Raw genomic sequence first — 121,054 nt, 5'->3', positions numbered from 1 at the left:
GGCAGTCACTTTGGGCTAAAAAAGGTAGCCAAAAGCCAAGCTTTCAGGCTAAAATTAAGTGTGGACAGAGAATTCAGTTTTCTGTTTAAACCACCACATTATCAGTACATGTTTCTACCTATCTCTGAATACAATTCCATCAGTCATATTCAATCTACCAGCCTAATCAACATCTGTGTGCCAGACAGGTACCACAGCATAACATGCTTAGGCAGGCAGTCACAGAATACCTTATCATTTACAAGAAATCCTTGATGTTAAGATCCGCTAATGGGTCCTTTGTTGGAGGTTTCTTGGGACTCTGAGTAGCAGGAGTTGGGCTTGGAGAAAGCTAACAGACAGCAGCCAGGAAGGCAGAAAAAAAACAAAGCAGACAAGGATACACAAGCATTAGGTAGGTATCGCTGGTTCCCACACAAGCACACTGCAAGCATACAACATTCTCATTTTTCTGAAAATTCGGTGTGCTGCCATTCTGCTCAAGCATTGTGTAGACTCCATCCTTACTACAGGATTAACAATGTTTGGCTGGTTTAATGGCTAAGGCTATAGACACTGCATATTCTAATTAGCACTGCTTCAAATCATTCTCTCCCTGTAAGACAGAATGGTGTTAGGATCATCAACCCAGACAGAAGCTAAGTAATTGTTAGACATTAAACATCAAGGTGTAGAATAAGCAGAGTACGTCTGAAAATCCCAGCGACTGGCATTTAAGTACAAATTGTTCTACATTGGCAGTGTAAACAACAGTCTGAAGCGTGCTAGAGACGTGACTATATTATACTTTGTTCCTCCACTGGTAACTATAAAAATCATCAATTATTCCTCAGAAAGTGTCAGTTTTTCAAGTTCCATACAACCCTTTTCATTATGGAGTACACTTACCTGTACACCAGGGCCAGCGGCAGCTCCAAACGGTGGCCTCATCATAGGCTGCCCGTACATAACTGGCTGCTGGGGCATCATTGGTACACCTGTGCCTGCTGGGGGCTGTAAATTAATGCAGTGTGAGTAGGATTATGGCTGAAGAAAGGAGAGCAGCATAACAGAAGAGACTCACCATCCCAAATGCTGCTCCTGGCTGTGGGACAGGTGGAGTACCTCCTGTGGCAGGAACAGCACTTGCTGGAGGCACAGCTCCCGTCTAAAAAATTTTTAAAACATTAAAAAAATGCAAGAATGTCTGTAACACCAGCTATCTGGAAATCAAACAGAGTCTCACGCATTCTCAAAGTTGTTCTAGAAAGCAGGACTGTTATGTAGCAGATAATATCTAACCTCAAAACCACGTTGCTTCAAAGAATGAGAAAGTTGAATGAATCTTATGCTGATGCTCAGCCTGCTTTTTCATAAGAACGCAAGGGTGACAGACTCCATTCTCTTCATGAATGGAGTCCATTTACTTAATACAACTCAAAATAGTCCCAAGAAAGTATGTACTTTCCTCCTCCTACATAGTATAAGGAAGCATCCCAATTTCAGAACTGATAGCCAACACGCTATAGCACTTGTAGCACTGTATTTTAGTAAAAGCTTAAGCAGATTGTAAAGCTAAGGGAAATAACTGCTATGATTAGTTTCCAATTAAAAAAACAATAAATAGTATTTTTATGCAGTGAGATTCATTTAAGTTAAAGTTCACACTCTTAAGCCACAATCACGAGTACATACTTTCCTAAGAACAGTTTAATTTATCTTGTAATACTTTTCCTTTGTATGCTTAACTTGTATGATTTTCATTCAAAAACACAAGAAAAAAGGTCGCCTTTCACCAGGATTCAGGAAGAGAGAACTATTAGTTTAGTAGTCTGACTGGATATAGAGCACAACAGCATCTTTGAAGAAGGCCACCCCACTTATCTAGCACAACTTACACATCATCCCTTTCGGTTCTCTTGTCTGTAACTTCCCATGCACAGAGTCTCCTTATGGCCTTGAAAGCATCCAAGTCTCTTCTTTTCACAGAAGCATATAAAATCCAAATTATTAACAACTCTGAAGAGAGGCAGGAAGCATTCAAGGAAGGGATTTTAAAATGGTAGTAGGATTTTTACGAATCTCATTACTGCTATTGTATATCGCCACAATTTCACAAGCTATTACAGAAGCTGTAGGGTCATGCCTGAGCCTCCACATCCTTATCACCTTCCTTGAGTCAGTTATATCCTACTGCACCTGGAGAGCAGCTAGCACACTTTCAGTTCAAAGGGCAGTGTGTCTCTGGAGATATGTTGGAATTATTGACTGCACAGTCCACTTCTGTGAACACTGCATTTAGTGCCCTTGGTTGATCCTTGCTTCCAGATTAAAACATACCAGTTTTTTAGGAAACTAGAAACAAGTCAAGATAACCTGTTCCAGATCAGTAAACACCCTACAGCTTCTGGCTAATAATTATGAATCTCTTTTCCAGTCTGAAACTTTCAGCATTTCAATTAAAAGCTGTACTGTGCTAGCAGCACAGCTGTTCTCCAACTAAAACCAACATCTGGACACTCAGGTATGGAAAGCAAGGAATAGAAAGACACTGATCAATGACACCAGATGCAGTGATCTGACTGCAGCCACAGGAACACATTGCAGCTCAAAATTCAGCGAGGCAGATGCCAAGAAAACGGTCACACAAACTGAATCTGCTTTTGCCTCAAAGCGCTAGAGTCACTCGAGGGAATGGGCTTTTATGAAATTCTGCTGATTCTAATCCAGAAGGTGAAAGGTCACAAGGAAGGGAAGAAGTGACCAAAACTTAAGTGGTTCAACCATGAAGTAAAAGAAATCTTCATTTTGGTCTCCACGTTTATAATTCCTGCAGATCTGGTTTTCTTTGGTTTCAAAAAATACCTAAGTGCATGATTTTGAGGAAATATATATAGCACCCACAATTCATGAAATGCTATCAAAACCACCTAGCTTTCCAAAAAGACTAGTTACTTATCAGATGGTAAAACCACTAGAAGATCAGGCTGATGTTACACAGGTTAGAAATTTCAGGTAGAACAAGTCATCAGGTAGTTCACATCCAAGTAAAGCAAAGACAATTTAAAGCCATTATTTTCAAGCTTACAGCACAGAAATGGTTAATCACTACTACCATACTCAACAGATTACCTGAGAATTATCTGCTTGAGAGACAGCCTAAGAAAAGCCATATTAGGTAGCTTCTAGATAGTTTTAAGGCAGAGCTAATAACTGTAGTGCAGGTGAAGTGCTGTTAGTATCTTTGTATTTAGTAAGTAAGTACAATAAGAGAACAAAAAAATTCACTTACACTGTACAGTATTGCCCAGCCTTTCTATTAAGAAAAAAAGTTGATGTTACAAGAATTCCCTAAACTTAGTACTTCACTGAATGTATTAGTTGCATCTTCCATAATGTTAAAAAACAAGCTGGAATACGCTTGGAGTCACATTAACATCTGGAGGCTGTTTTATGCCCTGTGCAACTTTGATGAGATGAGGTATGACCCCTCTTCAGATTATTCTTGTAGTTTACTCATCATCAAGTTGCTCTTATGCCAAAATTTAAATTCTTAGCTCAATGCAATCCTCTTCTCTCGACGTTAGTGCCTTCTGATACATTTTACAGGGCAATCTTAACTTTTCCAATAGACTGCTTTACTCTGCTAAACAAGCCACTCACTTCTAATCTAGCATCAATCACCTGATCGATCCACTTCATTCAGGAAAGCTTGAGAAAAACCTATTTATTTTCTCTCCTCCCAGTACTTCAACTTTAGATCAATACCATTGTCTTTCAGGTAATCGACCTGGGCCAGGAGCTGGCAAGACCTGTAAGGCTAACCTCACACTCGGAAATGTCCACAAGTATTAGGTGTATCTGTAGAGTAACATCTTGATACATAAGCAAGTGTATTTTCATGGACCTGAACTCAATGATTTATTTATGCCAGCTGTAAATCTGGTCTTAAAAATGTGACTTGAAACATTCATATTATTTATATAGAAACAAACTCTTTAGCTGAAGTAGACAGGAGCAGTGCCTACATGTATGCTTGTATAGTCTCATAAAATATTGAGGCTTCAATACCAGTGGTATTGATGGATTAACCACCTACCAATGGACCACTTGGGACACCACCAGTTGACCATGTTGCAGGTGCTACTTTTGGCTGCCAGTTGGCTCCTCCTGTTAACTTTTTCTCTCCAGCATTCCACTGAAGGTCTCCCCTAATAGAGAGGGGGAGAGACAGAGCTATTATTTACATACAGTGAAAATTAAAACAAATTGCAGTATACATTAACATTAGGCTTGCAGCTACATTAGTTTATGGTTTATGCAGTTTAAGTTATTAACAGAAAGATACAATACACTTTTAGTGCTACACAGTTTCAAGGGTTGTTAGCAGTAGACACCAGTACACTCTATACTGAGGTCAGTTACATGGTTATGGCCTTTGTGGTGAGAATTAAAGAGAAGTTTTACTTAGTATTGACTGAAGGTAACATATTATTGCATATACCCTTGCAAAGTAGGAAGAGGGACTGCTACTGCCTATTCTACTGGGGCCAGGCAGTAGAGCTGCCTGCTAGAAGTCTTTGAAAGGTCATTTCATTGCTGGATATCTTGCTCAGACAGCTCAAGGAGGAAAGCATTCAGTTCTGAAAAAAGTTGATAGATACAAGAGAAACAAATCATTCATTGAATAAAAAGGCTGTTGCAAAACCAGGTTTTGTTAGAGGTCACTCTATCTGGAGTAAGATGCACCATTTGAATGAAACAGATTGAAGGAAGTGAAGTTTTGGGGATAAACCGCATGTGTTTATACATATCCCTCCTCTCATCTCCACTGAGGCACAACGCATTTTGAAGTACACACATCATAAACTGGTCTTGCATACAGAGGAACAGTCAGCACAGAAGTAAGCAATTGGTTAGATTAAGAAAATCCATTTAAAAATAAATGCAGTGCTGTAAATATGTCTTCTTGCAAAAAGAAGCTTTTCACTGTATGGAATGAACTTCTTTTCTATTTTACAATATTCCAATGCCTACACGATAAGCACACCCAGCGTCTGTAAAAAGATAACAAAACTATTACATATTAGCCTCGATAGAAGAGAGCTATACAATTTATTATTTGGACTATTCCTTCATTTTAAGTTGTTTGGAAATCAGCTATCCAATATAAGGACAGTAATTCACAGAAAAAGATTTCAAAGACTCCGATTAAAGCCAGCAAGTTTAAAAGCTATCATCAGGAACATTTACCCTTAATTATTCAGTGAACCTGCACAGAACAGAATACTTTTTCCAGGATTTTTCTGAACTGATTTTTGGGCAGGAGGAGGAGGCACATCACCAATTCATTGATTCTTAATAAACACTGAAATAGATAAGACTATACAGCAGAGTTGTTTAAAAAAAAAAGTTTTCAAAGTTGAACTTACTTTTTTGAAGTGGTACCAGAAATTCCAAGATCTGAAAATTGTAAGAAAAAAGGAAAAAAGTCATGTGTTCAGTAAATTAAAGCATATCAAAGTAAGAGCTCGCACTTCATTGCACATGGCCTTATAAAGAGTAATAGAGTTTTGGCCGTCTTGATTTAGACAGCATCAGAATACTGGCCACATCTACCCCTTCTTCCTTCAGGACAAACGTCTGAGGCACCCTGCAGATGTCTGATGCATGAGGAAGCCATTTTTGCTGCATAAGCAAGCCAAAGTAACAATATATTTATGCCTACAAAACGCTAAGTTATTTAAGAGCATCAAAACTGTTTCCCATTAATGACACCACTAGTTTCTGTTCCTCACTATACGTACTGAAATAAAAAGCTGTTTTTCACATAGACATAAACCTGAATGTTATCTGGAAGTTTTGCGCTGTTTTATCTGCTCTATACATGGGAATATATGTATATACATACATGGGAACTCCAAGTAGTTTCCTTAATTACTCTTTGGAAGAAGTTTTAAGCCAAGTTTTAAAAAGTACTCGATTCACATGACCAGTACAAGTCACATAAGTCACAAATTGCTAAGTTTGGTTATTTTCTCCCCCAAACTCAGATATACAAAATGACTTGCAGAAGAGGTTTCAAGTGATTAAGAGCTCTGCTGACTCCTAAGCATGGTAGTTTCCCCCCACACCTAACAGAAGAATATTCATCATAAGATCAGTTATATTTTTGCTGTGATGTGTTTACATATAATAACAGAATGCTCTATTTATACAACCCTCCGAAGTACAACTTCAGCACTATTACACTCAAGTCTGGGTGGGCTTCTGTTAGTTTTTTGGGGGGGGATTGGGCTACTGATCTCTAGTTATAAAGGCTCAAGCCCTTTTACTATAGGAAAGGGAACGCTTTTTTGTTTAGCATTTCAAGAACATGTTTTCAAAAGTTCACTGACTAAGAGAAGGTCTTTTCTTGGCTGTTGTGTACACTTCATCCCACTGCTATTCATATTCTTGTTAAGCAAAAGGTCAGTTATTTGTGTCCACCAGATTTTCTGCTTAAGTTACACAGCGTTAATAGATGCTTTGGACCATTTTCACCATTGAGGCGCCCCTGCCCATAACACGGAGGTTGGATTAGATGATCTCTAAGGTCCCTTCCAGCCTATGCCATTCTATGATTCTATGATTTTCACCTTTCCATCTGTTATTACACAGGGGCACATTCATTAACAGTCTGATGTGCCCCTGAATGTACCTGGGACGTTCACATGGTACAAATCATACCTACGAAACAGATCCCATTATTTGACTCAGATCCTGGGCACAAAAAGGGACTAATTATAATCCCAGGTTATCAGCTATGTGAATCAGGCCTCATTCCTGCCTATAGCTTCCCTCATCTCCCCAGGGAAACAGGAGGACGCTGAAAGAAGCAAGCTAAAATAGACAAGTATTTGGCTGCACATAAGAGTAACATAGTTGTATGTTACACTACTTAAAACTGAAATTTGTCACTTACTGCCTACTAAGTTTGCAAGAGACGAATCAAGATCACTTCCGAGGCCTTTGCTTGCTGCTGAAGCAGGGACTGTCGCCGTGGCTGAAGGTGCTATAGATTGACCAGAAGGAACCATGGTTGGCATAAGAAGATCACCTAGGCCATCAAACACTGGAAGTGAAGGGAAAGTGGGTTAGAAACAGCAGCTCTGGTAAGAAATACACCACCTGCCACTTTGCTGTTGCTCCAACAGTTATAGCACAGTCAACCACGTCACAAGTCCTACCAAAACACAGTTTGACATTAAAAGTAATGCCAACAAGGGCATGCATTTCATTTTACTAGACATTGAATATACAGTAATCCTGAAACAGTTATATCAATGAGAACTGATATGACAGGACATGTCTAAAAGGACTTTAATTGGAGAGTTGAATCTACACACATACAGCATCACTTCCACAGGATACTTTTTCTTACATCCATCTTTAGAGAGATGTCAGATGCACATACATTTGTCAGGAGATATTAATTTAAAGGCTTTTAAAATGAACATCTTGCAGCAAATACCCGTCAGAATTACTGTGGCACAGGCAGTCTTACACCTTGACATCTTACAGCAGTGGGATTGAAAGTCTCAAGATGTTACTATTCACTATCCACTTGCAAGCAGCAGGGTGTCAGGAAAACCTAACACCTTATGAGATCAGAAGGAATTAGAACCATCCATACTGACAGAGCAAGCCTCCTTAGTCCAGTCATCTAACTCAGAAGTTCATTCTTTTAGATCCCTTGAAGTCAAACCATCTGGTAAACCTCATGCCAGCATTCTATCTTCTGATCTGTATTTGAGGTACATGCTAATGTTAAGTCAACAGAAAGGGGTAGCATGTGCACTGGCAAGCAACCAAATAACCAAGCAGCAGTACTACTTCAACCTTTTTTTCTTGTACAGTTGCAGAACTCACCAATTTTAAGTTTGTAGCAAGGACCCAGCATGGAAAATATAGAATGGAAGAGATACAAACAAAATGATAGCAGTGATGAAAGTTTAAGCTTATAGTCAAGCAAAGAACATGACCTCAGTCTCCGTTTTGTGTACCTTCAGGTGCCATGCAAGCTCAAGAACAGCTTCAGCAGCAGCAAGACAACTTGTCTATATACTTCATTTACAGAACAGTGTTCTCCTTAAGTATTTCCTCATTCATGCTATCAAGCACATGCAAAGGTGATGTTCACACTAGTTTGTTTTTTACTAACATGGTAGAATAAAAAATGGGTACAGAGAGCTCTTAGGCACACACCAGCCTAAACACCACCCTGAATTCTTCCAGCAGAGAAGGAACAAGGATATCACTGACATTGCTTTGACTTGGAGCCTAAATATGGTATCATTAACTCACCTAACATGTAAAACACATTAGAAAACTCACAGGAAGAAACTCTGTGGCTCACCTGATGCATCAAACGAACTGCCAGTTGTTGGAGCTGTTGTCCCAAAAGCTGCATCAAAGTTAGGCTGTAGTAAGCTGGTTTGAGCTGGAGTGACTGGAGATGGTGATGGAGAGGGAGCAATAAAAGAACCTCCAAAGCCTTGAAAAAGCCACGAGAGGTGTGGACATTAGTCAGTCTTGTTGGGCTGCATTTAACAAAAGCTCATTTTACAGAAGGCAGAATGATAGAGACAATTCTTACTAGACCATTATAAATAACACTGTATTACACAAGCATCCTTGGTATGCCAGATATGACCCAGGGAATTTAAGCTTTTGTGAGAGTCACCAATAATAACTTTGATGTTTCTTATTTAATTTCTGCAGAGGTAGACCCAAGGAGTAGAGAACACAATTCCTCTAGTCCTACACACTATAGTTCTAGGTAAGTAATCTCACAGGCAGAATGCAACAAACAACAATTAGTTCAAAAAAAGAGAAACAGAGGACTAACTTGAAAAAAGTATATGATCACTCATCAATTACTTTAGAATCTCAGTTCAGAAGGCAGTGTTTTACTAAACCAGTTTAGCCTCTCTCGCCATCTTAAAACATTCTGATCTCCCTTATCAAGATGTCTTCAAGCTGCTGCCCACCCTGCCCCACTCCCAGGAGAAAGCAGGATCAACAGCATCCACAAGAGAACTTCTTGAAAGCTGAAGAATCTCCATGATTAAGGTAAATATATACATTATAAATCCTGTATTTATATAAATAAGCCCTACCCATGGAGATTCTCTAGCCTACAAGTAATGTACTCCCATGCTTGACTATTCTTAAAATCCGTCCCTTGCCCACTATATAACTTGAGCTCCCTTGCAATTTAAGCTTATTTGTATTATCTACAGACTCTGGAAACTGATTAAATATGCAAAGACTCTGTCAAAACTAGAACAGACATATGACACCTTCTCAATCCTCTTTAGTTTACAAGCCATTCCTCTTATTCAATCTCTTCTTGACAGTGATGTCTGAGACCTCTATTCTCCATCTTCAATCTTTCAGCCTTTTCTCCCCAGCTGCCCTTTCATAGAAAGGATCAGATCTGAGCTTAGTGCTCCAGGCACAACTATGCAAATACAGCAGGAAGTGTACTCTGCACAACCTGCAGGCTGTACTTTTTCCTCCTATCTAGGAGTAGGAAGCACGTTATTTTGCCACAGCTGAGCACAAGACAATAACGAGCCAGTGCTCTACCACTGCCTTTAATTTCTTTTCAGGGAACATCCTCTCTCAGTCTACTGTCCTTATTTGTCCAGCTAATCATTGCTGTCTGTGGACAGAAACTTGAACATTCACCGATTTGAAATTTCTCCTTTAGCTTATTTTCTCCACTTTGTAGAGACCATTTTAAGTCCATCCACAGTAAAAACAGATCTTTTCATGCTGGTGAAATCCAAAACATTAAACATGCTACTCCAACAGTCACACTGTTGAAATTAAGTACCAAATATAACTTATCAATTTAGAAGAGATCACCTATTTACATTAAACCCTTATCACTACTTTCTGTCTTTTTACTGAGACAGTTTGTACTGCTCTTGTTTAAGCCGTCAACTAATTAATCTCTTCCTCTCTTTCTTCAGCTTTCTTTAGTTACCAGTTCAGCAGGGAAGTCAGCTTTTAAAAATGGGGAAATAAAGAAAAAACTGAAGATTTTCTAACCACATTTTTATACAAACTGTTTGTGGTCTCAGGGTATATCCATTACAGCACATTATGCAGACATCTTACAAACAGTGACAACGGCACATTTCCCAGCTATGAAATCAAGCATCTGCCAGACATTTAACTACAAGACAGGCTAGAGCTCAACATAAAGAACTTGTGCTCAAATTGTGAGCATCAATCATATCAAATGTTACAGGGAGATTTCAGATGCTTTTCCCAAAAACTTTGCTTTTTCAGAGGACAAAGTAAGACTAAACACCAAACACTTGAATGTTGAAAGAACAGGAAAAATGTATACATGCACACTCAATGCAAGCATCAGACTTATTTACAGGTCAAGCAGATGCATGTTTTAGAAGAGAAGTGAGTTAGCAGTAGCTAACTGTATTCAAACCAAAACACTCAACAGGGAAATGAGAGTGGTGTGCCACCACCAAGCCCTGGGCACCAGGTCAGAAACTTGCTGTACCACCAGCAGACAGGCTTTAGTTGTGGAATGCTTGGCCTATAGGAACAAATACATTGGCCCCAGACACAGCTGGGAGAGGACAGCAAACCTGACCATGCACTACAGGTCCAGGAGAACATAACCTGATTAGAAACATCTCAGAAATTACATCCTTCAGCTGAAGCTTGCCAGATTACAGGCAGTGACCAAAAACGCTTAGATTGCAACTCAAACAAGTCCCTTCAGATGCTACCGACCACGGGCACTGACTGGAACCAGGAGCAGGAAGCAGTGCTGCCTGCTTTCAGCAAGCCAAAGGAAAGAGCATTTCAAAACCCTGCGTGAGCTTCCCTGTGTTTCTTAGGCCAACTTCAGGGTTCTGGCACCAACAAGCCCTTATCACCCAAATCCTACTCTACAGTGAGTCACATGCTCACAGATGCTAGCTCTCAATCTGGACAAATGCCTTGGGATCAAAGATCTGCCCTCAGCTCTCCAAGGTCTGTTCTTGAAGCAGGTTTGTCACGGGTAGTATAAGTTGGAGGCTGGAGGTCAGCCAGCCCAACACCCTGCTCAAAGTCAGTCTAATCAAATCAGGTTGCCCAGAGATTTGCCTTAACACCTGCAAAAGGAGAGATTTCACTGCCTTTCTGGGCAGTCTGTTGTCATATCTGACCACCCTCATTGTAAAAATTAAAAAAAAAATCCAGTATTTAACTGGAATTTCCCACCCACATTGCCTTTTTTCTATCACTGTGCACCTCCAGGAACCACCTGGCTAGTCTTCTCTATATCCTCCAGTGAGGTAGCTTAGACACCTACAAGGCCTCCCCTTTTCCCTTCTCTTCTTAAGGCTGAATGGACACAGTTCTCAGTCTCTCCTCATATATCATGTGTACCAGTCACCATCTTGGTGGCTCTCCACTGAACTTGCTCTGGTACATCGTAATCACCCCAATCAAGAGATTCTCTAATACCTTCCAGAAGTCCCCTGGATGACCAGCACCAGGCACATTGCCCTTCTAGCACATACTGTGATGGTTAAAGTTGCCCATGAGTGCCAAAGCCTGTGATAGTGAGGCTTCCTCCAGCTGCCTAAAAAAGGCTTCCTTTACTGCCTCTTCTTGATCAGGCGGTCTGTAGAAGACACCTACTATAACATCACCAGCGCTGGCCTGTCCTCTGATCCTTACCTATGAACTGTCTCCCGGTTCATCACATGTCCCAAGGCAAAGCTCCATGCATTCAACTATCTGCAAACAAGTACTAATTTCCAAAGAATCAGAGCATAATCAGGTTGACAAGACACAGCGATGACAAAGACAGCTGACTAATTCCTATAGCACTGGAACCACCTAAAGACCCTGTGCTCAGCTACATCCTTTCCATTTCCTCAGTGAAAACAAGGAGCTTGGTAGCAGGGCATGGCATGATATCCATTTATAAGATTCTGTTCAGAAAGCTATGCAAGTTTTTGCAAAGCCTCACAAAGTGTCTGTTTCTCCAACTACAGAAGAGAGTTCTCCCCAGCTTCAGGTGAAGTTTGCATGACCATTGGTCTTCATTCCATAGCTTTTCGCCTCTTGTGCAATTTGACAGTGACATTAGGCAGAGGGGACATAAAAACGCTTTAACAGATTAAGTTCCTAGTTGTCTAGGGCTTGCACAAGTCCCAGAGGGAGCCCACAGAAACAGCAGCAACCAAGTTAGAGATGCGCTGCCTGGACATCCCCAACCGCCCGATTTTAAGGTTGCTTTTACTTACACATTTGAGTAAGATTTCCCATAAGAACATGCTAGTAAAGTATGCACTGGAATACACATGCACACAGTTTAATTGGATAGAAAGATCTAGAAGTGAAAATTGCTACACTGTGGTATTTATCAGCATAGTTCTAGTCTTGTCTGCTGACAGGCTTAGAATAGCATGAAAAAAATTCTACTATATTTTCTAAGTGAGCCAAGAATAGACCAGAAACTTATTTGACAGCAGAACACGTAAGACAATGACGCATAGTAAGTATACTCATAACATTTTGCATATAAACACTTTGTACAACCAAACGCTTATAAACCATGAAGGACAAGCCTTCAACCACCATATGAATTCTGGATAATCTTAAATTTAAAACTGGATTACACTGCAGGCTATGCATCTGCTATTATCTACAGTGAACAAATGCTTAGCAATATGCTGCGATGTTTACAGACTCTCTATATCTGTCAGAAAAAAAAAAAGATTCAAATCTACTCAGAGCCCTTTTGACTGTATATTCAATGCAAAAATAAAATAAAATTTAAAAAAATCATCTATTCACCCCAACTGCTTCAGGTCTGCTTGAGTATTTAGACTCATAACATTCCTTTTAGAATTTAGGTTTTGATTTTATGTGACTCATCAGATTCAGAGAGCACACTGCTGAAGTTTAAGCCATCTGGAGCATTATTCCTATTGGAATTTAAGCTTAGTTACAGATAAGGACATAAAATATTTTGTATTGTAATATTTGCATAAGCAGAATTATCTTCTGCCCAACATCATCTTTGCTCCCAGTTCCCTGATAATGCACACAACTGCAAATGACCAGTATGTTTCCAAGTCTACTAGCTAAAGCCTAATCTCCAGCCTTAGGCTATTCATAGGCTAACTATACAAAGATCTACTGAAGGAGTATTAAAATAAAAGGTGGTCTTCTACCTTAAAATTCTGAAGTTGCCTGTACTAAAGCTTTAGCATGCATTTAAGGCCAGGTTGGACGGAGCCTTGAGTAGCCTGGTCTAGTTGAGAGGCGTCCCTGCCCATGACAGGGAGGTTGGATTAAATGATCTCTGAGGCCCCTTCCAGCCTATGCCATTCTATGATTCTATGATTTATGTTCCTCACAGCACAGAGGACTTCTCACAAGCATATAAAGGAAAAACACAGAGCTGGACTTCTGATGTAGTGTAAATTGGCATGAGAGACCTGCAGACACACAGACAGCAACTGATGTCAGGACTCACCAAACCTAGAGTAGTCAGCAGTTACATAAAGGGCAGACTATCACTCCAGCTCAGAATTAAAACCACAAAGGTACAACATGAAGCTAACAATCATTGAAGTTCATGAAGGATAACCTACCACCTGATTCTACTGACAAATTCACCTTTCAAAAACATGGGGGAAACTAAGACAAGTCTTCCTCAAATCAGAAGTGCATTAATTTCCTTTAAACCTGAGGCAGACACACTGGGATCTCATTCCATACAAACTTCAAACTGGGATGGGGAGGAGTCACAACTGCTCAGCACAATCACTATAGCCACTAAAATACATGGTACAGCATGAATTTTGGAGAATGGTACAAACAGAATTTGGCAGAAGCTGCTTAACTGTAGGATGCAGACTATACCGATACAGTTACTCAACCTTTGAAATAGTTGACAGTGATGCCACATTCAGCACTAGCAGAGACCTCATCTCACTCAGTTTAAGGAGAGGGTGTCTATCACTTCTATGCCCTTGTGCTCAGAAAAGTGCTCTCTCATCACCCCACTCTCCTTGGCTAAATGCAAGACTGCTACCAAGTCATTCATTCACGTTCCTAACACTTAATGTGTAACCTGCCTCAATTAACCAAGAAATGAAGATGAATTAACAGTAAGGAACAAGAAGCACAGTCTGCAATACTGCTTAAGTACTGCTACAGTCAGCCAAAGAAACTTTACATATACACTCCCGCTCAGTGAACAGTACAGAAAAATAAGGCTTGAGTAGGAGGTATGAAAACACAGAGCATGGGAAGATGACCATCTAGAAAGTTAACTTGTACTTTGGTATAGTGCATCCATTATAAATCACTGTAGTTTTAATTTAATATGTCTAAAGTACTCAAAAAATCTTGTGCACACGAATTATATTCCACTGCAAAAGTCCACTTACACCTAAGGAACATAAAAGATTTCAAAGACCATTTCTTAGTTTTGCCTTAAAATAACAAGTTTTTAGAAGTTCTTTATTACCAGCAAGTAGGTCTGCAGAAGCTGAGGAACTAGAAGCAGCCTGGGTTGCGGGCTGGGGTTCAGGAGCACTACTTCCAAAAGCATCTAAAGGGAATTCCAGAAAGCATCAAGAAAAGGTTCAAGAGTTCAATATTAAATGCATCAATTCATCACTTATTGCAAACAAAAGAAGACAAAAAGGACAACCACTTCATTCGTCAGAAGAAAATGAAAGTGCTTTGCCATCTTTATTGCAGAGCAGTATCATGGACACAAGCTCAGGTGGAAAAAAGGAGATGCAACAAACCAGACCTTGAAAGAAATCTCTTTTCTTTTAGTTGGGCCTCTTCTCAGAGAACCCGTACAAAGCACAGCATTCTAGACAAAAGGGTTAAGCCCTTTGGAGATGAAGGCATTGGATGAGAGACTGGAGTACTTCCAGCCAGAACCTACTGACTCACTTTAAATCTTTTTAGAGAAGTATTTCACTAACGTTTGAAAATTCACCACTACTAAGCAACATTTCTGTTCTACAACACTCCTAGAGTTGGTTGTGCTCATCCCAATTTCCACCTTGTCAAATCCAAAGATCCTGTGATTCAGATACCCAGTTTGAGACAAGTCACCCTCAAAACTTCAGCTGCTTTGAGAAACAGAACAGAGAGAAAACAACATGACCATACAGAGTTGCAAAGACGAAAAAAAGCACAAAACAGACTTCTACTAGATCTGTGAGGAAGAGCCATACATGCGTTGACTGAAGACAGAATGGCAAGTGTCATGACAACAGAATGGCCACACCAACAACTTATTTGCAGTTCGTTACTGTGCAACACAAAGAACTGGACATGCTGGTGTTAGTCATGATGCTACATAGAAAAGCTGTGAGAAGGGGAAACTGCAGATTTAGCCAAGTGCAAAGGTAATTAAAATGAAGTGATTCAACTCTGAAGTGGTGAGGAAAGAAAAATACCCACCACCAAATAGGTCAATCACACCTGAAGAATCCACCTTTGCTGGAGAGGCAGTGGGTAGAGGAGAGGGGGCTGCAAATGCATCCACTGCAGTAAGCATAGGATAAATAATATTTAGTATCAGCAAGGCAACAATGATAGCTAAATATTTCAAAGCCACATGGGGTCCACCAGTTAGAACCACAGGGTCGGTAAATTCAGGTAACAGTCTTCAGAACTGCAAACAGAAAGTGTTACATTTCTCACACAGCAACTGAAAACCACAGTACTTCAAAGAAAGCACTTTTTATTAAGAATGTTCTTATGCTTAGAGGAGGATTTACTCTCTCAATGACTCCATTACTTACTCAACTTCAGTGTCACCCACTTCATAGTTTGCATCTTCAGCAGCTGCTAATCTTGTGACCAAAGTGTCAACAAATTCACAACTTGGTATTTAAGCTTAAAGACGTAAATTGGCATTAAGTCTGGTTGGTTGTTGGTTTTTTTTTAACTCTTAAGAAAAAACAAAATCCATTAAGTCTGTAGGATGGCCTGTGAAGACAAGAACTCACCGGATAAGAGATCAGCAGTGAGAGAACTTTCAGGCACAGGAGAAGCTCCATGTGGTGGAGATGAAAAAGCATCTTCCAGAAATGAAAAAAAGAAAAACCAAGAAGTAAGCATCATTCAAGTCAGTTTACACTATTACACAGCATCAAAGTAGCAGAGTATTGGAAGAATTCTCTCTTTACCTGTACCAAAGAGATCTATGCTAGGAGTAGCATCTGGTTTAGGTGCTGCAGGTACATCAGGAACAGACTCAAATAAATCTAAGGCCAAGAACATAACATGTCTTTAACTCATTTTTGAAAGGCAGGACTGAAAGCAGAACTTTCAAGTTTTGCACATCATATTTGGAATTAACAGGCTCTCTGGTTTGAAAGCCTAGCACACAGCATGCATGCAACAACGATCTGTTTGTTCTGTCCTTCTGACAGATCAATCCACCAGAATCAAAGAGTTAAAAACAAAATTACCGCCAAAGATATCTAGAGCAGGAGGAGCGGAGGTGGTGGCGGTAGCAGAAGTGGTGGCGGTAGTGGTAGTGGCGGTAGCCGTAGTAGCAGTAGCAGCAGCAGCAACAGCAGCAGCTGGAGAAGGAGTTGTTGCAGGAACTGGAGTGGCTGCACTAGTTGTAGGGGTAACTACAGGAACAGCAGTCTCTGTTGGCTTCATAGCAAAGAGGTCCAGCTCAGGAGCAGCCTCTGCACTACCTTCGGATGGGGCAAAGGGGTCTTGTAAAAAGGAGAGGGGAAATATATGTGTACGCATACTTAGGATCGGTGAGGGAGGCAGTCAAGAACAAAGCAACTACAGGCAATGCACATACTGCAAATACACGCACGCGCGCAGAGGAGGTCCCTCTAACATCTGGTCTACTTATCCAGACATGTTACTTATGTTTTTCCAAAATAAAGACCATCTGAAAGGCTGAGCAGTCTAGTTACTAAAGGGCAAAACTTTCAAAGGCTGTTTGACAAGGCCAAAACCAAGACAGAAATATGACAAAAAGCATATCCAGTTTAGCAGGTTACTGCTTATGAAACTCAGCACTGCCAGAATTGTTTATTAGTGCTACCAAATAAGCACAAAGTTACTGGGACTCGAAAACAGGCAGTTTTCTTTAGCATGCTCTTCAGTCTAAGGTTTGTTTTGACCAATTGCAAACACTATGAAAATTTCAGAAAAACACACTGCCATGTAGTTTAAACAAAAACAAAACCCCAGCAAAACAAGAAACTATCTGATGACATAACACCCACCATTTCCTGAACATGCATCAAGAGCTGCTGCTACAGGGGTTGGGGTAGCTGGTGCTGCTGCCCCTTCAGCTGCTGCAGGGGCTTCCCCAGGAGAAGCTGCAAAGGCATCTTGGGTGCAGTTTAAGAACAGAAATTAAAAGGAAAAAGGATAAAGAGAAGAAAAAAATACAGTAAAAGAACCAAGTTAAATTGCACAGGTAGATCCCCTTATACAACATGAATGTTGTTACACTGACAGCAAGACAAGTCATGCAGCGCAAAACGCTTTGTCTCCCCCAACCCAACACGAGCAGGCTCTAGACAGGGTTTGAAAATGGAACTTTGAGTTGCCTGCAGGAAGTACAGTGAGTGCAAATAAAGGTGTTAATTCTCATTGTATAAGGGTTCAGAGCAGCATGCTCATGTACTACCCAAAACTAATTAATGAAAGAAAGAGCAGAGGTATGGCAGTAAGTTGGTGTTAATAAAGATATTAAAAACTTGCATGCTCAAAGCCCATAATGTATGTGATTAATCTGAAACGGAATTTACTTGCATAGTGCTTTGCAAACTTAAGCACTGTTATGAATAACAATCCAATCACATTGGCAGAGATCTGCATCTACCGTTTCTAGCTTTTAAGCCAAGTCAGTCATGCAACATCTGAGAAACTGAACTTACATGTTTCATAACAGTATTCCAATCGGATCTTTCTGAACCCATAACCTGATGCATAGGTTATATTTACTCAGTTTGCTTCTGACAGATCAAGAACGTTCAGCTTAACTAGTGGCCAGCTGTACTTTGTCTCTCCTTTTAGGATCACTCTAGGCCAATTAGTCAAGCCAGGGAAAACTACTGGTTTGGGGTTTTGGAATGACTTGCTCATGAGTTTTCTCTATTTTTTTTTTGTGTTTGCCACTTGCTAAGTGGTATGTTTAAATTTCAGCCACTGAACTTTTACAGCATTATTCCTAGGCTTAAACCACCATCTGTAGCTCTTAATTCCATGAAGTAGTCCTAATGGACAGTGCCATTTGGACTATCCTCATAGGCAAGCATTTTCTTCACAAAAAGATTGCACAATTAAGATTAAATACTTCAAGATGCTCATAAAGGCCATTTTTCTTTTCTACAAAGTTAGCAGGTTAAAAAAAATAATCTGTTGGGAAACACTGCAATTGCACTGTCAAACTAGTACCAGAAAAAGCCTCACATGCTTTAACTTCAGTGTCAATTTTAAAATGAAAACAACCATTTTAAAAACAAGTTTGTGCCAGTTAATCTAAAGAGCTCAAAAGAACATGCATTGAAACTTCAACAGAAGAGATGAAAGCAATTAGACTGGTACAATAGAATTAAAATGAGTTAGTAGCAAAAAAAGGCCTGCTAATAAGCCATTTTGAATATAATTCTATTTTTCACGTAAAAAAGTTCAACAACAAAACTGGATGGCAGTTGTCCAAGTAAAAAAGTCATAATTAGTCAAACACCACAGTATTTTATGTATACCAGACACTGGCATACACCACATAGAAGAAATTCAACACAGAACTGGACTGAAGAGTTTTAAAACTTACTACTTAAGAATACGCTACGCGTATGGTTATATGCATTGGGTTTTGCTCTACAGGGCCAGCTTTCAGATGAAGGGGCACCCCAGGCTCCTTCAAAAGAGCACATTTCTATCCACACAAGCTTGTAGGCCAACAGCACAGATCTTGGTCAACACTACTTACAATTGCTTCCCAGCATGAAAGGGCAGACTCCAGATTTCATATAAAGCAAGACTTCAGAATGCATAGAGTTAGTCATCAGTCCTATATTGGGATTAGTTCAGCCTCAGAGTAACACCTATTCCTGCCAGATGTAGATTACTAAAGTTCCACTTGCAACAGCCGTAGAAATTTGGGCGGGCACAAATTCCTTACAGCCCATAGAGGAAAGGGAATAGTTAGCTTGGCACCAGCTTTATGATTTATTGCCACTTCTGAATAAGGTTGTTGCCAAACATTGTTATTTTCTTTAGCATCATACTTGGGTTAAATAGCAGGTGGCATAAACACCAAAGTTCATATGGAATCTAAAAAAACCCCACCATATTAAGAACTTTAAATATTAGTTACTCTGGGATGTTCAAGAAACCTATCTGAGCATACAGACAAGCCAAACTGAACAGGTGACCCTATAATTCACAGTCCAAATCAAGGGTTTGTCTGGGTTTTTTTAAGTTAATGCTTACCAAGTTCTTTGAAGCCTTTCAAAAGGCTCTGCTGTACCTGCCCAGATGCCCTCTGCTGAAATCTAGCATGACATGTAGAAACAGATACAAGTATTGTATTTATATCCAATTTAGTTAAACAAAATTGGACTGTTTATTTTCTTTCCTGTTTCCCCTCATTGGCATAGTAACCCTACATTTGCATATCCAGCACTGTAAAAGATCTTCTCCCTCTAAAGCAGTTACTCTATTTACTCAATTTATGCCACTTGCTTACATTTGTGCATCTTCTGCTTCAAAAGTGAATCTAGCTTTTGACTTCAAGAATCAAGTATCACATGATCCTCACTTGGGTTTACAGACAGCCCGGAAACTTGAAGAGATGTTGCTGAAACCTTTGCAATTTCGCTCTGCATGGAGCATCTATTAGGAGCAATAGGTATTACGTAGTGCATAACACTTAAATTGTTAAAAAAAATATAGTTCTTATTGAAACGATGTGCAAACAAGGGCATTTTTAAATTCTGAAACACTGAAGTAGTACTTCAATACATCTTGTCTGCAGTAAAATAAGTGTTCCTGAAGAGTGGTCTGTTAAATTCCATAAATTCAGGCTTTATTTGATGCCATGGCATCAATACATGATAAAAGTTACTCATGCATGATGATATAGCTGACTTATAACCATTTAATGAATTACACAACATGTGAAACAACCCTATGGAATGTCACAAGTATAGGAAAGATCATACAACTAAAGCATACTGATGAAAAGATTTATTTTTTTGTTGTTGTCACCCATCATCACTTTCTGACATGGAGAAGCTGATCTGAGTTAACAAGAAATATTCTAGTAGGCTCAGTGCTAGGAAAGAATCATAAGAATTATGGGCTTTTTGTTGTTCGTTTTTTGAAGTAAGCACTAGTTTGTTATACTAGCATGTTCCAGCATAAGGGACACACACTAGCCCTCAAGTGCCAAAAGGCCTCGATCACTTTGCTTTTAGTTTCTTCAAATGGAAAATGATAGTTCTCCTACCTGCTTACGATTCACATCATTTGAATGCCTGATAACTGACAAATGCAGTGTCTGCCATGACTTGCTACCTGCACCGCTTACACTGTAATCACACAACAGACTATAACTCAAGATACAAGATATTTCACCTTTCTTCCACCTTTGCATTTCTCCCTCTTGGGAATGATTCTGGCTGCATTTTGAAAACAGCCTCCTCCTGTTTATCGTAGAGACAAGATAAGGAATTCTTTAAGTTGGCCCAGGTAACTGAAAGCTTGCTCATTAATCAGACAGAATTCTTAAAAAAAAGCTATGCTGGATCAATCCTGCATTTCTCATCTGCTTTCCAAGACCATGTTAGAGATGAAAACATAATGTAGAGCTGGTTTTCCTCTTAAAGACAAAGCCCAGTTATAGGCAGCACGGAGGCTCCTACCAGCCCATGTACCAGTGATACAGTGCAAGGGGGTAACAGTCACAGTCATTCCAGCAAAGTCTCCTCTTCTGCTTCTTCCTTCAACTTGGCTGCCTTGTTCCTGCAGCTTTCAGCTTCCTTTCCCTACCCAGTCACTCCCTGCAGACTCTTTACATTCTTTTTCCTGAGATCACCACTCCTGTACCTTTCCCTAACACAGCTCACCATAAGCAACCAAGTAAAGCAACTAAGAATAGGCAAGCTGCAAAAAGTTAAGGTGACCTTGACAACTATCACTAGCAGACCCCAAAGGTCAAATATCTACTTACTAGGTGTAAGCTAGAGATCAACAGTGTCTGCCCAAAAAATTACTGCTTCTTGCACTGTATATAGTCTTAAAGTAACAAAGAACGTTAGTATGGGACAGCACTTACAGCAGAGGCTTTAGGAAAAAACAAACAAAAAAACCCCTCTGTAGTAGAGAGATGGAAGTTCAATATGGACTCTAGGATCTTAAAAGGGTCTGGCCTGTGGATGTCTTAAAGGCACTGCAAAACCACCTTCACTGCTGACTGTGTTTAGAGATTTTTATTGAGAACTAGAGGATTTCTGCTATTGTAAATAATAAAACCTTGCTTCATCCTGAAGTGTTCCAGAAAAAGTCAGTATTCATCTAATATACAATCCACTGGAGACGTATAGTATTGGAGCAACAAAATACATTCTCTTTAAAAGAAAAGATCGAGTCATGGAAGTCTGGATACTGCAAAAGTAAAATTATTTTCACATTGGAGGATGAAGGCAACTCCACTTCTTAACATCACATGTTAAGTGATTTTACCATCAGTTAAATCTCTAGAAACTAAAAGCATCAAGCTCTTTGCCATTTTATAAACATGGAAGTAGACACATGATTTGGTAGCAGCCATTCTTCCAGGCACAGAACAGTGGAAAAGCAAGAAAAAACAAAGGGTACATCTTGCTGTTGTAGTACTGGAAGAATAGGCAAGGATAAATGTTTTTCTAATCCTGTTCCAAGCTTACAGTGATTTCTAGTCATTTAACTATGGTTTACTTTTTTAAAAATCATATATCTACGCTAAATTAATAATGCAATTTGAAAGTGCTATATCCAAGAGTGGCTCAACCTCAACGTGTACACACCAGAAGTTTCACACACTATGCATCTGCAGGGGTATTAACAAGCACAGGCTTTGGCTTCTGCAACAGGCTTCCCAGAGTAACCAACAGCACTCTCCTGCTCCTGCTGGTGTCCAGAACTGCTGCCCATGACTGTTTTAAAACTGCTTCTGAAGTGCCTGATCCTGTGGAACCTGGACTGTTATTCATCTTTGTAAAAGGAGGGGTTAAGCAGCAGGTAGCAGTTGTACTCCTTTCTTACAGCTTCTCAGCAGTTTTATTTAGGATATCTTGGAGGTGTCTGCTGAAGTCGGTCCTAAATACAACTTCTAACTGGGAACTTTCAGTCTTTAGTAAATACCTTTGTCGTCAAACTGTTTATCTATGAGACCTATCCAGCACTCCTGTAACTAGAAACGATAGATAAACACACCCCCACAGAGAATATACTGGAATTCAGTTTGGATAGCAAGTAAGTTATTACTAATGCCTGACATCCACTGTCATGCTGGAAGTATGCCTCACAGGAAAAGACAACTAGAAAAATACAGCAGTCAGGCGATCTCAAACATGTTAGTAGTTTGTAAATTAGAATATTTCTCCATTAACCTGGGCTGGTACAGTGTTGAAAAGAAATTATAATTTCTGACACACTGTTGAGAAACCTCTTGCTCTGTAAGAGTGACGAGAAAGCCGACAACATACAGGGGGAACTTTATCCCTACTCAAGAGGTAAGCAGCTAACAGTAGAGACTGAAAGAGCATAATTAAACTACAATATGTCTCCTATACTTTAGCTGTATAATTGGCATTCAGTACAAGTTCATTGTCACTTTATTTTACTGTTAATGCTATGCAAAATAAAACCCAGACTCAAGAATGCTGAAATACAGTAATTTCAGCTGGCTCAATACTATATTTACAGGAAAGATCCAGAAGAAACACAACACAGCTCAACCGTGACACAGAATGAAGGGGCAGGAATCTACCACGTCCATCCTCTCCAGTGCGATAACTGTGAAAGCACAACTTTTTCCAGAAATTGTAGTATAGTGCATAGTTATTGAATAACGTGGAAAGAATACCTACTTACCCCAGTGCAGACCTGAAAACTAATGCTCTTAGCTGTTCAACCATAAGGTAAGTCAGTCTTAAGTGCATACCGTTTTCCATTTTCATATATATGCAGAAGAGTCTATTAGCTAAAAGCACAGCAAACAAAGAGGTAGTTGGACAGTTTACATTTCCTGTTCCATCTAGCATCCAACATAGACACTTCTGGTATAGTTAGTTAAATTAGAGGCCTTGTTACAATAGATGAACTCAATACTGCTTCATCTACCTTATTACCTGGTGTAGAGCACTAGAGCAACCAAACTAACCTCCAAAGAGATCCACTTCAGCAGTGGCAGCAGTAATAGTTGTAGTTGTAGTGGCAGCAGCTGAAGTAGTTGTAGTATCTGTAGTTGCAGCAGTAGTTGCACTAGGCTCTGGGGCAAACGGATCTGAAATCTGTGGCTCAGAGGTAACACCGGAAAGTGCAGCCAGATTATCTATATGCAACCATATAACAAAGATCAAACAGGAAAAGTAAGGAGAAAGAGGGAGAGAGACCACAAACACTCAACTCCAGAGCTTTTAATAAGAAGTCTTAACATTCAAGTCTTACAAATCAAAAATATTACTCACCCTCTCCCAAGAGGTCTAGTGATTGTCCATTAAAATGACAGCAGAATAAAGAAACAGACCAATTAGTAGAACTGCTAGATTGAAGACGTTCATTAGCCGTAAATTCATTCTCCAAGTTATATTCGGGTTAAACATAATTTCTGCACTTGATTTTCCAACATTCAAGAAGTTATTGTTACATGATAAAGCTCATTCTGTTTAACAGTTCAATTCAAATCAGAACCCGTGCATAAGTTTCACATATTTGATAAATTCCTTAATATCTAATCAGCAAGATGTTTAAACACTGGTAGTATTTACTACTTCTGTTTTACACAGCTGGTTTTCTTTTCTTTTCTTAAACTGCAACAGAGAGGACCAAGTAGCGCACTGTAAGGTTGACAGGAAGGTCTGCTATCTTTCACTACCTCAGGGTCAAGCCAAGAACCGCTTCTAAAGAAGTTCAATTCACCACTATACTAATTCTCTCTTGCATTTGACTTAGTACTGTGAGAACAACACCAGAAGTAGGCAGATTTCTTTGAAGTTTATGAACAGCTAACTCCCCTCAAGAATACTGAAAATTTTAAATGCAGTTCCCAGGCCTAACAGCACACAGATTCAAGACTTTCACCAAGCAAAAACATACATGGGAAGAATGAGCCCCAAGGAACTTCAGTGCTCACATGTAAGTACAGTCAACAGGCATAGTTGAAGCTTATTTAAATCAGTGAGTTATTAGAAGAACATACTCAGATACCAAAGAGAATCTCAAAATAATTCTGCTTAGTTGCAAGTATTTTCTAGACCAAAGTAGGCAGAAAGCAGTCAAAAAAAAATCAACATTACAGTCATTAAAAGAGACAGAATTCAGCTTACTGTTCTGCCAAAGTGAGCTGTTGTGATCCACCCATTAGCCTTAGAACACTTCACAAAACTGGCACTAAAGCCAGGGTACTCCAGCAGAAAGCAGCTTGCAAATAGCGTTAAGCTACTTTAGGATACAATATATGGCATCCCTACTGCCCCAAGTATATTCTGAGAGGCAGACAGGCTGTGGTTCCTGTACTTAAGGCAACTGTTTAGCACATATACAAAGAAAAGAAAAAAAAACAGCAGCTCCTCTTTGAAAGCTTTTCCTGTGTTTGTGATAGAGCAAGCACACTATGCAGAAACAACCACCTCTTAACTCTTGCTATGAGGAGTATGAATGACTGACAGCATAAGCAGGTTGGCTCTGTTCCAACTTCGGTTCCTTAGTCAACTGCTTTTGGAAGTCAGTGAAGCATCTTTAATGACAGACTTTCCTACAACTTGATGTTCTCAGAGATCAGTCAGACTGAGCTCAAAGACAGAGGAAGCTTTGCCTACACAAAAAAAACAACTATAAGCTACAAAAACCTAAGAAAACTAACCAGTCTGGCCTATTACATTTTTATACTGCAGTTAGAACGGTCTGAGCTCAACAGTTTTCTATTTACTAACCAGTAGCTCCATGTTGCTCCTAGACTCACTGTACACGTAACAGGGTCATGGGTTCATCTGATCCACACTGAACAGCAAGCACAGAGTCCAGATGCTTTACTGCAGGTCAGTATGCATGAAGCAAAACACTTTGAGCAAGCACACCTTAATCTTCACAAGTTTGTCTTTATTTTACAACACTTGTTGAAAAGGCACCAAGGAAACACATGTAGCTATTTTCATAATTGGTTCCTTGGGAGAGCTCTACTTGAGACTGACTGCACAAGCTGAGGTAAGTCAAAATACCATTCTGAAAGAGCGTAACAGTATATTAAAAATGCAGCACTCTGGTATCTCATTACCACACACCAGGTGGATGTCTCACAGCTAGGCTTGAAATAAACAACTGTTGAGAAACTTTTACCTTCTATTAGCTTATTCTTCAATGTATTTTTGTTATCTAGTTATGTTATAGATCACAATACAGTGAAATTACAATTATCCAGCATGGCAATGTACACTTACTCTTAATATGGGAAGGATTAAAACCAATGCTTTATTGCATAGTAATATTAAGTAACAATATCAACAGCAAATCCATGTTCTAAGGCATGCTGGAAGGTAGCTCAGAGCAGAAATTCAAGTGAATTTGCTTTTATATCTGAGAGTCAGACCTTGTGAGGGTGCAGAATTTGACCTGTATTTTTTGTAATACTACAGTCTAGTGTGCCTGCCAAATGCCTATCGATTCACCTTGCGGTATGCTGCAGGCAACTTATTACTTTACCTTGATCATCTCTGTTAGCACAGAAGTGTAGATTTTCACAAGTTATAGTTCATTTGCCAGATAACTTATGTTGTATTCAGAAATATACCAGGTATACAACAAAATATACAGTCTACTGTATATACTACTAAATATAGTGTACTACATCGAATATACAGCATACGCCAGAATATATAAAATCTACACTCCCAGTGAGATTGAGAAAGCAGGATCATTTGTTGGTGATGTATTCCTGAGGTTTATGTGACATTTACAGTGCCAGTTTGATGCTGCATCTTGAAGCATTTGATATTCATGTTTTCCTAACTATTCTGAACCACAGCAATTCTTCCAGTGTCCTCCCTCTACTACTACTTTCTCATGAGTTCCCACGTTAACTTGCTGTGGGCCAGAAGAGTTTTGCAGATGAGGAAGACACTCAAGTAGCATGGAGGTACTGTTACACATCCTTCCAAAAGTCCTGGATGGAAAGAAGGTCATCTTGTCCAGCCTCCTGCTCAGAACAACACTACACCCAACACCAGATCAGGGCAGTCATGGCTTTGTCTTGTCAGGTCTTGAAAAATCTCCAGGAATGGAGAGTCCACTAGCTCAAATCAGGGATCTGTTCCAGTAATGCCTTACCCTCCAAGTGAAATAATTTTCTCCTCATGTCCGATCTACCTCTGAAGCTGCAATCTGTTGTTATTACCCTTCATTATAGCCAACTATCATTTCTAAGAAAATTTTGGCTCTGCTCTAACTCCCTTCAGGTGGTTGCAGCCCATTATTAAGAGTCCATTTTAGCCTCCTCTTTGCCAGATTACAGAGGCCCAGCTCCCTCAATCTCTCTCCACAGAGATGTGCTCTAGATATCTGGGGTCCTGGCAGCCCTCTGCCAACTCCCTCTCCTTTAAACAGTAGAACCCAGAACTGCATGTGGTATTCCTGATGTGGCCTCACCTGCACTAATTAGAAGGCTCTGTAGTACCTACAAGACCATACAATTTATAATGACTACCAGCTTCATCCCACAGATTTAGTTTAAATAAGTAAACTAAAAAAAAAACCACAAAACAATCCTTAACATACATTCAAAGGCTTCCTCATCGCCAGATGAAACATTAATGGAAATTTCAGTATTTTCACAACAAAGCCATTCCATGTCTCAATTTATACATGTCTGACATGGTGTTTGGCAATTACTGAAGAGTTTAAAAAAGTAAAAAAAAAAAAAAAAAAAAAAAAAATCCAGTATGGTAACAAGTCATCATATCCAGATTCCTGTCAGCAATAAAGCAGAAAAACTTGAAGCTTACTAAGTTACCAAAATGCTATTCTGAAAGCTAAGACCGAAGTATACGCGATTAGGTTGTCAATAATCCTGGTCAAAGGAAAAAAAGTTAGTTGTCCGTTTCCATTGTGGACTAAGAGGACTAGGTGCATTACTAGTCAGTTTTAAAATTTTCAGTAATTCAGAAGAACAAAAACACCTAAGTTCCAAACTACAGGTGAATTGTCCAAAAGAGCAAAGCAAAAAACCAAATAAATCAGTTTTCAATTCCAATGCTAATCAACATTTTACAGTATTGACAGCTATTTACTCTGCATGAACAAGTAACTGCTTAAAAAAGTTCCTTGAGAGGCCTGAGCTCTGAACATCTCAAAATCTTGTGTTCCAGTACTTGACAATGACAGTGCAAGACAAATAGAATGCAATAAAAATTGCAGAATGAGTCCCAGGCATCCTAGAATAGATGACTGTTTGGTCTTGCTTTCTAGATAAGATTACATTTCAGTTAATAAAACTGACACTTCTGGAAAAAAAAGTATTCCATTCAACAGAATAAATATCAATATGCAAAACATGGTCTACATGACAGCCACAGCTATTGTCTCATAACGAAGTGGCTGAGATGCAACGTCACCTTTAATGAACTAAAGCTAAGAACAGAAATAGGGAATGCAGAAGCCACTAGTACCCAGCATTAGCAATCATGGCAGTCAGCATGACTTAGTGTAGCATTCCTGCCGTGAGAGGGCTGGATGGGTTCATCAAGCTGCCACACAAGTAGAGCTCTCAAGATCATACCACAGTGGGTTTACAACTATATAAGTTATATCACATTGACTGGCCTAATTCCTTGTCTTCACAGGACAGGAGTGAACATCGCCTGCATTTATTGCGGTCCTCTTCAGATCACCAGCTGCTAGTGCTGCTTGGAGCAACAGGCTCAGCCCACCACAGAGCTCAGGTTTCAGAGAGGTGCTTAGGTGCGACTATTTGAAAGCAGTTAGCCCACTACTTCCATTTCCATACTATTATTCTAAGCAGATACAGAAGATTCTAATAAAATATGTCAAGGCTTGTCAGAGGTATGTCACACTTGCAGTAGAACTAGTTTGCCACCATCAGCTTTAGATGCATTTTTGGTTTAAAGATGTTTTTGATCCTTCCCCTACTGATCTGTAGGCTTTGCTCTATGAACAGAAGAGATGATTTCTGCCCTCACCTTGCCAATAAGCACATGACAAGTTCTAGCTCTTCTCTTTTGAAGTGCCTATGCTACCTGTTCACCTTCAGCCATCTTCTTCTTGCTCACTTTTAGTCACATAATCCTGGCTCTCCCCAGCTTTGCAGTCAGGCCCTGATAAGCAGCTTATACTATTATGCATATCCCTGGAAAAAGGAGTAGCCTTGTGCAGCGAAGGAATGCCTGATTGCCAGGTCAGCAGAAGCCTGGGAGTGAGCTGGGAACATCTTGTGCTAGCAGAGAGCGCCAGGTTTCACTTTAGCCAGACAAGAAGATGGAGACTGCAAGAAGAGATGCTGATAATGAGGTTTCTCTACCTCCCCATGAAGTTGCTCCAGCAGCAGCTGCTGGAGCTGCCTGCCCAGTAGCGGCAAAATCTGGCTGAAGATCCAGAAGATCACTGGATGGTTTGGAAGAGCTGCCAAGGAAAGAGAGAGAGATATTTAATATTGGAGTAATTTCTCTATTTCATTCAAGTTCAAAAATCATGACTGAACTGTAGGAATTATCCTTAGTTTGGATGATTAATGGAACCATTGAGAGACACAAATTTTTCAGGCCTTAAGATCAGAGCAGTGGCCATAACTGTACTACAGTTAAGTGTCAAGAATATATCTCAGGATGGGACCTTAACTTACTTCCATTACTTGATAATGACAATAACAGATCTATGAGTCATTACTAAATTTTGATAACTGTAAAAAAAACACCAATCAAAAAACGCCAACAAAAAAAATCCCAGGTGGTTCCTAAAAACAGTAAATAACTGCTGTGATTGAAAACAGCTCCATTCTACTTCAACGCTTCATTGTGCCATGTCAGAAAGCAAGAAACCTGCATTTCCAGGCAATAAATAGGCATTAGATAGAAAAGAGCTAGTAAAACTTTTATGGCTTCAGACATTTGCTTAGGAAACAAGGTCTTGTTCATTTAGAACATTGAAATAAACAATTAAAAGCTCTTTCTTCAATGAAGCACTTCATCTGATGTTTAATGAAGTTAGTCACATCTTCAGACTTTTGGTTCAAGCATAGAGCTTTCACATGCCTGAAGTTCTTTCTGCTCATTACAGACTTGAAAGCAAGGTTTAGAAGTTCTCACTAGTCAAACTTCAATGTTTATTTTTTACTTTAACTTTAGGAAGTTCATTGCTTTCGTACTTCACTAATTTGAACAGCAAGGAAAAAGTAATCTTAATTCAGCAGTTTTAGAAACAGAATACTGAAGGTCAAAGACTACTTTCGATTTGCACATTACTTCAGTCTCTTCAATTAGAAGTTTATGCTGGGAATGGTACAACATCACTACTATAATCAAAGCAAATCAGAGTAGTCACAATTATTATTTATTATTTTTTTGTTAGATCTTATTTGTCATCTATACGGTAGAATAACGTAGCCCATTCAATACTGATGTATACTACCTATAAAGTAAGCAAAATCTTGTAGGCAAGCTTCCTCTTATAAGCATGACTTTGGCAACTACATCAAGCTCAGTAACTTAAATATGTTTTTTAACTTACCTGACTGGAGCAGCTGTAGATGAAGTTGCAAAAAGATCAACTGGCGGAGATGTATCAATAGTTTTTGCTGGAGTAGAACTAGGAGATGTAACAGTCGTGGCTGGAGAAGACTGGAGAAATATTTTAGATGTAAATTCAATATACCAGCATTTCTCCACAAACAACTCGTGCACAGATTCACATACTTTACAAATCCACTTTTGTCATCAGGTCTTCTTACTGTGAGCTGTTCCCCTCTTTGAGAGAGTTTCAAGACCAGGTTGTTTTCAGAGGGTGGCTGAGTTGAGAAACTCTAGGGTGACTCCACCTAGTGATGCCTGGCTCAAGAGGAAATGCCTATTGCAGGTGCTCTGAATGCACACAGACACCAGTGACAACCCTGATAAGAGCTTTAGTCCCTTGGGTTCAAGACTCGCTCAAGGTCTAGGCAACTAACTCAGAGATTCGTGATCTGAGGTTGCCTTACCTGCCTTTTAAAATCCCAATTAGGGTGACTAACAGTCAAAGGATTTTCAGCGAGTTCCAAGAAAATAGTTTGCTCCCCAAACTTCCTCTCAGTTTTAAAGACCATCCTAAAGATGGAAGGAATCAAGTATTTTTGTGGCTTTGTTTCTACATCTGTCAGACAATTTTATCCACAGCATGAAATATCTGTTCATCCACAACAGAACCTTAGTACTCTAACCATAGGAATGATAGGAGAAGAGAAATGGCTAGAAACTAAGTTAAAGGTATGTATGTAAACCTTCAGACTAAAGAGAGTTTAAAAAGCCATCAACAGTGCTAATGGTTAAGTCCTTAGGAAAATATAAAAGACAGCTCAGCCTATGATTTTGCTTCACTAGCTCCCCCAATTCTGGATAAAGATGGCAAGGACAGACACTCAGGGGAGTATACTCAACTCTTCCGTGCACTTGAAGACTCAAGTTACCTTGAGGAGTGTCAATTTAATTCTAAAACATACTACGAGCTTTGTTACAGCAGCTCACATGCTAGAGAGATCCTTTTCCTAACGAATAAAACCAAGTCCTATGTTTAGTACTGTTTGCCATTCTGACCACTTCCAAGAAAGAAAAAGAATGGCAAATTTGAAACAATTTTCTTCTGAGTTCAGCTACTGCAGTCCCATCGTCACAACTCTAGCAGGAGATGGATATAAGCTTGCCAAATTCTTCTCAAGCTTACTAAAGTTTGAGACTACAGCAGTCCAAACTCTCCATGTAAATTGAGAAAGAAGGGGTTACTTAAAGTTGTAAGAACACTTTCTGAGCCATCATGTAGTTCTCACCAACTGCTACAGTATCAGACAAGAGAGTTTTTTCTTACTGGGTTTTTTTGTTTGGTTGGTTTGTGGTTTTTTTTCTTTTTTAAAGGGCTTTCACTAGCATCAACCATTAAACTGTCTCCCTCAGATTCAGAGGTCTTCATTGAGTTTTTTTCTGTACCATTCTTCTTACCAGACACAGAACTATGTACCTGGCAATGCTTCAGGGATACCAGGAACTACTATTACTAACACCATGAAGCTCACTAGTTTATCTGACACTCGAACCAAGACGTTTTCACTGGCAACTCTTGCTTTAAATTAAGGTGAGTAGTCTCAGTAATAAAGGTCAATTCTGAAATTAGGTACATCAGATGAAAGTTTTCTTCTTGGCTTTTCACAAAAATATGGTTTTGAAAGAGTCATCACTTCCTCCTAAAAAGCTGCAAATGGAGTGAAGAATTTGGAGGAGAAACAGTACACAGTAAGTTTCTCACTGTCATGAGGATTAAGAAAAAATAGTTGAGACAAAGCTATGGGTATCTTATGTTTTCACAAAGCGTGACCATCAAATCCTGCACTGGCCCTTCAGGGAAGCAAAGTGTTTTTATGGGGCCATTATTTACAAGGTTGTTAAAAGATGCAACTTTGCCACTTAGGTAGGGCCTAGGTGGTGAAGTCTAAAAAGCAGATTAGGAGACGAAAATTTAACTCCTTATGCCCTTAACATGTTCTAAAGCATATCACCTGAACAAGAATTCACTAGTACAGCAACTGACAGTATTTACCTTGCTCAGAGGAGAAGGAGCCCCAGATCTACAGGAAGAAAAAAAAAAAAGGAGATGTGGGGAGGTTCAGTTAAGTATACTTCTGGAAACTGTTTCTGGTCACCAAAACTCATGCAAAAAGATGAAAAGCTAAGCATGACAGCTTTCTGAAGATCTCTACTATTGCATGCGCTCCCTATTTCTCAAACTTTCACGTGTCTCTTTAGACAAGGAATGCAAATTGTTACTTCAAAGTTTAAATCAATCTTTTAAGCTAATTGGCATCACAGGATTATTCTGCCTTTTAAATACGCTCTACTAAATGGAGGAAAGGCAGAGACACATGCAAGTGTCTTGCATTAAGGCCTACAGGAGCCAGTAGAAAAGTTATTGGGGCAAGATATATATATTACAAAATCATGCAACAGCAGCACAATAAGACCAACATGGAAGACGCTATTTAACGTAAGTCTTCCAAAGATGTCAGCAAATTTTCAAAGTCTACTGTTCTTTTACAGAAAGTCAGAGTTACTTTAAAATAGTGATATCAGAAGTATGGAAACAGTTAGTTGGAAAGTCCAAGCTGAAAGTTCTCCCACATGCAAGATAATCCCACTAATACTAACTGACAGAGCCTTAATCATAAGTTAAAATATACATCAGTGCATTTGTTTACTTTCATTATTATGAGGTACGAGAATACAACTATATATTTTCAAAGCTGCTTTGATCTGAGAGGTGAAAGGAGGAGTTTAAGTTGAAACTGCACTAGTACTGAATTAGCATCCATCCCATAGATGAATTGGATAAGCCCTAGGAGCTGTAAAATTGATTAGAAGATCTGGAGCTAAGACAGAAATGACTAAAAATAACGTAATGACTATATACAAAAGCAAGCAATAGTTTAGGCGCAATTTAAAGATGATATCTAATTGTTCAAGCCATCTTAAAAATAAACATAACTATGTCTACATGCAAGTGATATGTAAAGATATGTACTTACCCTTCGCTAAATCGCAAGGAAAGAAACAGTAAAAGAGAAAACACAGGTTTAGCTTAATCCTTCCTAGACTTAGCAATGACAAGTAGCTAGCAAGAAGATGCAAAGCCATTAGAAAACAATTCAATTTTGATCATAAAAGCTTTAGTAGCAAGGAAAAACTGTTCCTTCTAGGAATTTTCCACAGTTAATTCTACTTCATTTTCCAAAGTGTCTAGTTGTTCGGTGTGTCATTTCCCCTCACCCCTCAATTAAAAAAAGAAAAGTTGCCATTAAGATGACTTTAAGGGAAAGGAAAAGCCTAGTTTTATCACAGTTTATTTTTGAGCTAAATGGCAAATTTAGCAAAAGGAGATGGGGGTAGTCAAACCTAAATATTGGCTAGCCTCACATTGTTACTGTTTTTGCCTAGATACATGGTACAACATATACACCTACTTGTTGCCAGGTTTTTTTCCTTCCAGTGAGTTTAGATGTTGCTCAAGGGTCTCCATGAGACTGCTAGGAGCCTTCAAAGCAAAGAGAAAGATACACTTATAAATACATTGCATTAACCTAATGACACTTGACATCCAGCACCGGCTTCCCTGAACTCCACCATGCGCACACTCATGCTGTTATTTTATTTACACCACTGGGAAAGAAGTGGATTTCCATGCTAGAAGTATTCAAAGACAGGTTTTGAAAGATAATACTGTTTCCAAATTTGCAGAGAGAAAACATTTACCTCTACTAAACAGCACCTGAAGCCTAAATGCAGGACGTGCTGCTGATCATGCTTTGAGTCAGCATTAAACATTGACAACAGCACAGGCATCCACAGGGTTAATTTTATGAGTAATAGGTTGAAGGTCATCCTTTCAGTTTTGGTTTTAGTCAGATGTCCAACACCTCTCTCATGATCAGAGTGTTAGGTAATATTTGCAGTCTAAACAAAACAAACTAAAAGTCCTTAGCAGTTACCCAAAAGTAGTTACCTTTGGTTCCAGACTCCCAACATCACAAAGCCTTATAGCTGTGTCTTCTCAAAACGGTGGCCAGGCACAGGTTACCGAGCCCAGCAGCCAACCCAAAATTAGGAAGGACTACTATTTTAGACATCTACCAAAGCTAAGCTTCTTCAAGTCTCCTTGATCCTGGGTTTTACTTTAACCTTTTTGTGGTCATGCAATAGCCCCAGGCATGCACTTGCTGTTACAATGGTAGATAGGAAAAGTAGTGGTAAAAGCAAGTGACAGTGTGGTTAGATACTCCAGTATAAAAATAGCGTTCAAATAAGTAGACTCCTACAAGATCAACAAGCAAGGAGGAAACCGTTGAGAGATACAGTAGCATATAAGAGTCAAGTATTTCACCAAGATTACCGGTTCATCAACGGTATAGTCTTTAAACGGGGAATTCTCTTTATCAGTCTCTTTCAGATCAACCACAATTCCTGACAGCAAAACCTATGGTGTTTTTCATAAATAATGTCTTTAATTTCAGGGTATACATATGTATCAAAAAGTCAGTTTGTGATGCTTGGAAACAGACTATCCACTACTCCTATGCATGGTATGCTGAAAACCAGCTGGCTGGTTAAATTAGATGTTTCAGGATGCTTAGTACCCACTAGCACCAATGCACAGCTAAGCGTACTTATAATGTCTGCATATTAATTTTGGCACTAAAACTCAGCAATAAGGTAACTTAACATACACAGAAATTCAAAATGGCAAAAAAATCCTTAAATGATGGCTCAACTTTAAATATGTCCCACCTACTTAAGCAATGCAGAAACATCTTAACCATTACTGCTATTTTATAGGCATATTTATTATTTTTTCAACTATTTGAGCACAGGAAAGAATTTGGTTAAACACAACTGACTTAGTTACAAGAATTCTCCAGTAGCAAGAAAATCACGAGCAAAGGCTCTCATTCACCAAAAAAAAACCAGATTCAGACTTCTATGTATTCAAAAAGTCTATATACAAGTTGTGCTTACTTAAATATGTAAGCAAAAAGCTATTTTAAAAAAAATCTCCGTTAGTATTTCCTCTTTGCAATTACAGCTCTAGATACTTTAACTAGCTTTCCAATATATTATTCATAAGTTTCTTAAAAGCCAACAAGCTAATATAAGACCCATCTAGTAAACAGAATTCACAGCAGAAGCTTCAGAGAATTTTCTATACCCAGATGCAACACTTTGAAAATTAAATATTGTCTGATATCCAATTTGCAACTCTGAATATTGCTTAATTTCTTCTAGATACTGTTTCAAAGTTAGATTAATCTATTGGTCCGCATCATAGTGAAACCTTAGAACCACTAGATACTTGTGGAAAAACTACCATACTTTAAAAATTACTAATGAATAAAAATGAGACAAGCTCTTTAGCTGCCAAGACGCCTCCTCAGCTTCCAAAACCTTGCAGCCAAACTAGAAAGTCCAAAGATGACAGCTATCACCTTCTATTTCAGTACTGTGAACACTTTTTTCAATTTACAGAGTATGTACACACACCAAGCATCAACATAACCAACTTCTTGTGGAATACTACTGACTATTGCCATGGCTTGCTTTAGGAATGTAGGTATACCATTGATATTATATACAATTAAATATTACTTATTAGCTGAAAATCAGTTTTATTATTCACCTTTTATTTATTTCTCACTGAAATACACTGCCTAGGTCTTACATACTATCTACAGCATGTTGCAGATGAGCCTTAGGGAGTAAGTCCCAAGTAACCTTTGGGAAAATACAGCTACGAGGGACTATTTGAGATCACTGAAGTGGTCAGGCAGTTGGACTAGATGATTGTCGTTAAGTCCCTTCCAATTGAACTATTCCATTCTATTTTAAAGCATCGACTTATGAGATGAAAGGGACCCTCTGGTAGTGGTAACTAAGGTGTCACTGAGCAAGTGCAGCACTGACTGATGACGCAGAACAGGGCTTGCACAGTCCCAGCACACAGCCTTTCCAGCAGGCTGACGCAACACAAGCGGTTAAAAAGTGCTAAAGGAACGTATAAAGCATATTTCATTAACTGAGCTTACAATGAGTTCTTCTGGTTCAAGGAACTCAGTTCGTGACTGACTGGACCTTGTTAAAGAAGAGCCCCTGAGGTACAGAGTTAGGTGAATACTACTGCAGCTATATCAGAATTGGGTTTGGTATTCCACACGCTGCTAGAAGTCTAAGCTTTCCTCTGCTGACAGAGTGGCCAGACTTTATTGCCCTGTCCGTAGCATCTGAAACCCATAAAGATTAGAACTCTCCACCTTCACATCATGCCTCACTTTCAGAATTTTTAACTGGCTTTTTTTAACTAAGAGAACCACTATTCTGATGACAATTTAAACTAGACTTTCAAGAGACTTTCAAAAATGACACATTCATAGGTTATGAATACTTAGGATTTACAACTGTTAAGTGGTTTGGGCTGCTCTTCTGTTCCAATTTTACTGGCATCGAAACTGCCACAAGTGAACTTTCCAGCATGGATCCAATATCCTTTTCACATTAAACACAAAGTCAGGCACCCAATCCAGTTTGCAACTGATATTGAAAATGGACAAGCACAACAGAATTTAAGCAGCTACAGCATAAGTGAATTTTGATGTTAAAAGTTTCGGTGCATACTGACAGAGAAGTTCAGCAATCAAATCGTGACTTCTGCATTTAAACTTCAAGCTCATTGTACCTAGATCAAGACGGTGCTACTCCAGTACAAAGTGCTGCTGTGAATTTCATCTCTGGACTAAGACTGTGCCAGGGAGATATTATGAAGCAAGTCACAACAAAATCTCTATGCAATCTGTTGTCAAACATGAACTTGTTCTGGAAGCTGCAAAAAATCTGTCCTTTAGCAAGGAAAGACAAAATAGTCTATCCTTCAACTACAGGTTGGAAGTCATTGTGAAAGACAATATTTTAGTTATATCAGTCTGCAAAAATAGCTTTGGGTAGTTCTTGTTTTCAAGTTAAGAGGGCTTTAAAATGTTGGTAGGAAGTCATACTACCTAGCATTTACATTCCTGGTGTGCTTCCTAATTACAGAACTTACAGTATTACACAGATCTAAAAAGACTACAAGAGAAGCTTACCTGTGTAAGATCAGGGATATCACCTTTGTCAATTCCAACTTGCTGCAGATATAAAAGAGGTAAAATGTAAGTGCTTTATTCCACTGTAGCAGGCACTAATTTTGACTAGGACTGTAGTACACTCTTCAACCTGTAATGTACTTTATCTTTTTCTAAAGACTACGGAGTACAGATAGACACCCATCTTTCCAGTAGCTACCTTCAACCACCTGCAGCAGTCTTTTTTTTTTTAATAAATGAAATGTCCATTAAAAAAAGGGAGGGGGGAGTTTGATTCCACTCAGGTAAAGTTCAACACTCCATACTGCAAGTCAAGCAAGTCTTTCCAGTCATACACTATTGTTTCAGAGGACAGCATTGGTGAACTGCTGAACATATACTATCCAGATATCTGACTATGCTAAAAAAGTTCTCTGAAATTCAGCCAGTGAGCAAATCCTAGAAGACATCACTTTAAAAAAAGCTAAAGCTTAAGTCATTGTTTCACCCTTCTCTCCGCACATTTCAAACACAGCAAGATGAGGTCTAAGTCTTTAATCTACTAGTTGTCCTGTTGCTTCGCTATGGCTCTTCATTGTACCTGCTGGTTTAGCTTTTGTAGGAGAACAAGCTCCACTGCACTCAGGAGTCCTAAAGTACAGTTACCATAATCCCTGTCCCGCAAAGCTCACCTATAGGTGTCTAAAGTACTTCACTCCCAAGTCCAACATCATATCAGATGTTACATGCCATTCATGAGTCTAGCAGGCTCCTTCACAAATAGTTCAGAAAATTAGAAGAGAAACAAACTTTTTATTCAGGTCATTACTGCTGTCCATTATAATGAAGCATGGAACATGGAAAACGTGCATCTTATGCCAAGGAGCAAACTACCACAAATGACAGCCCAGTAAGAGAGTTAATTAACCATGTAATACCTGTATTACCCACATAAGATGATAAAAAGGATCAAACCCAGGAAAATCACACATTCCAGTTAACCTGTAGTTGGCTGCAAAGACTTAAAAAGCAGACTTATAAAGTTATTATGCTTTTAGTCCTAATTGCTGATCTTCCTCTAATGTTCAAGCCTGTCCTAGAAGCATGCAATTATTACAGCATTGTCATTAATATTGATATAGTTGAAGTCATGTCACCTGTTATGTTATCAGGAAAGTTGAGGCTGGCTACACAGTAGAGACACGTGGAAGTCCTAAGCAGGGCTTAACTAGTTCAAGAAGAGCTGAACAAGCAGATCCAGGAACTTCTATATTGCCTCACTTTATACACAGTGAGTCAGATGCTTAGCAAGTGCAATTGATACTTTATATCTGTGCTAAAAAAATTCACAAAATACTTAAGTACCAGACTTCAGAAGACTGGAAGTCACTTACCTCTGCAACTTTAAGAAACTCTGATACTCTGGTCATTCGAGTAAGAAATCGTTTGTAGATTTCAAGAGCATCTTTACATTGTCCCTTTTTCATCTCAAAAAATTTCTCTAGAGAAATAATTTGGCAAATTTCAGTTAAGATATCTTACATTAGGTCTGCATTCATCAGCAACTCTAGTTTTCTGGAAAATTACGTTTCAATAATATTACACTCTATTAACATTTTTCTACTTGGACACTAATCTAGTAGTGTTCCTAGTCCTTAGTAGAATTTAGAAATTGGGCTTGCTGAGCCACTACAGAATTAGACTGGAGCATCACACTCCAAGCAGCCATAGCACTGTGTGTGACGTAAACCAGGTTTTTAAAGATATATAGGAAGCAGAAGAAGTAGCTACCAAACTTAAAAGTTCACAGTAATTAAGGATACTTAAATATTTATCAATATATGTCCTTTCCCAAGCTGTCTTTACTTCAAAGAAGAGCACTTTTTCCACTTGAGTAGCTCTCTGAAGTTGGTTTGTGTCCATTACCAAGCACAATTGTCACATATTTCGACCTGAACTTTTGCTTTAATTAGCAGTGGACAGTTAAATCTCAATCAAATGGTTATACCCAACACATTTGTATCTGCTCCATAAGCCTCCCATGTCTATGGTTTCAGTCAAAGCACCTGGGACTCACTTTTATGAAACATCACCAGGAAGTGTTGCAACATGGATACAAAAAAATCATCTGAGCTTTACATTTTTTGATTTTGTGTTTTTGCTGGTTTTTTTGTTGTTGCTGTTTGGTTTTGTGGGTGTTTTTTCTGTTTGTTTGGTTGTTGTTTTCTTTTTACTTTTTGCTTCTTCACTCTCTGCAACTTCTCAGTTTCTTCCTGTTCCAGACACAACCAGAGTTTTAGGTCAGCCATGCTGGCCAAGTACTCTTGAGTTTCTGCCTGTCTTTATAGACCAGCTGAAGTCCTCACAAGCTTTAATAGTTGAAGCTCATTTTCTACAGGGTCAGTTATGTTTCCTGTAGTTTACAGTAACTCCTGGGTTTAGACTTCATAACAAAGCCTTCTGCAGGGACGGCATAAGGTGTCTTACACTGGTGATCACACCCAGCTGTCTGAGATTCAGAATGTGCCCACAGCCTCCTATAGACTTTGTAGGCTGACAGTAGGCAAGGTTTCAGGGGGGATCCAGCTTTGGCAGTCATGCTTTCAGACAGATCAGTAATGTTACCCAGAAGAATATTACTTCATATAAAGCTACCACACAGCATATGTAACAGAAGAAACTGGGCATCTTAAAAACACAATCAAATAGCAAAAGTTGCTTTGCTAATCTTGCAGGACATGTTAGGCCAGCTCACACAGCACTGTACATTACTTTAAGCACTGAAATGCTCAGTGCCTTTTAGTAGACTTCTGCACAATTTTAATTTTTGCAATATGACAATCCAGCCTCAGATGAACACTAATGTAAGAGATTAAGGCTTAAACTTTTCTCTCACTTCAGAAAAGAATAGTCAAGAAAAATGTATTAAGTTTTAATGAAAGTTAAGTAAAAAAAACTGAAGCAGATCTGAAACTTGCTTTGCACTTGCTCATAGTATGTGAGATATAGACACCAGGTTACTTACCTAGTAAGTTAATAACCCCATCATTGTAGCAAGCAAAAAGTTTGATAAGATCTTTAAATAGAAGCATGAATGCAGCATTTATGACACCATTTGTCAGTTCATTTGGATGAACCTACAAATAAAATATCAGTTATTTACAGCACATTTACTGAATGCAATCAGAAGTTTTAGCTTGCACCAGATATCTGATGTTGTTATAGACAGAATCAAGCACTGAATACAAGCTTTCATACAAAGAAATCAAACAATGGTTTCAGTTAGCAGACCAAGGACTGCTTTCTTCACCATTCCAAAAATAATCCACTATAGCAGAGGAGTATCCCCATCAACAGTAAACATATTAGTCTTGACTCTTTCACCTATCACAAAGAGATGGAAGGCAGAGAAGCTATTAAGCTTCAATGAAACTAGACAAAAGATGTCAGCTCACAGCAGAGTTTAACAAAACCTCAACAGTCTACTAGATAATACAGTTGGGTTAATGATGTCAAGACCCCTCCAGTTGTCAGGTTAACTCTGGCAGTAAATAGTGTTCCTTTATTAAAAGATTTTTTTGTTTTGTTTTTACTAAGAATACCTCCTCTTCTGAGACTAGTATCACATTTCCAATGCCATTTAAGTAATGAAAAACACATTAGCGAGACATATGCTTCTACGGGTTTCCTCTGAAAGCTGTAGTGGGCCTTGCTTTCCACCTGGGAGTGTGTCTTTCTACCCACCAAGAACAGAAGGACTTGAAGACTAATTCCTTCAAAGATCTCTTTGCGACCTTACATTGTACTTCCTACAACAACAATTGACTCCTGTCTTTATCCTTAAGGCAGGTAAGAAATCCCACCAACATTCACAACATTATAAATAAATTGTAGACACTTATTTCTATGAACAGTCTAGATTAAAGTTTAGCCAGTTTAGTTTACAGCTGAAAAACCAGATGAGGGTTTTGAGGAAGCCAAACAATGTACATGTAGTAATTTAATGGCTTTTTCCCTCCCCCCAAAAAGAAGTTGGTTGCCAAGAGACAGAAAAGAGATTATTCAGTGTCCTTGTTTTGTCCATTTCTTCCCCTCACTGATGCAGAAGATGAAACTCTCAGCTCCAATTCAGCATTCCTCAATGTCCCTCATTCCCCATGCTGTTCCTCTACCCTTTCTACCAAAAAAGAAAGTGCATCTGCACATTTCATAGATATAGGAAAGGGTCATCTTTCACTACACTACCTCAGCAGAACACTGAAGAGGGGATTTTTTTGGTCCACGTGATAGGATGATCAGTAAAGGATTACCTACATGGTACATTCATTGCAATGCAGCATTTATAAGTTACTGCCCAGTGTTAATGCTGGGTCAGCTTCAATACATACATCGAATTCAAGCAGTGCATCGATTTGTTCCTGTAGTATTGGCATACTCTTCAGCAGCTTTTCAGGAGCCATTGTTCTCATTACACCATCAGCTCTGCGAGAGTGAATACAGATTAGAAGACATAGTGTTTCCCCTCTCCCTTCCCCCAAACTGATTTGCTGTCTAAATTTAAGCTTGAATCAGATATAATCCACTTCAAACATTTGGAGCACTGTCTGATTCTCCTGCTTCTCACATCATCACGAGAGCTGGCATGAAAAATACTTCACCCAGCCACCCTCCTTGATAGCAGGTGAAGAAAGGTTTGTGTTAGAGTGATGAATGCAAAAGATTGATCTCTTTATGGAAAGACAACACAGAGTTTAAATAACTTGACAGAAATACTGTCACAGAAAGTACTTCAAGAACTGATAGCCTTTGTGCATTGTTTGTTACAAATAACAAATGACAACTCACTAAGAGTACTTTTTAACGACATGTTTGTGATCACTGAAGACAAAAAACTCTGTAGGTCATTTCCTCCCCCTCGCACCCAGTGCCACAATACACACATGTCAATTCAGTGACAATTTAAACCAGGGCAATCTTTGCTTAATGCTTCTTTCCTCAATATTTCTGAGTACTAATTAATTCCATTACTCCTTCATAGCATTTCCACAGACTTCGAGCTGCCTTATCATAGAAAGGTTAGGGTTAGAAGGGTCATAGAATCATAGAATGGTTAGGGTTGGAAAGGACCTCAAAGATCATCTAGTTCCAACCTCCCTGCTGTGGGCAGGGACACACTCCACTACACCAGGGTGCTCAAAGCCTCAATCATTACTCCAACAGGATCACGCAGCAGTCATGGATGTGTAGCATTCCTTAATTGCCACCCATAGTCTTACAGCAGACTTCATGCATGCCCATTTTTATCTCTGAATATCGCAAACCTGCACAACCACCATTACGTATTGCCCCATTCTGGCCACTGACAGGTATAGCATCTTCTTTGAGAGAATGTGTACCATCATTTTTACTTTTTTTATGCTATAGTCTGAGGCAGCACCCTGTTTTGAGCACCATAAACGACATGAATAGAAAGTCTTTCCAGGAACACAGAGCAAGGCAGGAACAGAAGGATTCCCAGCAACTCAAACTTACGTTTATTTAACATGAAGTGTTTGAAGGTATTAAATGACAAAAGGAACTTCAAGAGGCTCACACTACAGCAGACTGCTAGATCAAGGCCTGCCTGAAACATCAATCCAACTAGCTACTAGTCTGTATGTCAAAAGCTTCTTAATGATTCATATCCAGATGGGTTCAAGAGATAACTACTTTGGTCTCCCTGTGGGAATGGCATCCAGCTACACAACAGTCTGAGAAGCAGAAGAGGAAAGCCTGGCAGCAATGTCTGCATTCATAGCTCAGAATCCCAAGCTGCAGAATACACCAGAACTGCCAGAACAATCCTGTACAAAACTCATGATTAGCAGGAGTATCTTTAATGTGCAGCCAATTAAGCTGCACCTTCAGTGAGTTTTATGGCACTTGCTGTGGCATCTGTGCTTCCAGAGAGAATCTAGAGCCATTAAAGTCCCAGTTAGAGGAGTCAGATCAAAAACAATGTTCTGATAAATACCAACATACTACTCTGGGCTGGGTTAACTTTTCTTTGGTTTTGTTGTTTTCTGGGTGTTTTTTTTTTGTTTGTTTTTTGGGTGTTTTTTTTTGTAAGCAGTGTCTTTGTGGGAAATAAAACCAGTAGTTTACAACCTTATTCTGTTCAGTTTGTTTGCTGTGTTGCCTGCTAAAAACTTCACTTCAGTTTATCTTTGTAATCAATTATCTTTCTTATGCAAAGAGTCTGGAGAGTAATGAAACATCTTAAAAATAGTTTCAGAGCATTCCCTACCCCAAATCCTAAACACAGTCTTGCTGCAGCACTAATAAGAGTCAGATTTAACACCTAGCACTACAAGCTCCCAGTTCTGCGAGGCACCTGAAGTCTTCAGTATTTGCCTTACTACCACACTCTTTCCTCTCCTCTCTATGCAATTTTTAACTATTACAAATACTTAAGAAATCTAATCATTTTTGTGGTTTATTGTGGCTAAACAAAGAACGTAAGAACTAAGCCATTGAGACACTAAAATTAAGGGTAATGCTACAAAAAAAGATTTTCATGGGTAAGGCAACCCATCCAAAATCTGCTTACCCCTTCTTCACTCTTGCAAAGTCAAATGCCATTTGTCTGTAGGAAAATGCTTTTTCATTCAAATATCTACTATAACGCCTTATAAAGGTGGACATGTCATAACCTGCAAAAAACAGTTACACGTTTTACATTTAATTTTCATGCTTGTTTGGAGGTTCTTTAGTAAACAATAACATACAGTCAACAGGCCCTAAGGTTATGTGATTTCTGCTGCACTAGACAACCACACATACAGAACAGGCATCACAAGACATCTTCCAGCTTCTGAAGAAAAAGCAGTAGTGCTGCACCAAAACAATCTACCACTGTCCTCTGCTTCCAACAGATTCATCCAATGCATCAGAGGCATGGTTCCTGGGCAAACCTGCTAGTGGTTCCTATACAGTTATGTGGTGGCATTGTTTGACGGCGAAATTAGTTACCCCTCTATTAATGGGGAAAAATGCCAATTTAACAAGGTTTGTACTTAACTGGTACCCGACTTTCAGGATAAAGACTGATTTGAACTTAAACATTCCCACTATTTTATGTACCTTAGACTCTCCAACTCTTACATTAACCTTCAAAATTCCCCTAACTAGGTTTACCAGAACAAAGGAACCATGATGGCATTCACAGAGATTAGTGCCTTCTTTGAACTGTTACACCAGAGATCTTCAAGGCACATGATACTGTACAAGCAGCCTTAAACTTCAGTGACCTTCAAGTCTGTAAGACTTCTGAATAGTTAGTATTACAGTCTGTTCTTCGGGTATTTCTTTCAAAGTTTCTTCCTCTAAGCTACAGAAATGTGTGCAGAAAGCAACTCATCTTCCTCTTCAGTACAGTCCCCTTTTGATACCTTTGTTAAAATCCACACCCGTTGACTTAGTCATTCACTGCATTTTCCTTTATCTCTCAACATTAAGTATCTCTGCCAACTCCAGCTTAACACTACCAACTCTGATGCTTCACTATCTATGACACACTGTTGTAGTATCTATGAAATGGCAATTTAAGTTTAAACAAAGTGGCAAAGAACACAAAAGCATGCCTTTAACAGAATTCATTGTTGCCAAATACCAGTGTCTTTGAACACGTATAGCATGTTTTGCTTAGACAAACACAGTTTTAATATTTGCTTGGCTTTGTTCCCGCCCTGTGTTACCATTTCTAAAAGATGCTCAAGTCTTTTTGGTGTCATGTCTCCATTGAGAGAGGAAGTAACATGGCATTGCTTCGCTCTTACCCATTATCATAGCATTCCTGCTTTCTGCATACAGTCTACAAATATTCTGACAGCTGTCAAATTACAAGGTTCCTCTCCTCTATACTAGAGCTACCATGAAACAAGCTTTTTCTCTGTTAAGTGAAGCAACAGGGAAATTCACTAATAATTTCAGAGTCAAAGTAGAAAAGCAGACATTGTAAGCTTTAGAGAGGAAAGACTCCTTAATTTTTGTCTAGACCTTCTAAATTCACTACTCAAATCAAAACCAGCTAGTTCTTTTGGTGCCTTTCCCCTGCCTCCCCAAATTAAATATCCGTAAAGACAATTCCTAAAGAGTGCAGTGTCCCCATACAACCAAATTACCATTTAAGACTGAGTCAAAACCAAAACACTAAATGGAAAGTTATCCATTTCATCCTTAACTCCTGTAACAGTTAAGGAGATAGCTGACTCAGCCCTGATTTCAACCAGCATTTTCTAAGGGAGTTGTACAGTTTCAATTCTTGAGTAAAAATTTTGCAGGAACTGAGAAACACTTCTCTGAAGTTGTTCAGCAGTTGACTTGAGCTCCTGTATTCATTAATGACTTATAAAAATGTGCTACTTAAGCTTTTTTTTATATTATTTGCATCTTATGAACGAAGGAGCAAATTAACAATAGCATCTTATTTGGAATCTTGTTAAGATTATAGACATGAGCAAGCTTACCATGAGATCCACTTTTGTCCAGAAAATTGCTGAGATTGAACAATGTGTTTCTAGATGCCAGGTACTGAATAAATCTCTGCAACACAAAGTTATTTTCTTATCATAGGTTGTATCTGAAGGCTTTGTACCTCCTAGCAGGAAGATTACCAGTCTGGCTCAAGCATACACACGTGAAAACCCAGATTTTTCTCTTAGGCTGCAATACCTTTCTCAAAGCCTTTTTCATCCACTCAGATTAATGATGTTCAGCCTGTATCTCTACTAAATATCCTACTGTACACATAAAAATAGATTCTGTGCAAATAAAAAACAGATTGTGGAAGGAGCAGTAAAAATTGTTAATTCTCAAAGAGATTTGAGGAAGCACAAGATTTATCTGCTTGCAAAGCAGGACATCCAGAGTAGTCCCAGACTTCTCAATCCAGCAGCCCTCAGTTTCAGCCAAGCTGAGGGCCTGTTTTAATAACAAGCAGGCCCCACATCACGTACAGGGACTAACAGGCTGAAACAGTTAGAGAAAGCAAATCAGAATATTGGCCAAAACTTGGAACAGAAAAATAGGACAGGAATAAAAATTTATACTGTGACATTGGAGAAGTTCATTGCATGAAAATACTTTATATACAGCCAGGGAGGAATTGTTTCACAGTCATTCCAAAGCTCTTTAAGTATGCTTTTTGTTTTTACACAGACATACCAGTCTACACAGGTCAATAAAAAGTAAGGGCAAGGGAAACACAATCCAAAAGGCTATCAAGTTGAATTTACAGCTCCAGGAAGATTTTAACGCTCATGCAGAGAGGGCAGCTATTTAGATGGCAGTACACATGGGCCAGAACATCAACTTTGACTCTAGTAAAAAAGTCCCAGGTAGACTTTAATACTGCATATCTCTATTTTCAGATAGCATATAGTTTGTCAACATCCTGGAACAGGCTGCTGCTTGCTCTTATGCTATGGTTTTGTAAATGAAGAGACAGATAATTGGCATGTCTCCAACTATGTTAAGGGTAAGGTTGCTCCTTGTCCAGAATCATTCTTATCCTTTTTTCTCAGGTCCTTACTGGTTCAGAAGAGATGCCTTTGCACTAATGTTTTTGGCTTGGAGTCTGCTCAGAGCCAATATGGTCTCAAGAGAAAGCTGATTACATTTACCTCGTTGCCATGAACCATTAGATGATGTGTGGTAACTAAGGCTTTGAATACGACCACCCAGCTACTATTTGTTGCTCGCTCAAAAAGCGTATCGGCCATCTGAGGAATATTCACGTTTGTTTCATTAGTTGCTTGGATCAAGTCTGTAAGAAGAGAAAATGAAGATGTTAGGTACTACAAACAAGACAAAAAAGTTTGCAGCATGGCCAAGCTCTCAGCCCACTAGGCTGCAGGCCATGGTTGTGACAAACAGCAAGTTCAGTGCTTACAGTCTACATTAAAAAAAACACAAAACAAAAAAAAAACAACCTGAGATTATGTTAGTACACGTTGACAGCAACACTGGTCTGACCCTTTCGTCCAACAGTACGAGCTTTCCGACAATTCTGTTCTGAGTTATGTCCCAACCTTTCTTCCTCTTCATCCCAGATGAAGTTAGGGTGCACAACATCACATGACTTTACTGCTTGTGGGTTTTCAAGCTAATTGTGGCAGTTCACTACTGCTGGGTTAGATGAATAAGTATTACTGAATTCTTCACTTACAGGTCATACGTCAAGCACACTGAACCCAGTCACATTAGCAAAAAGAGCTATCACCAGAAACAGATGCTCTCGTATCCAAAACCTGGAGCCCCTACAGACCTGGACAGCAGAAGAGCGTGCTCAGGCATGCATTAAGATGTCTTTAACAGTAGGAAAGAAGGCAAGGATAGACATACAGAAGAGTAAGTCTTCTGCAAGATTGCACCTTACATAGAAGAAATAAGACAATAGACTGTCTTAGGGAACAAAAACAAAATACAGCTTTGTGTCCTGTACATTAGGAAGGGATAAACTTGCACAGGAGAGTACATGAAATTAAGATAAGTACTTAAATCATAAACAGTAGGGCAGCAAGCTTTCCCCTAGCATCTATATCCCACATTTACTGACAGGATCTTTGATTTACTACATCACTTATTACCTACAGACTCTTGCCAGGCAGCCAGCAATGACCTTCTACAAGTTATTACCTATTTCTGAGACACAGTTGGAAACTGCATACTGCAACTGCATGACCAAAACCCATGTGATGCCAGACACAGCTCTAGCAAGACTTCAGGAGATGACTTCATGCAACACAAAGAACACAGACCGAATTGTAGGTCTGAGGTTTAAAGTTTGAAGATCTAAGCAGAAAAAGTTAAAAACTAAAAACGTTCTACTACTAGACTAAGCATTATTTGTGTTACTAATGAAAATACTCATCTTTTACTTTTTTTGAGAGGAAAGTAATAATTGTTAATGAGTTTCCATGTATTTCTTCCCCCCCACTTCCCCAGACTAGAAATGTTTATCCAACTATTAAAGTCCTTCAGTGATGATGGATATTCTACCCTAGAAGCAGCAGGCTGTTCTGTGACTGATTCTTCCACATCCAAACTATGCAAGTCTGCTGTAAACACGCTTTAGCAATTCAGTTCACCTGAGCAGCAGTGTCACCACTTCACAGATTTGCTTTCCCTCCCCAACACAACCCTATATAACACAGGGCACTAACACTGCTAAGAGCAGAAAGTCAAGGTTCAGACTGCTGTGAAACTACTGATTCTGTCTCTGTGAGGCAGAAGAAGTCTTGAGGACAGGTCTGTCTAAACAGACTGGTGAGTTGCATCAGCTATTAAGAACCACCTGGTGTGTTCAGAAACCCACACTGCTGTACCAGAAGCATTCAGAATTTTAGTTATTTTTTTAATTTTTATTTAATTCATGGCAAGTGATTTTTATTCATTTTTTACTATAACAGACTCATTTAAAATTCAACCAATCTATAGCTCAGAGTCAGAAGCCTGCGAAAACCGCAGGGCTTGTGTTTAAAATTGTCTTTTGTATGAGCATAAGAGTTGCAAGTTGTCTTCAGTTTCAGGTCAGTGGAACGATTTTCTGTAATGAGACAGGAGACAAATTTTATGATATGTTTGCCAATTTTGATTTTCAAAAGTTTGTTGTCATGGTGTTTTTTGTTTCAGTTGTGGGTGTTGGTTGGTTTTTTGGCAGAACACCTTCTGAAATGTAAAGTTAACTTCTATAACCTCAGTAATACCACTCTTGAAGGAGGCAGTTCTGCAGACAAAAGTATTACAGAAGTCATGCTATTGAATGACAGCAGTTCAAGCTCACAGAGCTCCAAAAATTCTCCTTGATCTTGTTGTACAAACAGGCCTGTACTGCTGATTAATGCATTATAGAAGACAGTGGTTTGTAAAAGCCTAGAAGCAAGTCACAAGTGGCTTGCCCACCATTTACCCAGTTCAGATGTTTTGCTGCAGATGACAGCATTTGTGCTTAGTATAAGGCAACATGCATCAAATTTGCAAGCTTTCAGTCCTAAGTTCCAGTACATAGCTCACTATGGAAGAGGAGTGCTACAAATTTGTATTCCATCAGTGGATGTCAGATAATAAAACCTCAGAGGAGTCCACTCAAAGCAGTGCTGGCAACGAAGGCTACAAGGCACTACTATACGCTACTGCAGCACTCCTGAAGTCACTCAGCCATTTCTGCCTCCTCTCCAAACTGCTGGAGGGTACAGCACCTCGGTCTGCAGCTCAATGTTTTAGGACATGAGTAATTACAGTGTGCTGAGTAGAGAGGTATGATCAAATTTAAGTCTACTACTTTCAACGCACAGAAAAGAATTAAACCACGCATGAAGATTTTACTCATCATCAGGGGGGAGGTGTGTGGAAATGGGGTTAATTTTTGCAGAGCTATTTCCCATTAAGTCACACCACAAAGCTAAGAACTCAAGCTTCCTGGGTTTCTTTCCCCAATCTCAGTTTATCCAGCAGTCATCAGCATATGGAGCAACTCAGAAGCATAGCTAACTTTAATGAACTCTGAGCAGCAGAGTTTGGTGGCTAAGCTGAATATTAAAATAAGACTTGGCAAAATTAATTTGTCTTCAGTGTGGTAGAGAAGAACAGGTACAAGGAAAAAGAAAACATAGACAAGAAAAAAGGAAATCTAGAAATGACATTTTTCAAGATTTAGGTATTTACTGGTGGGACAGAAATTTAGTTTTCAGAGACAATGAGGTTCAGTCTTTCAAGCAAGTCATAGGTGGATTTGTTAATAGGAAACAGATCATATTAAGAAGTACCAGCCGAAGCACAGCCCTCAGAAGCCGTATGAAGCAATCTTACAAAGATGATTCTGTTTGGGGTACACAGAAGTAGCCCAAACAAGGATTAAAGGTACTTTCCTGATGAAGTTTCTGCTACTGCAGGCATCCCCATCAAGTACACTGACAGCTAATCCCCAAATCCAAAAACTGAGCTCAAATACAAATTCCAAGCAAAGTAGCAAGCCAGGAATTGTACAGCAATAGCAGCCAGTGCTTTCATCACAAGTGGAGAAAGTTGGAGAATGAAAGCCTACACCCGTCATTTGAACCTGTTTTACTGTGGGACTAAATTATAACCACCATACCACAGTACACGATTTCTCCTGTTTCCTCTCTTCACATCTTGCTAGTTGCTATTTTGAACGCTCTTTCAGTCTAGAGATCCTTGTTTAAATTACACATTTAATTTGGACTTGAATATACTTTTTCTAGTTAACTCTTCAGATGCAAAACCTAGGCACATAGAAGGAATAAATGCTTGTCAATTCTTTGACACTATAACTTAAATCTAAACACCAGCCTTTAAACTCTTTGGCCAGCCAATTTTTTTGACTCAGCTGTGAGACATTTGCAACTTATTCAGGTAAGAGATGCAAGGCTAGAGTAAAAATCTGCCAAACTGAGGAAGATCAGCAGAGGGTTCAATGTGAACAACCAAAGTTAAGACACCTTAGCTCTTTGTGACCTTTTGAAGAGATCATTAAAAGACGTAAATAATTTTGATGTTTCTTTGTTAAGCTCATACGATTAAAAAAAAGAAAACAGTGAGAAAGTTTCACTGTCTTCAGAATTTCAGACTTCAAGGTAATTAAAAACTACTTCCTGATTTTGAGATTTTTTTTTTTAATGAGAGAGCTTCTACAACACTTTAAATAATTTGTTTTATTCCTTTACCTTTCCAGATTGTATTCTAGATCAGAGCAGGATTTTTCTTCTAGTTTGGTTTTGTTGTGATTTTTTTACTCAATTGTTAACAGATAGATTAACTGGGATTCCCCAGTTCAAAGTTAATTATTCACAATTTACATTTCAGTATGCAGAGAAACAGCAGCAGAGCACAAGACCTCTCTGTTCAGAAAGATACTGGTGCCAGCTTAAGAGCAGCTGTCTTTCCAGGTTGGATTAACAGGCGAGCTGCCTCAGCTTCTGAGCTATGTCATACATTCACTTCCTAAACTTTGCCAATCTTTCTGAGAGTAACCCCCTCACAGATCTTCCTTACTATTACACCGAACTATACAGCAGTCTTCACAAATGATTTTTCTGGCTTGTAAGTTTTAAAATAACACCCTGAACCTACAACAAAGGAAACACAGAACGGTTCCCAAAGCCGGGCTAGCCAAGAACAGAAAGAAATTGCTTATAGTAAGAGTTAAAAGCCTCAGCCAAAAAAGTTAAATAAGCAAGCCACAGTTGAAGTCGTCCACTGCAAGACACAGAACTGCACCAGGACGCTACTACACCATTGTGCTAACCAATGCAAGAGCTGGACTTCCAGGTCTACAGAAGACTGGCCACAAAACAGTACTGGAAAGCAGAACAAACTTCGAGGTTTCTGCTTCTACAATAACTGCTTATCAGAACATTAGGTGGCTTTAATGTTGTTGGTTTTCACTATTAAGCAATTCCACAAACCAAAGGAAGGAACTTATCTGTGGGGTTAAAGTTTACCATCTACTTTTTTCCCACCCCCAGTTTGCCCCATCTCCACAAATGTGCATCGTAATCTGTCTTGTAATAATCTCCCGGAACAAAACAGTGATTCATGCTGTCTCCTCCTTCCTCCCCAAAATCTACCTCAAGAGTTACTACATCTCACCTTGACCTCATCAAGCCTATACTTCATCAAAGTCCAGCATCTTCCAGATATTGCCCGTGCACTTTCATGCCTGTGCCAACTCAACAAACCTAAACACAATCTTTCACAGAGCGCAAGCTCTCCAGGTACTACAAAGACCTTTCCAGTAACACAACCATGGTCCTTGTAACTATAAGTAATTCGGGGGACTGCTACCTCGTCTCTCCAGCCTTACTTCACAGACTTCCTTCTTCCCAAAGATATCTGAGACTCTTGTGAAGACAAATACTTGCTGCAGATCCTGGAGCTTGAGAGGTCATGGCAGCCAGTCTTTGAACCACAACTGCATCCCACACCAAGACAATCATCTTTTGCATACGATTTCTTCCTTTCTACGTACTCATAGGCATACTCATACTACCCATAGTATTAAGCGTTTTGCAGAAGATAAAAAGAGTTTCTTCTTCTGTATCACATAAAGAGTTTGCAGAGACAGGGCAGATGACTGAGTACCAGCAAATCTCTCCTGGAGCTTTCTCCAATTTCTCAAACTGAGAGTTTAATTAGCCGTAGAATCATTGTATCACACTACTCCTCTCCAAATACAACAGTGCGCCACTTCCTATATTACCAAATACCTGTTTTGAAAACAAAGCTGAAAATCTACTGCCTATATATATATATATATCTCACTGGATTTTATTACAATGTCAGAGTTTGCACTCCTCCTTCCCCATCATATCAAGGCAAGACATCTGCCTTTAAGTCATCTGCAAAAACCACCTCAGCTCATAAGCAATATTAAACCAGTTATGTTAGACTTCTGTCCCTTTTGGTCCTTAACGATTGAGACAGATGGCTTCTCCTCCTGAGAGGTTCAGGTGCACCTCTTTTGGAAAGAGGAAAATAAAAGCCAACAAAAGGTGCGATCAAGGCAACTGTCTCCCTAAGTACTAATAATGGGGAAAAAGTATGATTATACTGTGTTAAAAAGTTTCTTGCCATAAGCAACTGCTCCAAGTTCCATGAACCATGAATACTGTTTACTTAAAAGCTCCCAGAACTTAAAGCTCCGCTGCCTCTGGGGAAGAACAGGAGAGAATAATGTGCACTACCTTTAGTTTTTACAGTGGAGTTTTCTCCTTGAGAGAATACAACTGAAAGATGGCATTCAGGCCAGCTGCAGAAGCTTAAACAGCAGTCATTGAGGTTTTAAGTATGGTCTTTAAGACTGCTAATTAACTAGTGATGAATGTATTTTATGGACAAAGTCCGAGAACTTACTGTCACCCAGGATCCAACTATTCATAATAATAAAAGCTTCAATTTTACTTGGGAATTAAATACCTGGAACAATACAGCTCTCATCCAGAAGATGGGCTACACAAACTCCCTAGTACAAATGTACTAAGGAAAGCAGGTTTTTAGCCTCACACACACAAAGCCAGAACACTAAGCAAAGGGTAAAAGGTCCCATAGTCAAAGAATCCTGCCTGGTTCCTTCTCGACCACAGCCATCGCAGCTTTTTCAAGCAGTTTCACTGTAGGAAAAGCCTTAGTTATAAAGCATAGAATCTTTCCCCTGTCCAAAGTAATAAGAAGCTCAGTCTTGGACCTCATTTGTACAGAATCCACTCACTTTGAATACCAAAGAATGTCTCAGGCAAGAATACTAGTTCAGCAAGCAAGGGAAAGAAGAGAAATCACTGCTTTAATGATTCCTTCCTCTCACCCAGAGACCCAATTCCAGACCCTCTCTCCACCCAAATTCTCCACAACTAGCTCAACAGAAACGTATATTTTTCTGCTCAAAGACAAGAACTGAGCAGTTCTGCTTATGTCAGCATGAAACAACAAGTAATTCTGGAGCGAGATGTGCCACTTCTCTATTTTATTGATTTTATTGCAAAGAGCAGCTGAGCCACAAATCATCATTGTACTACCTTTTTTGCACAGCTCTCAATAGTTTAAGATATACAAAATGCCATTTGCATTCAGTGGACACCAACCAATGCTTATAAGGTTAAAATATAAAAGCAGTTGTCCTGGAGAAATGGTATGCCCCATCCTATCTTAATATGGCATCTTAGATGCCAAACTCTAGGGGAGGAAGGGACGTAGTAAAACCCTACTAACATTACAAGTACTATTTGTGTTAAGCATTTGACCAATAACTTTGAATAAAAAGGAGCTTCTATCGTGCATGGCAAGTCTCAGACCTCATTCTACAAGCCATTTCCTTCAGCAGTTCAAACCTGGAAGCTTTAACCAAAACACACATTCATTTAGAGAAGAAATATGAAACTGCGGCCACCAGCCAATCTTCTGCCAAGCCTTCAAAGCATTTATTCAATCTCCTTCAAGGGGCAGAATTGTTCTCTCCATCCATGCAAGCATTAAAGCCATAGTCCCATTGCATCCTAGGTCTTGCTGCATACAACAGAACAAGTTTAAAGGGGAGTATATTGTTGCAAGATTATTGCTTAGGAGAAAAGCCAATAAGATCCTAGTTAACTGACTACTGTAAGTGGATATCAGGATTCCAGCTGTGGCCTGTGATTATCCTTCCATGAGGGTGAACAACCCCTAACATTACCTGTCAGTTAAATCAATTCATAACTCTTACCACTACTTGGCTGTTTACTGGAATATCAGTAACAGCACAACTGTAGCTTTTATCTGGACCAGCACAGCTACACTAGAAAAGCAAGGATTTTGTGTTTTCCACAGCAGCATGGGGTCTTTTACTGTAATCTCTGCACTAGAGCATTTTCTAATCAGCCTGTCCATGTTGGGCTGATCTTACACTCCAGCCACATCTGGCAGAAAATGGTAATCAACTGAGGCACGGTACATGAGCTATTTCAGTTGCCGTGCTGCTGCTGTTTTTATTCTGAAAAAAATGAATCCTGGTTAGTGCTTTCCACCCCCAAGTGATCTACATTCCTCAGAAAATCATTTGTTCTTAATAAACTTGTAGAAGTGAAACTGTCACTAGCCTATCAACTCCGCCTAGAACAGCAATTTGTAATCCACTACAGAGCTGAACGAGACTGAAAATACCTTGGAAGCAGCCTGATGTTTCAGCTGTGCTGCTTCGCTGTTACACATTGGGTATACATAAAAAAAACAGGGTGGGGATGAGACAACCCGCAAGCAACTTCAGTGACACATTATTAGCTGCAGCCTGCATTTTAGAAACAGGTCAGTTGAGTAGGCAGGCTCAGCAGCTGACACATCTAACTTTCAACATGCAGACCATGGTCTGTGTTTTTCCTACCATCTCAGCCAGGTTCTTCTAGAAGTCCAGCTATTTTGCCAGTGGATGTTGTGGGACAATAAAACTTTCAGTAGGGTCAGCCTGAAAAATAACCTAACAAGGCCAGAGCCCATGCACTTTGTCGAGCTGACAAGCCACTAGAAGCTCAGTGTGGGTTGAAATTCTTAACTGGGAATGAAATGCCCACAACTATGCAGACAATCCTGTTGAAAACATGAACATATCTGTAGGAAAAGGAAAACAAGTGTAATGCAAAACCTGTCCATGCAGTCAGTGCAACAGTATGACCTCCTAGAGGCATACTGAAGCAGTTGCAACTGAATAGCAAGTCCTTTATAACATGGGTTGAATCATTTCAATCAATCTTGTCTTGTACCTATGTATCTACAGCACAACATAAAGACCATAAGAGTCCCTAAAACCAGACGGCTGCGTCACATGTGAATCCTGTGCCTTAAAACAGATTTTTACAAACTCACTGATATCCTCCATGATTGAATGGAGCTTTACCCTCTCCTTGCTAAAAAAAAAGTATGAAACAAAACCTGCAATTCTTTTATGTTCATACCCCTGTACTACACCAGTTAAACAAGAATATTTTACTTCTACCAAAGAGACAGGTGAGTTTAAGTCTCAGAAATCTTGAAAAAACTAACATAGACTTTACTCTTCAACATGAGCCTGCAGCCTTTCACATACTGCAGATTTTTCCGTGTTGCAAAAAAAATCTGTTAAAAGTCAATGGAACATCCACCTGAGAGATGGAAGATGCAGTTAGGACTACTAACATTTAAAAAACTGACAGTACTAAATTGTTATCTAACAGTTCAAAGTCACCAATGTCTCTGGAAGATGTATTTGCCACTGGCAGTGGAAGCCTCATCTCAAGCTCCCGATGAGCGGGGAAGTTGGAATCCATCACACAGGCTCACATCCAGGCAGCAAAGCTTCGCATAGAGTCAGATCTCTAGACTGGAACACGCAGAAGTGTCAATTAACTCCTAAGCATGACATGGAGATGAATTTTGAAAGGTAGCCTCTCCTAATACTGCCTAAGCAATTTCCTGCTTCCTGATAAACAAGAGGAGGTTCTTTAAACTCACCCATTCCAAACATAGCGAACTTTGCCTGTTAATACTCTCGCCATTCACAAATAACAACAGAGCAATCTGAAGTTTAAATTGAGCTTAGCAAAACTAGAAACAACCTATGTGGCTTAGAATGAAAGATCAGATCAGAAAGTCACAGGCAAGGCTCACATATGAAAACAGCGTTCTGTTTCAGATGCCAGTAACAAAACATCACTCACAATGAAATTTACATGTTTTCAAAACACTGGCACACTAGATATGCTGACTTCCTCTGGCTTGCTGCCCCTTAGCTGAACGTATGTTCTCCTATAAATAGGTTTAGATGAAGCTATAAAATTTAGATTAGGGCTACAGGCACAATAACTGTACTTCAGATTCCAGAGTCACGCAGCAAGATCCAAACCCAAGCCTCCATTTGAAAAGGGTAGGTTTTAAAACTCCAGGGTTGCTAAAGGACTGATGCAATGATATGTTAAAGCTCACATCTATATTCAACCTCTACATAATGAGAAACAGCAGCCTTCAGAGCCAGGAAACAGGCCAGCTGGCTTCCCCCTTTCATACAAGTCCTACGTTCTCTGAAACGAGAAGTGAAAGGAAAAGTCCGTTTAAAAACAGTTTGAACTTCCACTTAAGTGCATCTATGTGGGCTCTTCGATTATGTGTAAAGATGCGTGCTTGAGCTAGCGCAGTCCTGCACTATGGCAAGATAACTGATCACCGCCTTATTTTGAGGACCTTCCTCTAAACTTGTAAACTTGCACACATTTTAAGAACGTGGGCGACAAGTCAGCATGTTTTATTCATGCTTTGAGCAGTCATGTCTTCCTCTCACTTCTACGGAGGACCATTTTAGAACATTCTGTAAACTATCAGAGACTTAGGAGATAGAACAAAACTATGCCAGAGGCACTCGGAGCCTGCCAGGCTCTGCAGGCTAACTAACCCTGACCATCTGCTATGGAAGCACTCGCTGCCATTGTGTCATACACGCTTGTGTCAAGCCAAGAGTCAGTTTGAAGTAATCGACTTACACTGTCTGTAGTCAAGCCACAGTCTTGTCCCATCTCTTTAGGACAGCAAAGTTTAAGACACTTTCTTGGAAAGACATGTTCTTATGGTCCTTTAAACATATGGTAGAACAGTCTTAGCTCAAGTGGACACCAAACTTTCCAATCTACCCTCAATGGTGTTTCATATCTCAGCCACAACTTAGTCTCCTAAACACCTAGAAACAACTAGCAAAGAATATTGCTTTTTTGTGGTTGGGTTTGGTTTTTTTTAAATTCCTTCTTTGAGAAAAATAAAGCCACCTTGGCAAAGCACATGGCTCAACTGTTTTGTTACAGCTCTGTGGCCCAACTACAACATGAAAGTTCCTGCCAACTTGCTTTCTACCTGTGGCAATTTTGCATATTGGCTTATGACCAAGAAAAGAGTTGATTGCTACGACTCAGACTTGAGCTGCAGACACATCCTATCAGCAACTCGCAGTTCTCAGCACATACAAGAGACAGTGTTCTTTCTTGATGGCCTTCAAGCATGATCATGCCTATGTACTCACAAAATTTCCTCTACAACAAATATCCTAACACATTTGAGTTACCAATAGCTAGAAAAAACAGACTCTAGGAAAGGCAATTGACTGACACACTGCCTCAGCTCAAACGGCCAGAGTATAGATTACATAAATACACAACATTTGCATGACACCAGGACTTTTCAGCATCCAATCCCTTTCATTAAGCTAAGTTCAGATATAGATATAATCTAAAACAAAGTATGAGATCGTGTTATCCTGGACGGGGAGGAGGAACAGAATAGTACTTAGACTTGGTTCATCTGGAAGTTGGTGGTAGTACAGTGCACTGCCATTTCCTATACTGTGCCTACGACTGTAGGTAGCTGCAAGCCTCAGACGCCCAGTAGATGCACCATTTGCCAGCAGCCTAGAAAACACTATTCTAGTATTCCACCTACATTCATGGTGACACTTCAAGGCTGATGTCCAATACCATTTGTAGCACTAGTCCAGATTGCTGGTATATTCTCTCTCCCAGTGGACTACAACTCTCAACTGCAAATGTGTTTCACAACCTAAAAAGAATATTATTTTATGTGCACAAGCAGCTTAATGGCTACCAGCTATAACTGTTGAATATAACTCTGAGCCCACCCTTGCAAAACTTGTTTTGTATTGTTTTTCAGTGTTTTCAAGCAGCTCTGCAGAAGTAAACATGATCAACATAGCAAGATTAAAAGTATTAAAAACAATTTTAAGGGTCTAGCATGCAGTTTGCAAGACTCCAGAAAAAGCAGACTTAACCACACTCCACAAAGTGACAAACTAGCCTTTGCCAAGTATTCTGATTGCCTTCTAGCAATTACCAACATCTGGTTTATTCAGGTTTTACTGAAACCACCAAGCTCTCATCCAAGCAAAATTTTGGCCAGTAGGAAAACCAAGCAACCATGCCAAGTCTGATGGGCTGAGATATTCTAATATCAACTTACCAATGAAGCTTCACACTGCGGTCTTGCTGGTACTGCTGACTCAAGGGAACAAAAGTACTGCTGCAAACCCTGTGCTACAGATCACTGCTTGCAAATCTACTAGGAAGGCTTCTTGTATCACTTAGTTTGAGTTCAGGGTTCAACCCCGTGCTATATGACCTGTTCTTTCGGCATACTGGACATACTGTGCTGAGATTCAGACCCTGATTTCCTGGCTTGCTTTATTCCCTGCTGTTTAGTTTTCATGGTATTTGAAACTCTTCTCTCCAAGTCAGGCAGAACATTGCTCCTAATCTGCGTGCCATGTGTAGAAGTTTGGAGATTCAAACTTTGTCGGACATTCGTCGGTGAGACTACTCTATCTCCCCTAGGCACACAGCAGAACTTGTGCTCTTCCACTCCTACCTGTGTCCTGATCTGTACCTTGAAAAGAAGCTCCAAAAAGGAACAGGGCATGTTAGATTAATGATACTGTTCAGTACCACTGACTCATCTTTCGACTGCAGTAAGACTAAGGGAAGGGATATAATGTCATCCCCCTCCACCCTCAAGTTTTCCCCACCCCCAGAAACACTGGAGCCAGCTCCCTCAGCAATACCATATGTCAACAGCTGACTGAGGAAGGTCTCTCCCTTTCTGTTCTTTGGGGGCAGACGGTATATTGGGTGTACATGGCAAGGTTTTGGTAGCGGGGCAGGACACTGCAGCTGTGACCTCTGAGAACAGGAGTCTTCCACAGGCTGCAGGGGATATCTGCTCCAGCAGCATGGAGTACCTCCTGCTTCACCTCTGATCACGGTGTTCCCTCGCCATTTCTCATTTTCTCCCTCCTCCTCCTCCTCTGCCTGTCCAGTGTTTTCAGCCCTTCCTTAAACACATTTTCCTGGAAGCACGACAAGCTTGAGGGGTGGGCTCAGCAGTGTCCTGTGGTGGGTCTGCTGTGGAGCTGGCTGTGTCTAGCATGGAGCCAGCCCTGGTCTCTTCTCAGAGGCCATTCCTGAAGCCTTGTCACAGACACCCAGTACCAGGGGAAGGTAAGCAGGGTAGGAAAAGCAAAGTAGTCTTGAGTATCTTGAACATGGGCAGAAAAATACTAGAGGCAGGTCTGCCTCTGCTATAATATCACTCATATCACTCCTTCAGAAGTAAAGACTAAGTGAGCAGCCAGTTCTCCTGGTTGGCTAACAGTTTTTCCATCCAGCAAGAAGCAGGGAAGATGAATAGCATTCAAAATGCTATACACCCTTCAGAGTTATCCCAGCTGCCATCTACTTTTAAGCAGTTCAGAGGATCCTTCTCAGGGCAGAGACACAGAAGCATGGACTGACCAGACCAACCAAGCACTTTCTTGTAGGCTTCACAGAGTTCCTCACTAGTGGCACAGGCCCAGGCAAGGCACACACAGAAGACGTACAGTTGAAGAGCCGGACTGGGAAATCAGAGGCACAGATCAAATTAAACTGCAGATTTTTTTGTTTAAAAGTTGTTCAATTGCTGCCACCCAGGATCTAAGGGCGTAATACTACGAGACTACTATGAAACATATCCAACTATTAAATATAAGTGATTAAAACTATGGACTGGATACCAACCATTTCACGAACCAGGAGCCTCAAAGATAGACATAGCTACTCGATTATCAAGGTCTGCTAATGGAAGTCAGTACAGCAGAAAGACCTAACTTGTCCCAGAATTTGCTTTGTCAAAAAGCACGTTTAACAGAAGTATCTCGATGACTATTTAAAACAGACTAAGAATACACACCTACAGCTGAGGGAAAGCCAAGGGGAGGAAGGGTAAGACTAGTCAATCTAGCTTTATCAAGTTACACTGTTTGGATGAAAGAAAGTTTAATATTACACTGTCTACCCACTCTTCTGTTTCTCCATCCTCCCTTTCCTTTCCTTAGGCATTGTACCATAAGAAGACTTAAACACAGTTCAGATAAACAAGATCACTTGATCTTGCCCATGTTTCAACCTTTGTATCTTGACATGAATTCAAACTTCTGCCCAGCTTCAAACACTTTTGAAAAATCATTAGTTAGTTAAGTCTTAGCTTAATTAAAAGAGCAGCCTTCTCTCAGTATTACGCAGGCCTTAAGAAGAGTATGGGGCCAGGTGGGGAATGAAAATTAATGCCATTGAAAAACTCAAGATCAATGGATCTAAAAAGCCTTCTTATTAGCTCCCCTTACCCATGACTGACATTTCTACTCCTATTCAGAGACCTACACACCTCCAAATGAAGTGAGTCTTCAATACTGTGTTGGGAACAGACATGGGAGAAGCCCACAGAAACAGAGCTATTCAACAGAGACTGATGACAAGTCCTTACATATACACACAAAAAGTACTAATTCAATACCCATTCAGGAATTAAAGAAAACAATTGTTTGCTTGGATTTTTTTCTTTTCATGAGTGAAAGAGATTCATTGAGGTGACAAGGAGGAGTTCACGATTTAGAATACATCCCAGCTGTGACAACAAAAACCAAGACACTGTATTGCAGCTAACTTAAACAAAATCACTTCTCTCATACATGCAAACTGTGACAAATTACTGTAATACAAGATACAGTGAGACACACAAAAGTAGTTTCATTAGTAAAGCAGGAAGGATCAAGACCAGTCTGCATAGCGATTCTGTTCTTGGCAATTTTCTTGAAGGTACTTCCACGGCCATACAGATAAAGCATCACCTGGACTGCAGAGCAATGCAGTACTCATACATCTGTGCTACTCCCGCTAGGAAAGGGCCCCGAGTGCCAACAGACTTGGAACTCTCCCCAAATCGCTTCAACAGCAAAAAACTTCTGAAATGTGCATCCAAGTTAACCTTAACAGTCATCGAAGTCTAGCAAGTCGGGATAGCTCCACTAAATCCCACCTCTCCCAAAAAACAGACACAGACATATTTCTCAGGAATAAGAGAGAGGTTTCTAAGACTAATCTGTGGGATCTAGCAACTTTATCTTTGCTGAGTCTAGGAAAAAAGTTTAACCCATTGCTTTTGGTGAACAGCCACTTCTGTTTCAGCACTAGAGACCACAGTGATCCAAACTTGTCAGGTCATCCCCACCATTTTCAGAAGAAAGGCAAACCACTGCAGGAACAAAGGTGTCTGTATAAGCAAAATACTGACACCAGCCTTGCAGTTCAGTTACCAGCATGAATTAAACTATAAATTTCCTTTTATACCTTTTGTTTGCCAGCCACATACAAATACAGAAAATTAGACTTGAGGTGGAAAGATGTTACTATAGATACACAAGTCATCTCCACAGCCACAGAAAATCAAGTCCTGATCTTCATCTGCTTTGTTTCTACATTTCATGAAAATCTCCCAGCTCTTGATCAGGCCTCCAAAAGGGCCTTCTACCTTGTGAAAACTATTTTGAAGAAGTAAGGAGGCAACACACGGTCTTTTTAGAACACACACTCCAGAACTTCCTCCTGCTGCAAAGCAATTCACGCAACAAAATAAGACAAGGAAAATCCCAGCCATTTTGATCATCTTCAGAAACAGGAACTTGTTACAACCAACCGCAGGCACAACAACCTCGCTGGTTTCCAGTTCACTTCCCTAAATGAAAGCTTGACCATCTATTTCTGAGCAAGATCCTTTATAAAAGAAGCTGAGTTCAGCTCTACCTATTTTTCTCTCATCTATCATGTGTTCTAACATTTGAAAGTCAAGTTATTTCCCTTCTACAAAAGCTTCTCCCTGTTGATACTTTCAGTAACTCCTACTCGAGGCTCGACCCTGGCTTTTACTTGCCCCACACAATTAAACCCTCAATGAAGCCTTCACATATCTTTCAGAACAATTCTGATAATGAAACTTCTATGCTAGGTACTAGGATTGCCCTTCAAGTTGAATTACCACAGTTCATATATACTTAACACAGCCCATATATCTCATTCACCCATTCTGCAATGGCCCTGCTCACTGCAGCAAAATCAAGTTGCTCATCTCCACTGCTCCATGGAAATGCTGTATCTAATTGTAATTTATTTAAAACACAACACGGTTAGCTGAGGAAGATAAAGTCACCACAATGATATGGCTTCAAGATGACAAGTTTGTTAAGCCCAAAAGGGTCAGAGCCCTTAACACGCCGACAGCAACAGCTTGCCCCAAAAGCATCAGAGCATCCTAGATTTACATTCCTTTTCTCCCTACAGGGATTTGGGAAATGCATTTAATGCCATCTGGCACTACTTCCCGCAGTTGCTGGAAATTCCCTAGTATGAGAACTGGAATCCAAGAAAACAGTAAATCTTACTAACAAGTGTATGATAGCCACCTAATCATACTTCAGTACTTCTTTACATGACAAGCCTGTGCAGCACCCACAGCCCACGCCACAGGACAGCTGCTACGCAGCATCCATGTTAAAGCCTGCACGTGTAAACTATGCAAGCACAGAAAACCACACGAAGGTATTCAGCAGCTCAGCTTTTGTTCACAGAAGACATTAATTCTGTTCACTCCTCCCTTCCTCACAAACATGCACTCATACTCAAATCACGCTTTTTATTCCTCAGAGCAAATTCCCTCTAAGTAGTGCTCACTACAAAACCTAAGCCAAACAAAAAAAAGACACCCTACACCTTGTCACATATCATCTTTCTACAACCCTCTGGAACTAACGCCTTCTGTAGAAAACATACAAGGACAGGCATGATTGTGTCCCATCCTCACAGGACTACTTAACTCGTGTTAAACAGTTGATCTCTCCATTTAATTTACAAAGCCCATCTGCTAATCAGGGCAGTGGAAGATCGGTTGTGTGATATGACACCTGGCCACTAAGACACTAAATAAAATTGTGGAGTTCCCTAAGGACACAGAACCCCCACACCAATACTAGAACTACAACTCTTCATAAAGCATTGCTCCAACCATTGCTCTCTGGTACCTTAAGTTTTAATCATCTAAATCCTTCACACCTCGACTCAAAACTTGTCTTAAAGCATTAGCAAGTTTTAACTTTTATTCCCTTCTCCACATCTTCAAATGTTACTTATCTAACCTGAAATGCCGTCAGCCACGCACTCAGATCGACCACCACCTAGCAGTACCTCCTGCATGCATGGGAGTATTGCTCTTTCAGAGGATGAACTTTTAATTTACTCTCTCATTACAATATATAAGGCCCATTTTAACACTTGTTCACAAGATGTAAGTCTGAGTTCCAGGAATTACCTAACAATTCCTAGTTCTGAGGAGATGCCTCAGGTTTAAGAGTCTGAAAATATTTTTTCTTATAAAACATGAACTTGATTTTCATTCCTAGTCCACAATTTTGAATGTGCTAATCTCCCATTGACAAGATTCTGTCTTTAACGATAGCAGTTAGTTAAACTATCAACTGTTATATATAGCTTGAAAAACAGAAGGAAAAATTATCAGGGATGTATCTTTCCAGGAAATGATCATTTCTCTTCTTCTTGTGTGTCTTACATGCAGGTGGGTATGAAGTTGCATGGAATGCTGCTAGCTTCAGCCTCTCCCACCCTCATTTTCTGAAGTAGTAATATCAGCACCAATATCCAAACACAATCCCTTTCCAGACCTTAATATAGCACCAGTAAATTCTTTCTACCTTAATTTAATCCCGCCTATTCCAGATAGTACTTGTACATATATACACACATACATATATGTATATATATATTTTTGTGTACATATATATTAAAATACATAGAGACACAGTGTGCTTTTACAGACAAGAGCTAGGCTTTTTTTAAGCTAATGCTTCTAGTAACGGATACAGTAGGACTGTCCAGACACAGCCTACATATTAAGAAGTGTCGACAGCTACCAAACAGCAACATAGGAGAGATCGATAACCAAGATGATTTTTTAAAATATACAAGAAAGCGACAGAAAATACACAATATCAAGACAAGCAATCTATTTAAACATCAGTTGAGACTGAAGTCAGCCTTCAATCAATGCATCAGCATCTCTTAGACATGTATACAAAAGCATTTATATATACTGGAAGACCAACATGCTGTTTGCCACTTTAAGGGTCAGCTATGTAGTCAACAGAACTGAAATCTGGAATTATTTTCCAGAAGTAATACTACCTCCTTTTAAGAAATACAGCTTACAAGAAATACAGCTTACTATGCTGTATTGTACTTACATGCACCTGCACCAGCATTACTTAGAAAGAGTCAGCAGCCAAGAGACTGCTTGGTATAAAACCTGCTGATCTTTACTTCAAAGTGTTTCTTACCATGTCTAAATAAATGGGAAAATCACTTAATTTTAGACATTAAAACCTGCCATTGATCTACTCAGTTCAATGCTGGACAGAGTTACTACTGTTAAACCAGGCCGATTAACATCATGCAATTAAATCCTTTCACCACTCTACTCCGTGGTGTCTCCAAGCAGGGACTGACAGTTGAGTGGGTTGAAAAGAAATAAAATTGTCAAGACAAAACATGACTAGCTCATTGTTTTTTAAGAAACGTTTTGACTTCAACCTTGTTTCATACATTAACTAGCTAATGCCAGTCCAAAACAGATCACAACTCTACAAGACAAAGTACCAGCCATCTTCAATGAAACATGATGCAAGCCATCAGCCAGCTCACGAAGTTGCTCTCCAATATCTGGGACCTCAGCAGCAGCCCTTAAGCTCTCCAAAGGCAGTCCCAATCTACGGCATAGCGTTGTTCAAGGGCTTGCCATTTAAGCACACCACCATCTAAACCTCTTCAGAAGTCAGCTGTGGAGATGGCCACGCTCCCACCGGTGCTCGGCCAGCTCCTGGCGTAGCACTTATGTCTCTGCCGAGCTCTATCCTAACAGCAGGCAGTGACAACCAACCAAAGCAGGCAGTGACAAGCGCATGTCCATTCTGCCGTGCGTCCATTTCCCTCCCCTCTTCCCAAAGCCCTGCTCTGCAAGGCAGGGTTCACCTGGATGAAAGGCAAGAGGTCATGAGGGGGGAAAAAAAAAAATGGCCGAAAGAGCAGCATTATGCAATAAGAGAAGAAATGCAATAACAACTCATCCTCTCCCGGAGATCTCTCGTAACACTTATGCTTTGCAACCTGGACCACAGCAAGCATGACCAACAGCTCACAGGCCCGCTGCAGAGCCCCCGGCCTTCGCTAGGGATACAGGAAAAAAAAAAAAAGAAGGGATGCTCACAGTCCAGGTGCTTTTTCTTGGGCCCCATCACTTCATGCGTGGTGGCTTTGCAGACGGCTCTGGCTACGGCCGATCCCGTAACGCTGTACTGAGCAGCTGCGATGCGATCTGTCAGCGTCTGACCCGACATCTTCGCTGGCGTGCCTGCTGCTGCCTGCTCTGCAGGGGCGGGAAACGCGGCAGGGGAAGGGGAGATCCCGGGTTATCACCGACGGGAGATGAGAGGGGGGAAGAGAGGGGAGAGGGGGGTACGGCACAGACACGCACGGACACACAGACACACACGCACAATGGTCCGCCAGGCAGCCCGGCCCCTCCCGAGGCGCAGCCCCCCCACACCCCCTCCCCCCGCCCCGTTGTGTAAGCCTTCGCCTCACTAGAAGCCGCCTGGGGCAAAAATAAAGGGTATTTTAGACATTGAAGGGGAAATAATGATGGTAGCAGAAGGAGACTGCACGCAAATAACGTACGAGCCCCCGGGAGGGAAAGGACACCCCCCCCCCACCTCTTCCCCCCCGCCACCTGCCCCGGCAGCGCCCGCCCCTCACGCCGGCCCGCGGGGGAGTCGCCGCCGCGCCCCGGCCTCGCCGCAGCACCCGCGCCGCTGCCTCCCCGGTGGGAGATTATGGCACCGTTGCGCCATGTTATACCGTCCCGGTGCCTCCCCTCCCCCACCATCCCCTGGCGCCGATGGGGACATCCTTCCCCCCCTCCCCGCTCGCCGGGAAACGGGGCGCCGCTAGATGCGGCGGCGCCCAGCGCCATGCAGCAGCCCGCGGCGGGGGAAGAAGAGGATGAAGCGAGCGCCAGCGGCCGACCTGTCAGTGCGTCCTTCCCTCCCGTCCTCCTGCCGCCGCTCCGGGGAGGGCACCGCCGCCTCCCGCCGCGAACGCTCCCCGGCCCGGCCCGCCGCGCTACCCGCTGGAGAGGCGCCCCGCGGCGCAGCAGCTGCCCTCCCCCCCTCCCTCCCCCCGGCCCCGGTAGCCCCAGGTGCGGGGCGGGCTGCCCTCCCGCCGCCGCCGCCGCCGCTGCCTGGGATGCGCTGGGCGTCCACGCCCGGGAGCCGCCGCTGCTATTTCCAGGCAGCGGCTTAATCCTCCCGCAGCCTAATCCCCGCGCTACTGCCGCAGCAGCGCCGCCCCCTACCCCGGTGCAGAGGGCGGGACGGAGCGGAGGGGACCGGCGCGGTGCTGCCGTTACCGCCGCAGGTCGGTAGCCCGGCGCAGTCAGGTGACCCCCGCGCGGCGCGACCGGGCCTGACTGGGCCGCCCGGTACCGCGGGGCAGAGCCCCCCGCCCCGCCGCGCCTCTTAAAGGGGACGCCGCACCCCGCCACCCGCCCTCCCGCCGGCTGGGTGTGCGGCGAGGCGCGGCCCGGGCCGCCGCCCCACGCCCCGCTCGCTTCCCGCTTCCCGGCGGGGGCGGCCGGAGACGCTCCCACGCGGGTGCAGTCTGGGGGAGCCCGGTGAGGATCCGCGGGGCCCGGAGGTTGGGGAAGAGCCGAAGCCACTGATGCTTCCCCTGCCTGCAGTGTGGTCCTGTCCTTAAGCTTATAATAACGCATTGAGGGATGCCGAAACGGCAAATACGTTAGATCTATCCAGAACCTTTTTATGATGTTGTTGTTATTAAAGATATCTGAAATATGTCCCCCGAAGGGTTTTCTTTCTCTCCTCTAAGATAGCCTAAAGGTCTTGGTTGCAACGCAGCGCTGCGCTAGGGAGGATCTATTGCCACGGTTTTATTGTGTGATTGAAGCCTCACGGAGTGGTCCGTGGAGTATTGAGAAATGTTGTGTACATATATTACCATAAAGTGGCTGAACTTAGTTTTGGAGTAAAGTGATTTAAGTGGGTGGGGTCTAAATGAAATGAAAGTAGCAATTACTTCGCGCTGCCGTTAGAACCAATTTCAGAAGGCGATGTAAGCGCGTGTTATTAATTAGCTGAAGAAAACAGGATGTACAGTCAGTAGTGAAGATTTGTGCATATGAAGTGATAATTGGGTTGTGTTGCATACAAAGACATACGGCACCATTTTCATTTGTTATGCCAGGAGCAGCAAGAATACTGACAAGGGATTGTGGTCTGTGACGGCATGAAACAGCAGCTTTTTTACTACTTTTTTTTTTTTCCTAATGACCAAAAGATTTTAAAATCCTAGGTAGACTGAAAGCTTGGGAATCCTGTTAAAATAATGCTCAAAAGTCCAAGTTACTATGGAAACTCAAGTTTTCCATGGAAATCTCTTCCAAAATAACTGTTCAAATGGACCCTGTGTCCATTGAAGAAGGGTGTTTGAATTTCAGGCTTTTGATACTGGTTACCTCTCCTTTGTTTCTGTAGAGCTGATAGAGACATTTGGATTTCTCAAATGCAGTGTCTGAGTACGGAGAAGGATTTCATTTAAAAAAAAAAGACATAAAGCGTATGTTACCAACTGCTAGCAATAAGTGTTAAGGGTCTGCAAAATTTGAAATTTCCCATAAGTGAGACTCATGTTCCAATACTGATAATGTGTACAACCACTGTGTCCGTGCTTCTCAGCTCCATTCGGCAATGAGCGGCAAATGAATAAATACTGGAGTTGCACAGAAAGGTAATATAACACTGTGTTCTTTATCATTACTATAGTCTACTGTTCAAGTAGAGACAAATTTTAGTAATATTTAGAAATCGTGTTTCCTTTACCAGCGAAATGTTAACTTCCATTCCTAGGAATTCATCACTAATGGAGTGATTCGAGGGAGCTAGAAGCATGTCTTAGCAGAGGCACACAGCCAGTTTTCCCTCTGTACTTCACGGTCAGTTGTTGGGTCATAGTGCCAATTGATTTCAGAGGAAAAAAACGGTTGGGATCCAGAGACACTGCATGTTCCATTACTGGCATTAAGAGTGGTAATACCAACGTTGAGTTCAGAATGGCTTGACTTTCAAAAAGACAGGAGGCTTCTTTTTAACTGGTCTATTATTATAGGGACAAAAATACACAAATGTTTGGAGTTTGCTGATTTCACCCAGCAGAAATTTAGAGTAGCTTTAATTGCCACGAGCAAGATAGTTTTCAACTTCATGCTAGGCAAAGTATTTAATTAGTGATGCAACTTTTTATTAAGATTACTGAACCAAGATCTTCTGAACCAAGATTACTGCGAAGGCCTGGATACTTTCTGAGCTAGTCCATATTGTTATCAGCGGTTTCTGTCACTGAGATTCTCATCTGTGTCACCAAGAACTATGATCATTAATACTCAGATCATTTAATATTTTCATGTTGTCAAAATATTTAAGCTAAAGATAAGTCAGACAATTTGTACTATTGCCTTAAAAATTATGTATTGCAAACTGAATTTAAATGCAAAGAATAAAGAGATCCTCCAGCATTTTGTTTATAAGCCAGCAGGTTGCTAAGTCATGAGCCGAAGTATGCAGAAGCAACACATTGCAAGCTGCAATTAGAGAAGCGTTTTTAAGATGTTAATTTATCTCTCATATTCAGGAACAAATTACTGGTGTCAGGAAAACAAACCGCTATGAAAATATTTCTTATTTACATCTATATTATGTTTGGTCAGTACTGCTCTACATGAGGCTCCACGGTATTTCTTGTTGAAGTCGGTGTATGGACTTCCATTGACCTCTACATACAAAGATTTTGTTGAGCAAAACCAGGATCACTCGACCCTGAGAGGTTCAAGAAGTATTTCAGACAAATCTCATTCTCCACAAGCGTGTTGTCTGAATTTTTGGTCCATGATGATCTTTCTGAAAACCTAAGATGCTTTAAGAGGGTGAGACAAGAAGACTACATCAGTACTCTTAAAATTCAGAGTAAAAGGATGTGATCTGTTGAAGGCGTATTGCTTTTGGATTTCAAAACCACCACCACCCCCAAAAAAAACCAGCATCTCCACGAAACAGGAGTTCAGGTTTGTAATAAAAACTGGACAGGAAATAGGAACCATCTTGAATAAGGAGAGACCATGGAGAGAGATGCCCAGACCTAAATAGGCAGGGGCTTGGGGTTACCATTTGACAAGGTAGCTTTAGACTCAGTCCTGAGAAGTTGCCTGGTGTGCTGGCTCTGTGAATCCCAGGTTCACAGCTTGGTTGGTGGGATGCACCGGGAGGCCTAGACAAGGGCCATATAAGCAGCTGGAAAAGGTTCTTGCTGTTAAGAATAACCCAGAATTGTGGGTTTTTTTCTTGACTGTTTGTAACTGTGCTTTCAGCTGTGTAATGAAGACCCTAAAGGAGAGAAGATATATTAATGACAAGCTGAACAGCCATTTTCAGACAAATGCTCAAAGATAATTCTTAACCGATTTTGAAATGACAAAGAAGGGTCAGTCTGTGTTGATCTCACGTTCAGGCACCCACATGGTGGGAAGGAGGCATGTCCAGAGGCTGATTCATCACACTTCGTACCTGAATTCTGCACTGGAGATGCCCGTGTCTCGGGTGATGTAAAACGCATAGGACTCTGTTTCGTGCACTTTAAGCTTCTCACCATATTTCTGCTTTTTTTGTTTGTTTGTTTGCCAGTTTTTCCTCCTAGGTCTTCCAGTTCTTCAGCCAGGATAGATGACCTTTCCTCTTGCCTTCACAGCCCAGGCAGAGGTTCAGACCCAGCCTGTTTATGCCCAAGCCAGCATCGGGCCCAGTGCTATTGCTTTGCTTCTCCCTCTTGCTCTTAGGGCCAGTGGTACAAACAGAGCTTCTGGAGAGGCTGACTGTAACCATAGTGATAGCAGCAGTCCTGAACAGATCTGTTTAGCTCTGGGAAGGGGGAGAAAAGGACTTTTCAAAGGAGAAGCATCCTCCTGACTTTAGATCAGGTTGATGGAGTCAGGTAGGTAGCAGTATTTTCCCTCTATGGGAAAAAAAAATACCAGTAGATACCCAAATCATGGAATACCCAGGAGTTCCTATGCTTCTGCTGTTAAATATAACCTCATCACTTGGTCTTGTGTGGCTTCTGTCCACAACAATTCATTCAGCCTCTCCACTCATCCTCCTTAATAGCAGCTGTTCTAGTAGTTCATAGAATGGTTTGTGTTGGAAGTGACCTTAAAGATCATTTAGTTCCAAACCCCCTGCCATGGGCAGGGACACCTTCCATTAGATCAGATTGCTCAAAGCCTCATCCAACCTGGCCTTGAAAGCACCAACAAGAAATCGAAGCAGGCTGTCAATTTTCCAGTCAGAATGATGGCCCAAGAAGGACGTAGCCTGGATGTGCTCATACATCCCAAGTAAACTATTCAAGGGGACCACTTGAATTACTTTTCCTGTGTATGAATCTAAGAGAATAAAAAAACTCAATGGTAAGGGTACAGGCTAGGACATGTGAGTATATCCTCTACGTCCCATAAGAAAGGCCTTTTTTGTGCTTACGAAGAAATTAAAAAGATAATTTAGATTAAGGACAGAATTAATATGAGAGAGAAAATTGTGCAAAGAATAGCTAACAGGCACTTTTACTGGTCCCTAAACCGTGTAAAAGCAAGGTCATGTTCTGCAGAACGTGGAGCGATTGGCATATTGCAGACTTAGGTGGTAATTGGCACACGTGCTGTTCTGTACAGAGCAACCAGTTATGTTCTTCCCCTTGTCCAGCATGTCGATTCCCACAAGGACAACCTTAAAATCTGTATAATCTTAGAGATTTCTGTTGTCTGATGCATTAATGGACCCAGTCATCCACATCACAATGATAACTTTTGCTGCTGGAGTAGCTTTTGGCTTGAGTCTGGCAATAACACCAAGGTTTATAGACCAGAAATGGGACAGATGGACACACGTCTCAGAAGTGGGACAAAAGTCCTGTAATCATGAAAGTCATTATTCGTGAAACTCCTCACTATTTGGTATTGATTTTGGTCATTAACTTTATAATCTTGGTAGTGCCTCCAATGCGGAAGTCTGGAGTTATGAAGTATATTGCAGTTCTACACAACAGTTTCAAACTAGGCTTAAAATATTTTTTTTTACCTTTTCTTTTCTGCTGAGTGCTAATCTTATTCTATAGATTTATTTAAACAAGTTTGTGTGCCAAAAGCTGCCTAACTTGCTGCTCCTATAGATAATGTGTATTCTAATATATTCAAAGTAGAAACAGCAGCTTTATACTGATAATTAGACAGATGTGAGAATTAAGGAAGTCCGCAGGTCAGCTTAAATGCAAATATTTAATATTCTATTGAAGCTGCTGATAGCAGGAAGGGGAACATCTGTCAAACAATTTAGGTGAAGTCATGCTAGGCTTCACAGACATTAGCATGAAACAAATTTGCAGGAGTATACAGAAACAGATAATTTAATACTAATCGACTTTCAAAATTTATTGCTCATTGACTAATTGATGGTCCTGTCTTTGAACACAAAGTAACTCTGAAGGCATTGATCGCATCTGCATCATTTCCTCAAAGAGGGAAGGATGCTGCCTGAAATAAAGTCCAAATTTCATTTCTCCATGTGCCATATTTAACAAGATATTGTGATCCCTAGAACAAGCAACAGACTTTTAACCTACCTTGGCTTTGTGGTCATTAAATTTTTCTGTTAAAAAAACCCAACTTTTTTGGTAAGGTGTGTTATTTTTTTATTCATACTGATAAAGTGCCAGCATTTTGAATGAATTACTGTTGTATTAATTATTGCATTAATTGTACAATTGTAAAAATTGTATTTTAATACAATTGTGGTTGCATTCTGGCTATGGCCATCATGACCAGGGGTGCTTCATTGACTGTCACTTGTCCAGCTTGTCTGCTCTGCCCGCACAAGCCTTACGCTGCTGTAGCTGACACTGAGGAGAAGCAGCACAAGTGGCTGAAACCAAGGCTGAGAAGTGGTTAGCCATTATTTGCAAAGGAGAAAGCTTCTCTATGCTCTTGCAAAAAGAAAAGCCTGTCAAGAGAAGGCAATTTCGTTTCTTTGCTGTGCTAAATCGGTGAAGCGCGGTTGCCATCTCGAAAGCTAAGCCTGGTCTCTCACCTACTCGCCTGGATCTTGGCAGCAAATCTAGGTCGCAAATTGTCCATTTCTGTAGAAGGAGGACTGCTGTTATACAGTAACTTTAACATGCTGAATATTTTTGGTGTATTATGTGCATTTACAGCATGTTTTTATTTTACATGTTGTCCAGTATCTGCAGGAGCTGAGGGACAGAGAGTGTTAGGCTACGGTCAAGGCCAGGAAGGACAACACAACTGTTCAAGAGCTCTTCCAGATGACTTGGAACTGTTTATTTGAGCTTTTTCAGCATCCTGGAAGCAGGTTTTAACCAAATAAGAACTTGATGTATTGTAGTAAAATGCTGAACTACAAGGAAGTGTTTGCTGGGGTTGAGCATAATACATTTTTCTCATGGTCAGTGGAAGTGTGGTACCATCCAGACTTCAGGACTAAGCTTTCGGCCACATACCACGTACCCCATCTGCTGCTGCTCTAGGCTCAGAAATACACAGCTGTACGGTAAAGTGACAGCAAAGTATTGTCAAAGTCTGCTAAGAAATTTGTGAAGTTATAATTTCAGTGACAGATTTGTTCAGCAGAGGTTCAATAGATGTCAGATACATATCAAATAAAAGTAAAATTTTCAACCCAGAGGGTAGGGTAAGTTTTAAGCAAAAAAAGATAAGCACGTATTTAATAGAGGTGGGAGATTATGAATTGTAATACCTCACGACCAAATATGACCTCTGTTCAGTTGAAAAGAAGCTGGATTAGGTGATTATATACATAAATGTATGCTAAAATATGCAGATATGTATATCATAATGATTTTCTCTATGTTTCTAGCAATATTTAATCCCTAATCTTTTAATAGTTCTGGTATTTCCAGTGCACATTATAGTTTTGTTAAGGCCACTGAGCATAAAGCTCGCTCTGCTAATGTGAGACCAAATTCTTTTTGAAGTGGTAGCATGACTGGTATGGTTTGGTATGTTCTCACTTCCTACTCTTCCAAGTTTGAAGCTGCTCTTTAACGGAATCTATCCACCCACAGGAGGACACTTGTGATTGTACTGGCCTCCAGTGGCAACCTAAGGGCCATTTCGGTGGTAGGATGTAGTCAGTCAACTCCTTCTTCTTGACTTCATGCATGATACATTTAATTGGTCTTCCACAATGTTGACTGTGTCACAACCATGGAAAGGACTAAGCCCTTCTGATTTTGGATTGCTTGGTAAACTGGGATCAGTACCAACACTTTAATACAGTCGAGTGCATATATCTAGAAGCAAATCCTATAAGATTACTTGCTGGAAAGCTTTTACTCTGAAAAAGGATTAGGGGTCATAGCAGGCAAACAATATATTTGAACTTCCAGTGTGATGCTGTGTGGAAAGACCTGATCAGACTTACGACTTTTTAATCAGATACCATCATCAGGAACAGGGTGTGATTTTCATTTCTATGTGTGGCATGGATGACATTGGCACTACCAGAATGCTTAAATTATGATTTTCATGTCCTCTTTAAAGAATTTTGAGAAAATGGACTAGAGTGTTAAAAGGCTCTTTCTGTCCTCTTGATAGAGAGGTCCATATATTCCCTCATGATAGACATATGGACCATGACTGTAGGCTGCTTTCCATAAAGGGGAAGAATTTTTCCCAATTAGCTAAATTGTTTGATAAAAGAGGAAGCAGAAGAGGACAAATAATTTTCCTTGTCAAGAGCATCTATAAGAGCTAAGATTTTATTTCTGATATTTTTTTCTGCCTAGCTGTAGATGTTGCTACTATTTCTGTAGAGAGAGATACATCCTTTTGCACAGGGTGGTTGGTTCAAGCTGCCTCCAAGCCAAAATAGAGATTTTCCGCTGGCTCTCACAGGGCAAGACTGTTCTCAGGCTGTTTGCAGTCTCCAGTCCTAACACAGAGAACTGTAATGAACAGTGACAAATGTTAAGTTCTCCTTCCCATTCCTTAGCTCGCTGTGCAATCTGATAATGACCACTTACTTGGAAAAAACATGTATACCAGCACAGGAAAAAAACTGGCTATGCCTATGTTGGCACACACCCCATGCAGGTGAGTATTTGGCATAGACATTACCCAGTGCAACCCTGATGCTTGCTACTCCTCTTTCTTCAGCATTTCTATCCAGTGCATGTAATGGGGCCATGTTTGTTTGCTTATGGCGCATTCCCCATTTCTTTTCTGGTGTCTTCTGGTTGTGGAATGATTTTCTCACTTCATCAAAGCTGCTTATGCTTGAACAGAAATCCAGAAAAGCAGTCCTCAACTTCTTGAAAACCAGGACTATAAAAAACAGAGGCCTGGATTTGGCACTGGGTAGACAGATGAGTCCATTTTGTTCTTAAGACCATGGTAGGAATGTTTCATCATAGGCTACACTGTTAGACTATCACAAGAAAGCATAATTCCCGCAGAAGGTGCAGGACCTGACTTTAGTTAGTAAAGTATTACTTAAAGTAAATCCATCAAAGTTAATTTCTCCTTGAGTTTTGTCCAGTTGGGTACGGACAACGTTGACTGCTCAAAATACACAAAAATAAATAAAATATGAAAAGAGGTGTTTAAATATCATCTTTAACTAAGCCAAACTGTGTTTATCCTGCTGCTGTAGAATATTCATTCTAAGAAGAAAACAATTACCTGTTAATTATTTTGTGTTCAGAAAAAGAGCTAAACATTTCCTGATGCCACATTGAGTTCACCCTATGAGAAGAAGGAGCCTGACATTATTGATATTTTTCAATCTTTATTTAGCTATTTTATGAGACAGTCTGTTTTCTAGAAGTGCTGAGTGCCAGCGCTCTCCTTGGAAGTGGTGGTACTATGAGTATCTTGCAGCTCTGAAAAGTGTTGCTGTTTTTTTAAGATCTAAAGATTGACAGAAGCAAGTTATTGACCCTGCCTCAGATTAGAAATGACATATGTGGGAGCTAATATTGTGCTAAAGTTGGGATGAAGTAGCGAATTCAAGGCTAGATCTAGAAAATGCGATGCTCTTAAGCATACACACTTAGATACGTAGCATGCATGGTTTAATCAAGAAATGCTGCTTCCGATGGGCAGAATGGCGAAAATGATCTCTAGAAGGAACTGCGATAAGGAAAGTGGCTTGATAATCAGATTCTCCCAGAGTGAGTCCAGAAAAAGAAAGTATAGTAGGGCCTGCAAGAGCAAGAGGCTAAAGATGATTACAAATTCTTGTCCTCAAGAGGATCAGCCCCTAGAAGCAAACATGGATCAAGACCAAGATGTGGACTGGGATTGCCGATCTGACCATGTTTAATGGGCTACTTATTCGTATCCCTGGGTATATAATTAAATGCCTATATGGAAGACATCAGTCTAAAAAAATAACTGATCCAGGTCTAGCATAAGTCTCATTTCTATGTGTTGCTAATAGAAAAATTATGGCTGTTATTGAATAGCATTGATTGTTGACATTTTTGCTTCACAATGTGCTTTGCTTTAGCCTTCATTTCCATGGCGTCCTCCATTCAAAGAACTCCAAGTACTTCACAAATGCTAATTTAACCTCCCGACTTCACTGTGTGGAAGGTAAGTATTATTACCCCCAGGAACTGCCTTCTCTTTATGTCGAGGAAGCGCTTACCACATTGCTGGCACTGCTAGAGACCTTCTCTAATAAGCTGTTTGTGGCGCTAGAGAACCAATAAAGGGCTATCTTTGCTCAATGTGAAACAGTTCTGCTAGTAAATCTCTAAGCAGCAAGTTTAAAAATAGACAGGAAAATGCAGCTCAATGAAAAAAGAGTAGTAAAAAAGACACAGCACGGATGTCATATAGACAATACATAGGCCATATTATACTCCATTTATATTTTGGTGTACAAACAGTATTAATAAGCACACGGATGCCTATGTGTGGCTTTCAGCTGTGTAAATGGCAGTTAGTGAGTCTTATGGCTCTACTTAACAGTGGAGAATTGGGAAGTTTATCCTTTTGCATCTTTTTTGCATTTACAGTGTCAGACTTGGCAGATGAGGGCAGAACACTCAGTGTTTGTGGGTGTTTCATCTTGATGAGTTTGAGGGAGACTACTGTAGAAGGAGGCTAACCCACTGCATAATGCTAACATATGTCTTTTCATTAATTAATGATATGCATTTATGTCTCTTTAGTAAGCAAACATAGGAATAAACAGCCTTTTCTGTATGTCTGGACTAGACACTGCTTTTTACTTACATTGAATTTTACTGGAATTATAAAGCTATTTGATAATTACTCATGAAAAAGACAGAAGCTGCATACCATTCCTTTAAACCTGGAATGTACGCATTTTATGTACATTAATAGTAGTATCATCTTTAAAGAAATTAATTTTTCAATAGGGATGAGCTGTTCTTTCTCTGTCAAGACTGACATTGGAGAGTTCACCGAATCCATTATGAAAGTTCGATATCCAGAATGCTTGATAGTCATTCTGATCTCCGATAATGACTTCGGAATAGATGTAATGAAGTGGAATAACTCATTTAGACTGCATCTTGTCAACACCATTATTAATTTAAAACACTCATTTTTGAAGATTAAAAGTAGCTGTTGATGATCTACGTTGGCAAACAAAGAACAGAGCGGAATTTTGGGGCTGGATTTCCAGTCCGCTGCTGCCCTTTCATGCCACTCGTGCACCATAAAGTATCTGGAAACCTACCAGGATCATCCCACAAGTATTTCTAGTGGCATAAAAACGATATATGGATGGCACACTGTCTCTTTCCACTCCTTGGGTAGGAAAAATGGCTGATCTCAACCATGAATGACAGTAATGTGGACACTGCAGCCCTTCATCATGGTTTTTCTAACCTGTATCAGGCACCAAAGAGAATTTTAGTGGTCACTGCAATGCATCAAATAGACCACAGCTCAGCCGTATTGATGAAGCTAGGCCTAAATTATGTGGTAAGCCTTTATTTAAAATGCGAGAGCATTTTAGAGTTAATTCAAACTATTAGAGATTACCACAGCATTTAGACTGTTTGGATGATATGAGACAACGCAGGAATGCCCCTGCGTGCTTTGGTTTTCAGTGTGTTGGTTCTTCACTGCGCTCAGACATCCTTGAAATGTTATTGAACTGCCTCAAAAAATTCTGATGGAAGAAAAAGAAGTTTTCTTCTGTATCACTGGCTCATAAACTGTGAAAAGCAGAACTAGACCTCTTCAAGCTTCCTTTTCTCTTATGCGCTGGCAGCAAAAGATCGTGAGGTAACATCTCTTTACCCGAATAAATCAGACGTGTGCAGCCTTGCCCGTGCATCTCTCACACACTTAAATTCTCTGCACAAGTTACCTTGGAGGGTTAATGTCTGATTGCTTTGTTTCACAGTTCAGCCATGCTCTGGTCCAGTATTCCTGAAGAAAGTTTTCATATGGATGCTTTACAAGAGCAGGGAATGTAAAAGGAAAGTATACGAAAATACAGAATATAAAATGTTAAAGTTTGGCAGATTTTCTGTATGTGTTTGATGCAGATGTGAAAGAAGTACCTGGGTCTTACAGGCTTCATTCACAATCAGTGGTCTGAATTTCAATAAGTGCAAGACCTTGCACAAAGGCTCTGTAAGAATGATGTGATTCTTCAGAGACAGAGAGGGGTTAAGGAAGACAGGAGTCTTCATTTAAATCAAGCACATTCTCTTTACGATGCAAAATCCTCCACAAATGCAGGAATCTGGACAACCTGGACAGAATAATGGTTTTTTATTACAGTTTTGTCGTTCTCATTGCTGTAGATGTTTATCAAAACTTTAAGAAATTTCTCTATTCATGGGTCTGGAAGCAGGTTTAATTATAACCGTTGCTGTCAACCTTGACACACAAATCTATAAAGAAATAAAAATTCTCTCTGAAACTCACTGAGCCATCTTTAAGTTATGCACTGAAGTCTGCTGATTTTGAACAATTAGATGAGGTGGATTCTTCATGATTGCTGAGCACTGTGAGTCCGTAAAGTTGGTTCTGGCTCATGTTCAATCCACTGCAACAAGAAACTTCTTTTGGTATTTTAGGGGAAAATTATATAGCTGAGATATCTGTTCAAGTGTATATGCATTTTCAGGTTTGTTTTTTTTTTTAAAGTAAGGATAACTAATCCTTTCTTCTCCGTATAACATACATAGCAAATAAAGAATTAGATAATATTTCTTAGTGGCTTTGGATATATTCCAGCTTCAGTCATTATATTTCTGTTCTCCCAAAAGGACAGTACTATATTACAAAAATTCACAGCAAAGAATATAAAATAGAGTGTTCTTAAAACAATAATAAAACCTGCAGTGAATCTGCTTCATGCACCCACTCGAGGGACGAGTAAAAAACCAGCTATTTAACATTTAACTATCTAAAAAAGATTAGTTGAGTCATTCTCAGCTTCAAATCAATTGAGGATACTTTGGGGATAGTTTCTTGAGAGGAGGTTACCTAAACAAGGAATACTTTCACGTTGCGCTTTACAGAACCTAACATGTAAATATTGTCTTGAAAAGAGTAAGCAATGTGAAACTGTCTTGGAAAAATAATCACTGGGGGGGGAAAACAAACAAACAAAACAGGTGAAAAATGAAAAGAAGCTAGACACCTGTAACTGGGGAAACACGAGCTCGTTGCAGAAACATTGCTCTCCAGTTCTCACTTGGAAGGGTGATGTCCTTGTCTTTGGCTATTTCTGTATTCTATGACCTTCTTCAAAGTTACGTGTGGTTTTAGTTCTCATTTACACTCCCGTCATGGTTACAACGGAGTACATTGCACTGGCAATACCACAAGTTTGAAGAGATGGAGACGTAGCTCTACGAATGTGATTCGTTTGTTGAAATGTGGACATCCATCTGAGCAATTTATCTGCTTTCTAGCCAAGAAGTAGCAATTCTGAGGCACAATCCATCTTACCATAAAATAGATGTCATCATAAAGATCAAATGAATCCCATGTATTTCCCTCCCTTGACAATAAAGGAAAGCCAAGTTGTGAGCTCACACACAAATATCCACGGTGTGGGCATCTAAAGTGACCTAAGATGAATCTTAGTCCCAGCTTCACCAATTTAATTTAAACTCTGTGGCCTTTATTTCCCTGTTAACGCTGTTGTTATCCCTGAATGAATGATGTGAAGCAGAGAGGATGGGATAGGACACTTGACAAGTGTTAGCTCTGGAAAGCACATAACACACTGGAACCTCTCCAGTGTCTTTGTATATATAGCTGACAATTTCAGAGGCTGCTGAAGTGCGGGATGAACACCTGGTCTTCAGCAACAATAAAAGCTCCAGGCTGTATCAAAGGTCACCAAACCTGAGACCTGCTGAGCTGCTGAAAATACTTCACATCATCCTTCTCTGCAGTCCTCTTTTAAAAGGAAAAGAGATTTTAGAGGGGGAGAAAATAGAGCTTTCCACAAATCCTGAGTAAATGGGCTTTAATATTCTTCCTTGAAACCGAGTGGGAGAGTTGGGGAAAGAGAAAGGAAAGCAAATTCCCTCTGTATCACAGACGCAGAGGGAGGAAGAACTGGACATCTGCTCCTCCATTGGGCTGCAGTAATGGCTCCTTCCCTGGAAGGTCTGTCAGGAGGGCTTATGACCTATTTGTGCCATGTCCTTTTACCTCATGCTACTTACATGACTCAGTAATACTAGAGCAGAGAAAGTTACTGGGATTTATTCAGCTGCCTACATAGCTGTTTCAGGGAGTACCCTCTTGCGCTGCTCAGGGACCGCACAGGCTAATCCCCACCCTGTCCATGTGGCTGTGTAGGGTGGGAAAAAGGGTTCCACCTTAATATTACTATCCCATTCCCTCAGCAAGTCGACTTCAAGATGACAGATTTTACTAGAAATACAACACTAAGATCTTCATCCAGTGTAAATCAAAGTTTTTTTATCTTAGGAGAAGGAACTGTCTGTGAAATTTAGAGAAGATGCTCTGTAGTGTTGTACCCAGTTTGGTGACACTTAGACTTAGCAGCAGCTCTACTGCCTTTTAACTAGCAGGGGTGTCAGAAGAAAATTTAGTGAGAGACTCTGCGTGTGCATGTATGTGCACAAGTGTGCAAATAAGCACACATAATGCGATGGAGATTTTAGAGATCCTAATCACACAAAACAAGAAGGCACCATAGCACATGAGAAGTATACGAAGATGTGAGCGCACAGTAGCCCTTGGTGCTTTTTCTAAGTGCATATAAACTTGGAAAATAATCTTTCCTTGAAAGAGAATAGAATTTAATTTGCTTCAGGGAAGCAACTAAAAGGAAGGATGCAGTAGATACCGTGTGTATCTACTGAAAAGTCCTTCATTGTGGTAGGTGACCACTGACTATGGGACTACAAAGGGAATAAGTTATTCTTTGATGTGATTAAAAGCTTCAGAATTTGAACCTAAGAGAGTACCTGAATCATAGAATCATAGAATGGTTAGGGTTAGGGTTGGAAGGGACCTCAAAGGTTATATACTACCACTCTGCTCTACTCTGCTCTTGTGAGACTCCACCTCGAATACTGTGTCCAGTTCTGGTGTCCCCACCATAAGAGAGACATAGATTTGTTGGAACGTGTTCAGAGGAGGGCCACAAAGATGATCCAGGGGCTGGAGCACCTCTGCTACGAGGACAGGTTGTGGGAGCTGGGATTGTTCAGCCTTGAAAAGCGAAGACTTCGGAGGGACCTAATAGCTGCCTTCCAATACCTGAAGGGAACCTACAAGAAGGCTGGGGAAGGACTTTTTACAAGAGTGTCCACTGATAGGACAAGGGGAAATGGGTTTAAATTGAAGGAGAACAGATTTAGATTAGATCTTAGGAAGAAATTCTTCAGTACGAGGGTGGTAAGACTTTGAAATAAATTGCCCAGAGAAGTTGTGGATGCCCCCTCCCTGGGGGTGTTCAAGGCCAGGTTGGACGGAGCCTTGAGTAGGCTGGTCTCGTTGAGAGGCGTCCCTGCCCATGACAGGGAGGTTGGGTTAGATGATCTCTGATTAGAATGTCCCTTCTAGCCTATGCCATTCTATGATTCTATGATATAGTTCCAACTCCACTGCCATGGGCAGGGACACCTTCCACTACACCAGGTCACTCAAAGCCTCATCCAACCTGGCCTTGAACACTTCCAGGGATGGGGCATCCACAACTTCTCTGGGCAACCTGTTCCACTGCCTCACCACTCTCAATGTAAAAAATTTCTTCCTTAGATCTTATCTAAATCTGCCCTCTTTCAGTTTAAAGCCATTGCCCCTTGTCCTATCACTACACACCCTTGTAAAAAGTCCCTCTCCAGCTTTCTTGTAGGCCACCTTTAAGTATTAGAAGCCTGCTATAAGATCACCCTGGAGCCTTCTCTTCTCCAAACTGAACACCACCAACTCTCTCAGTCTGTCTTCATAGCAGAGGTGCTCCAGCCCTCGGATCATCTTCGTGGCCCTCCTCTGGACCTGCTCCAACAGCTCCATGTCCTTCTTGTGTTGGGGACTCCAGAGCTGAATGCAGTATTCCAGGTGGGGTCTCATGAGAGCAGAGCAGAGGGGTAGAATTACCTCCCTTGACCTCCTGGCCACACTTCTTTTGATGCAGCGAACGTGTTTAGAATTCTTTTCCCCAATTTTTGAACTTTTGTAAAAATGACCAACATAGATCATCACAACATACGCTGCTCCGAAGCTCATACAACAAATAGCTAATGCATAATCTTTCAGGACTTAAAACAGTCTTCATTTCATTTGTTGTTTCTCTCTACAAATCAGTACCTTCTGTGACTTCAAGATGCATTTGATTGCTGACTAATATACATATATTTCTTGTATCCAGTTCTTTTAGTTAAAAAAAGAATTGCTTTCACTTTTGGGAAGTAAAATTTCATAAATATTTTTCTTCATAGTATTGAATTTTCATAAATACTATTTTACTTTCTGAATTTTTTTTTTCTTTCATACTGATGGATGTCCAATTAGGTACATATTTCATTCCAGATTACAGTGTCATGTTTCTGTAAGAAAACAAACTGGTATTTGATCATCAGCTAGCAAGCATTCTTGCTACAGGTTTGAAGTCACAGTTAGACTTTATACTAATTCTACTATCAAAAACCAATTCTGGAACCATTCACCACTCTAAACCCTGAATTCTGCCCAATCTGTGCACATGTGAGAGAAACTAATTTTTTTATTATTATTTTTAAATTAAAAATCTGTAAGATCAAGGAAGAGAGTTAAACATGGCATTGATTTTATATGCTTGCTTTCAGGCTTGTTTGTGATGGCAGTGCTCAGAGCATGCTAAGCAATGCTCTTCCTGATTTTTTCCGTTATAATCCGACTCATTCTGTCATTGGTAGGAGCAAATATCAGATATATAAATCAGTGCCGTTGTTAAGATAAGAGTATATATATTTAAAGAGTTATTAAAATAAACTATAATTTAATTCAGTGGGCTAACAGTCAGTAAAGGCTAAGTCCAATTTGCCTTACTTATGAGAGTTATTACATTGCCATGAGATTAGTCACCTAACATAAGTAGGAGTTAGTTCTGTAACGAATCTGCAAACACACAAAAAAGTGGAGTTAATCTCGAAATACCATTTTTAGCTTGCTCTCATTGTGTCTCTTTAATATTATAGAGGTCTCCTAGTAGTGACAGTTTTAACCTTGGCTCTCTTGCTTTTTGAGAGATGAAGTCAGCTCTTCCTCTGAATGGTTTTTTCATAGTTTAATATCCTCATCAGTTTTACTTGAAAGCTAGGCTTAAAAAATGAATAATAAATTTGATGAGAGCTGGTTAAAGAAAGCATTGCATTGAATCTGGATTGCTCCCAGCTATCTTAATTGAACAAAGGGAAAGTTTCCAAGTACACCTTCTATATTGGCTGACTGCCTTAAAAGTTCTCTGAAGCTAGAAGAAAACGTCCTTCCTCTCCAAATTAAAGCACATACTATAAAAAAAAAACCCAAAACTCTTCAAATCTGTTGTATGAAGTTAGACCAGAAATGATATAAACCAGATTACAAGCTGGCATCAGAATTAATCTATATCATGTGTCTGATTTAGTATTGGAATAGATAACAGGGTTCTAGTTTTTGTCGTTGTGTAACTTTGCATATGGATAAGAAACTGATTTTTAAAAGCAAAAAGTCCTGTTCTTATTTGGGTAGACGTAAATCACTAAAAGTACTGGCACAATTTCCCAGTGATGTGAAAGTCTGTCATCTGCAAGGTCTGGCCCCAAACTGAAACGGGGGCTGCCGATATCTGGAAGCAATTGAAGAGGGCCAGCTGGTGGCATCAGAAGAATCGACTGGTGCTTGAATTGTTTTGCCGTCTAGAGAGAAGATAAATCCTAAACATGATGTTTCATCAAGCTACATCGTCCCTTCGAAATATTACCCTGTAGCCTGTTGTAGCCACGGGTCTGCATAGCCTGGTTTTCAAGCAGCAGCTGAAGGACAATGGGGTAAGTAGGTGGATAACCATCATTAAAATAAAATCCAGCCTTGTTATACTGGTGCTTTCTGACAGTAGGATGGGCTTTTTGCATCCCTAGACTGCCGGGGAACTCCCTCTGGTGATGGGGACAGCCCATGGGAGAGGCAAAATGACACTTGTGGTGGGAAAGCCTTACGAGGACTTTTCCTGGAGTGGAGGAACGGCAGCACAGTAGTTGTTAGCAGTTGTTAGCATCCCTCTGCCTTGCGTGTTTTGAAATGCAATATCCGTATATCAGTTAGCAAAAAATCTCTTTAAAATAGATGCATTCTGGTTTTGCCTTGTTCTGCCTAAACCCACCGGTGGGATGTCCAGGACCTTATGCCACCTGCTCTGTAACGCTGCGAAGGCAGCGCTTGTGTAACTGAAGGCAGCGGTTTGTACGTTGTATGCAAGAGCCTGTGCTCCCACAGTGAGACCAAAGGTTTTTCCATATGGAAGGTATACCAGCTTCTCAGGAGCAGCAGAAACGTGATTTTTGTAATAAATGAGCCTGAGAAGAGGAAGGCAGCACAAAAAATACATATTTAAAACAAAGAGATGTTATTGATTGTTATCTGTACGTGATGTTTCAGTCTGCTCACAACAGTAGTCTGGCTTACCTTCTATATACATAATTCGCTGTACTCTTCACATAAATTGCAAGTTCATGGGAATTGGTATTTGTCCTTGGATGTGTGGCTATTACACTCAAATTATTCTGAAAAAAATAGTACACATAGAATTTAGCATGCAGAGGCATGTAATAAAAGAATGTTAATGTTTTTAAAGAGTTATTCAGCCTCTTAAAAGTTAGGGAGTGCCAAAATTAGGAAAGTAACTTGATTTTAGCTCACTGTGAGTACAGTTAATAATATTGTACCTGGTGACACAGTCACATCTTTTTCCCACAGCATTCCTGCCTCATTTTGTCTGGAGGATGGACAGATCTCACTGAGGGGCAGGCTAATCAAATATTCCACTTTCAGTAGGCTCAAGCCTTCCTTACACACTATTAACACAATTATTCAAATCCTCTATTGAATTATTAATCTTCTCATGAGATTTACTGCAATGATCTCTTTGCAATATTATCACTGTTTACCAACATTAATTAAGGTATCCCTATATCTCTCTTTTGAGGTTACGCTTCCATCAATTTCATGCTCAGGGAGCTGTGACAGAGAGACCTGAAGAATGGATGTTGAACCCAGAATTGTCAAGCATTGTCTAAATTTGTGTGCCCAATTTTAGAAGCTCAGAGCCTGATTTCTTCCATGTGTTCAAATCGCAGCTAGCAATTTTAAGTGCAGCTGTGAACGTTCAGCCCTTTTCTAATTGAGACCCATATGTCTCCCATTGGGCCACAAGAAAATGAAAAATGACAGAGGCAGGGATAGCATCAATCTCTCCAGGGCAGCATTCAATTGCCTGCAGTCCTCTGCCTCATTCGCTGCACATTTTATGACTTCTGGAGCTAGCGAAGCAGGAGTCGTGCTGACAACTGCTAGGCTGGCTACATGACCCTGAAGCACTCTTTAATTACATGATTACATATGATTTCTTTCCAGGTATTTCTATTTATTCAGTATACAGAGATAATGATATTCAGAAAAATACCATAATTTCGTTGCACGTAAACCTTCATTCTAGCATTTCCCAACTATTGAGAGCCTAACTTCACAAACTCTGCTTTCTTTTACTGCATGCTAACTAAGCCTTCTTTAGTACATTAATGCACTAGCATCCTGGGGGCATCTCCATGCAAAATATTGAAATTATTTTTTAATAAAAGGTGTTACGTTTCTTTTTTTTTCCCCAATATTATTCTCTGGAGAGGAACGGTCTTGTGGTGAAAGCCTAAGGCAAGGAAACAGAAAATTTAGTTCCAGAATTGGTTCTGCCATAGACTTTCTTAGTGACCTTGGGCACTCCTTATCCTTTCTGTCATTCCCTTTTATCATCTTGAGGTTGGGACTAACACAAGGTCTGCTTCAGGGCAGTTTTGTGGAGCTCGACTCATTATTATAATCTCAGTAGAGGGTCAGATTCTCAGGTGGAATGTGCTATGAAAGTATGAAGTATTATGCAACAGCATGTTGCGATAGAAGTATGAAACACAAAGTGGTGTCATGAAATACTAATGATGGTATAATTATATTAGGAGATAAGCCTTTATAAATTGTTTACCTGATGTACAAGATATCTTTATTAACATCACTATTTCTCCTTAACCTGACCATGATGATTAGGTATCGAGGGTCTGATGGCTAGTATAAAACATCCAGCATCACAGCTTGGCTTCAGAACTGTATTTACACAGAACCTGAAGTAAATACATAGAGCTTACCTTTAACTAGGATGGCCTGAAGTCCAAATATTTCGCTGTAGTGTTACATATTTAATACCCTGCTTCTGGCAAATTTTTTACCTTTTCTACTTACTACTACAGCCTTATCTTCATCAGTTGCATAGGAGTCTTGGCTACAGGAGCCTGGCCCACAGATTCCATTTTTCCATGAGACCTTAACTTTAATTGACAAAAGTAGCAATGTGGTTACTACCTGCGGACTTTTGTAAGGACATTCACCTGGCTTTCTGCATATGGTTCAGTAGCACAAAATACAAATAAAGAATATTTAAACAGGACTGAGAACAAGCTAAATAAATGAAGCATTTCAGAATCGTCCTGAGAGATTGAGTGAAATGTGAGTATTTCTAACGGGGCTGTACACGAGATGCACAGCTGAAACATATGCAACACTCTCTGTGGTCTGCAACAGATCTACAACACCTGGTCTGCAGAGGACAAGGACTGACAATATGGTAAATAATGATGAGGTCTGGGCTATCATACACACTGATCTGAACTATTTGATTAGCTGCAGCAAAATATATTTTAGTACAGCCCAAAGCAGACTTACACATCTGGGAACAATGTACTCGAACTGTGTCTTTACAAGGGAGATGTGTCGAGGAGAGGATGTAAGGACCACAGCAGACAAGCAGCTCACTGTGAGAACCCAGCACCACCCATGGTGTGCTTGGATGGGGTTGCAGCCAGTAGAAGTATGGGAAGATAGTGCTGTAGGTGGAGCTGGGGAGATGGATGTTGAAACACCACACTAAGTCCTTTGTACACATCTTTACAAGGTAGGGGAGAATGAAAAAAAAAAAAAAGTGCAGGTAGAAGACACAGAAACGAGATAATTTCTGGCGAAGTGCCAGAAATTGCAGTCATTATCTGAGGTACTTAAAGATGTTATAGTTTTAAAAAGACATTTAATACAGTGAATCAGCATCTTTCTGGAGAAAATATGATAGGCAGGATAAGTCTCTTCAATTTGGAAAGGAAAGCTATTAAAAAATCAGTGCCCGGAATTTTAAACTGGGCAAACTTAATAGGATAAAAGATATGATTTTTTTAGTGAGATGGTAACTAATCATGAGAACATGTCACTGCTAAGGATAGTGGTGCATTTTCTGTCCCTTTGGATTCACAGCTTGGATGCCATCTGGAGGATAGGCAGCGGTCCAACCCAACATCAATATCAATGATACACAGGACGATCTAATGATCCCTTTTGGACTGATACTCAAGGAACTGAAGTTCAGGGGAGTCCTGCCATTGACTTTAACGGAGGCAGAATTTCATCTTCTGTTCCCAAGGCTTTAATAATGGAAAAGGTATTAATTACCTCCGCTCATATGAATGGAAGCAGAGTGATGTGCAACACCGTGGAGGAACACTGCCAGTAGAAAACAGCAATGATGCAAATTGAAACCAGCTTCTTTTTTAATTTTTTTTTAAGAGTATTTTCTGCATTTCAGCTGCATAGTCTCTTGAAGCACATCTGTGTGGTCAGTTCTAATTATAGCACACTTGTGGGACATAACCCCGGCACAGTGGGAACCAGGGCTGCATCATAGGCTTTGGAAAGCAGCAGATGAGAGGGGAGACCCAAGTGATCCACATTTCGCTGAAAGAATGGATGCAATTTTGGTAACTGAAGGCAGGCAAAGTTGTCAAAGATGGGGCAAATTGAAGGTCATCTGTGTTCTCGGTGAAGGGAAGCAGGATTAGCAGCAGTGGATAATTCTGGGCTTTGGAGATGACTGCATCTCTGTCAATGAGCCAAGAGAAAAGATAGATTCTTCTGCTTCAGCGGGGCTGACTATTGCTTCAACTTCAGAAACAGGCTTATTTGTGTAGCTGCCTGTAGATGCCTTGCCAGAAGTGAAGCTGCTGGCTATGTACTAGTTTCTTTTAATAAAGACACGTTCAAATGTTACAAATTTGCAAATGTTTCTTTCCTTTCTATCTCTGCAGCATGCCCTGCACATAAAGGGCTGATCAGTTATTTAACTCTTTCCGTGTTAAGAACTAGAACATTTGCTATAATAAAAAATATTCTGGGTTTAAAGGTCAAGTACAGCAAATACTCTGATAAGGCTGCAGTTACGGAAGGCAGACTTTTGATTTTCCTGTTTTCATTTAGATTTGCATTTTGAGGCACCGGATCATGAAATGCAGAAGGTCCCTCTAAGGTACAAACATGGTCCTGCAAAATATGGATATATATCCAAGATGAATGCACATTTACAGGCAAAAACCACAAACGTACAATTGATTGGAAAGTCTGTGAAGTATCCTCCAAAAGGATTTCAGCATCAAATATTTCAAATATTTTTGATAGTATGTACAGTGAAGCCATCAGAACAGTCAAACAATAATGATTAATTTTATGCTTTAGATTTTTGAAAATACCCGTTCCTCCTGTGAGCATGGAGAGAAAAACAAATGCATAAATGAATGGGTTCCAGGTTATCAGCCCTCCCTGGTATATGCCTTTCTCATTCAGAACACCCTTAAATTCCAAATTAAGTTTGTAACAACCTCATTGTGGAGTAAAGATTAAGTGAATATCCCTCTGCCCTAGCCATCCAAATGCAGATCTTGTTCTTCTTGGTCCTTCTTGGGAGGCAGAAGCCTTTAGGATCTGACCCACAGTGTCCTAGTTTCGCCTCTGCTTGGAGGTGACTGATGCTGGGGCCTGTCTGGTGCAGCTGAGCAGAGACAGAGCTTTGGAAGACAAGACAGACAACTTAAATCACTGCACTGAGGCGATGTGAAAAACCCTCCTCCATCCTCCTATGGGTCTGTTGTGTAAAAAAGGTCAAAAGAAGGCTAGGCTGCATTACAAGCAGTATTGGAAAGAGCGGACAGATGTTGTACCATCATATGATCTACTTTGAGTCTCTCTGGGGCTACATATCTCAGATTGGGACACTCTCATGCAAAAGAGACACATTATAAACTCCTTGTAAATGGCTAGGCTAAAAGTTCATCATCTAATCACAGGAATGTAGATGTCAGGCCATAAATCTGGAAAATAGATTCTAGGACATGTACAGAAAGGATTTAGGACCTGTTTGTACTATAGTGACCAGCCCAATAAAAAATGGTATAAACATGCTGAGATCCAAATGGGAAGGAAGACAACACAGTGTCAATATACTTGCATTCACTTCCACATGTTTGATTTGCATAAAATTGCTGTGTTTCTTCATGATAATTAGATCCAGGATGAATGAATTCTGCATTGCTCCTTCTGATATGACCTATAACCTTCAGCTCTGGGGTCCCCAACATAAGAAGGACATGGAGCTGTTGGAGTGAGCACAGAGAAGGGCCATGAAGATGATCCGAGGGCTGGAGCACCTCTCCTATAAAGACAGGCTGAGAGAGTTGGTGTTGTTCAGCCTGGAGAAGAGAAGGCTCCAGGGAGATCTAGCAGCCTTCCAGCACCTAAAGGGAGCTTACGAGAAAGCTGGAGAGGGACTTTTTAGAAGGGCATGTAGTGATAGGACAAGAGGCAATGGCTTTAAACTGAAAGAGGGTAGATTTCAATAAGCTATAAGGAAACAATTGTTCACTCTGAGGGTGATGAGGCACTGGAAGAAGTTGCCCAAAGCAGTTGTGGATACCTCATCCCTTGAGGTGTTCAAGGCCAAGTTGGATGAGGCTTTGAGCAACCTGATCTAGGGGAAGGTGTCCCTACCTGTGGCAGAGGGGTTGGAACTAGACAATCTTTAAGGTCTCTTCCAATCCAAACCATTTTACAATTCTATGAATCTATGATCTAAAGGATTCACTTAGTCTCAGTGTTTCTTCATCTCCTTATCCAAAACCAAAAAATATTTTCCTTCCTGTTGAAATAAATGCACTTGTAAATGCCAAGCATTACAATCCCACTGTCTGAAGAAGACCAAAACCGTCTTTTCAGGTATATGTTGCTGAGGCTGGTCACAATGTTTACTACCCTTAAAGTAATTGCACTTGTAAAGCCTAAAACGTTATTTCTCTGACTATGTACTGATCAGTTTGATTTTCCAAAGCCAGGTACCTCTTTAAGGCTTCTATAAGCCACACTCAAACCACAAACAATGTTAGTTGTGCCATACCAACACGGTCACTTCAGTGAAAATATCTATATTTGTAAGGTTCATTATACCTTGTTTTCCTCTCTTCTGTTTTTTCCTTTTCTGTCAGACGGGAGGAGAATGACAGCACCTTGAAAAGAAAACATCCTGGTATTACAATGTTTTTGTCATTTGACGGCTTCATCATATTAAACTCTCTCTTTCAGTGACCCTGCACCCACTTTTGGTATATTCACGATTGGATTTTTTTTCTCTTTAATGTTCTTGTATATTTTGTATGTCAGGGATACACTTCTGCTTTTTTTTTTCCCCCTACTCCACGGTTACATTTATTGCTTTCTATTATATATAATTCTTACACAGTTTAGATAACTAGCTTTGGTTCATTACATTTGGTTCCTACAAATACTAGAATACTTGAAAGCAACACCTCTTTCTAAGTATTGTCATTTTCTAAAATCCACAAAGTAATTCATGGCCTATTGGCAAAGTAAACATCACAAACAGTGAGGGACTTTCAAATTCTGAGCCTTCAAACCCCTGACTAGTAAAATTCTGGTTCATGTGTAGTTTACAGCAATGTTATTATCAATGTGAAACAGCTGATCTTAGCCAAAATACGGGAACGCATCTCCCACCCACTTTCTCTGACTCACACAAGACAACATGCATGTGCACGCCTTCTTCACTCAAGTGTTACATCAGAAGCCTCACTGATGTTGTCAGGAGATGTGCTGCGTGAGTAAACATCAGATGATTGATGCTATAGAAACAGATCTGTAGACAATTTTTCAGTCATTTGGCTATTTAAATAATCAGTTAAAATATCCTTCTTTCAGATTTAGCAGAATTTGTCATAATCTCAACTGTTTAACTGGCATTGCAGCCGTTAATGGTGTCAGTAGAAATTATTGGCGCAATATTATGAGTAATTGGAGGAAATTCTGAAGTCTGTTTTGTACAGAGACTGTACCAGCTGGTCGTGTGTTGTCAGTAGCTCTGAAAAGATAACGGTACAGTCAGTGGGATTCAGCTCCAGGTTAACACCCCTCAATTTAAGTGTCTTCCATTGCCTACACTCAAGCATCTAGAGCCTTTTGAACACCCCTTGGATGTCCTGCTGGGCCACCAGCTCCTGCTGCAGAAGGTTTTGGCCAGCTGCAGGTCTTGCTGTGGCAGGTGGCAGCTCTGTGTGGATGAGTGAGACACACAAGGGCATCTCAAATGGCACAAGGCACTTGTGCTTGAACGCTGCATCCCACTCATGATCTCTCTCAATGGTGGTGGGATCTTGGACGCTTGGCCTGCATGTAGACCTAGGTATGCTGACATCTACTTGCAGGTGTTTGCATCCTTCCCTGTACGTCATTTAGGAGAGGGACTCATTTCAAGAGGCTGTTTAGGCACACCCAGGGTTAGTCCCAGCCTTGGTGTGCCTTAAATTCTCCAGAGATACTTGGGGAACTGCGGAAGCGGGATTTGAAGACCCCAGAGACGACTCAATATGAGTTAGCTGCAGGAATCTCGTTTATTGCGCAGTTCTTATTGCTTATATAGACAACTTTTGTCAGTCATCCTGAGACCACACCTTTTCTACACCATTATTGGATGATACATATGCTTGTCGTGTTTAACAGGCTATTTCAAAAAACACCTGCCTAGCGAGGCTCTGCTCTAAGCAAACACTACTCCCTTATCATACTGCATAGTTTTCTTATCCTCTACTTCAAGGACATTCCGCCCCTGAGGCCTAACTTCCCAGCTCCCATCTTTATTCACACAGGGTTTTCTTCGTGCAGTCTTTTCAAAGATCCACACTCCAACAGGGAACTCTTACAGCTGTCCACAAACACAGTCAGAGAGTGGGACTGGGAGAGAGAGAGGAGAGAGGAGACACAGACCTCTGTCTTGAGACAGGGAGGCTCTCCAGGCAGCGCTGGGTTTGTGCACATGCCCTTGCCACTGCCACTGGCTATTCCCCCAGAGGAGTTTCTGCTGGGGAGGGAGTCGATAGACAGCATGGCCAACATTGCTCGCCAAGAGACCGACACACAGACATTCTGCAGCACGGCAGGGACAAACGACGGTGCCAAGGCCTTTGCTTAGCCACTCAGCAGTTTTTACATCTGAGAAGCCATGGGCAGTGGCCAGACATCATCCCCCAAAACAACACAACGACTTCTGGCCGTGGCACTGGTTGCCGCCTGTCCTTGAAGATGCATGGGAGGAAGAAGGGAAAATGACACAGTAACTGATGTCTGCAATGAATACGTCATTCGTGTAGAAAAACAGATGCTGTATCTTCTCCAAGATCGTGTTTCCTTTTCTCCAGTAAAGTTTCCTAAGTCCATACTCCAAATTAATATACTGTGCTTTGGCTATGAAGGACAATCTGAAAAGTATTTAGTAACTCCAGAAGCTACTAATAGCCTATAGGAGCTCACTGACAGCATCTGAAAGCTGACAGAGAAGTGGTACATGAATATCCATAGATATATTTATAGATGCACTGTACATCAGTGTAGTTGCTGATCTCACTAAACCACAACTGCGTGCTTGCCTTCCTAAAATGGTCCTGCAATGTGTGAATGATTTTCAGTGTCTGGCCGTAGATGGCACCAAACAACCATGAGCGGAGCGATCCCTTCTTGCTGCTGGAGCCGCCAGGCTGAGGCTGCTGCTTCGCGGCTGCACCCCAGAGCAGCTGCAGCAAACAAGCTGTCATTTGATGCTAGAAATTTCACAACTTCTTTTTCCAAGACACGATTCTGCATATCCTCAAAAAAAACCCCAAATAGCCTTTCTGAGCTTCATAACTATTTTTTCGTGTCTAATTCCTCTCCAGTCATTTTTTTTTTCCAAATACGGTGGCGCACAAAACCAGCCCTACCATGGTCATGGATGGCACCTTGAAAGAGCACGGGAAGGGACCATTGTTGCTCTGAAGACATAGCAGTCTGAATAGGCTGTTGCACAGGATTGTAAGGGTCTTTCAGAATCATGAAGCCTAATTTTTCACTTTTGCAAGCAATTAAGTAAAGTAATCCTATTCATAAGCTGATGAAGGTCTGTCTTAAAATCTTATCACTGAGTTTTATTCCCACAACAGCTATAGAGATGATGTTTTGCTCCTGTGCCTCTCTGAAGCTTAGAAAGGTTTTAATTTGCAGGCTAGATTCATTTGTGGACATATTATCCTTTTTAATTCCTATACCAATGTTGTGTTTTAGCTTGAATAGCTCTCCTCCCTTCCTGGTACTTCCTGCTCAACAGAGCTTCCCATCAGGCACATTAGACTGTGACTCATGCTCACAGGCTTGGGAGGAAGAGCATGTGCTCTTTCAGCCTTCATATCCCTACCCTGAAGACATGCCCAGAGCTTCTCCCTCCTTGGCTCACAGTAAAATTCCCAGATGCCATTGGGGCTAGGGCATCGCAGCCTGGGCAAAGGGCTTAGAGACATCAGCTTGCTGAGAGCTACCTGGACAACGTGAGCCAGGCGAGATTAGAGTGTAAGAAGGCAAGGAAAGAAGTGAGGGGATAGCATGTCGGGAGAAGAGGTGGTGGGTTGGGCGGTGGTGCATATAGCTTGGGGCAGACTATGTCTCTTGACTTTGGAGCCTTTGGAGGCTTCTGCCATTGCCTGTTATGAGCATAATAGGGAGTGTAGAAAACAGGTGGTGTAGACTGCACACGAGGTCAAGGCCTCTCTCTATTCACTATGCGCTGTTACCTGTTGTCCTGGGGTCTTGCCATTAAGTCTCCTCCAGATTGCTAACCAGATGCTCCCGTGACCTACTGGTGTCCCACAGCTGTGTGCACCTCAGTGAGTACCCATTTCCCAAACTTAGCCATTAAACTGGATCCCACTTGTGATCCTCCAGCACTTCTCAGAGTACCCTCCTTCAAATCATTAGCTTGCCTTCAAGTACAATGAGCTGTTATTGTCCCATCCCTCCTTCTCCTTCCCTCCTCCTCAGCTATGACTACCTTCAAACTCCCCTTGCCATGCCTTCCTCGTGCAGTTGAGCTAATATTTTTTCCTTTTGGTGTGCTTATTCAATACTTTGCAGAAGTCCAGTCAGGCCTCTCTCCTCTCTGAAATAGGTCATTTATTTTGAAAAGAGGAAACTGAGACTGAGTAAGATCAAACAACAACGTGGTGTACTGACAAGACCGAAGGTTCATTTGCAGTACTTACCCAGAGGTGGGCCATTTGTCCCCAAACGTAGCTGCTATGCTTTGGTCCAGCTCTACTACTCTTTTTGCAAACTTAAATGCACACATTGAAGTGAAATTTTGTGTATCCTCGGTTAAGAACAGGGGCTGGGAACTTTGCATGTTGCTGGGGCTGAAAGTCTGTTTTCATAATCCTGAACTCAGATGCGCAGTATTACACCTGAGAGGACTCCTTGCCTTTTATTGAGTTTCCATTTCATTTTAGTCAATGAATATTGACTTATACTGAGTGATTGCTTCTGGGACTAAGAAGAGGAAAGTACCACATGGTTAGGAAAATAGGATGGGCAAATTTATTTTGCAAACACAAATTCAGATCTTTAAGACTTTGTTCAGCACAGGTCTCTTATTAAAGATAAACTCCAGAAATAAAGGATTGTCTTGTGTCTTCTGTAGCACATTTCAGCTATGAAATCAGTAATAATTCTATCGGGAATTTTGCCTCAAACTAGACTATAAAAAAGGCTCAGTCGACTCAACCCAAAAATTCATACAGGGTCTTCATCCTAGGAGAAGGCAAAAGGACAGGAGTGACATAAAGGAATACTGCGTTACATCTGCAGCTTCCAGGAGTCTGGCTCTTGTTCTGGCTCATGTTCTGCTTATTCTCACCTCATCTAAACATCAGAGTAAAATACACTTTGAGAAGTTTCATCTTGTTAAATAAGTGAGGGTTAATAGCTCTCGTTGCTTAGACAATTCATGTCCCTGACATCTGTTTCTTTCTTTTTGACCGCGTGGTGGTGGCAAAGCTAATGTAGTCTCAAGGCCTTTGACTAACACCAACATTTATTTGAACAGATGTATAAATTATATGTCAGATAGATAAACTCATACCCAAGCTCAGATATCGCAGCTTCCTCCCTGACTTTGTACAAAAGATAATACCGTAAGCATCCCTCTTCTAATGTATTTGCTACCAGTCATGCATGATTACTGTGAGATGTCCAAGTAACAGCTGTATTCCATGTTCACAAGTTTTCTGTAATCTGTATTAGTACGTTTTCTTCTTTAAAGAGCATTTCTTCATTACTGTCTGACAGAATGAATTGTTAATTAATGTCAGCTTACCACAGGAAAACAGGAATGAAAGGTGGGATAACTAGACTGGCCACTACCCTTATCTGAGTCTGCTGGAATTAAACAACCATTTTCTATCCTTGTTTCTGTTTGTTTAATAATGTAACAGCAATTTTATTTCATAGCTCTCCCTGAACATCTGTCCTTCTATTCCTTTTAGCCATTTGGTCTTTTTCTTTGGTTTTGCTTGATTTCCTGCATTACCAATGACTCCCTCTGAATTAATATTCATATGAAAAACGCAGAACATTTTCAGCTTCAGTTTGGAATTTATTTTCTATCATATCCTTCACAGAAATTTAGTCCAAAGCAAAGTACCAGATAAATTCACCTGCCTTCCTGCAGGTCCCAGTACATCTAATATCAAACTGTTTCTTTTTAAATAGGCTGTAAGCAGCTAATTTTTCAAAACCTAGCAACACTGAGGATGTGCTTGTATGATCTCAGGTAGTAAAACTGTTCTCACATGCATAGGTAGGTAGAAATTTCCCAAGATCCTCAGCACACCTGAGCTCCTGGAAAATGAAAAGACTCTCCCATCAGGTCCCAGACAGATTTGGAGCATGTACTGCTGGTGGCATGGACGGTGTTAATATTTTCCTCATCCTGAAGCCTCGAAGCATGAAATTTGATTATAATCATTGTCTCATTGCAGAGCTGCAAAATTTATGAGGATTAAGAGCACAGCAGTGAGATTCCTTTTCTCTATAGAAGACCACCAGTGGGTATATAGTGTGAGCTCCAGATTTCAAATGCATACACACACACACACACAGAGAGCTTTCCCTACTGTGTCCACAGGCAGGAGAGAGACAGCTAATTCACCTGAAAGTATGTCAGCATCATCTATTGCTTTCCTGGGTAAAGTTATCAGTCATTCTCTCCTCTCAAAGGAAGTTTCATTTCTTGAAAGATCAGCTGATAATTCTTGGGCCACATTTGGCTCCTGTTTCCAAGGATGAAACTACTCCAGCAGTCAAGCGGCTTCTCCATAAGAGACACAGTTATTGAGTCACCTCCTAGTTTTCTTTTGTGAAAGATTTTTCCTAATCTCTGTATTATTTCTGGGTCTTTTCTCAAGGCCAGGGCAGTGTGGATGCTCTCCCAGGAGGGCTGCAGGGGGAGCAAGTTTGCCTCCTCACTCACAGGCCACCTCCCTGCCGAGGTGACCTCTCCTTCCTTACAGCTGCAGAAGCAGCAGTGCACCATGATTTGTCTTCTCCCCCATGTTTCCCTTTCCCTCCTCAGAGCTGCTCATTTCCAGCACACTATCTCACACTGACAACTTGTAGAAATAAGCTTTTCCCCAAAATAAGTGGTTCTTTCTTTTGTAGATGGTATAACAAACCCTGCTGCATTGGGACCATGTACACAGCAGATCCAGAGCACAAAGTAACCGATTCCTGGTATGTGTTACTGATGCAATCAATCTTCTGACATTCAAAAATCTTGTCAGAAAGGACTTTGTGACTCACCCTGTGAATCATCAGCAGAAATACTGAATGGCCTTGGACTAGAAACTGGATGCTGGGAGACCCAACAAAACCAGCCATGTTCATCAGAGGTCTCCATTCTCATCTAGCTTGAAACCTGTCTGTGAATGTCTGGATTTACCACTTGCCTTCTTAATTTCATGAGATAAAAGCTTTAGATCTAGATATATAAATAAATATAAATATAAATATAAATATAAATATAAATATAAATATAAATATAAATATAAATATAAATATAAATATAAATATAAATATAAATATAAATATAAATATAAATATAAATATAAATATAAATATAAATACTCTGCAGAAACTCAAGTAAATGGTATTGACACATTGTCCCTATTGCCCAAACTGTAGTCGAGTGAAATACAGTGACATTTCTTTTGATAAGATCTACCTTCCATGAAACCATGACATTCATTACTTGTATTTTTAGCCTCTACCTCTTTGCTCCTATGATCTTATAGAAACCATTCCAGTGTTTTGCCTGTTAGGCTACGTTTTGTGTATTTTCACCTCTTTTTAATATTGCAAATGAACACACTGAAATATTTCAATATATTGAAATATTAGTGTTAGTGGTTACAAGATCTCTTTAAAGTCCTCGGTGTGAAATTTCTAGACCTGTACATTTGAAAATGTTTAAATTTTGTTGGCATCACTTTGCATTCTCCTGTGTTAATCTTCCAAAAACTAAAAAGAAAATGAAAAAGAAAACTTCTGAGCCAACTGAAAAATTGTCACTGTGGTTTTCATGACATAGGTTGAGGAGAAAGCTGGTTCTTTCATACTCCTGAAGTCTATGGAGAAAATCTGAGAAAATCATATGAGAACTTCACCTGAAGGCTTTTAGGCAGTAGCTTTGGGGAGCCCTCCCTGCCACTGTGGCAGCGGGTGTTTGGGGCTACCTTATGTACTGCACGTCCCTTGGTGCCTGCCACGTTCCCCAGCAGCCGCAGCACACTCATGGCTATTTCATATTCAGCTTCCTCTGGAGAATCAGCTGTAAATCAAATCCCCTTTCAGCTATGTGATTTGCAGTTTGGGGATTTGCATCGTGATCAGATGCAATACGATTCACCAGATGATTTTTCTAAGCATTCGGAGAGCTGCAAAGAAAGCAGCATTTCGGGTTTTAGTACTCTAACCACTGTTTAATGATACACTGTGTCTTTACTCCCCATCCTGCTCTACAGCTTTTCTCTTCCCAACACTTAATTCTGATCTTCAGGGTGTATTTAAGCCTTACAAAATTTAGCAGATTGCAAAGCAGTTACTGTGTATCTTGGCAGTAATCGCATTTCCAGTCCTGTTTTCTCTCCACAGCCATTACTTATGATACCTGTATTAGGCCTCCCCTAGAGACCCTAATTGGTATTGATGTTATTGATGGCTGTGGTTTGGGAACTCCTCCTCTCTGTTGCAGTAGGACATTTTGCTCTCAAATTGCACCAAATGCTAATGATCATTTTTTTGTGTATTGAATTCTAAATTACATAAATGGGAGCAGATTATTTAAATCACTTTGCCTTGGGATTGCAAACAGGCTTCCTACAGCAAGCTTACATCCATCACTGGAGTGGATTTTGGGGAGACATCACAGCGTGGCCACAGCAATCCTGACCAGGTGACTGCTGGGGTGGTTCAGGATCACTTAGTGCATTCCAGCAGTTTCTCCATGATCTACAATCATCTTTGGTTGCTTCCTTCTTGTCATATTGCACAATCAGAGTCAGTATTTTTTTCTCTGGACTATTGTTGTTAATGAAAAATCACAATAAAAAGTTTCAGAAAGCTTCCCTTAACCTGAAGAACAACATTCATGGCATGATGTGACAGTGCTGGGAATTAGAGTGAGGGAAGCAGAGGTGGCAGGAGGGACTGTGGAAATGCCAGGTCTACCAGCCTGAATGTATACAACTTGCAGAGCTGTTGCAGCACCACTGTAAATATTTCCTTTAGTAAAGAGCAAAGTCATGTTTGCAAACCTACCATCCTTTTGTCCTGCAAGACAAGACATGGACAGAATAGCCCAGACACACAATGAATAAATAATACTTTCCAGTCTGGATTTCTCAATAGCCTGTGGAAGGAGGAGGAAAGGGCTGCTGGAATTTGTCCTGCATGTTGTTCCCAAAACTATGGAAGTAGAGGAGAAGCAGCACTGAATGGTTCTGAGATATGGTCCCCTTTCCTCATTGCTTCATTTCCATAGAAGCTACTGGGAAGGAGAAGCGGAGGTTTTGGTGCAGTTGCCCTCACTTTCTGCTAAGATCAGCAGATGGAGCTGGATGGTTGGTGTTTCTGAAAATCAGACTGGGATCCCAGCCAGAGCTCCAGTTCTGATGATATTATTATTCGTCATTTGGTTGGTAAGACAAGAGTTTTCTCCAAGCCTAATTCTGTTCCTGCTTTGTTTAAGTGTTTGGTTCTCATGTACTGTGGATGTGAACATAAGCATCAGCTGCTTTAACTGAAATATGAAAATAAATCCTAAAGGCTTTCTGCTGTCAGTTGGTTTTGTAAAATGCTTCTGATGCTTTAGCCAAGTTGTCCACAATAGCTAAGCAGGTAGACAAAATTATGTCCAGCTAAGAGAAAGTGATATGCTTGGGTACACTTAAATATTGCACTGTACTTTTTTTTACTTAAATTACCGGACAGCATCTTTTTAAGTTAGCATGTCATTGAAGGCATACATGTGTGCGCTTAACTCACTCTTACTGTGTTAGAGCATTCATATATAATCTCTTGCTCCTGTTAAGTGACCTCATGTTCTCAAGAAAGTTACATGATACTAATGGAAAATACTAAACACAAACTTATTTTTTATAATTAATAGCTGTGTCCCCAGTACAGATGAGAAATGCTAAAATACGTTGATTAAATGCAGGCCTATGTTGGGCAAGCATGTAGAGCAGCTGAAGAGCAATATAATCATAAACATATAATTAAAGGTGGATTCTTCATCCTAAAGGAATGAAGTCAGCCTTTCAAGGAACTGCAAAACCTGGGAAGTCTCACTGATGTTGAATCAGCGCATAGGCTGAGAGCAGTTACTGGTCCTCCATGCCTGGTGCTTCTTTCAGCCGAGCTGTGGTTTTGTTAAAGTATCAAAGATGCATAGCATTAAAACAACTAAATAGCACAACTGAGCCTTTTTAGATAACTCTGCTTTTTATTCATGACAATTACAGATTCCCAAGACAAGCAGTGATTCAATAGATACAACATTAACACAAGTCACACATGCATTCATAGTGCAATAAAACTGTTAGTGTACATCTGGGAAAGCACTGCTTTTATTATAAAGCACATCTGTAAATGCGTTTGCTTTGTGTGGGAGCTCCTCCACTCCTCTTTGCATGAGACACAGAGAGGATGATGAAAATATCAAATGAAATATCTCACAACTTGAGAAAAGAAGGTGTATTTCCCTGGCTTCTTGTAAAAAATGCAATTAGCTTTCCAAACCATCACTCACTTACTTCTGAAGGATGCAAAAATTTACACTGCTGAAGTAGAGTCATGAAAGATGGCAAGCAATAAGGAGGTTTTGTCCCCAGATCCATTTAACAGGGCATGGGATTTCTGCAGTCTGCACAACACCTCGCCTGAAACGACAGCGATTCCCTAGAATGCTTTGAGTGACGCATCAGCAAAGTCTGAAATCAAAGGCAGTGGATTTCAATGAGCTGAGCTGAACACAGGAGGAATAACATCTTTTTGATGATGCTTCCCGAGTGGATACCCATATGGGAATTACAGCTATAATGTGGTACAGTTTAGTTAAAGGGCAGTGCTTTACTTAAAAGATGTGAGATCATTACTCAGGAGTGACTCTTCACTCACTGGCAGTTGGTTCTGAACTCATGATTTAATTGTAGTAAGTTTAAAAAAAGATGTTCATCTCTAACATATTTAATCCAGTAGAACAGGAAAAGAGAATAAGCATTAAAGCACAGGTGCTCAAATGAAACATTACCCTTAAAAAGCTTTTTTAATCAAGTGTCCAGTGGAAATAAGCCGGCACTAGAACAGGTTGAATGGGCATTTCTGAGGCTTTTTGCACAGCTGAGAAGTTAAAAAGATTACTCCTGATTTGTGACGTTACAGGGCTTCAGCTTTTGTTGTCTTAGATGCTCCAAAACCCCCATGAGTCCTGGTCTCCACTGAAGTTAACAAGTCTAAGACCTAAATTTTTTCTTCTATTTCAGATTCAGTTATTAGGTTTCAATTTTTCAGATTCTTTATTTCTCCTGCTTTGTATCATTAAGTATAACACACATAGCTGTACTTGCACAGCCAGCCAACCCCAACTTTGAAGCTTCAGCGACGGTGACAAATGTGAGAGGATGAAAAACTTCAGCATAAAATGTCTCTCAGGAACCCCCAAAATGAATTTCTCTGGACGTTGCTTGATTTTGTGCTGTTAGATCTAGCTGAAAGAAAACAGGATCTTTGTCACTTAAGACTTTGTTTCCTTCCACTATTTCTTTCCTATACTAAGCCACAGATTGTAATCCTGTTTGTCATCACAATCTGTCGTGGGAATTATGATATGATGCCATTCTCACCAACGGCAAAACTCGCTTTGACTTAGGAACACAGGCAACCACATTGTATAATCTGTTTCCTCAGTTTATATGATATAGAGTCAGCCCTAAGGTATCAAATGGGATAAAGAGTAAAACATTCAGTTCTCATATAAGGAAAAGAATTAGAAAGCAGAATCTTCTAAGTGTAAGAAAAATAATTTCAAATTGATCTGGTTTTGCATCAAATGCCTTAGGTAAGGCTCTTGAGGTTGAGGCACACAAAATCAGAGATTACTAACGAAATTTCATCCTGGGCTCTACGCTTTCTGCATGAGATTATGTAAATTGTCCTGCAGAAGCACGTGATCTGCAGTGGAGCGGGATCCCACAGTCAGAGAGGCACTAGCACTGCTCAGCGCAGCACGGTTCATGGCAATGCGAAGGAATGCTCTGGGAACTGAATGAACCCCCAGGACCAGTCTTATGTAATTTGCTTTCTTGTCAGGGTGTGACTCCTGTTTTGATATCATTTCATCATGAAGAAGTCTTGGTACCTTATTCAATCCCAACTGCTATTTCCCTCCACTGCCCTCTTGTTAAATCAATATTAGCACAGGCAGCGATCTTTGGCTTATGAATGTTGGCATCTAGTCTTGATCTATTAAAAAATTGGAAAGAAAGAAATCAAAACACGAATAAGTGTACAGAATTATTCTTATAGATACAGAGGATCTTTATCAGAAAGGAAAGGTTACATGAGAAACAATATACAGGGCATCGGGTGAAACACAACGATCTGCAGATTTCCCACTATGCTTTTTATGCATCTGGAGCAACAAATGTCCTTTCAGTCTATTTTTGTTTTACTTTATGGAAATATGCAGCCTAAGAAGAATATTACACAAAATATCCATGGGTTATGACAGAACACAAAGCTCACCCTCTAAAAGACTACTCCCCTTAAGTCTCTCCATAGGTGCTGCCCAACAAAGAGACAGGCTGTCTCCATACTTAAAAGTAATTGTACCTGCAAACTCTGTACTTTCCTCGCCGCATTTTGTGCACTGTGTCATTTGAAGGTACAGCCAGATCTGCTCAGAGAATCGCAAAGGTTATCAAAACACACTCACAAGGTTTACAGCAAAGAAGAAAAAAAATGAAAGGTTTCGTACTAGCAGCAGAGATAATGAGGGAAGGGATTCAGACAGTACACTTTCAGCTTCTTTTCTCCGCTGATCTCTGGAGAACAGGTAGTACGTTCTCATCTTGAAGCAATGCCGACAGGTGGAGTTAAAATTGGAACTCAGAAACCCTGCACTGAATGCAGGTAAGATGACTGAGTGAGAGAATAAGGTAAAATCAGCTCTGAGAGTGACATGGTTGGCAAGGCAGGATCTCAAGGAGGGAAAAAGATGTTGGAAAGGCTTCTGTACAAGAAGTCCTGAAAGCAAAGAAAAAAAGACATATATATTTGAGTTACAGATTACATTTTAGCTACTAAACCCATGAAAAAGATCCTGAGAACAGTGCATCTTTCCTGCTCCCAGGGTAATCATGACAATAGACACAAATTATGTTTACACATCTGACAGCAGCCTCCTCACGTGGACCACAAGCAGAGGTGTCTGTAGTAGTGCACTCACATCTGATGGCTGCGTCCTCCTCCTGCCACACCAGTGCTCCCCATCTGCTCCCCACTCTTCCCCCTGTCCCCATCTGGGTGTTTTTCCATGCGTCCCCCTCCTTACATTCATTTTCCCAGCCAGTGTAGCTGATGTGCTGAGAGGACTTGAGCTCCTGACGTCCTCTTGTTACTTGTTCGTCTCTGCAGATTTGGGAGACGTTTTCCTCTACCTTAGGGCAAGTGGATCTTGAAATGCTTTTCTGGATGTGTCGGGTTTATGTGGTGGGGTTTTGGTAGCGGGGAAGGGGCTACAGGGACAGCCCCTGTAAGGAGCTGCAAGAAGCTTCCCTGGCTCCAAGTGGGATGCACCTCTGGCCAGGGTCGAGCCAGGCAGCTCCTCTGCAAATAGTGTATTTCAGAAGGGACAAAGAAGCCCTGCACCATGAGGGACCTGCAGGGGAGAGAGGGGAGAGGCGAGAGGTGAAGGAGGCAGCGCCGGGCCACCACCACGTGACTGCAGGTGGCCATGGCAGTGCGGCTGGGAGTGCTCCAATGAGCCCCGTTCCTGAGGTGCCCACCGGGCAAAGCTCGTCCTGCTGGGACCACCACGGTTTGTCTGGCAGGTTGGGCCTGGCACGGCTGCAGTGGAGGGAGGAGTGAAACGGGAGAGAAATGGCTGCGTGGACACACAGGTCAGCAAAGACAGAGGGGGAGGAGGTGCTGGAGCTGAGATTCCCCTGCGGACCGTGGTAAGACAGCAGTGGCCCCTCTGCCGCTGTGGAGATCAACAGTGGAGCAGAGATCCATTGCAGCCTGTGGAGAACCACACGTCAAAGCAAGTGGTTATTCCCAAAGGCACAGTCTTTTTAGAAGACTGTCTCCCATGGGAAAGGACCCCACGCTGGTGTAGCAAAGATGCATCTGCAGTCTGTGGGAAGGGACCCCACACCAGAGCAGGTGACAGCTCTCTAAGAAGCCGTGACTCTGTGGGAAAAGCCTGTGCTGGAGCAGTCTGATGGGTAAGGATTGCATCCTGCGGGAAAGTCGCAGAAGTTCATGGCCTATTTCCTGTGAGGAAGGGCCCCACGCTGGAGCAGGGGAGGAGTGTGAGGAGTCATCCCCATGGAGAAGGAGCAGCAGAAACGATGCGTGACAAACTGACCGCAACTCCCATTCCTCTTCCCCCTGCGCTGCTATGGGGAGGAGGCAGAGCTGGGAAGAAGGCAGGGGTGGGGGAAGGTGCTTTTAAGATTTGGCTTTGTTTCTCATTATCCTCTCTGATGTGATTGGTAACAAATTAAATTGATTTGTCCCCAAGCCCAGTCAGTTCTGCCCTGGGCCATGGTCAGTGGGTGATCCCTCCCTGCTCTTATCTGGACCCTCAGGCCTTTTGTTACATTTTCTCCTCTCCACCCCACCCAGGGGTCTGGGAGCTAGCGAGTGGCTTCCTGTTAGTTGCTGCCTGGGACTAAATCACTACACTGGACAGCAGAAAGAGTGTCCTTGGGAGAGTTTGAAACCTTCTCCCTCTGAGGAGCCTGTTGCCTCCTGATTAGGCCATTTTCTGGGGAAGCTGAAGACACAAATTTCAGTTCTTTCAGCCTGAAATAACTTGGAGACAGACTTTTTAGCAGGGCCTGTTGAGATAGGACAAGGGGCAATGGTTTTAAACTAAAAGAGGGTCGATTCAGACTAGATATAAGGAATAAAATTTTTACAGTGAGGATGGTGAAACACTGGAACAGGTTGCCCAGAGAGGTAGTAGATGCCTCATCCCTGGAAACATTCAAGGTCAGGTTGGACGGGGCTCTGAGCAACTTGTTCTAGTTGAAGATGTCCCTGTTCGTTGCAGGGGGGTTGGACTAGGTGACCTTTAAAGGTCCCTTCCAACCCAAACCATTCTATGATTCTATAACAGTTGAACAGGTATATCCTGGGGCAGAGCTCAGCTGAGATCTCCTAGCTGGTTTGTAAGAATCACCAACCCCTCTTCAGCTGATAAATAAGGCAGATAAAATGGACATATCCCATAGCAGCCCATGGTCCACCCTGTCTTATCCTCGAATTTAGCCCTCCAAATGCAGTGATTTATTTTTCTCCTCAGTTCAAGATACACAACTCTGTGGATAGGAATAGGAAGTTCCTGTGCACATTACGTCTACGGCATTTCTAATTGTAATATAATTTTGACTTTCAGGAAGGCTGGTGAAAATGTACACGGAACTGATCCTGATGATAACGATAAGGACAACTAACTAACAAAGAGACGTTTGGTGTTCAGCTCATGTTCTCTGAAACAACGGCCTGATAATAAAAGGGAACAAAAGAGACGTGATGAATGAGAATGGAACTTCTAAAAGGAAACAAAACACAGTTGCAAACAAAGATAGCGAAATAATAGGGATCCTTTAAAGCAGTCACTGTTTTCCCTGCAGAACCTAGAAGACACGAAATTCACATTGGCCGAAAAGACTGATTGCTATACATCTATGCATTTGTAAACAAGATGTAGTTTGGAGTCAGGAAAAGCGTATGGACTAGATGATGTGTTGACTGAACAGAACATTAATTGAGTCAATTAAGCCTTCAGTGCTCATAAAACTTCAAATACTTATTTAAACAATATTCCCATCCTGTAGTTCAAATGAAAAATAATCTTGAATGCAAGCATTTCCCTGTTTTCAGGTTTTGCAACACAAGATTTGCCACTTAGTAGTAGAACACAAAATGACAAGCAAAAAACCTCAACAACTGAATCTGGGGCGTTTTTTTTGCGTCCAGTTTGGACGAAATAGAAATAACAGAGTATCAAGGCTGAGACCTGATGTCTTCCAGTGCAAATGGATGCAGGTCCTTTCGTTTCCTTTTTCAGAACTACTGACAATTCAGAAACCCCTTCAGCTTTCTCTTTCTACATTGTAACTAAAGGCCTAAGGAATAACAATAAGAAAAATCCCATTTTACCATACTTCCACTTCTGAGTTTAAATGTAGCTTAATTCAAAAGCAAAATGAGATCCAACTTCATTGCTCAGTCTTGTTAACTCTAAGTTAAAATGACTGTATTTCTGGTGCATCACTGGGCCAGTGTGCAACACAAACCTCCCCACGGTGCTCCAAAGCTGCCTTACCCGAAATACCTGAGGAAGCATCACAGACCCTCCAGCAGGCTCACAGAATCTCAGCTGTGGTACTGCTGGCAAGCCATCACACTGCCACATCGTTGCTCCCAAATCCTCTTCTTGTGAATGAGTTAAAGAGTTAATGGCTGCAATGCTGTTGCTCTCTGAGTGTGCCCTGAGCAGAGCTCTCCTTCCCAAGTGACCCAGGACCTCCAAACCTGTGTGATCATACGGCACTTCCACAATATCAGGATGGACAATTCCAGTATGGTTCCTCTGCGTCCCCACCTGCCTATCTCAACCATCTCAAATACCATTCAGCAGTTAAAAATCCAACACAAATAAAGTGGATTCTGAAAAGCAGAGCATTAAACAGTCCCTTCGATGGGGAGAAAGGTCTGCTGGGGGGCATGAGCAAGTGATTGGTCTGGTACAGAGATGCAATCTCTAGGCTGATACGGCCACCTGAAACTTCTGGGAAATGCTGGTATGCCAATGTTGGCTCTTATTGATTGATGTACGAACCCATGTATGACCATGCACATGCCTGTGCATGTATGCCTTCTACGTATGTGTAAAACGTAGATTGGCCAGATACAAACTTGGACAAAAGTAACTGTAGCTCCTTCCAGGCCATGGGGGGAAGGGGGCGGGGGGTGGGGGGGCTGTAAAAAATCAGACCTACTCCATGTCACTGGGGAGTATCTGCAGATTTAAATTTCAGTTACCTGAGGGGATGGGTTTTGTTGGGGTTATTTTAGTGATGGGAGGACTATTTAGAAGCTTCTCAGCACAGATCCCCCTTCCTTATCCCAAAGAAATAATTTAAGGTATCCATACAAGAGCTTCCACTCATAAGATACAGGATAACAGAGTAAAATTACCTTCCTGAGCCAGAAGTGTGATCAACACTTGCTAGAAAACCTTCCAGGACCATTGGCAAAAATAGCTGAAGTTGTGTTGTTTGCATTAGCACTTCGAACCATTCCCAAGCTGAGACAAGATCTTTGTGTTTGCTCAGGCGTAAGGGGAAGTGTTAATGTTTACTGAGTCAGAACGCTGTTGCTTAAGGAGCTTAATTAAATTTATCATTCCTGGCTCATAGTGTCTCCAGACGAGTCACAGAACGCACTGAGCCACCAGAAAAAGGCAGATAAGCCCAGCACCATTTTCCACATTTTCTGAGTAACCAAGTGGGACGAGGGGAAGCATCGGTCTGAAAATAATAACCCTGTTACTGGTAACATTTTTTCTTACCAAATTCTCACTATGCCAGAAGAATGTGAAAGTGAAAATAATTGAATTGCACATCGAAAGGGATATATTTCATATGAGTTAAAGATGTTTATCTTCATCGAAATAACCAGACAGGGGGCTGCTGTGCTTCATTCAGTTAAGAAAGACTTGGTATTCACATTTATTTTCCATTTACAAATGAGAGCCTCTGGGATATAATAACTTAGCTGGAACTGTTCATCTTGAAATTATCACTTGGAATCGAGCCCAGTTCGCAATTACCAAAGGTTGCTATCTGATGGGTAGAAGTGGATAAAATAATAACCTATTTTTTCCTCCAACTTTTAAGTGACTTTGGTGAGAATGTACAAACAGCTACCCCCAGCTAGACAGGAGGCCTGTCCAGTTCAGTCTCTGACACTGGAGGCTGAGAAGGCTCAGATGTATCTGCCTTACCTGTGTTTGAAATTTTTTAAAACTTCTCTATGCATTTGGTCTCTATGGCACTCTGTGGCAATGAGTTTCTTAACTTAATTACATATTATATGGAAAAACATCTTCTGTTAATTTTAAGCCTGCTACATGACAGTTTTATATGATGCTTCTAGATCTCAGGTTATGAGAAATAGCTGTTTATTGTCTCTATATCATTAATGATTTACAGATATCCAATCGTCACCTTTTTTTCTGAGCTGAAGAGTCCTGTAATGTTTCCTCCGCTTGCCTAGATGCTGTTTCCAATTTCGGGTCCTAATTGCTGCCTTTCTGTACCTTTCCTAGTTACACTGTATCAGTGGAGCAAAAGTCCATGCAATACTCAAGACAGTTTAACCAATGGCTCACAGGGTGGTATAATGACAGGTTTTGTTTCATTTTCATTTAATGAGTTGTCAATATCTTAAACAATGCCAAGTACGTAGGTGAAGTGTGACTTCCACCTGTATAAGCCATGCTTACTCCCTGACATATAAAACATTTATTTTTAATTTATTCTTTTATGACTCTGGTCATTTACTTTTGACTAGCTTCATCGTTTGTAAGCAGCTCTCTTCTTCAACTTGGGATGTTGATGCCTTTTCCATTTTTGCAGAGATACTGGATAGGAACACCTCTGACTCACCGCTACAGAGTTATTCCTCTGTAGTCCTGTGTAGAAATAGCTCCTGCAGACTGCTCAGGATTAAATCTAAAGTGGCTTTTCCTCTTGCGGATCATCTGACTAGTTGGGACAAGAAGTAAAACTGTCATCTCCGAATAATACCGTGCTATGAACTTTTCCTAATCCCTCTGCAGACAGCTGAATTCTCCCATTGCACCTACCTGACCCCTGCAGCCTTTAATCTGAGGGTATTTTGCAGCCGTTGCCACCACCTGGTCAAGTCACTAGCAGCACAGCCTCGATCATTGGGTAGATTTATCACACTTAATTTTCCTTATTGAACAGGTAAGTGTTTTGTCAGAGCTTGCCAAGCAGGCTCCTGAGCTTGTCGTAGGCAGAGAGGGACAGGTACTTGCAGAGTGGGGATGGTTCCAGCTGTTTGTCACCCTGCCTTGGGATGGGGTGGGCTGGTCTGACCTCTCAGTACAGGACAACTGGTTTTTGACTATCATTCCTTCTTGACTAGGGGATTTCAACCCGAATTGATTTTGTGGCACATTTTCATTCTCTTACCAATTTGAAACTTAGCTTTCTTTTGACAAGGACTACTGCTCCTGTAATGCATAATCTTGCCTGTTATTCAGATATATTTGTACTCTACTATATTACAGTACCCCAGTGATTATCTTCTAGCAGACGCCTACTATTACAAACATTTAAAATTAAATGTTCCTGTTCACTAATCTCCATCCTTAGACTTCCAGCACTCACACAGAGCACTTCTATGTGGAATCTTGACCTAATCCCTTTTTGTACTCTTGATTTTCTTTGGATTGTTTGCAACAATCTTTGTTGTTTCCTATCTGGACTTTGACGTCTTCTCTCAGGCACGCGGAGTGTTTTTGGTTTTACCTTTTCAATAATGAGTCACTCCGACTGGCGTGCTCTCCTGCACCTGTCGTCTTGTCCTCGATCCTCCATTTAAAAACACTCCTACGGTCTTTTTTTTAATCCTGAGTGCTGGCAGACTCCTTCCGCTTCACATTGAAAGCTGGGGTTTTCACACGTTCTGCGTTTGCCTTTATTCTGTTCACTGGAATGCTGGTTAATGGAAATAAAGACTCAAACACAATACTGGAGATGTTCAGGGAAAAGAAATCTTAACTGATAAATACAAATGCGTTTAATGTCCTCATGGAAAACTTAAGCATAGCAGTTCAATTCAAGGGAGCAGAGAGACGTCGTGAGTCTGTCCATCTTGCTGACTGTCTTCCTCGATACAGCTCAGTTCGGTTAGGAGGAACTGCAAAACCAGTTCGTGCGTAATTTGTTAAAAATATAGATGCATGTTTTTAGGTAAAGAAACAAAATTCAAGTATCCTCAGTCTGTCCACAGTTTTAATACAAAAATAAAGAAACATGCATACTCGCACACACAGAGATGAACATTTTGCAGTAAAGGATTTGTTGAAAATTATACCCTCGGTTCCAGTGTTCGCTGAGGCGTGCTATGAAGCTGAGCTAATTTCTCGTGTCTGCATCAGAAAGCCATTACCCCAACTGTCGCTCTGGTTTGTACACGCAGCACAGAGGACAACGCAGACCCCGTGTCCGCCTCCTCCAGGGAGTGCTCCCAGAAAGCTTACGCTGCCACTGCTTTCCATCCTTGATATCCATCCAGACTTGTCCTGCTATGCGTCTGTATAAAGCCCATGAAAATATCAGCCGTATGCCACGCGTGCCTCTGCTGTTTCTCCACCAACAGCCTTACATACAAACCTAAAGGGTGTGCTGGGGAGGCTGAGGCCGGCACTATTCATAAATCCAAGCCTTTGGAGAGTATTCCAGATGCTTCCTCTCCCATTCCACTATGCCAAGGGCATCTTGGATGAAAGGGAGGATTAAGTCTCGTCAAGTGAGTACTTCCTGGAGATATTACCTCCTTCCAAAAAAAAAAAACCAAAAACATTTGAAATTCTCCGGAAGATTAAAGTTATTTACAATATGATGACTGAGAGCAGGGAACTGAAAACTCTGTATGGAACTTCCCCTATGTGTTGTGCATGCAGAAACCCTTGGGTATTTTACACAGAAATGTTGATTATAATTATAGTACTAGAACATCTTTATCTGCCAAAGCGTCTGCCTTGCACCTGCTCTCCTGCCATGGAAAGAGAGCAACGAGAGAGAACAGAGACTGCAGCAGGAAAGGGAAGGAAAACAGTAACCTCTTTAGAAAAGCTCCATCGATTTTTCTTCAAATTTTCTCTTGGCCTCAGTGTGGGGAAAAACAAGCACAGCTCCTCCTCAGCTTCCTTGCTGATGAGTATAAGCAGTCTTGTGAAGGGCATCTCAGCTCCACAGTTCTTTGAAAAATCGAAATGAAAGGATGGATCCTCAGAAGCTGGTGTTTTCCTCTTTGTCTTGTTGAGCAGGCACAGGTCCTCCAGTGTCAAGACATGCTTTCTTTCCTTCCCACCGACAGGAACGTGTTTGTTGGCACTGCCGCATCAGCTAAGAACTGGCATGACTCCCTTGCAGTTCAAAGTAAAGTCGCTGCAGGTACCAGAGGGAGCCAGGGCAGGCTTTAAAACCACCTTTCCTTTTGAGGCTGTTGTATCCCTTATAGATTTGCAGCTTGGTGCCGGTCAACACAACAGGATTCTTTCTGATAAAGCAGAAAACGCACCAGGAAATGAAGCCTCCACCTATTCTGTAGTTACTGCATAGCCCTGGTTTTCATCTATTACTAGTATAGGTCCAAATTCAAAGAAAAAGACTGTTTCAACAAGATGCTTAAGAACATGAATGTATATAAGACGCTTTAACAGACTGTTTACTTAGTTGTACAAATTACACCTAGCACTCCCCATTCATGTCCTCTGAATCCTCTCTAAGTAAATCAGTAAATAAATAAAACCACCATCACACATATGTGTTTAATGTATTTAAAATATTTATTTCAGACAAAAAGCTACTTGGTGCACATGTCAAATAATATTTTATTTTTGAGTATTTGCCAAATGCTAATGTCACAGACAATATGAGTGATCTGTTGCAGTGCTGAGATAACAAACACCTGAAGTAATCTTTTCTATGATGAGGTTTGACTTTCAGCTGGAAAACACTCTGAACATTTTTTGTGTTTTAAACTATTTCTTCTTAATAGTAGCACCATTTTTAAATATACATATTTGTCAAAACTTAGGTACTTAGGAAGAGACAAGGTTTAGATTTGTTACATCACTTTCCACTAGGTCATATATATTCAAGTAAAAGTGAATTTAGTATGTATTTCATGTATATCTAAAAAACGTATCTCGTTTTCACAGCATCTACACATATATTTTATATATTCTGGGATGGTAAGAATATATATATTTTCTACATTATATATTTTCTATATAAATATTTTCACAGTAGAAATAGAAATGGAAATGGAAATGGAAATAGAAATAGAAATAGAAATAGAAATAGAAATAGAAATAGAAATAGAAATAGAAATAGAAATAGAAATAGAAATAGAAATAGAAATAGAAATAGAAATAGAAATAGAAATAGAAATAGAAATAGAAATAGAAATAGAAATAGAAATGGGGGGAGAGAGAAATTTTGTAAAGGTAAGAAAAAACAAACAACAATATTTTACAATGTCTAGTATGGCTATAAAGTATATCAATAACAAAAAAAATATTTATATGATACAAACTCTTATTTTGGAGAAAGAACTAGTTTAAGAAGACAGGACGTAAATGTAATGGAAAAATTTCAGACTTTTTAAAAATACTTATGTTGGAGGTCAGTGAGATACTTGGCTGACTAACAAAATGCTAATTATTCAGAGACTTAGTTCCACAGAGTAAAGCCACATCAGTAACTTGGAAAGTGGGATCTGTGGAATTCTTAAAACATACTAATGAAAAAAATGTGTCAGGAGAAAATCTAGAAGGCGAGACAGGAAAATTTACAATAATGTGATATCACACTGATTTGCTGTTCTGTATTTCATACTGTGAATGCTAGGATGTACATGAATGCAGTGTGTGATAATGGGACTGTGGCTGCAGGTCAAAGAGGAAAGATCAATAAAATGTTGAGCAGAGGAAGCTGATAAAAATATTGAGGATGCAGCTTGAAAAACATTGTGATAGCGATCTTCAAGTTCTTTAAAAATGACAAATTTACACCTATCAGAGAAAATTTGCTATCATCTCCTTTGAAATTTTTCCCTGTAGTAATCTGAGTATATATATTCATATCAAAACCAAACATTGCACCTCATAGTTTATCACCCAATATAAAAGATATTGAATATTTTGATATAATTTATAGTGAATAATATCTTGAATATTAAGTTGGGGTATATAAAGACATGCACAGAAGCTATTGAGGGAAATTAAGAAGAGGAGGATCTTAGGCAAAATCTCCAGATGGAATAAACCGGAGACACATCTGTCTCCCAATCCCAGACAATTGTGTGTCAAAACAACATTATTAAGACTGTGATTGCTCGCACCAGAAAGTTAGAAGAATGTCAGAATCATGGCTTTCCACACAACATAAATTCAGTTTGTGTGCATATACGCATTATGGCATCACTATCTTCTGTTTTTCACAACTCCTTTCCCTCCCTCACTGCCCAGAATAGGCAATCACAATGTATTGAATTGCTATTCGAGATATCTTTGTTCTCTGCACAGCCTGCACACTCTGATGGTTTTCTTGCATAGCAAAAACTTACAGACAGGATTTCAAAATGCTGCTCTGATGACTTTTGTACAGTCCAGTAAGCACGGTGGCTGCAGGAATTAATGAACAGATTTCACAGAGCCTTTAGGGATCAGGGGTGCCTTACTACTGCTGCCATCTTATACGTAGGTAACTAAGGACACGCACTAATGTTAAAAAGGCTCTTTAAACCTGGTTGGCCAGTTTGAGATAATGATGATCTCATTTTTCCGTAGCTTTGAATACATAGTACTCAATTGAAGGCATGATTCTCATTAATTTCAGTGGCAGCCACGAGCCTCAGATCCATAGTGTCCAAGCTACTTAGGACACACAAATGCAAGGGGGAATTTGCACTTATAAACTCTGGGAGGGCTGGACTTAAACATTTGTACAAATCATACTGTAGACTCTCATATCAGGCCACACAAATATAGAAACATGTCATTGGGATTCACATTACCTAGCCTGAGACATTTAAAAGCAGTTACTGAAGTCGAGGTCTTGTCACTCAGTCCCAGTTCCCCTTCATCTCCTTTTCCAGGCTTAGTCTTTCACTGGGCTACGTAAACCTTCCCACTGTCTCCCCTGAACATAATTTCTAATCCTGGTTCTCAGCATCCCACAAAGCCCAGCCTCAACCCCACTTCCCAGTGTGTGTCTGCCACCAAAGCACTTGTCCACTTCTTCCCTTCCTCCTCCTCCTCTTCCTGCCACCCTCCTCTTGCTGCAGCCGGGCTGTTTGGGCTATGCAAAGGAAGTGGAAGAGAGCAGAAGAAAAGCAAGTGCCTCCCAGCTTGGATAACTCACTTCATGACATACCCCAGCCTCCAGCAACACAAAGCTTAGGTTGCAAGGAGAGCACTGGTCAGCTCTGGATGAAATGAGCCCCAGGCAGATTTAATTCTTCAAGGAATTTAGTAAGTAAATTCTTCAAACTCTTTTCAGTGAGCAACTCAAACTATCATTTTTATAGACCTGGAAATTGGCTGAATTGGAGTGGATTTTCAGAGAAAAACCAAAAGGCAAATGCCTGGTGTGATGGCAAACTTCACGGTCCAAAACTATGCAGTGCTCCTGTACTTGTTAAACTCCTGCCGAAAAAAAGCACTAGAAGTTTTTTTTATGTTGCAAGATGATGGTTCTACCATTTCTCCCTTGTTCTTGGAAATGGCTCAGTGATTCGAGTTGTCTTATTTTGATTGTGGTTTTCCCCCAAACTAAGCCTGAATAAACCTATCATGGAAAAATATAGTCCCAATAAAATTTGGAAAGTTATAAACCATGAAAAATGTGATTTTTATGGGAACTGACAGGTAGTCTTAAAAATAAGTGATATCAATATTTTCTTTTGGCACCTCTGCCATTTATCTGCACCTTCATCAAGACAGGCAGAGCACTATCAGCCCATACAATGAGCTCCCTATTCCCCGTGTTTGACGCTGCCATTAAGGATCACTGGGATGTGAGCATGCAATGAAGAAGTACCGAAATTCGGCCACGATGGAATTTGCAGCCTCATAACGTCAGTCACCAGAAATCAGGGAGGAACCGCAGGGCCAGGGAATCTCTGTCAGCGCTTATCTCCGGGTGCCTGAGTGAGAGCTGCGACATCCCCGCAGCGCAGTGCAAGGTACCGTGCGTACTCCTCAGGGCTGGCACTGCTATCTTTAGGACTCACGTTGCCTTTCTCGGGTGCTCGTTTGTCAGAGGTACGGCTCACGCATCACTGCTTCTTGCAATCCATTCCCTCCTGCCAGAGGTTAAATGCTGCATCATACACATCAGCAGCTTAGTGGCACACACCCTTTTTGAGAGTTGATGCTGTGCCGACGTCTTAGAGATAACAGGGGAAATTGAAAAAAAACCCCACTCTGCTTCCATGACTATCTTTGTAGCCAGGAAAGCAATAAATCTGAAGGAAGGGTTAATTGAATGGAACATTGTGAGAGGAGAGATGACACTGCTAGGGACTGTATCACCAGTCAGAGGAGTCAGATCAGGACATTCCAATGATTATCTAATTTCTTCATCTCTTCTGTCAATAGCTGTTTGCCTAGAGGGACTTCATTTCATTTGGCTGCCTCTCACTTCTTCTTTTTAGAGGCGAGGAGGCAAATCCTGCCAGTGCCACGCTGCAGCACCACATGCTCCAGCTGCAGTGAACACTGTGACATTATGCTGCATTACGCTGAGAGAGCCAGACACTTCTGCTGAGCCCCGGCATGCTGAGCCATGCATCAGTGTCCCACTGACTCCCACTCTAGTAAAAGAAGTCACAAGATTGGTGCTCAGCACTGATGTTTCTGTTTCTTATCTACCTGGAATTTGAAGTGCCCAGAACTCAACAGCAAATGATGGTCTCATTTTTTAAAAGATCCCTGTAACCGGTGGCTGATCCCATTACACATTCTTAGTCGTGTCACTTTCTTAATGTGTTGCTTTCCCATGTGGATAAGTTATCCTTTACCATTTGCCAGCCTGGGCCTGGGAGCAGAGTGCAACGGGGGAGGGAAATGAGGAAGCCCAGCCTGCTGTGTGGAGTCACACCTTGCCACATGGACACGCCGGGGCCTCAAGTAGGTGTGCATGTGCCACACACACAACACAAACGTATTGCTTCTTCCCTAGCAGATACCAACGATCACAAGAACGTGCTGACGTGAGCACGAAGTTTAGAACAGCCTCAGGGCTCGAATAAATCTGAGAAAGTTGGAGGTTTTCAGTCTCCATGTCAGAGCGGACTGCAGAGCTATGTCCCTTCACACGAGGCCATTCGTCACTGTTGAATTCCCAAACCCTGGTGAGTGGTGAATTCCCCGGTGACCCCAAGTCACTCACCGGGAACTAGGTGAAAAGAGGGTGGAAAGATGTGTGCTTTCCTTTTGGGAAGGATGTGTGCTTTCCTTTGGGCAACCTGGTGTAGTGGAGGATTTCTCTGCCCATGGCAGGGGTGTTGGAACTTGATGATCTTTGAGGTCCCTTCCAACCCTAACCATTCTATGATTCTATGATTCCTGGAAATGCATCCCTCCTTTTCACAAAGTTTTCCTTCCAGCATTTCGGCAACCCTTCATGTCCAGTTGAATAGAGAAAGGGGAAGAATAATTCTCTCCATAAAATGGAAGAATGACATTTAATACTATTACAGTCTAGTCAAAATCCAGAGAGACGGGAAGAAGTTGGATGGATGCCTCCACGAAAGAGCATTTCATCTTTAGGCCTCCGAACATATCTCTCTGTCGGAAACACCGGGCACTTGGACTTAAGTGGAATTACACTGTTTGAATCTGTGCTGCATTTTTGTGCATAAGATGGAAAAAATACACAACAGCAATAGGACAAGCACGGTCTTTATTAGCTAAGTAGTAGTTTTATAGCCATTGGTAATGTGAACAGACTGATCTGCTGATTAATTTCTGTTCCTTCTTTTTTTTTTTATATGAAAACTTAACTTGCATTTATTTTATTTCTTAGGACCTAGTTTGGATCTTATATTATTAACTGACAAAACATTTCATTTTGTGGAAATGTTGAACCAAGCCCACTTTCAGGTACATTAGTGATATTGAAAATACTGTATCAAAACCAAGTAATAGTGAGGATAGAGATTGGTAAAACCATCTGTGCTGTTCTTTTTTCTTTACAGACTGATGCTTTACTTTCAAATTATAGCATAAAAAATGCCCTATATATCACAACCAAAAAATGCTTGATGTCTCATAAGACACTACTGCAAGGTTTCCAGTAAAGTAATTATAATTGCACACACATGAACATCTACCAAGGTTGTGCACATAAATTTCCTATGCAAACTTTGCATTTACTGGCAGAAACCAAACAATTTATGAGCTAACATGAACAAACATGTAAATAAATGATATATGCATGTACAGTCAATATCTGTATGCAAATATCTACTTACTTTCTGAAACCCAGTCCTCAAATGTTGCCAAAATTAGAAGCATCAAGATGAAGCTAGGCTATAAAATACTCAAGATCGAATTTTGTCTGTTAATCAGTTTCCTCAGTCCGGTCTCAGTAAGCAGAGGAGCAGTTCCACATGTTTGACCTTGCCTTTCTCACTAAAACAAAGTCCTAATGAGATCAAGCCAATTCTCTCCCTATCTAAACCCATGCAATAATTTTCATATAATGTCCTTGTTTTACTAATAAATGAGAGCTATTAGTGCCTTTGGAAAGGCAAATATGAAGCCAGCTGAGCATCCTCTGTCCAGATATTCCCATGTCCAAGTGTGATTAGCACTGTCTTGTCAAATTTAGCTCTAAGCCATTTGTGGACACCTTCTTTGTTTATAGTAGCACACTCAAATCTGCACAGACCTCTGTGTTTGCTCTTCTGTGTATCCTATTAACAGTGCATTACATTTCAAGATGTCATACTGCAGAAAGCCGCCAAAGCACTTCTAATCGATTTAAACCAAACCAAGTGAATTAGTTTCATTCTGGATAAATACTGCTTGATATACACTCTGAGAAAACAAAACTGGCTTTTTAGTTCTACTGCCGTAAATCTAGAGTGACTGTACAAGAATTACTTGTACTGCATTTGAAATTGCTCAATTGCAATTATACAAAAATCCCTGTGAAAATCAAACTGTGGATAAACAGAATTGAATCCTGTAAATTGCCAGCTATGACCTGCTTGGAAAGTGATATAAGAAAATAATAAAAAAAAAAATCTATGATCTTGAGAGAGATTTTCAAGAAGCCGAGAAGTTGATGGAACACCTAAATATTGTTATTATTGTGTAAGAGAGTAAATAAAACCATGTAACATCATATTTCAGTTTTCACTCCACTATAACATTTACAGCACAGTGCATTAGATCCTGACTGGCAGCCTTGCTTTACTAAAGGCAGTCTAGTTACATACATACAACCAAGGACGACCCTCAGCTCAGGAGTTACACCTTTTTTAAAAAGTTGAAATACAAAAAAGCAGGAACCAAGGCACAGAGAAGAGAAGATTGTTTTAATTAGATAAGTCACGAAGGACTGCCTCTATCAGACTTCGTGCTGAATTAAAAACTATGCTTTCCACTACTATATGAAAAAAAAAAAAAAAAGTCATTTTTAAGCGTGTTCCATCACTCCCATTTGGCCAACTGTTTGCTCAGCCGCCGTATGTAGCTCCTGCCTAGAGAGGGTTTAGCACAATTAAACCATGGCTCGGGTAGTAACTTACCAATGCACTATCACTCTGGCTCTGTGCACAAACTGAAGAAGACAAGACAGCCACGACAAAGAATCTTCTAGCCTTGATTTAACAATTTCTAGCCTATATTTCAAGGTCAGTGGGAAGATGGAAAAATGTTAGGGTTGTGGTCATTCTTTAATGGTGTCAATGAGAATAAGTTATCTCTGCAAAGACAGACCTTTGTATTTCTCTCAATAAAAAGGACCGCATTACTAAAGTATAAAGCCAAGAAAAGTCATATAGTGTGAAAATATGCAGAGGAACAACAGCTGTTAGTCATTATTTTCTCCTTATCCTTTCAACACCTCTGTTTCAGTTTGCTCTCTAATGGGTAAATCACACTTTCTCCCTAGGACATTTTCTCTTTTCGGGCAGGTACTAAAAAGAATCCTGAGACAATTAAGAGTCATTGGCCAAAGATACTCCTTCTTTTGTTGCTTTTACTGTAGATGTTGAAACTCATGCTTTATCAAACAGATAAAGCTGATGTTGTGTTCTCTTAGTCGTTTGTCACTACCAAGATGATGGAGGATGTTTCTGCTTTTTTTCTTCTTTAGACAATAAACCTAGCCTCTATTCTGGTTTGGTTTTTTTTCTTACACAGACTCGGTTATATTTCTCAAAAGAGAAATACCAACTACTAAAATTATTGCTCTCACTTCATTTAGGCAAAAGAAGAACGTATCATCAGACAGCTTTTAAACATCTGTTTTACACTTTACCTCATCTGACAAGGTTTCACAGTAGCCATTTGGAAACAGACAAAAAACAGATAAAATTTTGCTTACTGTCAAACTCAACTTACTGCACAAGGTACTTTGCTCTATTTTCTGTTTCTTAATTTTAAGACGAATATTTACTGGGAGTTTGACCCTTTTGTTCACTCTGATTTTAATTAATCTGAGTCCAGGCCACAGTGAAAATGAGGCGGGAAAAAATGCAAACAGCTACAAACATCACAGTGCAGTAAAATTACTCTGGAAAACTTCTTTTAAACATTTGGCTTAACCCTAATGTCCTACTAAGTTGGGCTTTTCACTGTGAAATACATTTACCTTTAATAACTCCTAAAGTAATAATAATTACCAATTTTTCCAAGCGGTCAAATGGCAGAAATCTCCAAAATGACAGAATGCATCCACTGATGAAACTGGAACATATCACAGCATGCCGAAGCTTAAACTCGTGCACTCTTCCATTTATTTCTCTTTCAAAGCAAGAGGTTGCTTTGCTTCAGAAAGGCTATCCAGCCTACGTCTGGTTTTGACTTAAAGATCTGCAAAAAAATGCTGTTAATCTAATGCTATTAATCTGATTACGTTTCCCATACAGCTTCTAATACGTAACGCTTTTTACGACCGGTACTGCTGATGCTGTTTAGTGAAACGGATTGTGGAGAAGGCACAAGTCACCACCTCTTTGCAGCTATTCTTGGGCAGCACTAAGGTAGACACTCTCCCTACGGTTACGCTCAAAAAGGCAAAACATTATTCCAAAGGGTACAGTGCCTCAGTCTTTGTGGTGCCTCAGTAATGTGAGTTTTTAACGGGCCAATAAATAACCTGGGTTTGAAGCCCTCCTTCAGAATCTAGGGCAGCTCCATCCCACCAACCCTCCTAGCTTCCCCAGGGCGCATATTATTAGTTAACTAGCTTTTATATATGATCACTCCGCTGTTTCTGTCCCCCTCACATGCCCCAGTGATTGCAATCTCAGAAAGAAAAGGAAAAAAAAGATGGAAATAAAAATAAGCTCCCTTGGTACCCAGGAACATAGCAACGGTACGAGTTTGGCATAAAACCTTGCACATGTAGCAACAGCATCCGATGCTGGGAGCGGAATGAAGTATCGGGACCACATGAAAAAGAATAAAGGCAGGCACGTTTCCTCGGTAAAAATACCCTGTTAAAAAAATAAAAATAAAAATACCCTATCGCCAACTAA

General features: G+C 40.6%; 1 protein-coding gene across 27 annotated transcripts; it reads right to left on the bottom strand.

Annotated features, from left to right (window-relative positions):
• Positions 1 to 238: 238 nt before the first annotated feature.
• Positions 239 to 65,954, bottom strand: SNAP91 (synaptosome associated protein 91). Of its 27 annotated transcripts, none has more exons than XM_009985036.2 (28): positions 65,825 to 65,954; positions 46,795 to 46,937; positions 45,640 to 45,715; positions 43,722 to 43,824; positions 41,521 to 41,614; positions 40,158 to 40,269; positions 38,527 to 38,633; positions 37,154 to 37,195; positions 33,491 to 33,561; positions 33,056 to 33,061; positions 32,074 to 32,101; positions 30,022 to 30,131; positions 28,817 to 28,917; positions 23,757 to 23,771; positions 23,450 to 23,620; positions 17,295 to 17,402; positions 16,509 to 16,766; positions 16,224 to 16,301; positions 16,044 to 16,115; positions 15,493 to 15,576; positions 14,537 to 14,620; positions 8,378 to 8,515; positions 6,944 to 7,093; positions 5,412 to 5,442; positions 4,079 to 4,190; positions 1,064 to 1,147; positions 889 to 993; positions 239 to 331 (listed from the first exon to the last, which is right to left on the bottom strand). In XM_009985036.2, the coding sequence occupies exons 1-28, from the start codon at positions 65,952 to 65,954 to the stop codon at positions 239 to 241; spliced, it is 2,706 nt and encodes a 901-aa protein (XP_009983338.2). The 27 variants fall into 27 exon arrangements, with proteins under 27 accessions (XP_009983338.2, XP_086464354.1, XP_086464348.1 ...); XM_086608228.1 differs by having other exon boundaries at positions 6,944 to 7,078; XM_086608222.1 differs by lacking the exon at positions 33,056 to 33,061 and adding an exon at positions 3,272 to 3,295.
• Positions 65,955 to 121,054: the final 55,100 nt, after the last annotated feature.

This window comes from Tauraco erythrolophus, chromosome 2 (assembly GCF_009769465.1).
Source record: "Tauraco erythrolophus isolate bTauEry1 chromosome 2, bTauEry1.pri, whole genome shotgun sequence".
In the NCBI taxonomy this organism is placed as follows: domain Eukaryota; kingdom Metazoa; phylum Chordata; class Aves; order Musophagiformes; family Musophagidae; genus Tauraco; species Tauraco erythrolophus.
This window is presented reverse-complemented; position numbering and strand designations above follow the sequence as displayed.

Excerpts from the sequence above, each read along its gene's own strand:
- SNAP91 (XM_086608222.1), bottom strand. The coding sequence starts at position 65,954 with ATGTCGGGTCAGACGCTGACAGATCGCATCGCAGCTGCTCAGTACAGC. Across the intron at positions 30,132-32,073 it reads CTCCTTCTCCTCTGAGCAAG|TCTTCTCCAGCCACGACTGT; the intron begins GTAAATACTGTC and ends ATATTTCTCCAG. Across the intron at positions 4,191-5,411 it reads TCTGGTACCACTTCAAAAAA|GGGAGACCTTCAGTGGAATG; the intron begins GTAAGTTCAACT and ends CCTCTCTATTAG.